This window comes from Lygodium microphyllum, chromosome 2 (genome assembly GCF_053477565.2).
Source record: "Lygodium microphyllum isolate KBCC chromosome 2, Lygodium_microphyllum_v1.1.10, whole genome shotgun sequence".
In the NCBI taxonomy this organism is placed as follows: Eukaryota; Viridiplantae; Streptophyta; class Polypodiopsida; order Schizaeales; family Lygodiaceae; genus Lygodium; species Lygodium microphyllum.
Window position 1 is genome coordinate 27614625 of NC_141136.1, and position 144179 is coordinate 27758803.

At 41.3% G+C, this 144179-nt stretch overlaps 1 protein-coding gene across 2 annotated transcripts; it reads left to right on the top strand.

Moving 5' to 3' along the window:
• The first annotated feature begins 11728 nt into the window (after window positions 1-11728).
• On the top strand, window positions 11729-102936 carry GCR1 (G-protein-coupled receptor 1). 2 transcript variants are annotated; one of them, XM_087691975.1, is made up of 9 exons: window positions 11732-12420; window positions 17464-17495; window positions 32015-32184; window positions 32590-32687; window positions 67649-67750; window positions 93189-93245; window positions 98759-98902; window positions 99332-99402; window positions 102553-102934. In XM_087691975.1, the coding sequence occupies exons 1-9, from the start codon at window positions 12256-12258 to the stop codon at window positions 102653-102655; spliced, it is 942 nt and encodes a 313-aa protein (XP_087548101.1). In that variant the 5' UTR covers window positions 11732-12255; the 3' UTR covers window positions 102656-102934. The 2 variants fall into 2 exon arrangements, with proteins under 2 accessions (XP_087548102.1, XP_087548101.1); XM_087691976.1 differs by lacking the exon at window positions 93189-93245 and having other exon boundaries at window positions 11729-12420; window positions 102553-102936.
• The last annotated feature ends 41243 nt before the right edge of the window (window positions 102937-144179 follow it).

Sequence of the window (144179 nt, forward strand, 5' to 3'; positions counted from 1 at the left end):
CTTTATCTTGAGAGCAGCTCACTTAGCTTTCTTCTTGGTATTCTTCTTTCCACTAATAGAGCTAGTTGCTAGAGATGGACCAAGGATACTAACTCCACATTACTTTTCTTATGCTCTGATAATGGCATTGATTGGAGTGGGAATCATCTTCATCTTTTAGCATCTGAACTACAAATAGACTCAAGGGAACAATGGGTATTATGATGAACTTTCCTCTTTGGGCAATCAGGATACATGTTGATGATTCCACATTCAAGACACCTTTGGTGAACTCTATTCTCCTTTGATTATACTTGTTTATAAGGGGACTCAATGGAGATATGACTAGATTGTGGTCATGGGTCCAATAGGCAATATTCTCTCCAGGCTACATCATACCTTTGCCCTATACCTCTTTCTAGCATCATGATTAGTACTAGTGGATAATCCATGAGCACTACATTTCTCTCCTATATAAAAGAGGCATATGGGTTGGTATAATCCTCTTCTTCAATGGGCCCTTCAACATAGTGAATTGGGGCATCATTAGGTGAGTAAGTCATGATCAAGGGCCTAGAGGCCGTGGATAGCTCTAGGTGCTATAGGTCTCTGATTTGGGGGAGCAAGCAAGCCATCTATTGTGGACTTGGATATGGGAGCCCTTGATTTGCATATCCTACAACATAGAAAGCCACATAAGGGCTCTACATGTGAATGCCTCATGATCAAACTGCCCACAATTTGTGCAAGTTCTACTCTATTTGAGAAGATTCATATGACAGGTAATCACCATCATAATGTATGCACTACATGTTTTGTCAATATGGTTGGGTCTTCCTAAATTATTTGATCATTTTCAAGGGCTCTTATTATTGTTTCATCACATCTATCAAGAGATTCTAAGTTTGGGTGTTCCCTATCTCAAGTTTGCATTTAATAGATTGGGATTCAGACTCTAGGCCTTTTCCTTTCTTGTCTCAAGTTCTCTCATTATGTAGTTCTTCTATCCTTTCTTCTCTCTCAAGTTCTCTCCTTGTGTAGGTCTTCTATTTGGAATGCTTCATCTAAGAATCCATTGAGATTCATGTGACCAAGCTCAAAGTTTCTAGCCAATGCCTCATAGATCTTTTCATCATGAATGCCCTTAATTAAAGCCTTTGGAACTACTTTTGTAATTGGGTTGTTAACTAGCAAGATTCTCTTGTATAGCTCTCTCAATCCAAACACATAATCTCTCATGCTCTTCATCATGTTGCTTGATGTTCATGAGTCATACGATTAGATTGTCCCCATAACTTGTTTCCGATATCTTAATGAAGAGAGTCTTAAGGGCTATGTAAGGAAGCCTCTTATGCTATATTGGGGCCGATAAACCAAATACAGGCCTTTTCGCCCATGAAGAGCTTAGGCTTGGTGAGCTTGGTTAGCATCTTTCTGTAGGTCGTTAGCCTCACAAACTTGTTTGTATCACTCTATGAAGCTATATGGACCATCTCCTATATGATAATTGTCAAGTTGTTTGACCACTAAGGGCATTTTGGCTTCATCCTGTTGGGTAGGTGTATTTCTCACTTGAGCCAATAACTTTTGGGCCATGTGAGTTGCTATAGTGAGTAGGTAAGTGTGATCAAATAGCCTACATTGAATGAGGTATGTTAGGGTGTCACTGAATGATTACATTGTTGTATACAACAACATGTTCTTGATCCCATCCAATTTGGATTTCATGGCTAAAAGTTCTTGCTTCATGCCTATGATGTGTTCAAGGATCTTACTTAAATTACTAGTCCCTCGTCCTTAAGAGGTATGAGTGTTATTTTCAACTCTTCCATTTGAGAGTCTGGCCTGCTCAAAGCACATAGATTATTGGTAGCTTTCCAAGGAGTCTCAAACATCTCTCGGAAGAGAGACTAGAAATGCTGCCTCATCCATTATACTAGGTGTGTGGCCTAAAGTTTCATGGTTTATTAGGTCAATGACTTTATCATTGATATATTGGAGAGGTGTGGTCTAAAGGATGGAGCCAATGACTAGAGTGGGTTCAAAATTTGATGTTGTAGCAAGGGTCTAGGGCTTCACTCTTTAGAAGGAGAGGGGATCCTATTGCCATTCTACAAGCACATACAACAAGAGAAACACTCAAGTTTTACTAGGCCTTGAAGTTCTATGTGTGTTTAGGGTGTGTTTAGTTGTCTTGTTGAAACCCAAAGTACTAAATGGGTCTGTCAACTACTCACAAACTAAACAACATTCTTCCAACTACTTTCAAAATCAAGAAAAATAAGAGTGATGTGTTTGAAAATTGGGCTTTCTTCCTTTTCAACTCAATGTGCATTCATGAAAACAAACCCACACGTAGCCACAATCATGAAAAAGTGAATATGTGAAGTTAAACCTAATGCGATGCAAGGATGGAGCTCCTAGATGCAATTAGAATCCAAGCATGGTTCAAGCATGATTGGTGGATATATACTAAATTTGTGACCAATGGCATGGCGTATAGCATGGTTTAGAGGTGGATGATGGTGTACGATGGTATGTGTAGGTGTAAGTGGGTGTGAGAATGTGAGTGTACAAGTGAATGTGATGTCTGCACATTGGTTGTGATGAGAGGCTAGTGGGATGACAACCTAGTGGGATGAGAGGTTGGTTGGGACAAGAGATTAGTGGGATGAGAGGCTAATAGAACAAGAGGTTCTTAGGACAAGAGGCTAGTCGGACAAGAGCTGGGTTGGGACAAGAGGCCAGTGGGATGAGAGATTGATTGGAACAAGAGGGTATTGGGATGAGCAGTTGAGACAAGAGGTGGACTAGACAAGAGTAAAGTGCTATGTGCAAGAGTGTGATAAAAGTGGTATCAAGCAAGATCAAAGCAACTAATGAGAGGCAAAAGTAATCAACTAACTCAATATATGGCAACACACAATAACCAACCAAAGAATGAAAACAATGGCTATGTGTTTGATTCTTGCATGTTGAGTTTTGTGTGTTTTGAGTTTTGATCACTTTCCTTTCTTCAATGCGCATACCATTAATCACCCATAACAAGGAAGATGCATCTACAATATTGACATACATTGTGTTCAAGTAACCAGAGTCGAGTTTTGAATTTGTATTTTGTGTTTTGGATTTTGCATTTTTGTGTTATTTTTGCTTCAATGCATGCGTAACTAAAAAAACATTACAAAGCATGATGTATCTTTAATCCACAATAATCATGTGGTTTGTTTAAGCAAGAAGAGTTTGAGTTTTGAGTTTTGCATTTTGTATTTTTGCATTTTTGTGTTTTTGTTTTGAGTTTTATTGTGTTCTTGAGTTTGATTTTGTGTTTTCTTCTAATCTAACAAATGCAATCTTTCCAATCTCAATGTAACAATATGATTCCTTGTGATTTGGCCTTCCTAAACTAGCCATCTATGTTACAGAGTATATAAGGTTTAAATGCAAATGATTGATACCTCATCAATCCCATCCACACTCAAACGGACAAGCCTCCAATTCTACCATGCAATAGGAGTGTGAGAACCTCAATAATTGCACACAATGGAACCAAGATGTTGGGCTAAATACATAATAGTTAGAACATTGGAGGCACTTCTATTCTTTCAGAAGCTACAACTTGCTTTGGTGACAATCTCTCACCTTGTCTTCTCAACACTCCACTCTAACTAACCATGTATTCTTCTCTCCAACCCAAGAAAGCAAGAACACAAGACTATTTTTGAGATGTAGTGAACTCATATATCTAACCTTTCCACACTATGCTTTGAAATATTGAAGGCTAGAAAATGGTGTCACAACCTAAGAAACACAATCCAATGTCATCCCTTCTTCGCATGCATCACCAAGCACACCAACAAATAGAGAAGCTAATAGAGAAGAAGAAGAAGAAGAAGAAGGTCCTTCCTTGATGTATACTTGTACCTTAGCCTAATTAGACCTAGTCTATGCTATTTTAATTGCAAATCCATGTGCATATCCCACACAGGAGTTGTAATTGTGACAAATAAAACTATGGGTAATAAATACAATGTGCACAAGTTTGGTGAGCCCAGCTCTCACAAAATAATACAACCATGAATATGATGTGTCCATGAAGTACCACAAGTAACATAAATTCCCAAAATTAATACATTGTAGCTCGAAAAATAATATCCTTTCAAAATAATTCCAACACGTGCTTTGATTGTGCTTTGATCGTCTTTGACTTTCCTTGTCTCTTGCCTTTGATTGTAGCCTTCCACATTTACAATTAACATGCAATGTATAGAGAGGAGATGATAGAGAAGAAATAGGGAAGAAGAGTAATGAGAAAACTTCACATGCTAGTCCCTCGCTCTCTCTCACTCAACCTCACACACTCCCTCAACTCTACTACTAACCACAAGGGGTTGGAGAAAGAGAAACCAAAAGAGAGGAGAGCTTCACCTCTCTAGTCCCTCACTTTCATATGTACTCTTGTTCTCTCCCTCTCATTCACTAGCAAGGAGAACGGATAACAAGAAGTGTGGAGCCTCAAGTTTGAATACTTTTTGTCTTTTTTTTTTTTGCAATAAGTTAGAGTTTCCACCCCTATTGGGCATCTTGCCCATGTTATGGCCTCATGACTAGTCTTCCTCACTAAGCATACATATTCTAAGGTTGTTTGACTAGTCTAAGGTGAAAAAATTCAATGGATCATGTCATTAAAGCTCTTAGACCTTTAATACAATTTGCAAGAAAAATCTTGTATTTAATATAAAGATGTCATAAAAATTATAAGTTCCTCAAGATAATTAATGAATCTCAAACGTTAATGTATATTTAAAACTAATTTAGGGCACGTGCACTTGGGCTTGCTTCAAATTTCCTTTAACTTTTGCTTTTTACTTTTTGCCACTTTTTTCCATTATCATTAGTCATGTGCCTCAAAGTGGAATATCCAACTTCCAAGTTAGGGCCATGAGTGTCACTAACCTTGACGTAGAGGAAGGGATCATCATATCACCTACTTACCTAAGAGTAAAATTATTTGCAAAAGGAGAGGTTGTTGCAAGTGTCTTTCATCAATGAAGGATCCAACATTTGACACCTTACTATATAATTTTTGAATTCAAGTTGGACAATTAAAAAATGGTGCCTGCATCCTTAGAGTGGTACACTATACTCCTTCTTAGGTAAGTGCAAAGTCATGGTGAGCGTTGAGACTAAAGACCTACCAATACTAAGGTTAATCCTTACAATGGCACTCCACACTCCTTGCTAATAGTGAGCATCACAACTAAAAGCATTCTTTATAATGGCACATGATCCTTCTTGTTAGGTAAGTGCAAAGTCATGGTGAGTGTAGAGATTGAAAAATTTCCCATGTTGTTCTACCAAATAGAGAAGATGTGGATGGAAAATAGGTCCTATTGACACAATCTTTCAAATATCAAGTGAAATGCAATGTTCATAACATTAACAAATGCATCCACTTGAGATCTCCAAGAAGTTGGATTATTTTAACCTTTAGTTCAACGGACCTTGCAAAACGGAAATATAGTAAGAAATTATTCACCCACAAGTTCGAATGGCCCGGGGGGGGGGGGGGGGGGGGCAAGAATTAGCTTGGAAAACTCATCAAAGAATAAGATAAGAAGGAGAAACCAATAAGAAAGTCCATGCTAACCAAATAATCCAAAAGGAACCATTAAAACAAGTGAATTCCCTAGACCAACATAAAGGTTGCAATCAAAGCTAACACCCAACCTTTCAAGGTTATGTATACCCCCTATGTAGAAAAAGTAGATCAAGAGACTATGAAACCACAAATGGTGACATATCTCACCTTGCTGGGTACCCAAAGCACTACTGAAGGTGTAGGGATACTACCAAGATAATCATAGACTATGGCTCCCTAAATCAATCCAAAAGATGTAACTAACAATTAACTAGAGAAAAAGACCAAATATGATAATTAGGAATAATTCAAGAAATTGATAATAGAGCCCAATAAACAGTAGAAAGTTGCACCATTGAAAAAGGTTAAACCTTATAAACTTGTAGTACTCTGCAAGCATAAATACTTGCCAATTGAGAATCTAGAGTAGTAGTAGTCCTTGTCTATTGCCAATAATGTGCAACCCCAAGCCACAATGAAAACTAGTGAAACTATGAATCCTACAACCTAAGATCCACAATAGTAGCATCCCTCATCCACCACAAGAGTTTCTCTAACAAGTGTGCTTGAAGCTTCTAAAGCTAAAGAAATCACAACATCATCAACAATGAATTGGGAGCAACAACATCCCTTGACTAGTATGAGACCTTCCATCGACAAAGTTTAGTAAACAAAGAAGGGTAGAGTAACCCAACTATGGCAACAACTTAATAAGTACTCAAAGGTAAAGGACCAGAAACATCCCCAATTGAGTTCCTCCAAGTCCAAATCCCTTGTTGACTAGAAGGACCATTTATAAATGGCCGAAGACTTAGCAACAAAGTTAGGTGTAACCATAACAAATTGTTTCACTTAGCTTGATATGATCTTGAGTGCTTCCTTGAGAGGTTTTGAGAAGATAGACATGGGCATTATAGGAGACAATGTTGTTGAGGCTATATCCCCATGGTTTATGACTTAAGAGAACCAAGAACACATCTATCTCAAAAATGTGACAAGTTAGGATGGGTTCCTAAAAACTATGACTCAAAAGGAAGCTAGATCACTTTTCATCATTTCCCCTTACATTACTATTGCAAAGATCTCAAATGAGGGGGAAATCAAGGAACTCTAACAAAAAACACAATCTAGCAATCCCTTCCTAAGAAAAAGGTATAGGCACACTGTAGAAATTGCCTACATATGCAACCATCTTATGACTAATGTCAAGAAGTGTAGAGTGGTAAAAATACATCAATATGACCCAACATATTATGCCCTCGCATCTCTGGAAACCATCATTCTCACACGATTTAGATTGTTTGTTGGAATTGCAACACTATTCTCTATTGGATAAAGTTTTGATGCCATCACATATGTGCCTGTAGTACCAAGAGTATACCCTTGCAACATTAGGAAGCACTATGTATTTGTTGTGTGAGGAGAGGTGTAAAGCAAGTAAAGGTCATAGAGGTAACTTCTAGGTCAAAATTTTTGCAAGATTTGACCAAAATTTGTTGAATTCATATACGCTTTAATACAATTTTAAAAATATGTAGATGGTAGGAGGACCCACTTTGCACCCTAGGGAGGTCAAAGGTAAGGAAAAGATTTCCTTCACTTTGAACCATTAAACTTGGTTCAATATAAAACATTAGATTTGGTGCTTCCAAGAGTTAATTTTGACACAATAGAGGAAGTTGGATGTGGTAATCGCCGGGGCAATTAGAGGGTGGAAAAAACTAGTGAAACATTGCCGCATTGCACTTGATGCAAAAGTGGTGGAAGGCCTAGTCAATCATAAAGATTGCTATGTATTCATCAAAAGCTACAAACCGCATAATGCAATTGGTACACATTGATCCACATTGAATGGGGAGTAATTAGGTTTGTTGGTATCATCCTAACTCTTGGCCTTGTAGAGGAAGCATTGGGAATCAAGCAAGGAACTTACAACTATGAAATGATCAAAAGAGCAAAGAATGTCATTGGCACATGGAAGAAACCTGACCTAAGTCATAGGATGATCTCCTCTTTGCACCATATCCAAAAGAGTTTTGCACCTAAAGGCATGGGTCTTTCATGTGATATTTACTAGCATAAGGTCGAAATCCTACATGACAAGTATCCTTAATACCCTCATGGAAGACCTCATAGTGAGAAGCATGGTGAACCAAAACTTGAATGACCTATGGATTAATGTAGTTACAAAGCAATAGCTAAGCGATTTGAGGTTTCTCAAGTCTTACAAGGTGGTATAGAACCTTCAACAAGGTCCTACAAGATGGTAAAATAGGAGTGGGTCTCGCAAGATGGTATTGAACATTCATTGAGGACCATGCAAAGTTTCCTTCTCCCCTGGCTAACTTCCTCAAGAGGTAAAATCAAATTGCTTGGCTACTAGCTCATCACCACTACTTTGATCTAATTAAGAAATTCCTTATAATAAACCCAATGCTTAAGGCTTCTGACCACCCCAATACCTTGAAGTTGTCACTTTGATACTTATGGTTGGTAGTATATCTTACTATAAGAAAGTTATCTTGTGGCTTATGCTTTTAGAACAATCAAACAATTTGAGGCCAATTGCGCCATCCATTGCTTATAGCTTCTTATGTTGATGCATGCTTTGAAACTATGGAGACACTACTTTCCACATTATAGATTTCTATTTGTAATCACAAGTTTGAGGCTAAAAATATCAACCTTAAGGTGATAAGATGGTGTTTGATTGAAATTCTTGTAATCTGGAGATATCCCTTAAAGCATTCATAAAAATTTCTAGTGTTCAAGATTAGACACCCTTAATAGGCCTCATAGAACCATTTAATAGCCATAAAGCATTGCAACCTAGTAGGCTTTTTTACATCTCAAATGGAATCCATTTAGTAGCTATGGGCACCTCTATTAGGCTCCATCCATGGGCCAAATTGGCGAACCCACATTTAGTTGCATTATCCCCTTACCCATGCAACATGTGCCCCCGTAGCCCAATTACTAAGCACCCTTTGTTGGATGATAAATCCTCCAACTAACCCTCTACCTTGTCTCCAAGTGTCAACCTCCAAGCAACATGCCCCTTGATAGGCATCCTCTTGAAATGTCACCACCATAATGGGCCCCTTTCTCTCCAAGGTGTCCCTCCCTTCTATAAAGACCCCTTGTGAAAGCATACAGGATGCCTCTCTCCACCTTCAGAACAAATAATCAAAGATCAAGCCTATATAAATGTGAATCATGCTCTTGAACTTCCATCTTTTTTGTCTACCCTATGTTAAGAGGAAGCTGTTATATACCTTGTCCTCCTGTCTACTTGTACTGGTTTTCCCATTCAATGGAGCCTCTCCATCATCATTGCTTTGTTTCCATGTCTTGTTTCTTAGGTAGCCAAACTCTCTATTGATTGTATCCTAGAGCTTCACTACAAAGCATGAGAGCTCAAAAATACATACAAGAGTTTCCACACATTTCAAATTAGCACATACATTGTGCTCTTGACCTTCCATCTTGTTTGCCTAGCCTAAGTTAATAAAAAGCCCTTATATACATTGTTCTTTCTTTTGCCTTAGCATTATATTGATCTTTCCATTCAATGGATTGTCTCCATCGTGATTAGTTTTGTTTCCATGTCTCATTTCTTCTTGGGGTTTTGTCTTGTTATTGTTCTTGTGTTTGTAGTTTGAGTTATTCGGGATCATCAATGAAAGTTTGATTCCAATATAATTGGCTTATTCATAAGTGCAATTTGCTAGCTTATTGTTTTTGATATTTCGAAGTTTTGAGTCATGGCTATGGCCTAGGAGATGTTAAAACAATAAATGGAGATCTTTATATTTGATTGAATATCATGTTATTATGATCATTAACTCTATAAGATACATAACTATGACCATACCTTTATAGATAATGATTCTAATTTGCAGTACCTTTTCCAAATCTAAGGGAGTGTTAATTTCCATGTTATCATATTTGTAGTCATTGTTCTGACCCTTGAAATATGTTGGTATAATTTAAATGCAAGTGATCGCATGGCTAAAGTACAACACTATGATCACAAAGATAAGGAATAAGTCTTTGAATAGTGATATGTTTGGAAGGCTCTGTGCACATTTTCAAGTTTGTGAAGGGTTAGCCTAGTAAAAGAAAGAGCGAGTGAGGTGAAAAGGTAAGGCTTTGGAAAAAGAAATTCTACAATGCATGTTAGGAAAATATGATAGTTTGCAAATGGTTGATCCTTAAGAAGATAGAGAAAGGGGAAATGACAAGAGAGAGGGTGTAATGGGGTCACGTTAAAGTGGAGAGAAAATTGAAAAATGATAGGAAGAGGAAGGGGGAAGAAGAGGAAGAATAGAGGTTGAGATTTATAATGTTCAAAATATAAAGACTAGCCAATGGGGTAAACCCTTCCCTCACCCCTAAACACTTTGCTGAACATGGTGGAACGTTCTTTCAACCTTTGGAGATGTAGTGCATGGTGTTGTCCCTAATGCCTTGTTGTAGTAACATGGGAGTACTCCCTGCTATTGTCTCCTTCCTCATTGTTGCTGTTGCGAGATGCCACCTAAGGGAGATTCTAACCTGGTTCCACTCTGTCCACACAAGTCCTTTTGAAGGCAAGCTCACTTGCACCTCCCGACTCCTCAGCCTTGTTACAAGCCTTTTGGAAGTCAGTCTTTGTCATTTTGCGGGTTGCCAATGGGCAGGAAAATCTCCCTCCTTTACCTTGCATGCTGGCCTCAACGCATCATGCATTTTATACTATTGACAAGATGTGTTGAAGCAAGGAGGAGTTGTCTCCTGCTCAGGTGGGGTTGAGAGCTAGGGCCTTAGTCTAGAGCTTTTGGCTAGTCTAAATGGCGACTGTCCACACTCAAAATTCGAGCTCAAATTCTGTACTCTAGAATTCAGACTCTCGAATACTTGGCACTCTCAACCAATCAACACTCTTGACCACTTGACACTCTTGGCCACCCGGCACTCCTGATCGACCAACACTCTCAACCACCCGGCACTCCTACTCGGTCCTCGCTCTTGATTGGCCATCACAGTGTCCTAAAGGGGTGAATGGCAAATAGCTTGGGAGTCTAGGCCCGATCGTAATGGCATCAACAATCCAGAATATTTGCTCTACCCTCCTCCTCCCTTTAATTAGTAAACCTTGCTAGATCCATTTAAAAACACCAGTTCACATGTAGCTTCCTCAGGGCTCTTTTGTTACACAACTATTTTTGGGTTTTCCCTCCTCCACTCCTTGCCCACTACCATGGCATAACTCCAGTCTCTTCAGTGATGAAAGTTCTCAGATTCACGAAATTATTAGGATGAAAACCTGTGGCAGTTGTAGTGCGACTGATAATTGAAGATCACATAGGACTAACGGGTGTATGGGGAGGCGCAAGGGCAATAGATGCCAGAGGGGAGTAACCTTAGTCGACAATGTGCCCATGGATCAAGGGTTATACCAGTGCTAAGCTGTTGTTCACATGCTTCACATTTATCTATCTGGGATATTGTACTTGAACATTGTATTTGGCTTACTGATGCGATGTAACTCGAGATTGGCACTGTAAAATAGATAAGGCATTTGACCTCTATCAAGGAACACTGTTGTGGGATTTAGGTCCTTGTGCCATGTGTATGAGGTAAGGGGAAATGGATTAGGGTTTCATGACTCTAAAATGTAAGGTATGGAAAAGCCTAAGAATACACATGAATTATCTTTTGTTTTGAATCTCTTCGTGCTCTCTCTCTCTTGCTTGAGTCCCTCTTTGTGTATTTCCTTGTTTAGGGGTGTGAATAGGGGTTGTGGTGTAGTAGTTAGTTGTGGGTTGAGTTATAGGGGTATGTGAGTTCAAACCTGTACAACGCATCCCCAAAGGTATAAAATATCTATTCACTTCTATATAATATAAAGATTAAAAAAACCAAACAAGCCAAAAAAAAAGGGAAAACAATTACAAATAAGTTAATGATATTGTTTTAACTTTTCACCTAAAAAATTAATAATAACGCGTTTTACTTGAAAGTTCAATCGATGTGCATTGTGCAATTTAAGACGAGTTCAAGCACTTTAAAGTTTATAGGCAGTCCCACTTTAAAGTTTATAGGCAGTCCTGATTAATGCAGAAATAAACGTGTAGGTGAACGTTCAGACACAGAGATAATTAGATTATTATTGTAACTTGCCTGTCAGACTGAAAATGAAAATGGATCGAGACAAGTAGCCTAGTAGGTAAGCTGGTATCAAGCTGAAATAAGAGAGAGAGAGAGAGAGAGAGAGAGAGAGAGAGAGAGATATGCAATCAGTACTCAACTGTTGTAAGGGAGCCAGGAAATCTTTCTGGGAGCATGTCCCATGGATCTGATCTCGATCCATTTTTCGAAGTTCAGGTCTTCCAATTACTGTATATCTGCAGCTTGGGTAGCATAATTCAGGATTGTGCTCGTGCCTATTTGGGAGTACAACTTCCCCTTATCTGGAAGTACAACAGAAAGGCAGTTCTTATCCGGACATGAGGTCGTCTGTTGTGAAGGTGGGCTTCATCTAGGTCGCACCTTGAAAGAATAGAGGCTGGTTTGCCTTGGCCTGGTGGGCATTTTTGAGTCCCACAACACAGGGGCTGAATTGAACGTCCAGTTTCTAAATCTTGGACAACATGATAGCTGGATTGACTGCAGAGCAGACGGAAACTTTAACCCGCATCAACGTCTTTGCATCGGCTCTCTCTTTTGGTGGATCCGGATTCATTGTCATTTGCTACCTCCTTTTTAAGGAGCTTCGGAAATTCTCCTTTCAGTTGGTCTTCTATCTATCCCTTTCTGTAAGCGCCTGTATCGCTTTATGCTCACATCGTTTACTTTGATTGCATTAGGTTGTTGAGTTCTTATCACTAGGAATGATGATATTAATAGGCGTTCTTTACTTTCCATATCAAACTTTACGTGTTTCACTTTGTTTAAATGTCATAGAGTGGGTCGCCTCTAACACTTCCAGGTTCTGCCTCTTTGCCTCTTTGCCACACCACTCTAATAGCTTGCTGGTGTTGGCATACTCAACTTTAATGCTGTAGGAAACTTACCACCAAGATCTGCTCTAACTGTCCCGGACGCTGTGTGTAAACAGTCTCTCCACCATACTCCCAATTGCAGAAGCTCTGAAATGCCTCTGTTACTTAAGCTTCAAGAAGTAATCCCAACATATTCAGAGAAGTCAATATCAAGCAACATGAGGTAAATAGCCTTGCTCAAAGACAAAGTGCACATGGGGCTGCAAAATTATGTTTACTAAGCCCAAGAGTAGTACCTCTATGAGTGGCCTTTTCTAGAAAAGATTTTCAATGCTTGCCTCGTATGCAGGCATGCCCCAAAAATCTAGTATCCCATGAACCAGATGCGACTTGTGAGCGGCATGCTTGTTGCAAGGCTTCATAGTTTAAGCGACCGAATTGGGCATTGCAATTTGCCATATAAGGCCCTTTTTGGAGGATGTTCTTAATGTGAGGGCCATGAGCTTATATAACTCATACTTCTGTAGGCTTATGCATAGAGATTCTCTAGTCATCTCATCCTTAAGTGTTACATGGTTGCTGGTGATGATGATTTTTGTGCCTAGTTAAGCAATAGCATAGGTGGAATGGATTGCCCCTGTGTGAACACCTTCTGAGGGTGTGGTATTGTAGTAACTTAGGGATTGTACTTTCATTCATCCTTCTCACATAGTGGACGTGATGTTTCCAACTTCCTAGATCCCAACCCATGTGTCGATGGTACGGGTGACTGGCCACTAAATAGGAACCAACTAAAGCATGCCTTTACCTTGAATTTGGGCTTGTTGTCAAACGAGGTCTCGGTTTGCAGACATCTTTAGCTAATTTTAGCATATCTTGTGATGATTCATAAAGAGTATCAAATGAGACGTGTTTGAGATGATATGCCATCAATGCTCTAAATCAAAGGGGCTGGGACTCACGAGCTCAAGAGTTCTCAGAAGTCAGTGTGGACAAGAACCTAGTCGTGTAATTGAGGCCTTTTGGATGAGGCTTGAGTAGTGCCATGAGCCACAATAAAACCCCTAGACTCATCAATGAGCCCAACAATGCCTTTATTAAAAAAGATAGCTCATCCTAGTTGGCAAAGTTGGCTAGCTGAAAGTAGACTGACCCCCAGCCATAGACAAAGTAAACTTTGTCAACCATGGCTTGATTTGTGTATTGGTCAATATAAAAAAGAAGTTAGAACTGAACCAATGCTATGAATTTGGCCTTAGGATTCTACTCATAGGTCTTTATGAGATGAAAATGTCGTGGATGGGGGTCATACAATGAGAAGCACTACTATTAGCCCCTCATGTGTACCTAACATATTGGGAGCAACAAATGCATTAGGAAACATTCTTGCTTGTATACTTTGGACCATTGCAATGTGATTGTGCATAGGAAGTTGCACACAACCAACCATACCAAGATACATTTCCCATACATTGCATGTATTACTAGCTGCATTTTTCCTTATTTAGACATTACTAGCTGTATTTTTCCTCATGACCAGCACTATATGGAGCATTTGCATGATCAACATTAACACCATGAGTCCAAAATACAATGGGTTGCATATATACATTGCCAAACTTGCCACTTTATGTCCCAACATCATACCAACATTGCTATACATGGGGTTATGTATATTATCAACCATACTCGGATACATTGGGCCTTGCACACCATGCATTGGTTTTTGCATACCATTAGGAGTTGTGCTATACATTCCCATATGCAGTCCTTGACCCATCATAGCATGGAAACTAGTGCCACTACCAAAGCACCTTGACTGGCCCATCATTGCTTGCATGCCTTGTTGTCCAAAAAGCATTACATGGACACTTTCAAGTTTGCCTTGCATATCCATCAATTGCTCCATTGGCATCATTTGCTTATGCTCACTACCCACATTTGGAACATGATGTTGCTGTATTGGCTTTTCCTTTGGTGCATCTTGCTGTCCCAAAGCTCTTGAAGACGATTTCTTCTTCTTGCCTTTGTTGCCCTCCTTTAAGGGGTTCAAAAAGTGCATAAACCGAGGATCTTTTACCAATTGAACAAGCTCCTCAGCTAGCCTTTAAATTGGTCATGAAATTCCTCTTCCTCTTGCAAGCTATCAACTTCTAAAGGCCTAGAAGGATCCACATTTTGGTCTAAACCAACATTATCAACTTGCTGTCCATGTTGTGTACCTTGTCTAAGATCGCATTGCATTTCCCCCAACAATTTGTGAATTTTCAGATAGAGAGGCATCATCCTTGCTTGATCGTAACTCACTATTTAAAGACATTCTTGCTATAATGCTCAGTTGAATACAATTTCAACACCAAAGCAAAGCTTCTAACCTTTAATTAGTGCCTTGGGCCCACTGATTCAAGGGAGTTGGTGGTATCCTGGCAATGGAACCTTGAAACTAGCCTTCTTCCTTAGATTGGGTGGTAACAACTTGATTTAACAGTATTACAACAAGTAAATAAATCACATAAAATGAAATATACACTTTACCACTTTAATCTTGGATAATGGACAACTTGTTGGCCCCAAAACTAGCGCCCCTTTGCGTCATTTCTCTAATATTTATTGCAAATGGATGGAGTACAACTGAGATTCTTGATCTTCTTCGCTAATCCAAGTGCCTTTTGTAGTCAAAATTGACCAGCATGCTTTCAAACCAATTTGTCCCTTGGTTTGCTTGGGGATTGGCCTTCACTCAGCCCTTGTAATCTCATACAATCTATGGACTCCATGGTAGTTCTATGTCTCTGCACTTGTATTGGATCTTTGGATAGCAAACTTTGAAGCCCACTCCTACTTGGGTCACTATATGGAGGGTTTGGGAGATTGAAGCAATGTGGATGTTCAAAGTCATCTTCCCTTTGTGAACCTGTTTTTGATGGACAAGCTCTCCGATGCAAAGCCTAGGTTTCTTCTTTGAGTACCTAGCTCTAATACTGTGTAAAGAAAGACCTGCCTATGGATAACAAACACAATCGTACAACAAATCACAAATTGATAAAGGACATAGAGACAATGAGCATTGAAGAAGATAGTGAATGAAGGAATGATAAATATATACGATATTCAATGCAACAAACACACTTTGCAAAGGTGAAATACTGACCCTTGAACTCCCGTGTCTCTAGGACTGGGGTAGAGAGTATGAGCTGGAGAGTGTCTCATACTTTGATGGATCCCGAACTATAGCAAATAGCCTCTGGATATGTCAGGCAGCAGTAAATACGGAAGTGTGGAGCTGGATCAGTGATGACAGATGGGGCAGGCAGCAGTGAAAATCAGCTAACACCGGCTGAAATGATGATGTGGCAGCCTCGCAATGTGTGCAGTCAGCAAAATGCAGGTTGAGAGGCCACATGGTAGTGCAGTCAGCAGGAGGAACAACAAAATGCAGGTGGTTAGGCCACATGGCAGGTTGGCAACAAGTGTTAGGACCAAATGGCACCAGCAGCAGTAGATATGGCAGTGTATGCAGGTTGAAAACAGGTCACCAGCTGATGTAGATGGCTGGACAGCAGGCACCTGGTATTGGACAGTAGTAGATAGTAGCTCGAATTGAGATATCCTCCGCGAATGGGTTGTGGACAACATAGATAGTTACCGACAATTTGCAAAATAGGATTAAGGTTGAGTGTTGGGCAGCCTGTCTATTTATAGATGGATGGGTCCTCCCAAATTAGGTTCTGGCTTATGGGACACACACACACTCTAGGATCACGTTTGTTTTTAATGAAAGTTTGGTAATTTTGAGTTTTAGGGCTGTAATTAAGAGCGAATCAGTTTATAATTCATTTTTTAGCTCAACACTAGGCACTGTCTTTGCTTCTTGGATAGTAGTCCTTTCTGTGGTCTTTGCATCGTCATGATTTGTTGCCTCAATTGAGGGAAAATCAGGCTGAAAATTTGCATGGGCAAGTTGCTGAATTTGTTGCAATGGTGCATGACATTGAGTGGGTACATGCTCAACAATCTTTGGCAATGATTTGAATAATGGCATAAGCAAATCAAACACATCTTTGGGGACAATAGTTGGCTGATTTTTGCAATCATGCAAAGGCATTTTTGAATTTTCAGCAAAGATGAGATCTCTACTGACAAGCACTTTGCCTCTAACTGGTTGATACAACCAATAGCCTTTGGTCTCAATATTGTACCCAACCAAAATGCATTTAATCACCTTGTCTTGGAACTTGTCCCTCTTTTGAGACGGAACATGAGTACAACCAAGACATCCAAAAATATGCATGTGTGCAACCACTGGCTTTTTGCAATTCTATGCCTCATAAGGCGTGATAGTCTTTAATACCCAAGTAGGTGAATGATTCAACACATATCAAGCTGTAATAAGCGCATCTGACCAAAACTTATTTGGCAAAGACTTTCCCTTAAGCATACATTTGGCCATCTCTAGACGAGATCTATTCTTGCTCTTAGAAAAACCCTTTTGTTGTAGTGTATAAATAATGCCTCTAGAAGAAAGAAATACTGCCAATTCCTTTGACATGTACTCCCCTGCTTTGTTAGTGCAGAGAGTAACCGATTTGCAGCTACTGGAGTTTTCAGCCATGGGAATAAAATGCCGAAAGCATGAGAATACGTCGACTTCCAAAGCAAGTAGAGCCTTGCATTGAGAAGCTCGCATCTCAAATGAAGCTTGTGTGTATAGGTTGGCTAGTTGAAGGTAGAAAAGGATAGGAGCTTTGTTTTTGGTCAAGAACGAAATACTTGTATTTTGTGATTTGAAATTTTGTACTTACGATTTCATACAGTCATCTTTTGCAATTTGCTAATCTCTACTTTGAACTGTGCCAGGACTTGCTGTGCAGCTTCTTCAATTTGCTTGGGTGAGTTTCCAGTATGGCCTTTCAAATGTAACATAATTTTTCTTACTGGTTAGCCCAGTATGTTTGTTGATGTCTCTTTTGAATCATTGGTATAAAACAAATCTGTTCTTCAAATTTTGAATTGTGGGTGTAAAAGAAAACTGTTCTTCACTAATGCACTAAATGTGTAAACTCGAGTCATGGAACTCCTTTGTGATCCGCTGATGTCTTACGAGTCTTGACTAAAACTTTTGTTTTTCAATTACTATGGACGTTAGTTGTTGAAGTATGAGGCACACTCTTTGAAGCTCTTGTAGCACTTAGTTGATAGCTTGATTCACATCAAGTTAGCTGTCATACTTTTAGTTTCTAATGCTGGAACATCTTTTAAAGCTTCTGCTGTCTTGCCACCAATCTCATGGCTTGCATAGCTTGAGATTTCAGATGCAAAATAATGTTTCAGTAACTTGCTTCATGTTCTGTCATTGACGTGTCATCTTTGTTGTTACTTAAGCTGAAACATTGTTTCAAGGAAATATATGGACACCTTCCAAGCAAAATTTGACCTCATTTTCCTAGAATGGTGGAGGTCGATGGATGGCTAAATCAATATGGCTTTAAACTCATTTCACATAGCTAGGTGTTTAGGTATCTAGAGTATCAGCTTCAAACTTTTACATTCTAACTACTAGGCAGCATCTTTTATACTATGTGCCTATTGTGCACCTTATATGACTTATGGATTTGCACTTTTTGAGGGGTGTTCATCTTCCAAGTATCATGACAAATCAATTAGTAAGACAAGAGGTTAGGACATTAAATAGAACTCAAAACACACACACACACAAGTTATTGGGTCAAGAAGTTGCTGGATGAATGCAGGAAAGAAGCAAGAGTGCACGGGTAGCTTTACATATAAGGCCAAAACAGAAGTTTGTTGAGACTCTGTTGAGAACTTAGAATAGTAAAAAATGATATCTATTATGTATCACGTTTAGTATGGGCCCCATGTATATAACTTGCACACTTGATAGGCACATTCTAATTTTTGATCTATGGGGCTCTCACAAGTTAGTACACACAACTAGCCCCTTTGAGCTCCATGACATGTGATGCTGTGCAAGAAGAAGTTCCTCCTATTGCTATGCTTCAAAAGCACAACTATGTAAAAGGTTTTGTTAGGCTTGTTGTTTGCTTGATTATAGATACACCCCAATTTTCCATCTATTACACAACCACCCTTCCTTTGAGATCCATAACATGTGATGGTGTTGCCCTTGCTGTCTCTATCCCTGAATGTGTTGAGGTAAAGCAAACAACTATTTTGATGGGGCTGGCAATCAGTGAGGAAAATCCACACAAGACATTTGTCCAAGTATGTTGTTGAGCTAAAATATGCATTACTTGCTGATTAGTTTCTTAAACAGCCCCAAAACACACTAAAAATGCTATTTTAGAGTAAAACCCTAAAACGGGGAGCAGTTCGAGAGAGTTCAATGGAAACCCTAAAACAGGGAGCGGTTCGAGAAAGTTTAGTGGAAACCCTAATTTTTGGGGCGCCCTTCCACATCTATAAATAGACAGGCTGCTCCCATTCAGCAATCATCCTTGTTTGCAGGTTACACCAGCCCATACACCCTCTGCTGCTGTTGGCACCCAGTTTCCAGCCTACAGCTTGCCTCCATCTGCTGTCCAGCCATTATCGATTGCAGCCACATCATCTTCAGCCTGTCCATTGCTATAGGCGACAGCTCTCAGCTGTTGGCGATTGCTCCAAATTGTCCCAGACTGCTGTCCATCATCTCCAGGGTCAGCCAGCCTGCGTTTTCAGCATTGTAGGCCCTGACACTCTTAGACATTGTTTCAGCTTGCTGTTTACAGCAGATTGTGTACAGTTTCTAGCCCCCGATTGGTGGTACACTGCTGCGTTTACTAGTTTCCAGCCTCCAGACTGCTGCGTTTTGGTGACCAGTCTGCTACCATTCACTATTCAGCACTCCTACACTCCGACTGGTGGTCACAGACGTGGGATCTGTTGTCTGTGAACGTCACACTTCGATATTGCTCTGCCCTTGAGCACACTGTACACTCTTACATTCATTTACAGCATTCATTCACTTCAGAGTTGTGTTCTCTCTCTCCCTTCTTCTGTTTGTGTTTGAGTTTTTGTGTTTGAGTTGTTGCATTTAGGGTTTGAGTTTTGCCCTCTGTGTCTGTGTCTGTGTCTTTGTGTTTCTGTTGTGGTCGTACACTCTGTGTGTCCTCTGTGCAAACCCTAGCAGTTTTCTTAACATGGTATCAGAGCCGGTGCTCTTGTAAAGAGTATCCTGCGGATATTGTTGAGAGCTAGTCTTTGTGCAAGGCACATAATACGACTCGTAACCGAATCACAATGTCCCAGACACCTTCTTCTCTAGTTCCTATGATGTCTTATCAGACTTCTCCATCATTGGAGGCCCTGAGACGGCATTATGGACTCGGTGAGGAAGACGACACCCCACCTTCACCAGATTTCACTAACATGATAGAGGAGGACTTTGGGGAGTACTATCGCAACAAGTACGGTGATATTTACATCTCTCCTATGAGTTTTGCTACCACATTCGGACCGATTGGTGAGGCTGGCCACCTCTCCGATCATGGAGGACATACGGCATTTGGAACGTCTGGCGATCCATCTTCATCATCTCCGCTAGGTCCAATGTCAGGTTTGTACAATTCTTTTGTATTGCATGAGTCAAAATCCTCGCCTGTTTCTTCTTTTGAGGTACAGGATCTGGATGGCTTTGCGTATGTGAACTTCAATAGAGGGGGCTCACGAAGCAGACAAAATTCAAGTACATCTACAGCTTTTGTTTCATTTGAGCATATTACACATACTTCTCACTTTCCTCCCATCCCACCCTCTTCTATATCACACCTTGATAATCTCTCATCATCTTTTCAAAATCTTGGATTATACTCCACATCTGCATCACACACCCTAGGGGTTGGATCTACCATCTCTGCTCCTAGCATCTTTTCCTTCTCCACTCCATTCTCTACCTCTTTGCACCATGGTACTTCGTTAGGGGGAATGCCACCCTTTAACATAGTGTCTCTCATCTTTCAGCAAATGAGCACACCCATCACTCCTGGGTCGACTGTGATGGGCATCCCCCTCACTATCCCCAGCTTCACATCTCCCATGACTACTCATACGTAGGGGTTTCCATCCTCAGCTTATGGTGCGTCTTCACACTCTCCTTGGGTTACACATACGCAGGGATTCCCATCTTTTGCTCCCCATGTTGCCATCCCACCTTCTTGGGTTTCTCATGTGGCTACCATGCCCATGCCTAGTCAGCCCATCCCTACCTATGGATCCACCTTGCAAACTACCCGCATGCCTGGTGGGCACTCTGGGGCCCATTCCCAAGTGTATTCCGCTCCCCCATCCTACCCCCACTACACTTTTTCACACTATCCATCTTCAAGCACTACTACTCCTGTTGCAATGGCCAAGAATGCCTTCACGGATAAGACACGTTTTAACGGGTCAGATTTCACTACTTGGTTGAATTGCATGCAACAAGTGCTTGAGTCTCAGGGTCTTTGGGACCTTGTCATTGGTCTAGAGTCTATACCGAACCCTTGACTAGCTCACCCTGACTAAATTCGTCAATGGAGAGTCCGCAATGCTACGATCAATGTTGAGCTGATGCAGGGATTGCTTCCTGAGTTTCACTCTCAGTTGTAGCACTTCCCGCTCATGTCAGAGCGTTGGAGTCACCTTCTCAACTGCTATGCGGCTCGTGATCGTACTCGGCACATCAATCTCGACTTTGAGCTTCAAGAGTTCTCTCTTAAGGAAGGGGATGATCTGAAAGTCAAGCTGGCTGACTATAGACGGTTACTTGCCGAGTTCGCCACTACTGGCTCTCCAAAGTTAGATGATGATCAGGTTACATTCTTCTTAAATAATTTTCCCGCAAAATACTTCGATTTCATTCAACACATCATCTCCTAACCTCGATTGCCAACCTTCTACAAGGTTGAGTGCCAGTTCTTGCATTATGCAAGGCTGCATAATCAAGTCCGCAAGAAATCCTCATCACAGCCTTATTCAAAGCAGAGGGGGTTGGTTGCCTTTTCTTCGGGAGGGAAAACCACCAGTGGCAAGAACTCGCTAGATGCGAAGGCAAGCCAATCAAAGGGTGACTCCTCTTCCTTAGATGGAACCAAAGAATCAAGACCTATCTGGCAGCAACTCCCTAAGAAAAACCGGTTTTGCACACACTGCCAGAGAGCAGGCCATGTGGACGAGGAGTGTTGCTGCAAGGCCCAAGGTCTTCCACCTAAAAAGCCTCAGCAGACTGCTGCAACTTCACAGTCTAGTGGGGCTACGTCTTCCGTTGCTGCCCCATTTGCTCCTCCAGCCCCCACAGCGACTGCTGGACATGTGGCACACGGACAACCTCAACGGCCATCCTCTCTACTCCTGAAGGATTGGCTGATTGGTCTGCAGGTACCGATCCCGTTGCACTTCATGCATCTATCTCACCTTCCTCCCCACCTCGTCAGGCGTTCCCTTGGCAGAGCCTTGCTACTGGACGTACACGATGGTGGCCCCTAGGTCAGTCTTGCGTTCATTTTTCGCACTCTTAGAGTTGGGCTCATAGGATTTTTGTCTCTACATTTTAAGTCTTCCGCTGCATTTACTCACACACACATACACATTTGCATCTTTGCACTTGTTTCTTCAGTTAGCTTTTCATTTTAGTTTTGTTTTGTTTTTGGAGCATCTCACTACTGACCTCTGTGATTACAGACTTTGATCTCCTTTGCAGGTTTTGTTTTCAGTGTAGGGCTAACATGCAAGTTTGCCTAGTCCTACCTGGGCTTGAGACTTGGGATGTGCGCCGTTCCTTCATGGTTTCATAATCCTTGGAGTTTTGCTCTTCTACCAGCATGGAGGCTTCCCCTTCCAAGGCGGATTGTGTCTTGATGCTATCACGGCGGTGACTTCTATCTAGCTTTTCCAGCTGGGATGCTTCCTCCTTCTCTTCATTTCTTATGGTTCTTGGCGCCACACGAAGACCGACATCAGGCTTCTCTTCCTTCTTCGGCATCTACATCTAGGTTGAGAGGGGGTTCCTACCCTTCTTGGTATTCTACAGGCTTCAGCACTTTGTCTTCGACATCAGTTTCTCCCCCCTGTTGTATCTTATCCTTTGCATTGCATGATTTCATCATCTTTGTACTAGGGCGCTTGGGCAAGTGAACAATTTTCCCATGAGAGACACTGTCCAAGTGGCACATGCTGCACGAGGATTCTTCAACATGTAGCATACTTTGCATCTCATTGTGCAGAGGACCACTTGAGCGGATCCTAAGCTGTTTCCACTAGCGGCTGTTATTACCGCACCACCATTCTTCTTCATCACATGGATACCTCATCACCTACTTTTCCTCGTCATCGACACCCTGAGTGGATGGGTTAGCTTGTACTGTTTTGTGATGTGTTGGGTGTATCCTCCCTACTTCCGTCTTCTGGGTCACTATTCCTCAATTAGCCGCATTTCATAAAATTTACCACACATTCAAAAAAAAAAAAACACACAAAAGTTCCATGTAGTTCCATCCGCCTTTGTAGGCCTTGGTAGGCCACTGGGCAGCCGACGTGCACCCTTTGTCCGATGCCCTGTTCTCTCTGGGGTGACTACTTGGATTCCCTTGGTAAGATAACCATTGCCTCTGTCTTCATCACATGGATACCTCATCACCTACTTTTCCTCGTCATCGACACCCTGAGTGGATGGGTTAGCTTGTACTGTTTTGTGATGTGTTGGGTGTATCCTCCCTACTTCCGTCTTCTGGGTCACTATTCCTCAATTAGCCGCATCCCATAAAATTTACCACACATTCAAAAAAAAAAAAAACACACAAAAGTTCCATGTAGTTCCATCCGCCTTTGTAGGCCTTGGTAGGCCACTGGGCAGCCGACGTGCACCCTTTGTCCGATGCCCTGTTCTCTCTGGGGTGACTACCTGGATTCCCTTGGTAAGATAACCATTGCCTCTGTAGTCTTGGTAGGCCATTGGGCAGCCGATGTGCACCCTATGTCTGATGCCTTGGTTGCTTCGGGGTGGGACGCCTTGGGGTATATCAACATCACAATGGCTGGCCTAACCTTTCGGCTCAATTTTGGACTTGAGAGGGGGTGTTGAGCTAAAATTGTCATTACTTGCTGATTAGCCTCTTAAACAGCCCCAGGACATACTAAAAATGCTCTTTTAGAGTAAAACCCTAAAACGGGGAGCGGTTCGAGAGAGTTCAGTGGAAACCCTAAAACGGGGAGCGGTTCGAGAAAGTTTAGTGAAAACCCTAATTTTTGGGGAGCCCTTTCACATCTATAAATAGACAAGCTGCCCCCATTCAGCAATCATCCTTGTTTGCTGGTTACACCAGCCCACACACCCTTTGTTGCTATTGGCGCCCGGTTTCCAGCCTGCAGCCCGCCTCCATCTGCTGAGCAATCATCCTTGTTTGCAGGTTACACCAGCCCACACACCCTTTGTTGCTGTTGGCGCCCGGTTTCCAGCCTGCAGCCCGCCTCCATCTGCTGTCCAGCCATCATCGACTGCAGCCACATCATCTTCAGCCTATCCATTGCTGTAGGCGACAGCTCTCAGCTGCTGGTGACTACTTCAAATATCCTAGACTGCTGTTCAGCCTGCTGTCCATCATCTCCAGGGTCAGCCAGCCTATGTTTTCAACATTGCAAGCCCTGACACTCTCAGACACTGTTTCAGCTTGCTGTTTACAGCAGACTGTGCACAGTTTCCAGCCCCCGATCATCAGTGGTACATTGCTGCGTTTACTAGTTTCCAGTCTCCAGACTGCTGCGTTTTGGTGACCAGCCTGCTGCCATTCACTATTCAGGACTCCTACACTCCGACTGGTGGTCACAGACTTGGGATCCGTCTTCGGTGGACGTCACACTCCGACATTGCTCCCCTTGAGCACACTGTACACTCTTACATTCATTCACTTCAGAGTTGTGTTCTCTCTCTCCCTTCTTCTGTTTGTGTTTGAGTTTTGAGTTTTGCGTTTAGGGTTTGAGTTTTGCCCTTTGTGTTTATGTCGTGGTTGTACACTCTGTGTGTCCTCTGTGCAAACACTAGCAGTCTTCTTAACATATGTGATCAGTCTAAGGTGTTTGATGTGATTGCTGAAGAGAGGAGGTTTTCTCATCTTCTCTTCAATAGAAACATGAACTCTTTGGTATACGCAAGTGAATGCCAGCTGAAAGCTAATCCCAAATCTCTAGCTTTTGATTTGAAAGAAACAATGTATAATATTCGGCAACTGAGGACCTCTCTGCTTTAATCTCTGAAGTGACGTCTACTAGGGCTCTTCACATGGAAGTGATGCATGTCGTTGACTTATTCCTAGCACAAAAATTCCGGAGTAATGTACCACCCTACTCAGGCTAGGCTTCAAGTACTGCTGTGAACAATGTTGACAAAGCCCAACTTGCTGCATTGGTGCCAACAGTTGTCAACTGAGACCTACTGTGGATCACCAGCTACAGAAAGAACACCACCTTCCTCGGCCTCCAGTGGTCCATAGGTGCTTCATGAAAGCACATTTGAGAGCCTTAGGGATGCTCTGCTCCACCCAAATGCTGGCTGCTGATGGGGACCCCTACTCATGACCATCCTGCATTAGGATATGCTTGCCTGCATGTGCTCTATAAGAGAAGAGGCTTGCTGAGGCCTTTGAGATTCATGATGTTTGCAACCGCCACCCACTAGCTTAGAATTGAGTCTAGCTTATCCAAGCTGCATGAATATATGTGCTTCTCACCCATCTCTGTTCCTAACTTGTTCATTCCAAATGACTGACTGACTGGCAATCTCCTCTTGACATCCTAATGGATGCTGCGCCAGCACCTTGCAGAGCTGTTGCCATACTTTCAAGAGGTTGTGGAGGAAGGTGGAATGAGAACGGCCAGTAGGCACCATAGGGAAAATCTAACATAAGGAAGGTCTGGAGTCTCCACCAAGGTGGGTCTGAGACTCTTGGAAACCCTCCTACTAGAGGAGCTTCCCATGTTTATATGCCTGGGGTTCGACATAGTAGGAGAGGAGTTAGATGCTTCCCTAGCTGTAGTTCCTCTGCAGCATGCTGCTGTCCTGGGATCAAAATTTCAAGGATGATGAGCAACATTCAGAGGGAGAGTCAGCTGATGGTTCACCCACCAAGGAGGTGGCATCATCTAGGGAGTGCAGGTGGAACTTGCCGTGGGACATGAGGTTGATAGGGATTGATGGCCACAAGAAAAGAAGACCTCCAGGCTACTCAAGAGGAGCTATCAGGGCATGCTGCTGTTGTAAATTTGACATTGGTGTTGATGGAGCGGATAGGGAGGGAAGGATGAAGGTGGGAATGAGGCGAGAAATAAGACCCATGAGGAAGGAGGTGGGGAGACATGGTACAATGAGGCGAGTGTAAAAGAAGCATGGGAGGAGAATGGGAGATGTTGAGAAGGAGCTTGGGGAGAGGTTGACAGTGAGGAGATGGGAGAAGTGAGCTGGGATGCAAGGAGGAAGAGTAGGTTGGCTGGGTGGTTGGTGTGGGGTGCAGGGACCTGACAGGAGATTATAGAGTGTTAGGTGTAAAGGCCCTTTCGCTACTCCTGTGTATATATTTACTTGTACATGTGAACACACCCTTGCGGATGTAAGTGTAACGTACCCTAAGTATAAATACATTCTTTTATTCTTTGTGTGTACCACACTAGGTACGTACCCATCTTTGGAGTCTCCACTCTCTCTGCACACTCTCTACTGCTGAATACACCTCCTTTGACGTGCACACTACGTTAGTACTTCCGCTCACGCCCTTCAAAGTGGTATCAGAGTCGTGACAAGAGTGCGTGCAAAGAATTCTGCGGGTCGTTTTTCAGCAGGCAGTTGCACCTGCAACGAGGTGACACATTTCAGCAAGTTGTCACTTCATTTGCAAACTGATTCAGGTCAACTGTGGCAGGTCAGGTTGCGAGCAGGCATAGGTTAGGTCGTGTCAAAGCTTGCAACTAGGCGAGCGATGTAACTAGGCAAGCAGTGCATTCCAGTAGTCAATGGGGATAGGGGATATTTGCGATGACCAGGCACAGGCCACGTGCAGGCGGTGACCAGCAAATCAAGCGTGATCAGGTGGTGACCATCACGCTGATCATGACGGCACATAGCTGGCATTTTTTACAAATTTTTAAAATTATTTCCTGCAAGCAAGCCCCTTGTTCACTGATTGGGGTTCACGTGTGTAAGCACAGTGCTTAGATCTGTGCAGATTTATGCCTGAAAATTTGGGGCTTTTCCCAAATTTGATACTAGTCATGCGGAATAGTGACATTTGACCCCAAAATTGCGGACATTGTGCGCATTTGCTTCAAAAATTTGGGACTTTTCTTATACAAGTGAAATTTTGCTCAACTGAGCCAATTTCACTGTAATTTATGCACATTTGGACGCCAAAATTTGGGGGTTTTGCAGGATTTGTGAAAATTTTGCAACATTTACCTATATTTGACACTCGGTATGATGTATTAATGCAATTGGGGCAGATTTACTGCAAAAATTTTGGGCTATTGCTTGTAAGTATTCAGCATTTTATTACTGAAGAAGGCTGGCAGTGCATATGCATTAGATTTGATTCATGTACATGCTGCAGCCAGTTCCTGGGACTGAAATTGCAGCAAACTATCTGTTTCTGGGACACCTTTGGAAGTGCAAGTGTGCATACTTACTGTTATATTCAGCAACCTTGCTATTTGCTGAAAGTATTCAGCATTTTATTGCTGAAGAAGGCTGGCAGTGCATCTACAGCTAACACGGAATCTTTTTGAGATTTGTAAATTTGATGGTGATGGCTTTGATCTTTGGAAGGATCGTATGCAGGGTATACTTTTTCTGAAGGATTGTGATGATGCTTTGGCAGAACATAAGCTTGTTACTTTGTTAGATGAGGATTGGGCTAAAATGAATAAGAAAGCCATTACTTACATCAAAATGGCAGTCTCACGGAGGCTTGTTGGCTTTCGATCCTAAACTGAGGGCTATCTTCTTGCTCATGACTTTGCTAGATTCATGGGAAGCATTGGTTGTGTTATTGAGCAACCACTCTAACTTGACATTTGACGGTGTGCGTGGTTTCATTTTGAATGGGGAGATTAGACACAAGGCAAGCGGGGAAAACAATGAATTAGGCTAAAATGAGCCTACAATGTCAATGCTGCAAATAAGAACAAAAATTGCAGCAAAAGCAAGGAAAAACAGTAAGATGTTGCTTGCTATTAGTGTGGACGCAAAGGGCAGAAAAAGCCCGATTGTGCAGGCACTATAAAAAGGAGCAAGAATGCAAGAAAAGGAAAAGAGAATGAGAAAGATGGTAGCTCTACTCCTAAAGAAATAGAAATGGCAAATGTGGTATCATATGTTGTTATTGAGGAGATAGAAGAAGATGAAGATGTTGATTTGCTAGTTGCATCTTCAGATCCACATGCTATGACAGTGGAAGACATATATATTACTAAAAGGGATGTGATAGATGCTTTGTTGTCTGCTTATGACGGTTTGCCATAATTGTGGATTGTTGATAGTGGTGCTTCATTTCATGTAACTCCATCTTTGAAGTGTGCAGTAGGTACACTTGAGAAAGTTTACCTAGGGAATAACCATACATGTGATATTGAACGAATGGGCAACATACAGTTGGCTCTTTTAAATGGTCAAGAATTGATTCTTCATGATGTTAGGTATGTACCTGGCATTAAGAAGAGTGTGCTTTCTATTGGGCAATTAAACAATAGGGGTTACTTCACTACCTTTGGTAGTGGAATGTAGAAGATACAGAAATGATCCATGGTAGTCACTAGATGCGGTAAAAAGAAACTACAAGGCACTTCCTGAAAAGTTTGTTGTAGTTGCAGAAGTGCAATCACACATGGAGTTATGTCACAAGCGTCTTGGACATATGAACCAAAAGGGTTTATAGGCACTTTCTTCACTTGGAAGAATTGATGTGAAAAACACAAAGCTTGACTTTTGTGATGACTGTGTTTTGGAAAAACATATAAAGAGTTCATACTCTCATGGAGCCTCTAGGAAGGCATGTACTTTGAATTTAGTCCATTTTGATGTATGTACCATGCCAATAAAAACTCATAATGGTTTCCGTTATTTTGTGTCTTTTATTGGTGATCATTCTAGAAAGCTATGGGGTTATTTGCTTAAGTAGAAAAGCGAGGCATTGGACGCCTTTAAAAAGTTTTATGCATTTGTTAGTACTCAAAAGGGTTTAAAATCAAAATGCATAAGAATAGGCAATGGGGGCGAGTATGTATCTAAAGAATTCAATAAGTTTTGTGATGCCAATGGGATTAAATGAGAGCTTACAACTCCTTATAATCCGTCGTCTAATGGTGTGGTTGGGTAAATGAATCACACTTTATGTGAGAAGATTCGGTGCATGCTGTCCATAGCTAATCCCCCGCAATCACTTTGGGAAGAGGCACTTAAAACTGCGGTACATATTTGCAACCGATCTCCACATCATGCACTTGAAAGTGGCATCCCTGAAGAGGTTTGGTTTGGCAAACTTGCATCATATGACCACTTAAGGCCTTAGTCTTTGGTTGTGAATGCTATGTACATGTATTTGTTGATAGTAGAACCAAACTTGACATAAAATCCCACAGAGGCATCTTCATGGGTTATGGAGATGAAGGTGAAATGGGCTATAGAGTTTGGGTTTCAAACATGAAAAAGGTGCTATGTAGTCAAGATGTGATATTTAATGAATCAAAGCAGTTGAAAAATGCCACATCTAGTGATTTGGACAAAAAGAAAGTGAAAATTCAGCATGATCAGCCACTTGAACAGCCATCAGCCAGCCACTGATAATGCTGGTTATGATAATTAGCGTATCATCATTGAGCCAAATGGCAATGGGTAGCAAAGGGATACTAAAAATCAACTTGGGCAACAAAATCAGCATGTTGAAAATGAATCACAGTAGCCTGAAAATGTATTACATCAACTTCAAAATGCGATTTAGCAGCAAAATAATGAGATCATTGATATTCCTTTGGATGTGGATCCATTACCTGATAACACACAAATCATTGGGTGAGGAGGTCTACACATGTCAGAAGACCTATACAGAGGTTTGATTCCTTTTTGGACTGCATTTTACTCATAGATTAGGGTGAGTCTCTCACATATAAAGAGGCATTATCACGTGAGTTAAAGAAAAAGTGGGAGCTAGCTATGCCGGAGGAAATGAAATCATTGTATCAGAATGATACTTGGGATTTGGTTTCATTGCCCAAAGATAAGAAAGCTATTCCTAACAAATGGGTCTATAAAATCAAGTGTGTGGATGACAAACCCAAATACAAAGCCAGGCTTGTGGCTAAGGGTTACACACAGAAAGAGGGGATTGACTTTTAGGAAGTTTTTTCACCTGTTGTCAAAATGACCACTCTTCAAGTATTGTTTGCTATTGTAGCATCTATGGATCTTGAACTTGATTAGATGGATGTTAGAACTGCATTCCTGCATGGTGATTTGGAAGAGGAGCTCTACATGAAACAACCAGAGGGCTTTGTTATGCTAGGAAAAAAAGAAGCAACGCAGATCACTACTTATATATAAAGAAGGCTGATGATGGAAGCCTTGTAATCCTTGTGCTTTATGTGGATGATATACTTATTGATGGTAAGCATAAAAGCTAGGTTAATGCACTAAAAAGATAGCTATTCAGCCTTTTCCATGAAGGATTTGGGTGCAACTGAACACAATTTGGGCATGCGTGTGATGAGAGATAGAGAGATGCTTCAACTTGTGGGTCACTCATGTATGCTATGGTTGCCACTAGACTTGATATTGCTCATGCAGTGGGAGTTGTGAGCAGATTTATGCCAAATCTTGGTGAAGCACATTGGGAAGCAGTGAAATGCATCTTCCGGTACCTTAAGGGCACACAAAGAAAATGTATTTGCTATGGAAAGGGTACATTAGATTTGAGGGATATTGTGATGTAGACATAGCAGGTGACTTGGATATTCGCAAGTCTACTAGCGGGTACATATTTGCCTTGATTGGTGGAAAAGTTTCTTGGTGCTCTAGATTCCAAAAAATAGTAGTACTTTCTACCACTAAGGCTGACTATATTTCAGCCACTGAAGTATAACTCTGTAGATGTTCTCACTAAGAGTCTTGCAAAGGCTCAACATGAGCATTGCATTCGACTAGTGGGAGTTGGGTAGAGGTTTGCTTAGGACCTTTAAGTGGGAGGTTGTTTGGTATAGGCCCTTTTGCTACTTTCGTGCATATATTTACTTGTACATGTGAACACACCCTTGCGGGTGTAAGTGCACTATATCCTAAGTATAAATACATTCTTTTATTCTTTCTGCGTACCACACTAGTATACACCCATCTCTCGAGTCTCCACTCTCTCTGCACACTCTCTACTGCTGAATACACCTCCTTTGACGTGCACACAACCTGAGTACTTCCGCTCGCGCCCTTCACAGAGACCAGGGTGTTGTGCTGGCAGGAGGCTGGCTATGATGGATTCAGAAGACTGGTGAAGGGCTGGCAGGGAGAGCTGGAGGAGGCAGAGGGCTGGAGGAGAAAAAATAGAGGCTAGTCCAAGGGACAAAGCATGGGATAGGAAAGGGAGGTGAGGGGCTGGAGAGACAACTGGGAAGCTGAGGCTAGGGGCAGGTAGGGGTGATGGCAACAGTGAGCCAGCTAGCAGGCACAACAGTTTACCTCGACAGTCCATATTGGATTGTTTTCATATTTTAATGTTAAAACATGCTGCATACTGCATCAAATATTTCAAAGACATTTGAATTTTGTAATCTTATACAAGATCTTATAGCTTTGGCAGCTGGAACTTGTGTTGCAATGCATCCACTCATGCAAATCATTTTGCCACCATGGCATTAAAAATAAGAAACCTAGCTTGTCCTCGTATTGCTGAAGTATTCCTTGTGAACTTTCAATTGTTGCATCAGGTCTGTGGTATTGGGCCCTCTTTTTGCATTAGATACAGCTGCTGGCACTTGATCATTGAAAGAATCCAACCAGGTCCCCTCATCCTATGCAACTGAAGCTAGTGATGGCATCCTTCACAAAGCTGATGCCTTTATTGTAAATGAATGACATTGGCAGGAGAAGGATAACAGGGCCAGTGCTTGCCAAAGCTCTAGTTTCTAACTCAGGGGGCCAGGGCCAAGGTTTTGCAATTTCACATCATTTAATACCATCTAGAAAGATTCTCCAGTAGCAATGTGCTTTCATCCCATAACATTTTAATGTCAAATTACAAATGATGAAATTGCCCTTTTGATGCCTTTTGTAGACCAGAATTAAATCTAGCCATTATTTCCAGAATCGGCTGATGTATATGTTTCAAGTTAAGTGGTAGTTTCTTTGACGTAAGTATATTGACATTGTTAACCTTGCGAATCATGTCAGGGATCCAAACAAGGGCTTTTTATGCTACGTTCAAGGTTACACAACCCAATTTTTCTCTGTGGCATCTTTTCTTTGGACCACTACTATTGCCTTCACTCTTCATCGAACAGTTGTGAAACATAAGACTGATGTGGAGGAACTTGGACCATTATTTCATCTATATGTTTGGGGTATGTGTTTGGTTTTATTGTGTTTCAATGAAATAACTTTCACATAATTATCTAATGTGTTAGTTATGATGATATAAAGATAACTTAAGCACTCGCATTCAGAACACTTCAGCCTTTAATTCCACATTTTTGAAATACACGTGTTTGCAAAACATGTGTATTCTCACTTTATTGCTTGTGAAATTCTATTTGATTGCTTTAGAAGTTAATCATTGTTAGGCTCACTTCATGTTTCTGTATAAGCAGAGATGCAATCTATTCAACTGGTACATGGGGTATTTGTATAGCACTTTATAAATTTTGTGCTTAGGGGAGAGCGATAGTCTGAAATATATCATAGGACTTGGAACACTGTATGAATGTTGAAATTTCTAACTGGTCGTGTTGTGCTCTTGGAACTTTCAGGCACCTCGTTAATCTTGGCAATTATTCCTTCAATCGGAAACGACTATGGTCAGGCAGGTGCTTGGTGCTGGGTCCAAAATGAAACAACAGCTGGGAAGGTAATAGATTGCTTTTGGTTCACCCAGTTGCTGGGAATGAGAACGGTTATTCTTGTAATCTCAAGCGTTTTCTGTTGTGAAAATGGTTGTCCATTCTAGCATGTGGTCTACTTTTCAGCATGCCGAAATCTACAAGTTATGCAAGGCCCTTTGATCTTTCGGCATAGTTTGTGTTTAAAACAGACCCTGCTAAATTTTTTTTCTGTGTTTACACAATCAAGTGACCCTTGTTCATATTTTTTCCGAGATTCACCAAACCAGCCTCAGAGCTAGTCTTTTATGCCAACAAACCATCTTCATAAGTTATGTAGTAATGGACCACTCTCACCTGTGCTAATCAGCTTTTAATAGGGCCTATTATGAAACTACCGTCTATGAAAATTTTGACTTTAACCATGGCTATGAGTTTCAACTCCAGAGATGACCAAGGTCCACTAATTTTCACGAGACAATCCCTTGCAAAACGCTGTCTGCTTTTTTCCATTACTTATATAATAATTTGTTTGTTAGTCCCAGATATCACAGAGACCATGCATAAAAATCTCAATTGACTATGGTGTGCTTCACATTTGAAGATTGAAGGTATCATTTGCTATGCCCAACGAAAAATAGAGATGCTGCGAGAGCTAATACTGCAATCAGTAATATGTCCCAATGCTGATTAGGAAATCTGCAGGTTATTGTCTGCACAAGGAAGGCTGAAGCCTGGAAAATGACTGATTGCAAGCAATGGCTGAGGCAAAAAAAAAGAAAAAAGTTAATAGTAGGCAAAGGCCAATATAAGGAAGTCATTGGCTGATTGTAAATCACAATGACTGATGTATTTGTGTAGTACCATGAGTACGGACCCAGTTGACTGTGTCTATGGACTAGCCTGTATAGATTGGACATTTTGAAGAATTGAAATCAGTATACCGAGTCTGCCTCTTAGTGAGGCTTGAGGATTGATGAGCATTATCTGAACTATCTCAGGAATATTCAAGATGGGGAATGCCTTATGTCTGTATGATTATCTGTTTTTGGGAATGCTCATGATATGACGTACCTTCTTGGTACCTTTACTAGCTCATCCAAAACAGTCACCTCTTTGCCTCTTCTGCTGAAATGGGTATTCTTTCCTTGAAGGTAAGATGTAGAAAAGGATGTCTGATTCCACAGTTGATAACTCACTGAGGCTAAGATGAGTTACTGGACTACAAAAAGAGGACTAGCAATAATTTATGCTGTTAAAAAGTTTAGGCATTATCTCCTTGCCACTCCCTCCACATGTTTTGTAGACTCTCTAGGGCTCTTATACCTTGTAAATAAGACTTGTGCCATAGGATGCATCGCTTAATGGCTTCTATTGTTGCTAGAATTTGATTTTTTGGTTGTAGTACATAAGGACAAAAACACTTCATTGCCAATCACCTGTCTGCTCCCCCCCCCCCCCGCCCCCCCGCTTGCACATAATGCACCTGCACTCAAACATTCACTCAACACTCAACATAGCACAGAAAGGTGACATGATATGTGAGAGCAAGATATACTCTCGTATTATTCAATGAGAGAAATAGTAGATCATGGGCACATCCTAGGACGACGCTTGTAATACCGCACATATGAGGGTTCACCACTGGGTATAAGGAATCACACAGAGTGGAAACTAAGCAGAGCTCAGAGTCACTGCTGCTCTTTATATAGGTATTTCTAGTAGCAATGCCATGGTATAGCTACAAAGCCCTTACACTCACCCTGCACAATGGATTGTTGTCCTTAGCAATCTCAACGTGGTGTTTATTAACTCATTTCGGGGTCTTAATATAGCTTCTACTAGCAAGCTGGTCAATGTTTATTGTGACTGGACTCATTGGCGGGGTCTTAACACAACCTTTTCTATCAACCTGGTCAATGTCTACTGCACTACGACTTGGGGGTCTTAGCATTGCTGTTTCCGTTTGCCCACTAGACTTTTTTGTTTTTATTGGTTTTTAGTTTTGTCCACCCTTGACTCAATTACATTTGAGGAGTGGAGGCTTCGAAGTCCTATGAGAATCTAAGAAATGAATCAAGGTACATTGGAACTTTTATTGGTGTTCTCCTTGAACTAGGTAGTGAAGACCTCTTTGCCATGTTCATAAGTCTCCGTTTCTGAAATCCAAGTGGCTTCGTTAAGAGGGCTCCTTTTGCACTTGGTAAGATACTCGGGGTAATCCTTGTGCACGTTGAAGGATTGCTTCTACTTCAAAGGGGCAGTTGGAATGAAGCAGTGAAATGTGCCACCCCCATTGGGTATATGGGTAGAACCTGCATAGAAGGCGTGCATGGAATGCATTGTGTACTCAATGCACTTTGGCAAGTCCAACTTGTAGGTGACCTCATTTAGAACTTCTGTGATGCAATATGGTCCGTAGTACCGATAGTTGAACTTGGGGCTCACATTCTTTGGCAAGGACATATGCTTGGAACTGACAAGGATCATATCTCTCTTAGTGAATAGGACTGCTTGTTGGCTTGTTCAGTCATGGCAATTTTGCTATTTTCCAAACTTTGCTTGTATGATGCATTTCTCTCTCTCCATTTCCTCAAGAAGTCTTTTATATCCTAATCTTTTGCTTTGGCAGCTTCTGAGGCTAAGGCCAATGGCGTGATGATTTCTTTCCCTGTTGCTAACTCAAAGGGGTTGTAACCTGTTGTTGAATGAATGGAGTAGTTGTAGTGGAACTCGATTACATCAAGGTACAAGGCCCAATCTTTTTGGTCCACCCGGGCATAGCTTTTAAGATAGTCTTCAATACCTTGGTTTACTCGTTCTGATTGCTCATCTATCTCTGGGAGGAAGGATGAAGAAAATTTGAGCTGTGTTTCTAGAGTCTTGAAGAGCTCCTTTCGCATGTCACTCATGAAGTGATCATCTTGATCATATACAATGGCTATTGGTATCCCATGTAACTTGAAGACATGAGTAAAGAAGAGGCGGGCTACCTCCAATGGTGGCTTGGCGGGTATGAAGTGTGTTTGCTTGGAAAAATAGTTCACCACTACACAGATGGTGGTATAGCCATGGGACTCCAGAAGTTCGACAATGAAATCCATGTTGATGATGTCCCATGGGCGGCTTTGCACTAGCATTGATTGAAGTAAGCTAGCTGGTTTGGCGCGTGGGGCTTTTACTAGCTAGCAAGTGGGACATGTCTTGATATAGTCTATGACTTCCTCCTTTATGTTTGACCAGAAGAATTGTTTCCTTAAGGCCTTTGGTGTCTTGGTTTGACCTTCCTGTCCCTCTAGTTTCCCATCATGCACCTCATGGAGAATGATCTTCTTTAACTCCATACTATTAGGGATATACTATCTCTTTTTTGCAAAAAGGATCCCTTCTTCCCGTGTACACATGCCATGTGGCATTCTCTTAGCTTTCACTTATTAGGTTGTGCATTTCTTGATCATGTTCTAGGGCCTCCGTCATTGACTCTAGGAAGTTACTATTGGCTACACTCATTGCTTTCAAATCTACTTTTCGACTTAGTGTATTAGCTATCTTGTTTGTGGATCTTGGCTTATGTTTGATTTCCATGTTGAATTCTATCAGGGAAATCAAGCGATGGCTTGTTTGGCAAATAATTTGGGCTGAGGTTGGAAGTATTTGAGTGAGATTTTCTTTGTAAAGATGACTGTGTGCTTGTCTTGTACATAGTGCCTCTACTTTCTAAGGCAATAGATTATTGCTAGCATCTCCTTCTCATGGAGCTTATGTGTCTGTGAATTTCTTGGATTCATAGACTATGGGGTCCATCTTGCATCAACACTTCCTCAATGACATAATCAAATGCATCTGTTGAGATACCGAAGGGTTTGGTGAAGTTTGACACTTTGAGTATGGGGATATGGCTCATACACTCTTTCATCAGGTCAAAGCCTACTTCTTGATCATTCCCCCATGTGAATTTTCCTTCTCCTTTGGTTTGTTGGGATAGTGGGGCTATGACCATACTATAATTATTTACAAACCTTCACAGCTTCTACTTTCTTGAGGCTCACTCGATTCCTTCCTTTTCTACGATGAACCCTAGGAATTCTAGTTCTTTCACTATGAACTCATATTTTTTTGGCTTTGCATATTGTTTGTGCTGTCTCAACTTCTCAAATACTAGCCTTAAATGTTTCTTGTGCTTCTCTAAGTTTTACTATAGGCTAATAGACCATCTATGTGTATAATAATAAACACATCTATCTCTCACCCGAATACCCCATCCATTAATCCACAAAAGTTCTTGGCTTGTCACTAAATTCAAATCCTAGGACTAGCTACTCGAAGCTTCCATATCTAGTATGAAAAGCCATCTTTGGGGTATCTTCTTATGTTATACAAATTTGGTGGTAGCTTGACCTAAAATCTACATGGCTAAAGTGTTTTGCTCCATGGAGTCTATCTAATAAGTCCTCAACTAAGGGTATTCGGTATTTGTTCTTGATGATGATTTTGTTAAGTATCTTATAGTCTATGCACAATTTGAGTTTGCCATCCTTTTTCTTGACAAACAACATTGGGGCTCCAAATGGGGACTTGCTTGGACGGATAAAGCCTTGTTCTTCCAATTCATGCAATTGCTTCTTTAAGTGTATCAATTTAGTGTGATTCATTCAATATAGGGCCATAGCTTGTGGAATTGCCCCTAGGATTAACTCAATCTTGTGACCTACAACTCTTTTGGGGAGTAAGCCTTTGGTTAGCTTTGCGAGCATCACATCTACGTACTCCTTAAGTATTTCCTCCACTTCTTTGTTGCCAACTTGTAGTTTGGGGCCATTGGCTGCCTCTTTTTCCATGGGTCTAATCATGCATGAGTACACTATATCTCCTTTCTTCACTAATTTCTCCATCTGTTTTGCATTGTAGGTCATGATGCGAGGCCTAATGTTTGTGACTAGTTGTGGCTTTGATTGAACTACTGGAGCTCTTGGTTTGCTAGGTCCTAACTTTGTAGCTTGGTAAGAGACTCTTGGCTTGTTCTCCTTCATCTGCACTTTGATTGGTATTCTACTTGGGAGGCGTATCCTTTCACATGGCACTTGTATACCTTTTCCTTGCATATATAGCAGCATCTCATTGACTTGCTTTTCAAACGTTGCGATTAGATACTTGTTATAGAACTCTAGACCCAAAATGACTTCAAAGTCATCCATAGGTATTACTAGAAAATTGAGTTTGGCCTTCCATTTTTCAGCTTTCACTTGAAGTGTGAACACTTGCTTCACTTCCTTTGCTTTTTCTTGTGCGAAAGTTATTGTTAATCCTTCTAGGGCCTTACACAATTTTAGCCCATGCTTCGTTGCACATTCTGGTGTGATAAAATTGAGTTGCTCCTGCTACCTGTATTCACCGTGATTGCTTGATTTCTTTCACTAACTCTTTCCTTTAGGTACATGTGGTGCACTGCTACTACTTGTGTCACCATACATTGGGGATGTGCATTAACTGTCCCCACTCTTAGGTGATATAGGCTCTTCTCACTTCCATTGGGGATCTCTTGAATATGTGGGGGCTGTGGCTCCTCTCCTCCATAAGTGCTTGTGGTTGTTACTTTGGATCCACTTGTTGAAGCTCTATCTTCCATAGGACATCTATTCTTGTAGTGTAGTCCCCTGTATTTGAAACATCTAACTCCTATGGTTGAGGCTTGGGGTCTTCACCATGAAGTAGTTGACCATGCTGACTTGTAAGATGTGCTTGGAGTTGGTGTGTAGTGATTGTTTCCCCACCTTCCAAATGCTCCTCTTGGTACCAAGGCAAGCTGTGAAGTGGTTGGGGTTACTCTTGAGATTTGATTTCTAATCTCGGAGATGGGGCCTCTTGAGGGGTTTAGTCTTGCGGTCCAAGAGTTGGTGGTGAGATTGATATTGAATCTAGCTTGACTCCCTTGGGTGGTCCTTCTTCCTTTTAAATCTACTAATCTTTTAGCCATCCTCATGGCCTTTGCTCGATTTGCTGGTTCTTCTCTCTCTACATCTCTTCTGGCGCACTCTTGCATGCTACATAGGAATCCGTGCAATTTTGTATCTATGTCTATGTTTGGGAGTCGTAGCATGAATTATCTATACTTGATTTGCCTGTACTTGTTAACATATTCCTTCGTCTTCCCTTTTTCTTGCTTGAGGTTTCTCCACTTATCCTTGGTTTTGAGTTTTTCCATCTCAGGGATGAAGTAATCCTTGAGCTCCTCTTGTAGTTCCTTCTATGAGAAGATAGTGCAACCTCGCTCTTGCTCATACCAACTAGCGACATCCTCTTTAAGATTAATGGCTACTACTTCTCCCTTTCTCTCCTTAGTGATCCTAGCATACTTTAAGTATCTATCTACCTTTGCAATCCACTTCTTCAAAATCAGCACATCTTTCTTCTCCTTGTACTTCGAGGGTTGGGGCATCTTGAACTTGACATAGTCATCTTTTAAACTTAAAGTATCTATCTGCCTTTGCAATCCACTTCTTCAAAATCAGCCCGTCTCTCTTCCCCTTGTACTTGGAGGGTTGGGGCATCTTGAACTTGACATAGTCATCTTTTAAACTCTTACTCTCCTCTCTATCCTTATTGCCTTGTCTCATGCCTTTCTTATTGTCTTCTACTTCTAATTCCTTAGCTTTATCCTTGGTCTCTTGAGACCTTCTAGATGCTTCGTCCATAGCTAGCCTATCTGCCAATCTATCTATCTCCTCTGATAGTTTGCGTTTCCTCTCCTCCTCTTGTTGTTTCATCCACTCCTTGTATCCTTGCTCCTTTCAAATTTTCTTTTCTTTTCCTTCTCTTCTTCCTTCATTTGCATGCTCTTCCTAATTGAATCTAACAAGCCTAACATGCCCTCTGAGTGCCTCTCTAATCCAGCTACTTTCTCTTCTTGGGCATCTCTCCATTCTTGATCTTGGCTTTTCTTCCTCTCTTCAACCACCGAATGGGTACATTCTCTATGTTGTTCTCCATGTTGTTGTGGGAAGCTGCGCCTTGGCTCTAGGTGGTGTGTCATAGGGGAGCCGTGCCTCGTTAGCTCAGGGGTTATTGCTGTAGGAAAGCTGCGTTTTGCCTTTGGGTGGTAGTTGTGCCGCAGGAAAGCCGTATCACGTCTTTAGATTGTAACTGGTGTTGGGGTCGTCATGTTGTGGGGCATCACACTAGGGCATCTAGATGGAGGTTGGGCATGACGTGGAGTGACGCGACGTGGGACGTCACATTGTGGATTGTCACGACACGATTTTGGGGCATTGGATCTTCTATCTTGCTTCTATGAGCACTTTTCAACTCCGAGCAAGAGTTGCTTTGATACCAAGTGTAATGCACCTGCACTAAATCACTTAGTTAGCATAGCACAGAAAGGCAACACGATACATGAGAGCAAGTACATAGGCATATCCTAGGACTACACCCTCGTGACGCTGCACATACGAGGGTTCACCATTGGGTATAGGGAATCACACATAGAGTGGAAACCAAGCAGGGTTGAGAGTCACTACTACTCCCTATATAGGTGTTTTTAGGTGTTTTTGGCAGCAACGCCATGGTATATGTGGCAAGTATAACTTGGTTAAATGAGATCATGTGTTGAGGCTCTAACTTTGGCCTTTGAGCTTTCTTTTTATGACTATATATGTGGCAGGTATAACCTGATTAAATGACATCACGTGTTGAGGCTCTAACTTTGGCCTTAATCTCACTATAACTAATCCAATGCAGCAATGGATTTAATGGTACCATGACTGACTCGTTATGACTTGCCAGTCCCCATCTTGATTGCTAGCACCTGCCTGACTATTTACTAGTATTCTTTCCCACGGTTTTCTACTATGCTTTCCCAAGATTAAAAAACTGACCTGGATTGATCTGTACCAGCTGGCATTGTGTGCTAATAGCAGTAGCCGTGCAACATGAGATGTGGCACCCTTTTCTTACCTATGGGTAGCTATAGGAACACACACTGGCTTTACTCATGAGCTCCTGTGCTTTCAGTCACCTCTGCTTCCCTTCTTCTTCCCCCTAAGTTTCCATACTTCTGATGAGGCCGCCACACAGTGCCACTACCGTGTTATTGTTTGCTGTTGCCACTCTCTGCCTGCCTCCCGTGGCTCTATGTCCACTGTTGCATAATGTGTACACGCTCAATAACTGCAGGTTTTATTATCGAAACTGCTTCTGTGGAGGTTGCTGTATACCTTTTGCTACCACCTGCTTATGTGCAGCAGCACTGTCATGCATGCCTGTCCATTATGGTCACCAGCGTGTTTGGAGCTGCAGCTGATCGTGAGTTAACAGTTGGCAAAAAGTGTATAGAAGCATCCAAGGAGGCTTTGGGAGTGCAAGATGTGGATGACACTGAGCTAGTGTACCCAGCATGCAAGACCCAGACAATAGTGTGTGTGTATATTGAACATGTGTACTGAGCAACAGGTGGTTGAAAGGTGTGCAGCTGTACCCAAGGAGGCAATGTCAAGTATGAGACTCAGTGTATATATTGACTACCATCATAAGGGGGGCAGGCAGAGAATTGCAGCCACACAAACCAGGCCATCAACCGCAGCTCATAATGAACAGGCACACACGATAGTCTTGCTGTACAGCCATGCCCAAGGAGGCAATATAATTGCCAGAATCAAATGATACAAAGTATGCATACTGCCTTCCCCACTACTTCCTTCGTCATACAGGCTAGCTCCAGCTACCATGCCCACAATGCCCAGCTGGCATGCTCACTCAGCAACACCATGCTTATGATTGGCACCTAGCCAAGTTAAGGATAAGGGGCGATGTCTAGTGCCTGGACGAGTGCCTTCCATAGACAGCAGGTAAGACTGATTCTGGGCACCTAATTTCCAGCCCTCACACATGGGAATGTCATGATAATGATACATAGACTACATCCCATGCGAGTTAGTGCTCTTTACAACTGTTCAGGGTTTATTTGCAGGTTGATAATAATGCTCTTAACTCATGTCATACAGAAATGTTTTATACTAAAGGATTTGTTGCATTTCTGCCTTTTGCTCTGCTATTAGGCCTTGACCTGCTCTCCTATTTCTTTTTCCAACTCGTCTCATAATTTGTAGCTCAGATTTAATCATGAGATGAATTTCTTTGTACTTCCTTTCATTCATGGTGCGTGAAGTCTTTCCTTGCCTGTCAGATCCTGGGGAGACGGGGACCCTCCTGCCATGCGTCTTGTTCCATGTGTTCTTATCGTTAGCGTATCACTTTTAGTGTTGTGAGTCAGACATCTCCCGATTGTGAGCACCTATCAGAGTTTGATGGAGACATGGGAGCTCTGGCATTTTAGCATGCATTTCTCTTGTTTTAGGCCCTGTTCTTATGTCTGTCAGTTGGTTTACACCTCTTGCTGGTCACAGACTGTCAAGCATGCCATGGTATTATTAATGGCATTTTTTAATGCAGTCGGACTGCATTTATTGGAGTCCTATGGCCTATTTTGGTTGGTTGGTCATATTTATGGCCCTTACCGCAGGTCAGCCAGATTTAGAGGACTTCAGCTATTTATAGCTGGTCCCTCCATACTTTGGCCATCATCTTTTGCAGGCCGCTCCTCCGACTCTGGGCATACTCCTCCGTCTCCAGTGCTGCTGCTGCCATGATCATTTCCAGCCAGATCTGGTGCCCTCATTGATGCCTCAGGTTGCGTGCAGGGGCTGAACAGTCCTGTTTGTATTCAGCATTTATTTCAGTCAGTGCAGATTTCTTTCTTCTTTCATCTTCTTGCTGTCCTTTTCACTCTGTGTTCGTGTTCCTTCTTCCGTTGCACACACTCACACTTAGAAGGGGTGCGGAACATTACTTCCATGGATGGTTGTGTTAGTTCTTGATCAGATTTGTCTCCCAAATATTCATTTTCCACAGTTTGATGCTGATACACGTTTGTATTATCCATCCACATAATTAATTATAGCCACACACTGTGCAAAGCCACTTAGCTTGTACTGTGTACACGTCAAATTGGAGCAAAGTCTGCAATTTCTGCAATTTTTAGTGTATTCAGGACTGCGCCAATACCAAGGTCACCCACCATAGGCCACAATTTGGCTCACAGCATCAAGCCATAGATATACATGACTGCATTACTCTTATGGCAGTGTTCAGTGCCTTTCTGTTGCAGAATTTCAGATATGATTACTTCGTCACTATTGCATTGCAGAGTTTCAGATATGATTAATTGGTCACTGTTGCATTCAGACACAATTGTTGCAGGTCATGATTGTTCCAATCTTCCCATTTCACCCAGAGGCATCAATATCACTGCATTATTCACAAGTTCACTCCATGTCATTTTGACAACATTCATGGCATAGCCTTTATGTTATGTCAATGTACACACCAACGCCTCAAGAATCTGCCATTCGTCTCACAATAAAACTACTATGAGAGAGAGAGAGAGAGAGAGAGAGAGAGAGAGAGAGAGAGAGAGAGAGAGAGAGAGAGAGAGAGAGAGAGAAATGAAATGATATATTAATGTTTGCAAAGAGGTCAAAATGATGTATGAGGCCGTGGGTTACAATCATTTGTATGATGGTACAATTGTCTAGAAAGAATAGTAAAGGAAAATGTAACAAACAATACAAGGAGATGAAAAGCTAAAAGTAAGGAGAACTTTAACTCGCAAATAAAAGAGCTCTAGTTGATACAATCTCATGGGGATGTAGAGGATTTGTGGCTCTAGCTTGAGCAATAATTTCTTGTATCTGCCTATGGAAGTGTCGTCGACACGTATGTCAAGGTTTGGGATGTTTGGATTGGCTAAGTTGGACGGTTTGATCAATCAATACCCCCTATGTACATGTAGATGACCGACTGTGCTGAAACCTCTTGGGTCTCTCTCATGAAGAAATATGTAAGGTACCTCTGGGTGGGATCCCAATGTCTTGGAGTTGCTGTACTCTTGAGGAGTGAATCTCGAAGCTGTCGTATGTCTAGGAGGAAGAGACCAAGATACTGTTGGTCAATGAAATCCATGACTCTAGACAGTGGCCCAAACCCATCCCTAAACAGATAGTGGAAATAGCCTCGGATCTCATAGTATGTTGGGCATGTGTGAAAACTAGTGCTCCTTTGTCTCTATCTCTAGCTGACATATTTGACATATGTGCTTTTCTCATGGTATGGATTTGTATCTGCTAGTCTCAATCTCTAACTAGTGTGAAGAGGTAGTATGAGGTACACAATTGACCAACAACACATCTAATCCCACGTGAGAGGTGGGTGTGTCCATGTGTCTCGGGTAGACAATAAATCCATTATCTATAGTATAGAGAAGATGCTCTCTATAGAAAGACATCTTCGCCCCTATCTCCTACATATTGGTGCCAACCATGTCCTTCTAATGTCTAGTTGGGTGAGATCCATCCTGATAACCTTACCAATCTCTAAGCGGCTCAAGGGAAGTGATTGTGTGTGGAGGGAGTATTGGAAGTGGGGTAGCTTGTCTAGGCTAAAGCCATGTAACTCAAACCAAGTTGGCATTTGTGCATACCAACACGAAGTGCCACCCTCCCTAGCAAGCTATCGAGAGGACTCAAGAGCCAGTTGTGCATATCCATGTTTGGGTAGATCACATAGGATATGTATGCATGCGATTGATTAGATGAGGATCTCTAATACAATTTGTGTGGTTGCTAGCTCACCTTTGGTGATCTCATTGTGGTACCAAAGCCTTATGTTTGATCATCCTAAAAATCATGGATACAACTGGGCTCTCTATCAATCTCCATCCATCATATGTGCGACTTGATTGGCTAAGGTGATCAAGACTGGGGCCCCATCCCTGTGCTCTGTAGAGTAATGTGGATGTAACCAGTGTATCAAAGACCCACATCTCAGTGCCAAGTTCTTGAAATTGCACGTGTGAGCATATCCTCTCAAAGCCACCTAGTTCTACACAGCCTCATGTCATTCTAGTATCTACTACCTCTCTCATAGAGAAAGTGAGACCTATAACTAGTACCCCCCAAATATGTATATAAATCCATGTACTCTAGCTCCTCTTGCCCATATGTGAGTTTAGGTGCTGATCTCTTGACCCACTATAGTGTAGTGTTAAACGTCACCTTAGTTTTACCAAGGTTCATTGAGAGTCCACCATATATATATATATATATATATATATATATAGAGAGAGAGAGAGAGAGAGAGAGAGAGAGAGAGAGAGAGTCATCTCCATAACCAACAGTCCATTTTTATAGATTGCTACAACTTGCACGCAAGCAAACAGATGATTGCATACAACACCACACTTTGAAGATTGATGAGGAACCTACCTATGTCAGAGTTGAATATCGCCTTCATTGACTAGGTTGTGTAGGCTTTGTGAAGAAATACTCTAAACACCAAAAAGCATGAAACCAATCGTATGACCAAGCACAGACTGATAAACTTAGAACATAGTTAGGGTAACTTAGAGATAGTGAATACAATGAATAATAAAGTGGATGAATATTGTGTGTGTGTCAATCATAAGGAGGATATGTGGAGAGAAAGGTAAGATGGGTAAATAAGCAAGACAAGTAAAGCTAGCATACAAGCATAGAAAAAGTAGTGTTGTCATAGACTGCCACATGCAATCCCATGATTATGGTGGATTTCCAAGGGTAACCAAAAGGGGATAAATGCGCACAAATGCATGTTTATATGAACATAATGCCGATGTATGGGGTAATGCAAAGAAAGATGCAAATATTCATGCTCATGTAGAATGCAATGCAATGGTGCCACTTGGACAGTGCCCTCGTAGGGAAATTGTTCATTTGCCCAAGTGCTCTTTTACAATCATGTCATCTTGATAGTTGAAACCAGCCTTCCTTCTTGGAATGGGTGGTGATAACCTGATTTAAGAGTTAATTACAGCAATAAATAAATGCACATAAAATGAAATACACACTTTACCATAACATTCTTGGACAGTAGACTCCCTGTTGGCCCCAAAACTGGCGCTCCTTGCGGTATTTCTTTAGCTTCATTCAATTGGAAGGAGTACAACTTGAGATTCTTCAATCTCCTCCTGCTAACCAATTGCTCTTGCTGTCATAAATGACCAGCAAGTCTTTTGGGTCATTTGCCCCTTGATTCACCCAAGACTTCTTCTCCAATTTGACCCTTTGCTGGCCAAATGCTGCCCCAAATTAATTCGGGATGGGCTGCTCCTGAAATCCCTTGATAATCTTCAATTATCAGCTGCTGATTTCAGTCCCTTGAGCCTTCAATCTCTGGCACGGATCCCGAGGTGTCTGCTAAACCCTAATTTCTGCTGTAAATTAGGGTTTACTGCAGAAATTACAGATCAGCCCACTAAAAATGGCTGAGATCTCCTCCGAATGGCTAAGAATTGCTGAGAATAGGCTGAAGGAGATGAGAGAATGCTGTAGAGAGAGAAAATTCTGAGATTTGTTGCGAAGAACTGATCAAAATCATTTGCTGCCTTGCTATACCAGCCCCAAACGGATGCACCAACAGCAATAGGAGCATCAGAGACTGTGATCTTCAAGAGAAAGTGCATCAGCAGCAATTGCTAGCTTCCCAAGGTCAAGAATATGCAATCTCCATCACCAAAATGGTCTCCAATGGCTGGGAAATGGCCCCAAAAGCTGGCAGCAACAGTCCAACACCTCTTTCCAACGGCTCCTCTCCCTTCAGCCCTATTTAGCCTTTCCCCCACTTGCATGGGAAAGTTTTGCCAAGTGGCAGTTTTCTTAATTCATTTTCAGCAATTTCCAACCATTTAGTTAATATTCAGAATTGATTAATTCTGAAAATTAATTCAACCCTTAATCCATGCCCAGAAATTGACCTTGCCCATCCAAAAATTAATTGGCTAGGCCATTTGCAATCCAAAGTGGTCCTATGCATTAATTGACCCTTGGACATGCATTAATCCATTAATTAATGCCTAGGCCCTAGTGTCATTACTGACACTTAATGGCGAATAATGGCCCTAGGAGCAAACTGACACCATAGTTCACCTAAGAACCTAACAAGTATAACTTGTTACAACTTTTGCCTTTGACACCCATCTTTTTCACAGGGTCCTTCGGCTTTCAACTGTGAAAAAGTAGCTTGCACCTCACATGTGGAACACATGTGTATCTTTTAATTGCACATTTGATTAATCCTTTAATCAAATGTCAATTAAACATAAGCAAAGCATCAATTTTTTACGTCCTCGTAACGATAGTACAAATGAAGTTACCAATGTCCATAATATATGATATATAATAAACAAATGTTTAAGAATAAAAAACTGTAAACATCATCATTGTTACTATCAAGAGAAGGAAACTGCCTCCTCTCAAATTGGATGGAAGAGTAAGAGGGAAGCATCCTCTCCTTGTTGGAGTAGGGGAGGGTGTATCCAAGCCGATCCATGGTAGAATATATTGTAGAATCGGCCGGTTGATCGCGTTGGTCAAAATATCAACAAAATTGTGGCTTGACAGTATAAACTCTAGGCGAATGGTGCCTAAGTCAACTTGTTCTTTGGTGAAATGGTAGTGAATCACTACGCGCTGTGTTCAAGGGGAAATGAGAGGATTGCCCGCAAGGGCAATGACACTCTTGTTGTCGTAATAGACAATTGTAGGTGACTTGCAAGGAAATTGTAATGCGGCCAACAAGTTCCTTAGATAGATGGCCTCCATAGTGCCATCAAAAAGAGCCCGATACTCTATATTAGTTGTGGAAGCCACCATTGTCTCCTACTTATGGCTGGCCCAAGAGATGGGTGCCATGCCCAAGGTGTAGAGATAGCCTCTATGAGAATGCTAGGTATTAGGATCTCCTGCCTTGCCAGAATTAGTGTACCCCTGCAAACATAAACTATAAGCCTAAATTAGTTCGAAATTATAGATATATCTTAAATATCTTAACACATGAAGAAAAGCAACCCAATGAGATATTCTAGATGCATTAAAATACTGACTAAGCAAAGTAACTGAGAATGCAAGATCTGGCCTAGTATGAGTGAAGTAGAGCAATTTCTCTACAATAGAATGATAGGTATGAGCATCCTTGTATAGATGGATAGTGAAATCTAGAGGTGTGGCCATTGGTTGTGTCTGATTAGTGCAATACTGTCCCATCAATTATAGGGTGCATTTCTGTTATGATAGAAAGATACTTTCCTTGGATCTAAGAATCTCCATTCCCAAGAAATAAGACAACAATTCTAAGTCTGTCATCTTGAAGGTAACATAAAGTTGTGCCTTAATTTCTGCGAGTTGCAGAATGTGAGCTAGAGTAGGATATCATCAATATATAGCAGGATATAGGTGACCCCTGCACTAGTGGTATGCACATATAGATTTGGATCGTAAGGGTTAGAATGATATCTATGAGTTCATAAGAACTTGTCTATCTTGTGGTACCAAGGCCTTGGCGCTTGCTTTAGCCCATGAAGAGCTTTCTGCAAGCGAAGTACCTTGTCAGGCTGGTCAGCCAAAGAAAATCTGGGAGGCTGCTCCACACATACTTCCTCCTCCAAATAACCATTTAGAAAGGCACTTTTGATGTCCATATGATAGATCGGCCAACTGTGTTGAGCAATGAGTATAACCAACAGACGAAAAGATGTCAATCAAGTAGTAGATGCGAAGGTTTCTTCATAGTCAATACTGTGCTTTTGCTTGAAACCTTGCACTATAAGGCGAGCCTTGTATTTGTCTAAAGTACCTTTAGCTTGGTCCTAAATATCCACTTCGTCCTGATGACCTTCTTGTGACTAGGATGATCCACTAGGGTCCAAGTCTCATTTTGGTTAATACTTTCCAATTCCTTTTCCATGGCCTCATGCCATAGAGGGTCCTGGAGGGTCTCCTGCGCTCAGAATGTGCAATGTAACTAGCTGTAAATATTGATGCATGGCAGGAGGGGCGAGCTAAGCAAACCTTGTGGGACCCTTTGGAGCGAGACCCATGGAAGGATCCCTGAGTCTTTTATGGTTTGTTGGTACTAGCAAGGTGAAAGGTCTCGCATAGGAGGCCTAAGAGCTAAAGTATCTGTAGGAAGGTCAATAGCAGACAGTAGACCCAGCTCAGTAGGTGTGGGATATGGAGGATTGAAGCTCAGCTGAGAGTACATAGTTGATAGTGAAGAGTGAGAGAGTGAAGACACAGCATGATACCAAATGTAATTACCAAGAGTGTAATGAAAGTACAAAGTACGACCCTTAAACCTTAGGGTTGTTAATGTGCGTTTACACCCGAAAGGTATCTCCTACATGTAGTCTGTGTCTAACAAAGTGATAGTGGATCTCTATGTGTTTCGTCTGTGTATGAAACAGTGGGTTCCGTGCCACTGCAATGGCACTTTGATTGTCAGTAAACAAAGGAGTAGGCTTGGTGACAGATACATCAAGATTAGCCAATAAATGTCTTAGCCGTACACATTTAATTGTGATAGTGAAAGCTGCCTTGTATTTTGCTTCACGAGACGATGTGACAACAGTGGATTGTTTCTTGCCAAGCCAACAGATGCAAGATGAGCCAAGAAAGAAACAGTTTCCACTCGTAGAGTGACGTGAATCAAAATCACTAGCCCAATTTGAATCACTTTAAGCATTTAGTTGCAATGGTCCCCCCTTGGCATAAAGCAGTCCAAGAGTCCTATTACCTTGCAAGTATCGAAAAACATGCTTTATAGCTTGCCAATGTGACATGTGTGGGCTATGTATATATCTGCTCAGGGCTGAAATTGCAAACAGAATATTTGGCCTTGTGTTGCATAAATAAATGAGACTTCCAACTGTTGGAGCATATGTATGGATGTCAAACAAATCAGTGTCATCATGCAAGGACAGCTTGAGTCTAGTCTCCATCGGTGTACTAACTGGCTTGCAATCTTGTAAGCCAAACCTCTCAAGGAGTCTACCAATATATCTGGATTGTGACAATCCAATGCCTCTAGCATCATGAATGAATAGAATGCCCAAATAGTAATGCAAAGGTCCCAAATGTAACATTTTAAAAGTTTGCTGTAAAATTTTCTTGAATGTTGAAATTTGATCGGCATGTGTCCTTGTGAGCAAAAGATCATCTAAATAAAGACATATGACCAGCAAGGATCCCCCTCTTTGCCTACATAAAGAGTAGACTCTGATGGCTATTAATGAATCCTTGGTTGAGTAAAACATATCAATTTTTTGCGTACCAAGCTTGTGGAGCTTGCTTTAAACCATACAAAGCCTTTTTCAAATTGCATAGCAAGTGTTCGGATCCCTCAATTGCAAAACCAATGGGCTGTTGTACATACACTTCTTCTTGAAGTTCCCCATGTAAAAATGTAGTTTTAATATTAAGCTGATGCATAATCCAACCATGATGGGCAGCCAAAGCAAAATAGACTGAATGGTAGCTGTACGGGATGTAGGAGCAAATGTCTCCTCATAGTCAATGACCTTCTTTTGCGCGTAGCCTTTGGCCATAAGCCTGGCTTTATACTTATCAATGGATCATTGATCCATCCGCTTTTCTTTTCAGCTTATAGATCCACTTTGTGCCAATGGCTTTCTTTCTAACAGGCAATGTCACTAAATCCCAAGTTTGATTCTTTATGATAGAATCAAAATCAGCTTGCATTGCTGCCATCCAATGCACACTTTGTTGTGCATTCTCAAAACAATTAGGCTCCCCATCATCAAGTGTGTGTGTTGCCATACAAACTCCATAGTGTTAGCATGATCATGTAGATGGGCCTGTCTTCTAGTACGACCAGCAATAGGAGCATCTAAATGACTATCTTACATAATCAATGCCCTTCTTTTACGTGTAGCCTTTGACCACAAGCCTAGCTTTATACTTATCAATGGATCCATCCGTTTTTCTTTTTAGCTTAAAGATCCACTTTGTGCCGATGGCTTTCTTTCCAACAGGCAATATGAGTAGATCCAAGTTTGATTCTTTATGATAGAATCAAAATCAGCTTGCATTGCTGCCATCCAATGCACACTTTGTTGTGCATTCTCAAAACAATTAGGCACCTCATCATCAAGTGTGTGTGTTGCCATAACAAACTCCATAGTGTTAGCATGATCATGCAGACGGGCCTCTCTTTTAGTACGACTAACAATAGGAGCATCTAAATGACTATCTTTCATAGTCTAGAAGTACCATCTAGGCATCTGCCTAGCTTCCTGACTATGTATAAGCTCCTGCTGAACCTCAAATTCAGCATCTTGCTGAATATTCAAATCAGCCATAGGCTGAATTTCCATCGCTCAAAAGAGCAGCTGGTTGAACATTGTGTTCATTTACTGAAACTCCAGGTGTATCACCAAAAGAAATGGGTAGCAACCCTTCAAACACATCATTTGCAGCCTGATATTTATCAAAATCAGCAAGGGATAATTCTGATTTTTCATCAAAAATCACACGCCTACTAACAAAGACTTTCTTGGAAATAGGATCATATAGTCTATATCCTTTGCTCTCACTATTGTACCCTATAAAAATGCATTCGACAGCCTTGTTATCCAACTTCTTTCTTAGTACTTTGGGAACATAGTATACGCAAGATACCCAAAAGTACAGAAATGGCCAATTGAAGGTTTTCGGCTGATCCAAGTTTGAAAAGGCGTAACTTTTTTTAATGCCTTGGTAGGGCACCTATTTAAAACATGATAAGCACACATAACTGCTTCCACCCAAAAGCCATGTGCAAACTGTTAGCTTTTAGCATACATTTGGCCATCTTCATGAGTTACTGATTCTTCCTTTTTGCAAACCCATTCTGTTGTGGAGCATATGCAGTAGTATACTAATGGACAATGCCTTTTTGCTTCAAAAAATTATTCAACAAGGAAGACATGTATTCCCCCTCTTGGTCCGAATGGAGAGTCTTAATCGTGCAGGCATATTGATTTTCAGCAAGTGCAACAAAAGCCAAAAATGTATCATACACCTTTGACTTTTTCACCAATGAGTAGACCCAACAAAAATGAGTAAAGTCATCAATGAAAGTGATGAAATAATAACATTCACCCAATCACTTGTTTGCATAGGTCCCCATGTATCCGAATGCACAATCCGTAATTTGGCTGTTACCTTAAAGGCAACATCACGAGGAAACGAGAATTGATGCCAATGAAAATGCTTTTCAAGGAAGAAGGTGGCAATTTATTCAATGATTCCGTGGTTGCCAAAGAAGCCAATGCATACCTCACAAATATGCTTAGGAGGTCTTTTCAAGAGAGGTAAGCCATCTAGCATCTGAGTACATTGCATAAGCATCAAACTGCCATAGTTGACATGCCCCATGCGAGCATGCCATAACTTTGCCTGTGACATAGCAGGAGTAAGAATAGATGCTAAATAGACTGACTGATCAATTGAATAGGCATCCAACTCATAGAGTCCATGACATAGTGTGCCAGTCAAAACCAAAGTCAAGAATTCTTTATCCTTGACCATACATTTGTCATCATCAAATGTGATATGCATACCACACTTTGCTAAAGAAGAAATGGACAATAAATTCTGTCCTGGCGCATATAATGTATCTTGTAAATGGAGAGTAGAGCCATCAATGGCCCTCAAGACAATCTCCCCAACACCTCTAATAGGATAAGATGCATTGTTGGCACATTGCACAGACTTGTCAATAGGAGCTGCAATAACAAAGGAAAACAAATCCTTGCGGGATGTAATGTGCTTAGAAGCACTATTGTCAAAGAACCAAGTGCTAGCATCCTTAGTAGAGCTAAATGCTCTATTAGCCCAAGAAGAGTCATAATTACAAGTGTAAAAATAGTAGTCATGGTCTACAACAGAAGACGTGGACTCTGTAGCAGTAGAAGGTGCATCAGAAAGAGACATCCTTGACTCCTTTTTCTTCTCCTTGGCTATGCGCTTCTTACATTTCATGATGTAATGACCTGGCTTTTTACAATAGTGGCACTTGCTCTTCTTGGCTTGTGTGCCTTCCTGTTCCTTATTGCTCTGTGAAGTACTTGAACTTCCAGAACTCTACAGAGCATTTTTAGACAAGCTGGTCTTGCCCTTCTACCTTGCCATAAAAGCCTATTGAGAGGTTATTACATCCACCCTTTTGTTCTTTCTTGTTTGCTCTTCTTCTAGCAGCAAACTAACCAATTGAAGAAAGGTAAGTGGAGAAATTCTCATGGTGAGATTTAGGGCCGTATGAAAGGCCAAATAAGAGTGCGGCAAAGAATTCAAAGTAGTAGAGATAAACTGTGCATCTAAATAACACCCATCTACATTCATTAACTTCTCACACAAGTCTTGAATTTTGTTAAGATGATCGTGCATGGCATCACCTCATCCATCTTCACATTCTCAAGCCCTTTCTTTAAGAAAGAGATGCGTATCTCAAATTTTTCAGCAAACATTTGCTCAAGTGTGAGCCATGCTTCTTGTGAAGAAGTTGTAGGTTGTATATGTGGGATTATAGACTGCTGAACTACCAATGCTGCTGATCTTTGGGGAAGTGGCTGAGTTGGAGCAGGCCTTTGACCACGTCCTCTTGAAGGAGGTGTTGCAGGAGCCACAACTCCAGGGCGGACTTCTTCACCACTAACATAATCCCAAAGATTTTTTGCAATTAGCACATTCTTCATCATGAAAGACCATAGAGAATAATTATTGCTGTCCAATCTATCCTCTTTGGATACATATGTGAATACATCACTCTATCCTTGATTGGCCATGATAAATATCACCGCTTCAAAGAACACAAAAGCAAGAACTAAAGCTGGAACAACTTGGAGATCTGAAAATCTCTAGAAATGACAGCATATACCATGTTGTAATTGACAAATCTGTGTCACACTTTGTCAAAACTGTCCAGTGTACAAATAGTACCCAACAACACAACCAATGCAAAAGCGGCATAATTTTGTTGTCCAAAATGCACAATTTTAGTCTATTTCAGACTGAACCTGTAGTACATGTGCCAATGCACGTAAACCCAAAAGCCCCAAAATTTCCGGCTCACTTCCCAAGAAATTTCTGCAATGAGTGTGTCCAAGACACGTTGAGGAGCAGAAATAGATTGCCCGGGCAAAAGCCCTTTGTTGTGATTCCAATTTTTGAATAAAAAATAGATAAATGTCTCCTTTTATCTTTTGTGTTGGCAACTTGTTGGTATTGACGGCTTGGAGGAGCAACAAAATGTTGGTGGGCTTGGTGGATGGGGACATCGACACTGGCCATAGGGTAGGTGGGCGAGGAGGAGTAGGCAACGTTACACCAACAGATGGCGCCCTGGGATAGGAGGAGGTGGGGCAAGTGGTGCCCAAGCTGTGCAAGGTATAGGACAAAAAGCACTAGTGCTGGCGTTTGGCATTAGAGGTGACTAGGATGGACGTTAATGTGCGTTCACACTCGAAAGGTGTAAAACACGATAAGTGACCGAATTGTGTAACATAAGCATGTACAATACAAGATAATGTAACTGGGGAAAAAAACCTCTCATAAGAAGAGTAATGATCACCTTGTTCGTTTGAGGATCAAATAAACAATAGGCTTTTGCTTCAGAAGAATAGCCCACAAAAATCAAGAGATTAGCTCAAGGGGTGAGCTTTTCTATAAAGTGTGCATATAAGCACGATTATCAAAAACTTTGAAGTGTGAAAGAATAGGCTGAGAGCCAAAAAATGCATCATACAATCTTTTTAGGGACCATTGTAATTGGGCATCGGTTGAGGATATACACTGAAGTGTTAACAGCCTCAATCCAAGGCGCTTAGGGGAGCTCTGCTGCGAACATCATAGGGTGTGCCATATTTAGGACAATCGCGTTCCTACATTTTACGATTCCATTCTATGTACATGAATTGGTAAAATGAGCTGGCATGCAATGCCATGCTCCTATAGAAACTTAGAAAACTCGTGGGAGGTAAACTCGCCACCACAATCGCTCCTTATAGTACTTACATGACGACCAGTCCAGTTACGGACCAATAGCATCCAAGCATTGAAATAAGTGAAAGCATAAGACTTGTGCTTGAGGAAGTACACCCACATGTATCTAGAGAAATCATCCACTATCAAAAAGAAGTATAGTGTGCCATTTAAGGCGGCAGTGGATGTGGGACCACAAAGATCTACATGAATGAGTCTAAGCGGTTCCACAGCTCTAGTGATAGATTGTTAAGGAAATGGTGTACGATGTTGCTAACCTAGTTGATATGCTTTACATATCTCTCGAGATAGTTTTAGGCGTGGAAGGCCCTCAACCATCCCTTGACATGATATCTCATAAAGAGAGTCATAGCCAAGATGTCCTAAGGAAAAATGCCAAAGATGCTTAGAGTCCGTGGGCTCCCGTGTAGTAGCCAAAGCCTAGAAGCGACGAAACTCCGAATCATCGGCAATCGGCTCAGTAAGAAAGTGGGTCATGTGGTAAAGGCCATTAGGCTGTGCTGTGCCGTGAGTAATTACTAAACCAATGTGAGAGTCTAATTGTGGTCACAGTGAAGAAAACTACTTGCCCCAATTGGCAAAGCTGTTGAACAGACAACAAGTTTACCCCAAGCTGGGAGATCATCCAGCGAAGTGAGATTGGGACCTAGGTTAGTGGAAAAACTAATGCAATTGTCGGCCTAAATCTTGATTTGCTTGGTGGAAAAATGAGCATATTTGCTTTTAAGGATGGTGCAGTGCATGCTGTTCGAAATTTGCTTTTAAGGATGGTGTAGTGCATGCTGTCCTAAAATTGCCAGCTCATACATTTTGATGTGTGTGGTCCTTGGACTAGAGCACTTGGTGGTCATTTGTATTTTATTACATTTATCAATGACAACTCTAGGTATACTTGGGTGTATGGTTTGAAGGCAAAATCAGATGTATTTATGCATTTGATGGAAAAATTGGAAGCAGAAATAGTCTAAAGGTGCAAACTCTATGCATGTATAGAAGGGGAGGAGTATACATTTGAGGCATTTTTGCTTGAGCATGGCATTATGCATCAAGCCTCATGAGGATGACACCTCAAAAGAATGGAGTGGCTGAAAGAAAGAATCGCACACTCATGGAGATGGCTAGATGCATGCTTAAGAGAAAAGGGCTGCTACACAAGTTTTGGTTAGAGGGACTTCAGTATGCAAATCATGTTTTGAATCATGCACCTACAAAGGCACTAAAGACTATCACACCATTTGAGGCTTGGCATGGCAAGAAACTGAAGGCTTGATTACTTTCGAGTGTTTGGATGCGTAGCTTATGTGCATCTACCGAAGGAATTTTGTCACAAGCTTGATTTTAGGCCATTAAATGCAGTTTTATTGGCTATAGTTTGGAAAGCAAAGGCTATCATTTTTATGATCCATGCACGAAGAAAGTGTTTGTCAGGAGGGATGTGATCTTTGTTGAAAATGCAGGCTTTTCTCATGATCAGTTTGAAATGCTAGCTGCTTATGACTTGGATGATGTATTTGAAGGGCTCCTACCACATTGTTTGGGGTCTAAGCATGCTGCAAATGGCTAGACAGATTTATTACAATGAGCTGTTGCTGCACCACATGCTCCCAAACAACAGGGATTTGATGATGCTTTGTGTCCCACATTGGAATATGTAGTACAGCAAGAGAGCTGCTGTAAATGCAACAAAAACAGTTCCAAGATGGCTGTTATAGACTCTTGAGAGAGTAAAAATGGATGCTCCCTTACTTGATGCACTGGAAGGGTTACTAGACATGCAACACATCATGCGGGGGGACTCATTTGGCTGATTTTTCATAAGTTGTCGATTTCTATGAAGAATATGCATTTATGAACTCATTGTTAGATTTATTTATCCTCGTGTCAGCATTATTGTGTATAAAAGTGCGTGTTTAGGTGTGAACACCTTTTACACTATTTAGCATTGAATTAGGGTCAAAGGTATAGGTTGATATCTTAGCCTATATATTTAGACCTTATCACTTGTACTTTCATCCCACTTATCTCACCTATCACTATCAATCCATCTTTTAGTTTGTGTGTACTTTTAAGAGCTCTCTCTCTCTCTCTCTCTCTCTCTCTTTCCCCCCCCTCCCCCCAAACAAATGGAGTTTTATGTGTCATAGCTTGCTGGTAACATGCGAGCTTCATACTCAAGAATGGTATCGAAGTGGAAGATTATCCCTGTGCAACTAATGTAAAGGAGCAACTCAATGATTCATTGATTGAAGAAGAGGATTAGAAGAAGGATATTTGCCCACAACACAAAATTGTTACTATAGAAAAAGTAGTAGTTATGAAAGGAGCTTGCAACCCATGCAATGATAAATGACTTGTGATAAGTGAAGCCTTTGCTTGAATCACAGTACGTAAAGTCAAAGTTGCAATGCAAGAAGTTTGTGCCTAGCTAAAGAAGAAGAAGATGAAATCGAAGGGGGGAAAAAAAAAACCAGAAATTGCACTGCTTCCTCCTTGTCTACTTGTCGCATCTTGTTCCATTGCTGTCATCAGAGCCGGACACCACGGTTGCCTCCGCCCAAAGAAGGAGGACAAGGAGGAGGAGAAGATAATTGGTTGCCTCGTGTCTATAGCTGCATCTTGAACATAACACTAGATTGCCACGTCTCGTCCATCTTCTCTCACTGACCACATCGTCTCCAGTAGTTCGTCACACTTGATGCCTATAGCTTGTGACATGCGGCTAGTCACCACGTCATCATGGGTTCATCGTGTGCCAAGTTAAGGTTTGAAATTATTTTTAATAAGTCTTTATTAAAACCTTAGTTGTTAGGAGCAATTCACATGTAATTTTGGATTTTTCAATTCTAGTTGAAATTCTCAAAATTTCATCATCAAAAGTTGGGCTTTTCATGTTTGAGCACTAAGCCATCAAATTGGAACTTCCATCGACATGTCGAAGACCACTTGAATGCTTGCCTTTGACATTGGTTGAAAAATGACCCGATTGCCAAGTGTCCAATGCTTGGCACTGCAATGCCTTCACAAGTGATTGACATTGGTCACGATATCCTCGACATCACCTAAGGGGGGATTTTTATTCAGATAAATTAAAAACAGGTTAGAAATTTAAAAACACATAAAAATTAAAAGTTAAGTTGTAAAATTGTGATTGGAATTATTTGGTAGCTATAGCCCACTACATAATAGCAGAAATAATAATTACAAATCATAGAGGAAATCATTACATGTTTACTACAAAAATATTTGTAGATAAGTTTATGGGTAGACATACACAACTTATTTCAGGAAATGAATTTATAAATAAAGTAATGCCTATTAGTATAGACCATGACAAAGTAAATATAACAATAGCTGGAAGAATAGTAGAAATTTATAGAATAGAAAGTGAGATAAAAATAAATAAGGTTATCATGGCTATGTCTACTACAACTACATTAGAAGTAGTATTACCAAATTATGAAAGAGAATGTTTGCAAGGGCTAATAGATAGAGGTGCAGGTATGTGCCTTGCACATAAATATTCTCTATCTATAGAACAATGGATAGAAGAACCTCGTAGAACACTCTTAGTAGTTTTAGTAGATACGTCTAGAGCAATATATACTAAACATGCTAAAAATATACCTATTTTATTAAGTCAAAAAGTATTTATTATAGATAAAATCTGGTAATCTGACTTTGATTAGGATATTTTAATAGAAAATGATTTTTTGTAAAATATTCACATTTTATTCAAACAAAATGTATGATTGTATTATATAAAGATAACCAAAGAGTTGAAATACCTAGGTAGATAGTCTACGTACAAAATACTAGTAAACATGTAGAATTTAAGAAAAAAGAAATTAAGTTGGTAAAAATTCAACCTATAATAAATAAAGAGTCATGGATAAATTAGAAAAGACTTATGGAGAAGTTCCGATAGAAAAATGCAAAAATAATAGAGTTTATGCACATATAGAACTATTAGACAAAACAAGGGTTATAAGAGTAAAATCTATAATTTATACATTGAATGATAAAAAAAATTTGATATGTATCTCAAAGAATTAGTGAAATATAAATTGATTAGAGAAGGTATGTCCCCATATAGTTCACCAACATTTATAGTAATTAACCATAGTGAATAGAAAAGAGGTAAGGCAAGTGTGAAAATACATGGATCTAGGACATAGCTATGGAGGTTGAAAGAGGAAGAATGAGCTCATGATGACATAGACATTAAGACTGACTATCACACAAGTGAATTAGGTTCCAAGGTTGAAACTTGGACTTATAAACACATTCTTGTGTGTTGACAATGACACAGGCACTTTACTGGAAGGACAAAAGTACTATGACATTGCATTTAAAAAAGAGAGCAAGTACAATGCCTTATAGGGATAGATTAGGTTGCACTTTCCACCAGTGTGCATATGGGATTCTGTATCCTGAGCTCACACTACTCTATACAAAGAGGCTAAGCTGGATGTGATAGCCAATATCTTAACACCCCTTCTCAATCACAATAAAAAAAGTACAAAGTGTGTAGAGGCTTTAGTGAGCAACCACCTACAAAGTGTGGGCACACCACAAACATGGTAAACATCAGAGGCTATCGCAGAAAAGGCTAAGTGTGGTACCAAAGACATGGTGGACATCCAAAGGCTGTAACAAGGGCTTCATAAACTGTATAGGGACTGTAGTACAAGGTTACATGAGGAGTTTACAAGATTATGCGAGAAGCATTAGGGCTAGGTAATACAAGGCTAAAAAAGTCTATCAGAATAGGAGTAGAAGGACTGATGAGGCTTGTCCTTCTCCTAGTGGTCTTTTTCTTCTTCTTCTTCTTTCTTTGCTCCATGGTCTTCTTCCTCTTTAACAATAGCTAGATAGGCCTTTTGAGACCTCTTTTTTTTATGACAGAATTTCTCTGTGTGCCCAATCCTTTTGTAGAAGTCACATACCAACTGATCTTTCTTGGCCTTGTACTTGTTATCGACATATAACATTTGTTCATCTTTAGAGGTGCTTGGTTCTTCTTTGGATTTCATCTTCTTTACTTCTTCTAGCAGGGAGGCCTTAATGTCAACCAGTTTAGGACTAGGCATTCTGATTAATGTAGTTGACACATTATTATAGTAAGGAGGCATGCTTTTTAACAACACACCAGCACAGATATCTTCGTCCATCTTGAGATTTATCCCTACAAGCTAGGCTAGGAGACTTTCCATGTAGTTCAGATGAGATGCCAAGGATGTATTAGGTTTCATATTAAGTCGAAAGAATTCAATTAGTAAACCATACTTTGAGGATTTGGACTGTGCACCAAACAAGGTGTCTAATCTATCCCAAGTGTCATGGGACGTGTCACAGGCATCTACATGATGGATGTAGCTATCATCTAACTCCAATTTGATAATGGCCTGTGCTTTGTCATCATTCTTTTGCCAAGTAGTTGCAAGAGTTGCATCTTGGGGCTTCTTTTCTTGTCCATTGGTAATGGTCCATAGGCCTTTCTTCATTAGGATGAGTTTGATGTGGGTTTGCCAGGTGTTAAACCCGACTCCGTTGAATCAACATGTCGGTGAATCTTTGCCCATGCTAGATGTGTGGAGCAGCAGCAAATCAGCACAACTTCTCAGATTTTCAGCAGAAAAGTTGATTGTGTCAAAAGACACAAGTGCTAAGAGCACTAGATTAGTGTCAATAGACATCGAGTTTGTATCTTCTTCCTTGAGTCTTCCAAATCTTTAAACTCCTTCAAGATCTTCCAAAACCAAATCTTCCCCTCCTTGATTTGATACTAGGAACTTCAGATTAGAGTGGCAAGAACTTCAGAGTGCTGGAGCCAATGGGAAGGTGTAGTGAAAAAAGCTTTGAGAAAAGTTGGCTATGGCAGATTAGGGTTTTCAGGACAGGGTCTGATTTTTTGCTTACTGCAGCTTACAGAGATGGCCATTTAGGAAACCCTTCTTGCTATCCTGTCCCAAAAATTGCTGGTAAAACTCATGCTCCAATTTGGATAGAAATGCTCTCTTCTCGCATGCACTAGGTGGCAAAAGATCGAGTGCGTTTGGTTGTGTGTGTAGTCTCTCATGCTTTGCCTTGCTGTAGACGAAGTCCAGTTTCCTTGCACTCCTCGTCATACTAGGTATTTTGTGGGACATTCTTGCTTTTGGGGGTGGTATGGGTGCATGTGTGGGGAAAATACATGGCAGTTGAGGTGTGAAGTGCTCCAACAAGCTATGCCATAAAATCCTCCAAGGGTATGTGGAGGTCCATCTCTTGCAAGCTCCAATATAGATGGTCCAAGTAGGCACTTGCTGTCAATTTGGTGAAGTGGTATTTGGGGAATCTTGGGTGTTTGCTCATTGGAGGGATCATATCACATCTGCAGGTGATGGTAAATTGTAGGTAGGCATGGTTGGCTGCCACTACTAGTGAATGAGGGGACACTGTGAAGGATTGTATGTCAGGGATGAAGGATAAGGGCCCTAGGAGGTAGTCCACCATGCTTGTTCTTGGTCTTTGTATAGATCCTTTGGAAGGGGCCCCTCCTCTACATCTGGATGCATGCTTGTGTGGAAAGCATGTGAGAGCATCCGATCCAGGCCATCTATCTAAGTTGATGGCTAATCCGTGTGTGCCTTCCAAGGGTAGGAGGTGGTCACCATAATCTGTGCATGCAGCTATGTCTTGTGATGTCCGGCTGAGCCCCATCTCCTCTAATGATATCTCTCTATACATGCGGTCCTCAGTCTCGAAGAAGGAAACCTGTCTTTGTGTTGTGCATGCATCAAAGTCCCTTGCTAGAAGGACATCTCCAATACTAGAATAATGCATAATATCCTCATACAATGGTAACTATGGTTACTCTTCCATCTATAGTGCATATGGAGAATGTGCTTGAACAAAGTAGCACACTTCTGTAATGTGTATGTATTTAGACCCACATGAAGCGAGCTTCCTCATCTCTGTCGTGTCCCCTTTGGCAAGTGCATGCCTAGACTTTGGTGTGCTCTATATATATGATGATGTCCTTGTTAGTGAAGGTTTCTTGGAATAGCCGTGCATCCGTCCTCATGGCTCCATATAGTTCCACACTGTGAACTTCAAATGTGTCTCATAGGCCGCGCCTCGTCATTGGCCCCGATTTGTGATAGTGATGTGCCCGTCTATGCATATTGCCCATTTGCCCACTTTGCTGGCCTCCATAATCTGCAACATGCACTCCTTGTGGTGAGCTACTTGGGCGGGTGTGAGATCATCCTCAAGATATACTTTTTCTCCTTTGAGAGCGTTCCTTTTGGAGAGGAAGGCTCGTCGTGACTCTAAATCAACAAATTTGGCGATAAGGGGCTGGCCCTTTCCTAGATCCTTCCCTAAACGCCATGGCTTTCCAATGGTTTTCCACCATCAAGGGGTCCTCCACTCCCATTTTGCCACATATGCTCTTGGCATCTTCCAGAGGGCTGTCTCTCTCTTTCCGTCCGACCACCTAGACATGCAAGGCTCTAATTTTCCTTCTCTTCTCCTTTAAGTGCTGCATTCATGATCTCTTCCTTCTTTGTTGGCATCTTCTTTGCCACCTCGATCCATTTGGAGTTTTCGGCCACCTCCACTTGTGCTTGTTTCATGATGGTCGCCCATGTATTAATCTCCTTTGTCATGTGTGTCTTCAGCTCATCTATTTCAGTTTGCACATTGTTGGGCATTGCTTTAGTGATTTCCCCTTCCTCCTCCTTGAGGAGGTCAAGCTGGTTCCGATATTTTGTGATCTCATTTCGGAGTTCTTCAATCACCCTATTTCTCTCTTGGAGAGACACTTCAATGTCGGTCTTCCAAGAGGTGAAATGTGCTGCAATTTCCTTGTATATTTTGCTCTTCCACTCTTGCACCTTCTTAGCCATCTCTTCCTTGATTTGTTGTATGGCTTCATGACACATAGATGCCATCATCTCTTTGATATTTCCCATATCTTGATCTTGCATTTTGCATATGTCGTGAAGTGCCTCTAGGCCCTTCTTCATGTGGGAGTTCATCACCCTGTCGATGCTGCTCCAAATGTCGAGTATTTCTCCCCCTCTTTTTCTCTCGTGCGGTTGTTGGATGTTGGGGATACTTGGCCTTCGCTTGGGGGACCCCATCGTATCTTGGAGATTTGCTGTTTGTTTAGGTCTAGGGCAGCCACAAGAATGCCATTTTGTTCAAACTAGAACTGGAGATGTTGAGCAAGTGCAGGGAGGTAGCAGGCATGTGTAGCATTGGGCTGTGTGTAGGGCGGGTCTAGTTGGGTATAGAAGGTGAGGCAGGCCAAGCGGGTCTAGAGGCAAGAGGATAGGTAGACACGTGGTGATAGAAGATTAGGTAGGTTGGTTGTCAAGGGAAGGGTGAAAAGGTGTCGGGTTGGATGTGGGAGCTTGTCGGGTGAAATGTATGGGAGGTGGGCAGGTAGACGGGGTTGAGTGAAGCAAGGTTGGGAGAGCAAGGTGGGACCGGAGGTAGGGTGAGGGCAGAAGAGATAGGGCGGGGTCGGGAGAGATAGGGTGGGGGGCAGGGTCGGGTAAGCAAGGAGAGGGCTGGAGCAGGGGATTGCTGTAGGGCGAGAGGTAGGGAGAGGGTAGGGTGGGGCAGAGAGAGAGAGAGAGAGAAAGAAAGAAAGATATATTAACATCTCTAGAAGGCCAGAATAGCCTATGAGACCATAACTAATACAACTGGCATTATTATCTCTTATCAGAGAAGAAAACAAAATTCTATCCAAGTCTACATGATAAATTGAAATGGAAAATGAAGAATATGAAAAACTGAGAAATTGAAAAGAGTTTAGAATATCTCATTCTTAGTGTATGGAATCCACCAAGACTTTGCAAGCTACCCCTGCTTGACTCAACATGGTAATCTTCGTCAGTAAGGAACAATCATGACGCGAATGTGTCACATATGAGCATGCCTGCGTTGGCGAGCAAGAACGCTAGGGCATTGTGCTCTGCATAATGTTGTAGCTCTGTCTACTATGATGCCACTTGATGATGCCCCTTGATGGCGCCTATGAGTAGGAGATGTAGTGTCTAGGTGGTAGTGGCCGTCGGGTTAGCTATACTGAAAAAGCCTGTTACTGCTCTTTGGAGGGGTGGATGTGACTAGGGTTGCCTTTGATCTTGTAACAATATTGCTTTGCGCCGTTGGAGCTCCAATAAGAAAAGGCCTAGACATCTTTGGTCCTCATAGTCCATCACCCGTCTCAATGGTCCAAAGCCCTCCTTAAAGAGGCAATGGTAATGTCCTCAGATATCATAGTATATAGTGTATTTGCAAATGTAGTGCTCCTCCGTCTCTACCTCCCATCCACAAAGCTAGCACATCCTCTCATTTGTTGCAACACGGCTCCATCGACCTGTCTCAATCATCAGCTAATGTGATGAGGTGTGGATTTGTCCAATAGCAACTTTAAGCCCTTGAGATAGCTGAGCATCCATATAGCTCGGCCTCACTATGAAACCATCATGGGAAACTTGCAAGAAGTAACATTGGTACTGTGCCATCTTCGTGCCTAATGGGAAAGGGGGACTTGGACCAAGTCCTCTCTGTCTTCACTTTAGTGATTTCTGCTCTGATCGCTCTATTCAACTCTAAACGGCTGAGACTCAAAGTGGGACAATCAAGACTGTAATCGAATGGTGGCAATATGTCTATATTTATGCCATGCAAGTTCAGCCATGTGTTCATGTGTGCATACCAACATAGTCTATCTCCCTTTGCTGCAAGCTGTCTTGAAGACTCCAGAGCTAGCCTAGGGTGTTAAACTTTAGGGAGCTGCCATATCCTGTGGAGGAAGGTGATTGACTCGAATAGTGCCTCAACTACAATGGATGGTGCACCCAATTCTGGTCAAATGATCTCTTGTGGTACTGAGGCTTTTGCCCTTATCATATGTGCCATCATCATGACCAGCGGTCTCTCCATATGTTCCCAGCCATCATAATGTTGTGCTTCAGGTACATCACAATCCATGAGAGGTGCCCGTCTAGTATGATAAAGGCTTGGGCCCCAAATAGCTGCTCCATAGAGTAGTGTGGGCATAACTAAAGTGTCAAAGAGCCACAATTTGGTACGGGGCTCTTGGAACTGTATGTGTGCACACTGTCACTCTAGAGTGCCCAAAGCTACATATGCCCGTGCAAGCCTTGCCTCTGAAGTCTCCTTCCCTGAAAACTATGGCCCTTTGAAAGTGACCCCAAGGTATACATATTGTCTAACCATTTCCATAGACTGACCGCCGTCATACATAAAGTAGTGTTTTGAGCGTGTCACCCAAGCTGCCGAGGTGTTAAAGTCCATAGATGCAGTGCATCCAGATGTTGCTGTAGCCCCTTGAGTGAATTGGAAATGAGCACAATATTGTTTGCATATAACAAAATTGGTATCAATACCCTAGCCAAGCTGGCTCCCATACCAGCCCTCTTTGTATGTAATCTGAAATCTCGTTAATGTACAATCCAAACAACAAAGGAGAGAGCGGACAGCCTTGCTTTACACCAATTGTGCTAGACATTGAGTTTGTTATGCCTCCAAGAACTCGTACTCTCTTTGCGGAAATCCACAAAACAACAATATATTTTTTGCCTTCTTGATTGTCCCTCATCAATCAAGGCCCTTAGAGGGAGGGAGGGTCCCTATGTGTCGCCTTGAAGCTTGTCTTCGATCTGCAGGCCTGCAAGGTGTTGCACCCTTCTGCTTAGAAGCTTGTTGCCATCTCGCCTTGCATCCTCACGCTGCCTTGAACCAGCTTGCACGCCACCAGCTATCACATTGAACCAATTTGCAATCGTTACTTTCATGCTTGTACTATCTATCTATTGTCCCTGTCTTGTAACAATTGCCTTGCTACTCAAGACGGCTTGCCCTGCAGGCCTATTCACTTGCTTGCCTGTGGGGCTTGTGCTGCGTAGGGCAACACAACAACTTCCTTTGAAGAGCACACCATTTTGAGAGTGTTCACTTCCTGATGGCAAGCTAGGATATGTGGAATATGCCGAATATGGAACAGCTTGTGACTCCGGCTATGGAAGTGGAAGATGCTGAAGATGCGGATATGGTCCCATGTATTGCTGAGCTGGCTTCACCCCCCCGCTGTCTAGCCATTGGTCGAATGCAATAAGCACCACTATAATGGATCACTGCCCTTGAGGGCTCTACTATGGGTGAATCTCTGCTTCGCTCATTTGCTCAAGTGGCCTCTCCTTGACAAATTTGCAAGAACCCAACTGGAATCAGTTGCTTGAGTTTGCAAAGTCTCTTCTGGAGGAATATGTCGAGCACAACCATCAAGCTATTATAGCCTGTGCGGAGGAAGAGATCTTGGACACACATGCATGCTCAGGAGGTTCTTCACTCTTTTTTGGCTTTCCATGAGTGCGGGGTTATTGTCTTCTTAGCCTGTCAGATTCCTGTGCTTGCTAGGACCCATCAATGGCTAAGATCTATCCTTTAGATTGACTGTGTGGAAGATATCTTTGCTGGTCAGCATGGATTCTATGAGGTGGTGCTTCTTTCTCCTTCAGCATGGGATGATCTTCTCAGTTAGCAGCCCCTTTTTTGTAATAAACAGTTAGTGTACATTGTCTCCTGGCATCCAATAGCCAATTTCCAATCCTTGCTTAAGCAGGCATGTCTGGTATGGGTGGAAGTGGAGAGTTGCTTGGCAGTTTATTGGACCTTTCTAAAGGAAGCAATGGCTGTAGTAGGCCATGTGTTGGTGCCCCTGAGTCTCAAGGCAGCCAACCTTAATCGTTTGTGTATGTTGTGGAACACCACTAGAAAGAGGCCTAATTGGTTATGCCTCAACTGTAATGGTATGCGGCCTCTTTGGTTTAGGTTCAAGTGGGGTACTTTTGCAGGTCATTGTTTTTTGTGTGCCCAATTGGGTTGCTTCATGGCAGAATGCCCTGATCACAAGAGCCTCCAGGTGGATCAGCCCATCGATATGGACCCAAGCAAAGATCAAAATAAGCCTTCATCTTCTGCCCAACAACAGATTTCTCAGCCGAGTCTAAAGGCAAGTAGCCACCTGCTTCATCAGCAATGGAACTGTAGGAATGGATAGAAGCCTGCTGCAACAAGGGAAAAGCAAAGGAAATAGTGGTGTCTACAATGCCTACTGAGCTGCCTTCTTCTTCAAGGTAACCTCTCCACACTTCGTCTTGTTGCCAAGATAAATCCTGGGATGCGCCCTCTACTCAACATCTTGATATTGGTAAGGATCCACAACCATCAAAACAGCAGCTGGAGCGGCAAGTGAGCCAGTCATCACCGTGCTCATGACCCTCCAGCTCAGCTAGCCTTTGATGCTGTTGGTCAAGTCATTACTCTTTGGGACTGCAAATATCCAGGTTCTACCTCCCACCGTGAAGATTTGTCCTTCTCTTTGTGGGCCGACCATCAGTGTCCCAACCCCTTTGCAGTTTTCGTGATGGTGTATTGGAGACATTGGCCATGAAGGCCCAACAGTGATCCCATCATAGTTCTTGATCTTTTGTGTCTATTCTAGTCCCAAGGGGCCTCTTGTACACTCATCCTTCTGTGCTTGCTGAATTCCTTGTATCCAGTTCATATATGATGGCCTAGAGCCACTCTGTATTTTGTAACTTTGTTATCTTGTGCTTTTTTTGTAATTAATATAATTACCCATTGCGAAAAAAAGAGAGAGGGGGGAGAGGCAGGGAGGAAGGTATATTAATGTTTGCAAAAGGCCAGAATGGCTGATGAGACCTTCACATATAGTACAGCTGGGATGATGTCTTATCATAGAGTACAATCAAAGTATGACTATTATCATCATATGACCATTTGTGAAGACTACAAATGTCCAAAGTCCAATTGTGAAATTCAATGAATATAGGAGGAACACCTAAGGCTGGTGGCTCTATGTTTGAGTGTGTTTGCAAATAACTTTTTCAACAGAGGTAAACTTTAGATTGTGCATTGCATTAGGTGCATGATGTGTAATATACTATTTTCTGATGATGCACTACTTTTTCATTGGTACAGGACAGTAAACTTTTATGGATTGACCCATTTTGTAGGTGGTTCGTTTCTTGACTTTCTACATCCCTTTATGGGGAGCAATTTTGTTCAATGGAATAATTTACTTTCAAGTCATTCGAATGCTGAATTATGCTACTCGAGTAAGATGCTATAACTCTTGAGCCTTTAAATTATTCTATAAATTTCAGGCTAGGTGGATGCTTTGGATTCTCAAGTGAGTCTTGGATCAGTTTTGAAAAAAGAAATTATTCTTCTGCAGTTAGTTCTGTGCATGTATAACCTACATGAATGTTTCCATGTAGTTGTAACAGGAATAGATGAATATAAGTTTTGGAGGACTATAGTTGACCTTCTTGAACATAACGACCTTGTAGTGGTGAGAATTGAGGCATTGCATCACATCACCTTTAATTTAGATTGGAGGCATTTTTCAGTCCTAGATTGATGAGCATCTTGATTTATGTAGCTGTCCTTAAATGCTTTTACAAAATGTCATTGCCTTGTTCTGATGCTGGCATGTTGAAGCCTCTTACATTTTTCTGATAAATTTTATCAACACCTTTGTACCCTCCCATGAAGCCTCATCTGCAACTTTTCACAATGAAGCTGATAAAGCGGAGCCGAAGTTCTGAGGATGACTGCACTGTCCTGTTTGATTAGGTGGTAGCACTTGAAGAGAATCTGCACAATGAAGGGAGTGAAACATAGTCCTCTAGGTAGTGGGATGTCAAAGTAATTTGAAGATGAAGGATAGTTGTCGAGGTAGCACAACATAGTCTTGAGATGCCATTAGAGTTGAGGAGGAAGATCACCAGCTACGAATGCGTACTCCGGAAGATGAGGATCAACAAGACTGTGTGAGAAAATCCAGCCCCTGGTGGAATAGGAACTGCAAAAATGCATGTGTTTGAGGTAGTAGGTGCTTGTGTGAGCTGTTGCCAATGCTAGGGAGGTGTCAGACAATGAAACACATCTTGAGAGGTTGATGCCAGGTGGAGAGCACTGTCGCTAGGTAGAGAGAGGTGATTTGGCAACAAAAACATAGACGCTTGCTGATGCCAAATGGAGATGGTGCTTGCTAGGTGGGGGAGAGAATTTGCAGCCAAAAACGTAGGTACAATCCAATGCCAAATGGTGGAGATGGTCACTAGGTGGAGGAAGAGAATCTACAGCCCGAAATGCAGCTTGGAAACTGTAGAAGATAGGGTGCTTGGTGTAGGGAAAGATGTAGACCACGAATTACAATATCCTTTGGGTAGGGTGTGAGTAGCAGTGGAGAGGAAGAGTGTGAGAGAACGTTGGAAGGAATGAATGTGGGATAAATGAATGGGTGGGGTCAATGCTGTATATATAGGCATAAACTATCTAGAGTGTCACCCACTGAAGTCTCTCAGGTGGTGCCCCGACTATTTTAGAAGGTGCCTAGAAAGCCTTTTTGGGACTGTAAATGGAAACCAAAAATAGAAATGGAGGGAAACTGTAGTGAATGATATGGTTTCTCAACACCTCCTCTCAAGCCCAAAAGGGAGCACAAAAGAGGAGTGAGAGAGAGAAGATCAACCTGGAATCCCAATATTCAACTTGTAAGGTAATCTATAGTGAAGAGTAGTAGATAGGATGAATTGATTTGGAAGGTAACTTGAAAGGTTACTCTATGCTGGAAGGTATATACATGCTTAGCCACCAAGTTATGGCTGAGACATCCAAAGCCCCGAATAAGGAAGAACCTGTAGGTCGTGGGTATCATTGGGAAGTAAGGGAAAGGGAACCAATGGGTGAGATGGCATAGAGATGCCACCACTACAAGAGGGTAAAGGGTGTGTGAAGAACTGTAGGATGAGTAGGGATTCCCTTTGAAGCTGAAGGAATGGGGTTCCCCTCAGAAGAAGCAAGATTTGGCTCCTTGGAATCCCCGTTGAATTCCCCTCAAAGAGAGATAGAGAATCAAGAAACTCATGGATCATGGCCTCCAAAACATTGAAAGATGAAGGAAAGGCCGCTGGTGGTGTCGGAGAAGGTATATGGGGCTCCAATGGAATAGAAGCTAGGTAGCTCCCAAAGTTGGCCCCCAAAACATGAGTAGAGGGAGTGGAATCTCAAAGAATCTCCTCGATGCCCGCATCAAAGTTGTCCGTAGAACCATCCAACAGAGAGAAGGTAATAGATAGCTCCTATGGAGCTAGGGGTGGACAATAGTTAGTGTCTCTCAATGGAGTGAACTGTGGTGTCGAAGAAGAGGAAGGAGTCCAACAGCCTCTATCTCTAGAGGGAGCGGAGTGATGAGAAGAAGGTATCCAACTATCATTATCTCTCGGTTCAGCAGATTGTGGACCTGCAGGTTGTGGCTGTGGTAGCTATTGGACTTGGAAATAGGTGGGGGAAACCTCCATAGCACATTGCAGCAATCTCTAGGAGGTTGTGGGACCTAATGATCCTCCTGTTTCTCGTAAGAAGTTAGTGTGGATCGGATGTGTCTTCTTGCCTCGAGTGTAGTACTCAACTAGTCGATACAGAACCGCCTTTGTGGCCCAAAAGGAAGATGCGGCTCAAGGAGTGCTTGGTGGTGGACGTATATACTCCGGTGGTGTGGGGAGCAAAGGTTGAAGTCAATAGTCTTCGGTGGTATGACCGTTCTTGCTGCAGCAGTAGCACTTGGTGGAGTGTCCATTAGGAGAAGCCATAGTATTGATGTGTCAACTTGGAAAAGGGAGGGTGGGAGGGAGAAGAAGAGAAGGATATCTCTTGATAATATAGTAGAAATAAGAGGGGAAATCAGAAGATGATGTGGAACTGGCAATGTGTCTTTGCCTTCTCTAACCCAGAGGATCTTTGTGGCTCTCCAAGCACATTTGGCTCTAATACCATGTAAAGAAATGATTGTTGTGAAAGCAAGCCAAAGAGACATATTCGCACGATGGAGGCACGAAACGTAGTCCTTCGAACAATGGGATGTTGAAGTAATCTGAAGATGAAGGACGATTGTCAAGGGAGCGAAACACAATCCTCAGATGTCATCGAGTTGAGGGAGAAGATCACTAGTTATGAACACATACTCTGGAAGATGAGGATTATCAAGACGGCGTGCCAGATGAGCAAATCTAGCCCTTGATGTAGCAAGAATTGCAAAAATGCAAGTGTTTGAGGTGGCAGGTGCTTGTCGGAGCTGTTGTTGATGCCAAGGAGATGCTAGGCTGTGAAACATAGCTTGAGAGGCTGATGCGAGGTGGACACCACTATTGCTAGGTAGAGAGAGGTGATCTTGTAGTGAAAACGTAGGTGCATGTTGACGCCAAATGGAGATGATGGTCGCTAGGTGGACAAAGAGAATTTGCAACCAAAAACATAGGTACAATCCAATGCCAGATGGTGGAGATGGTCGCCAGGTGGAGGAAGAGAATTTGCACCCCAAGAGGCAGCTTGGAAGGTGTGGAAGATTGGGCACCTAGTGGAAGGAGAGATGTAGACCATGAAGTCGAGTGGCGCCCCAAATCTCTTGGATGGCACCGAGAAAGCCTTTTTGGGATCTACACTCTTCTTATAAAAGGGTAAATAGCGGCTTGAATGTGCATGTAGATGTACTCACTTTTGATGATAGTCCCTACATTCGGTGGTTCATTAGGACATATGACTTCCAGGACATTTTTGTTCTCTTGTATTCAGCCCCTTCTAATAAGAAGGTATCTTCTGTCAACAACACTTCTCATGCAGTTTGTGGAATTGGTGAGGTGTTGATTACGGCAGTAGATGACATAGATTTTCAACTTTTGGATGTTTTGTATGCGCTTGGAGTTATTGAGAACTTGCTTTCACTGTGTACTTTTAACAAAAATGGATTTCAAGTCATCTTTAAGGATGAAAAATGCACTGTTTGTGACAGAGAGCATGATTATGCATTGAGGCTTTTTGGCACTTTGTACAAAGGTCTCTTTGTTTTGGATGATTAAGTGAAGAGATCTGGCAGTGCAATTTCAATTGACACACTCATTCTTGCAATGAAAAATGTAGAGTTATGGCATGCTAGATATGTGCACATGCATTTTGGTAGTCTCATGACCCTTCAAAGGTGCTAGGTGGTTAATGCTTTGCCTACTTTGAATACTCCACCTCCCCATGCTTGTGAGGGTTGCATTGTTGGTTAAATGCATAGGTTTGCCTTTAAGAAGCATAGTTGCTTGGAGTTTCAGAAACGGCAAAACAAAAACGCGTTTCGAAGTCGCAAAACGCAGTTTTGGCTCGAGGTTGAAATGGTGAGACGTGAAAATGGATTTTATGTCTACTTCTAGGAATATTTTAACACGAGACATATATAAATGGGTAATACCATTTATATGTTGAACATCTACACCAAACCACTTAAATTCCTCAACAATATAGAGCATACATGTGACTTTAGAAGAGATTTGACAAGTGTACATGATTCTACCAAAGAATTAAGAGAGTAAGACTGTAAAATCATAATCCATGAGTTTAAAAAACTTTCAAAATCAAGATTTAAGAGTTAGAACTTACAACCTAATATACAAAACTTCAGTATGCCATGGCCCATGAATGATGATGACACATGTTAAGATTGATGACTCAATAGTGAATAGTCATAGACTCGTATTATGTCATATAGACTCAAAAACTAGAGTACTAGATAAACAGACCGGAGTACGTAAAAAATAAATACAACTATGATGTATCATGTATGAATGATCATGTATCGGTCACTAGTGATAAGTATCAAGACTCAAGTAATCACAATCTCTCATGAAAATGCCAATGAACCATAAACACGATCAACTAAGAACAAGTCCAGGAATCATGATTCATCATCTAATGAGAGTCATTGAGCATCATCCAAAGGTATGTATTGTGCCTTGTTCTCCTTAGGGCTACTAGTACTACTGCTAGAGGAAGAGTAGGTATCATCATCATCATCATCATCATCCGCGCCACTGGAGCTATGGAGATAGAAGCAGTTGCATGTTGAAGTTGAGCTTCTCTCACTCTAGATGAGGCATGGCTAGACCGTGTCGGATGATAGGTATAGACATCTGCTTGTAAAGCATGTTGTAGGATGACTATCTTCTCCTCTAGGTAGTTGGGAATGTCCTTTACTTTTTCTATACCAATGCGATGGGTAGTCTTCAACTTGTTGGGTTTGACTCATGCCTATGCTCACAGAGGAGTGTCAGTGATCTTCAGTAGGACACTGGGGCACTTTTTACTCTCCGTACAAGAGGTTTTTTCCCCTAGATGTTTTCCTTTTATCTAATGTGCCTATGTTACATAGTTTTAGGCACTTATCATGTTTCATACACTTCGGGTGTGAACACCCTATTACAACCCTAAGATTTAAGGGCTGTACTTTGTACTTGCACCTTACATTTGAGATTATTGCATTGGGTGTCATGCTCTCACACTCTACACTGTCTACTCCACTCTTACTTGAGCTTTGATCTCTTCGTGTTCTCACATTTGGTATTAGAGTTGGCCCTTAGCTCAGCTTAGGACTGTGGCCAGCTGATCCCCTTGGCATTCAGCCCCACGTCTGCATGGAGCTTCGGTTGCCTGCACAAGAAGCCTGCCAGAGGCTAGCAGCTCCACCAGTAGCTGCACTCATAAGCCTTGAGCGTAGCCAGCAGGCAAGCCTGTTGCTACCAAAGGAGTCGTCCCAGTGTCGCCCGCCATCGGCACAGCCGCCCTAGCCTCGATGTGCTGCTCTTGTGCCTGGAAGCCCGCCCCCTGCGCCAGGACGCCGCCTGCGACTTGCTCGCCAGCTCCGACGACCTACTGCCCACCAGCTGTGACCTGTCGCCCGCCTCCTCCAGACCTGCCACGTCCTCACGTTGCATGCCTGGCCCTGCCTCAGCAGCGCTGCTCCTTGTGCTTGGATCACCAGCTGTTGGAGCCTTGCAAATGCCAGCTCCGCCTACTGCAACTCTTGTAGTTGTAGTAGGGCTCCACCAGGCTTGAGACAGCCAGCATTTGAGGTAAAGGAATTTGAATTAAAACAACGGGATTTTGCGTGAGGAGTGTATCTGTAGAGATTACTTGGGAAGCGGGTCAGAAAATTTGGGGCTTTTTGGTATTGAGCAGACATTGGCACATGTAGTAAAGCTTCAGTCTGAAATAGACTGATTTTGAGCATTTTGGGGCTTTTACATCTCCAGTGCTGCTGCTGAGCATTTATTGTACCTTGTACAGTGTGCATTTTAGACAATTTTGACAGAGTGTGCTTCAATTTGCTAATTACAGCAAAGTGCTTGCTGTAATTTCTGGAAATTCTGAGATTTCTAGGTTGGTCCAGCTTGAGACATTGCTCTTTTGCTCTCTGATCAGCATCATTTATTATGGAAAATCATGGAGGTGATGTATTTTCTTACGTATCTGTTGGGAATAAAGGCCCTTGTGCCTTTAAATGTGCTCGGGTGTGAACACACCCTTAGCAATTGTACTTACACATATATATCTATCTAAAAACCTAAAGGTACACACTCGTCATGGTACCTAAAAACGTGCTCACTCTCTACTCTGCTCTATCTCACTCCCTCTGTCTCTCTGCGCCTGACGAACACCTACTGTCTCAATCTTCGTGCCTGACCCTTCACTACAAACTGGTATCAGAGCGTTGGTAACGGTGTTCGTGTTTCTCAAGGAGTGTCAGGTCGCAGTAGTTGACAAGTGAGCCAGGAGGAGTGCACGCTTCTGGAGGAGAAGCGCAAGCAGGCGTAAGTCAGTGAGCAGTTGACTGACTGGGCGAGTAGGTGACGAGCTGGACTAGCGGGGCATGACCAGCGACGAACTGCAAGCGACCAGGCAAACCAAGTCGACAGGCAGGTGAGCTGACGGGACTGTAGGCGAGCTGAACGGTGACCACGCAACGGGCAACAACTGACGACCAGTGTGGCGGGACCAGCGGACGCCGACGATGCGCGACGGGAGGCACGCGACGGACTGGAACCGGCGGAGGGGCTATGGTGCACGACTGACGGGTCAATGGACCCGTCATCAAATTTTTTTTTCTTCAAAATCTTTTGAAATTCCCCCCTCTAACCAAGGTTTGCGTGCGCAAACACAAAATCTCAGATCTGTGCAAAATTGAGCCAGAAATTTGGGGTTTTTCCCGAATTTGGGGATCTCAACGCAGAATTGGACAATCCGACTCAGAAATTGCAAAGTCAGTGCACATTTGCTTGGGAATTTTGGGGCATTTCACATTTTAGTGAAATTCTTTCAATTTCACTAAAATTAGTGCATGCAGGACTTGGAAAATTTGGGGATTTGTTCAGATTTGGTGCGAGCAAGATGCAATAGTGATATCTGACTCAGAAATTGCAGGAATTTTGTGACATTTTGTCCTTGACATTTGGGGCTTTTCATGTACATGCACAAATTGGGCTGAAAGTTACCCAATTTCTCGACATTGATGCACGTTGGACCCCGTGCAATTTGGGGATTTTGCAGTTTGGGCAAAATCTGTGCAGCAATGCAATTTGGACATCAACACTTGGTAAAATTTGGGGGTTTTGCTGAAATTGCTCTATTTTGGCAAAATTTACTTGTCCTATGCATGACAGAGAAAATGCAGATGTGTGATTGATGCTTTGAGCACAAAATTTTGGGCTTTTTGTCCGTTCGTGTCAAATTTTATGCCCGTGGTACATGTACAACAGAAATTGCAACTAAAATTTGGGATTTCTCATGTAGTGTGATGCATATGCCCTTGGACCAGCTGTGATCAGTTGGATAATGCTGTAGCACATGGCTTGGTGCTTTTGAAAATTTAATTACAGATCTGAAATCCGTGCTTCTACGTGGTTATTTATTGCTGGTTGGTACTTGTTTGTACCTTGGTCACTTGGGTGACAGTTTTGAGCCTACATTTGCTGATTTTTTTGGTCACATTTGGGCTAAAAATCATAGCTGGCAGCAGTGACATCAGTAATCTCATGCACATAAAGAAGCTTGAAGGAGCACATAACTTTGCAGTTTGGCAAAAATAGTGCTACAATATCCTGTTGCAAAAAAAGCAGGCAAAGTCGATCAAAACACAAGGGGCAAAGCTCGTAGTTATGGAACAGGACGATTGGGATGAGTTAAATGAGCTTGCACGCTCAACCATAGAGCTATTGATTTTTGATGCCTTGCTGTTTAACATTGAAGATTTGGATTTTGCATATGCTATACGGACTAGAGTGGAAGAACTGTATGCACAGAAGAGTGCTGCAAGCAAAGTGTATTGGCTGAAAAAGCTTATGGATTGGCGTATGAAAGAGGGTACAACAATGTCTACTCACTTGAGTGAGTTTATCTCCATCTTCAGCCAGCTAATTGCCTTGAAGTTCATGATTGATGAGGAATTATTGCTATGAGCAATTCTAATGTGATCCTTTTGTATGCTGATGTAGAGAGTACTCTACTCATGGAAGAATGAATCGGTAGAACAATGCATCCAGTAAGTCTTCCAGTGCTTTGCATACTAGGGGCAGATCACACTAGAAAGGCAAATATGATAGCAAGGGACATAGTAAATCACGTGGCAAAGATGTTGAATGCCATCATTGTGGCAAGAAGGGTTACTTTAAACATGACTGCTACAAATGGAAGAAAGAAAAAGGAAAGGGCAAGAAACTAGATGATAGTAAGGATGAGAAGAAAAACAATCAGCCTAAGAAGAGCAGTGTCAAAATTGAAGAGGTGAATGTAGTCACTCATGACAGTGATAGTGGGAGTGACGTACTCTTTGTCTCTTCACACTTTGGTGCACATGCTCTACTTGCAGATACAGATGATGACATGCATACTTGGATTCTCGATTCAGGAGCTTCCTTTCATCTCACCCCTCATCGTGAGTGGTTCTCTGACTATACAAGGGGTCGACATGGTGTTGTCTATCTTGGGGACAACTATGCATGTGACATTGCAGGTATTGCAGTGTGTAGTTACAATTTCAGCATGGCTCTGTCTTTACACTTAAGCATGTATGGCATGTACCTCAGCTCAAGAAGAGCTTGATTAGCACAGGGCAGCTAGATGATGATGGTTTTCATACCACCTTTGGTGATGGCAAAATGGAAGATCTGTAAGGGATCTAGAGTGATTGCCAGAGGTTGCAAGAGTGATACTTTGTATCCACTTCATGTATCTAGTGTGCGTGACTATGTTGTTGTCGTAACCGAGCAGCCAAGTGTTTCTTTGTGGCATGGCCAATTGGGACACACGAGTCAAATATGAATGAAAGTGCTTTCTCGTTTGGGTTACTTGCCTTGCTTTCCTTGTGCTGATTTTGAGCACTGTGATCATTGTATTTATGGCAAACATGCACAAACGTCTCACAAAAAGTCTATTTCTTTGAAATCTTCTCCTCTAGAGTTAGTATATTCGGATGTATGTCAAATGCTAGGATTATCTTTAGGGGAAAATAAATATTTTGTCACCTTTGTCGATGATGCTACACGGAAGGTATGGGTTTATCCTATTCATAGCAAGGATGAAGTGCTAGACAAGTTTAAAAAATTCTTGGCATTGGCTGAAAATGAGACAGATAAGACACTTAAGTGTCTTCGCTCTGACAATGGTGGGGAATATGTGTCCAAGGCCTTTCATGCATTTTGTGACAACAAAGGGATAAAGAGGGAGCTCAATGCCCCTCATAATCCACCCCAAAATGGAATTGTAGAGCATATGAATCGGACCATACATGCTAAGGTCCGTACTATGCTGTCTCATACTGTATTACCCCATGGTTTTTGGGTAGAGGTTGTTATGACAGCCGTTCACTTGATTAATCGGTCACCAAATAGGTCTTTGGGGGGGTGAGTTCTCCAAGAAGCGTGGTCGGGCAAGACACTTTCATATGCTCATTTGAAAGTGTTTGGCTGTGAGGCTTTTATGCACATTCGTAAAGAAAAACACAACAAACTTGAGCCAAAGTCCTATAAATGCATTTTCCTAGGATATGGTGACGAGGTGAAATGGGGTATAGATTATGGGATCCCGAGAAAAGGAAAGTAATACGCAGAAATGACGTTATCTTCCAGGAAGATCGCATGCATAAACAACCAAAAAAGACAGAGGAGGTCTGTAGGGTTGTATTCCGGGAAGAAATACCTTTTGGACAACAAAATTTGCCCGCTGTACAACAGCAAATACCTGTTGTAAATGAACCTGTAAATGTAGAAAATGATGCTGGAAATGATAAGTAAACTTGAGCCAAAGTCCTGTAAGTGCATTTTCCTAGGATATGGTGATGAGGGTGAAATGGGCTATAGATTATGGGATCCCGAGAAATGGAAAGTAATACGTAGCAATGATGTTATCTTCCGGGAAGATCGCATGCATAAACAGCCCGAAAAGACAGAGGAGGTTCGTAGGGTTGTATTTCCGGAAGAAATACCTTTTGGACAACAAAATGTGCCCGCTGTACAGCAGCAAATACTTGCTGGAAATGAACCTATAAATGCAAAAAATGATGCTGGAAATGATCAGCCAGCTATTGCCCATGATAATGAGCTACTACATGTGCAGGAACAGCCAGGACAACAAGTTGTTAATGTTGATTTGTAGGCTGAAATGCCAGGACAGTATGCTGAAAATGGAAATTTGCAAGAACAGCCAGCAAACAATGACCATTGGGTTAGGAGATTATCTAGGGTTGTTAAACAACCTGATAGATTTATTCCTGGTGCAAACAATGTGACTGATTATGTTATGTTGATAGACTGTGGTGAACCGTCTTGCTTCAAGGAAGCAATGGACAGACAGGACAACAAGAAATAAATGTGCTCAGGTGTGAACACACCCTTAGCACTTGTACTTACATTCATATATCTATCTACAAAACCTAAAGGTACACACTCGTCATGGTACCTATAAATGTGCTCACTCTCTACTCTGCTCTATCTCACTCTCTATCTCTCCGCGCCTGACGAACATCTACTGTCTCAATCTTCGTGCGTGACCCTTTACTACAGTATCCAAGGAAGATAGGTTGGATAGTAACAACTATTCATTCTGGTCCTTCATGATGAAGAATGTGCTGATTGCAAAGAATCTTTGGGATTATATGAGCGGTGAAGAAGTTAGGCCTAGAGTTGTGGTCCTGCTACTCTTTTAGGAGGACATGGACAATGGGCAACTTGCCTAGAGATCAATAGCATAGAAGGCATGGGATACACGGAATGCACAAGCTTTGTCGTTGAGTGCATTGGTAGTTCACCGGTCTATTATCCCTCACATTCCTGCAATCTCTTCACGAGAAGCCTGGCTGACCTTAGAGCAGATGTTTGCTGAAAAAGAATGAGACGCGCATCTCTTTCTTGAAGAAAGAGCTTGAGACTGAAGATGCACAGATGATATCTACTACCTTGAATTCATTGCCGCCCTCATACTTGGCCTTTCATACGGCCTTGAACCTCACCATGAGGATTGCCCCATAGCCATTTACTTTCCTTTAGCTGGTCAATTTTCTCTTAGAGGAAAAGAAAACATGAAAGAACAGTGGTGTGGATGTTATAGTCCCTTAGCAGGTTTTATGGCACTGTAGAAGGGCAAGGGCAGCCAAGCAAAGAATGCTCCGCAGAGCTCTGGGACTTTAGGCACTTCATAGGGCAATAAGAAACAGGGAGGCACACAAGCCAAGAAGGGCAAGTGTCACTATTGCAAGAAGCCAGGCCACTATATTATCGAGTGTCGAAAGCGCATAGCCAAGGAGAAGGAGTCAGGGATGCATGTTTTTGATGCACCTTCCACTGCTATTGAGCCAGCATCCTTTGTTGCAGACAAGCACTATTGTTTTTACACATGTAGTTATGACTCTTCTTGGGCTGATAGAGCATGTAGCTCTACTAAGGCTGTAGACACATGGTTTTTTGACAGTGATGCTTCCAGGCACATCACATCTCGCAGAGATTTGTTTGCTTGTGTTATTGCAGCCTCGGTTGGCAAGTCTGTACAATGCATCATACCCTGTTAGAGGTATTGGGGAGATTGTCTTGACAACCATTGATGGCTCTATTCTCCGCTTGCAGGATGCCTTGTTTATGGCAAGTATAAAGAAGAATTTGTTATCTATTTATTCTTTGGCAAGGTGTGGTTTGCAGGTCACCTTTGATGATGATAGATTCATTGTGAGAGATAAGGAACACATGACTTTGGTTTTGACTAGCACTCTATGTCATGGGTTATATGAGTTGGATGTTTTTTTAGTTGATCAGTTAGTCTATTTAGCATCCACTCTTACTCCTGCTATGTCACAAGTGGAGTTATGGCATGCTCGCACAGGGGACATGTAAACTATGGTAGCTTGATGCTTTTGCAGCGTACACAGATACTTGATGGTTTACCTCTCTTGGAGAGACCTCTTGAGCACTTATGTGAGGGATGTATTTTGGGGAAATTGTATCGTTTTTCGTTTCCCCATGATGTTTCTTTAAGAGCCACTTCCAGGTTACAGATTGTGCACTCAGATGTATGTGGCCCTATGCAGACAAAGTCATTGGGTGGTGGTTACTATTTTGTCACTTTTATTGATGACTTTACTTGCTTCTGTTGGGTCTACTCTTTGATGAAAAAGTTAAAAATGTATGATGCATTTTGGCTTTTGTAGCACTTGTTGAAAATCAATTTGGTTGTAGGGGGTGAAGACTCTTCGTTCAAATTGAGGGGGGGAATACGTTCTCTATGCTGAATTCCTTTTTGAAGCAGAAGGGCATTGTTCATCAGCACACTACTACTTGTACTCCACAATAGAATGGGTTTGCAGAGAAGAAGAATCAGTCACTCGTGGAGATGGCTAGATGTATGTTGAAAGCAAAGAGCTTGCCACACAATTTTTGGATGGAAGCAGTTATGTGTGCTTGGTATGTCTTGAATAGGTGCCCCGCCAAGGCATTAAAGAATATCACACCTTTTGAGGCTTGGAATAGCCGGAAACCTTCTATTGGGCATTTTTGTACTTTTGGGTGTCTTGCATATGCACACATTCCCAAGATACTTAGGAAAAAGTTGGATAACAAGGATGTCAAATGCATTTTTGTGGGATACAATAGTGAGAGCAAAGGATATAGATTATATGATCCTGTCTCCAAAAAGGTATTTGTTAGTAGGGATGTGGTTTTCAATGAAAAATCAGAATTATCCCTTGCTGGTTTTGACACATATCAGGCTGCCAGTGATGTATTTGAAGGGCTGCTGCCCATTTCTTTTGGTGATAGAGCTAGAGCTTCAGCAAGTGAACTTAATGCTCAGCCAACTGCTCCATTGGGTAATGCAAAAAATCGGCCCATAGCTGATATGAATATTCAGCAAGGTGCTGAATCTAAAATTCAGCAAGAGCTTCTACACAGTCAGGAGGCTAGACAAATGCCTAGATGGTATTTGCAGAATATGAAAGATAGTCGGGTGGATGCTCCTATTGTTGGTTGTACTAGAAGGCAAGCTCGTATATATGATGGTGCACATACCATGGAGTTTGTTATGGTAGCAGATACATTTGATGATGAGGAGCTTGAACGTTTCGAGGATGTACAACATAGTGTGCATTGGATGGCAGCAATGCAAGTTGAGTTTGATTCCATCATAAGGAATCAAACATGGGATTTAGTGTCTTTGCCTATTGGGAAGAAAGCCATTAGAACAGAATGGGTCTGTAAGCTGAAAAGGAATGCAAATGGATCCATTGACAAATATAAAGCCAGGCTTGTGGCCAAGGGCTATGCACAGAAGAAAGGCATTGACTATGAGGAGACATTTGCTCCTACCTCCCGCACGACTACCATTAGGTATATGGTTGCTTTGGCTGCCCATTATGGATGGACTGTGCATCAACTAGATATAAAGAATGCATTTTTACATGGAGAACTTCATCAAGAAGAAGTGTATGTACAGTAACCCATTGGTTTTGTAGTTGAGGGATTCTAACACTTGGTCTGTAAGTTGAAAACGGCTTTATATGGCTTGAAACAAGCTCCTCAAGCTTGGTATGCAAAGATTGATGCCTTTTTACTCAGCCAAGGGTTCATAAACAGCTCATCAGAGTCTACCCTTTATGTATGTAAAGAGGGGGGATCCTTGCTGGTCATATGTCTATATGTTGATAATCTTTTACTTATAGGGACACACGCTGATCAGATTTCATCATTCAAACAAAATTTACAACAAACTTTTGAGATGTCAGATTTGGGGCCTTTGCACTATTATTTGGGTATTCGATTCATTCTTGATGCTAGAGGCATTGGATTGCCACAGTCTAGATACATTGGTAGACATTTTGAGATATTTGACTTACAGGATTGTAAGCTAGTCTGTACACCCATGGAACCTAGACTCAAGCTGTCCTTGCCTGATGATAATAATTTATTTGATATCCATACGTATGCTCCAATAGTTGGATGTCTCATTTACTTATGTAACACAAGGCCAGACATTCAGTTTGCAGTTCAGTCTTGAGTAGATATATGCATCAGCTACGCATGTCACATTGGTAAGCTGTCAAGCATGTTTTCGTTACATGCAGGGTACTAGGACTCTTGACTTGCTTTATGCTAAGGAGGGACCATTGCACTTGCATGCTTACAATGATTCTGATTGGGCTGGTGATTATGATTCTCGTCACGCCACTAGTGGCAATTGTTTCTTTCTTGGCTCATCTTGCATCTCTTGGCTAAGCAAGAAACAATCCACTATTGCCACATTATCATGTGAAGTTGAATACAAGGTAGCTTTCACTACCACAGTTGAATGCGTATGGCTTAGATGCTTGTTCGTTAATCTGGATGTATCTGTCATGGAGCCTACTCCTTTGTTCACTGACAATCAGAGTGCCATTGCAGTGGCACGGAACCTAGTGTTTCATGCACACACGAAACACATTGAGATCCATTATCACTTTGTTAGAGAGAGGCTACATGTAGGTGATATTAGTCTTATCTACTATCCTACCACTAGTAATGTGGTAGACATCTTCACCAAAGCTTTTTTTTGTGACAAATTTGAAGCATTTCACAATGCTTTAAATTTAATCTCCTTTGGTGGATGACCCTTGTATCTTCATCACTTTTCACTCTAGGGAGGGTTTGTTGGGTTTGACTTATGCCTACGCTCACAGAGGAGTGTCAGTGATCTTCGGTAGGACATTGGGGCACTTTTTACTCTCCATACGAGAGGTTTTTTTCCCTAGATTTATTCCTTTTATTTTATATGCCTATGTTACACAGTTTAAGGCACTTATTATGTTTCACACACTTCGGGTGTGAACACCCTCTTACAACCCTAAGGTTTAAGGGTTGTACTTTGTACTTGCACCTTACACTTGAGCAGTGGGTGTCGTGCTTTCACACTCTACACTGTCTATTGCACTCTCAGCTAAGCTTTGATTTCTTCGTGTTCTCACACAACTTGTCTCTTTTTTTTGTGTGAAACAAAGCCCATGTGCTCTTATTTCTCTCGGTAGGACGGCTATCACAATCTTGTGAGAGAATATGGATAGCCATCCTTTTTTGCTAAATTTCAATAAGATTAGAAATTGGAATCAAAATTTAGGATTCAGGAAGTATTGACTAAATTCAATTCTGAAGCAAAAAACCAGCTGAAATTCAGTATACTTATTTGTGCTCGTTGAGTTTGTTTACTTACCAAAGTCAGAGCACAATTTCCGTGCTTCTCCCACCAAGACACAGGCTATTGTGACTCACATAACTCTACTGTGGGGTGTGCAAATGAAAGAGTTTGATTACGAAACTTGAGGAGATCATTCTCAAGTTGCGTAATGATGGAAACATCTCCATCAACCCACTTATTAAAGTAAACTTGCAGCCTTGCTTTAAGCTCCTCACTCGCATACCGATTCTTGATATGCCAAAGGGGATGCAAGCAATGTGCAATAACATAGATTGGTTTGTGAAACCAATTCTATCTCTCGTTTCACATTGCACGAATGTCTTGTACCCTATGGCATTTATGAAAGCAAACCCAGAATATAAATTATGAATCACAATAGGCTATAGATATGATTAAAAAAGAGAAATTAGAATGAATGGTCATTAATATACTTACTTATCTTGACAAAAGATGTTTCTATCCAATGGCTCTTCAATCTTATCCATATACGCGTATAAGAAGCCTAGAGTGCTGCCCTCAATGTAAGTGATCCTCAACAGTGTGTAAATGGGAGTAAAAAATTTCACCAATGTAACTATATCATGCCAATAAGTCTCATCCATGAGATTTCTGATAAATATCAAAGCCTTTGGTTGATGCCTCTCATCCCATTCAATCCACTCTCTAGAGACAAGTGTCCTCATAAGGCCCTAACAAACTCTAACAAGCCTCTCCACAACAATAAACATATAAGCAAAACGAGTGGCTGATGGCTTCAAAAGATCCAAATCACAGTTTGCCCTAAATATAGTGTGCACTCTAGGCCGTGCACTCTAGGTCTCTTTCTGGCAAATTTTACCATGTTTCTACCTCTCTTGAAGAGGTCATCTATCCATCCAACGTTTTTCAAATCCTCCACTAGTAGGTTTAAACAATGTGAGGCACATCGAGTGCGAATGATCTTGGAGAACTCTCTCTCTAACAAAGCATCCATAGCCACACAGTTATTGCCATTGTTATTGATAACCCGCACTACATTTTTTGCACCTATCTCCAAAATGATAGCCCTGATGTGCCTATAGATGTAATCTCTTGTAATCATTGTCCCTGTTGTTGCCGATGCATCTATGGCAGGCAAGAACATGTTGGGTACTTTACTCACGCCTTACTTACGCCTACGCTCATATGGGAGTGTCGGTGATCAGTAGGACACTGGGGGACTTTTTACTCTCGGTAGGAGAGGTTTTTTCCCCCAGACTTATGGTCTTATTATCATATGTACTTATGTGCTTATGTTACACACATTTAGGCACTTAGTGTGTGTCGGGTGTGAACACCCCCCTACAACCCTAAGGTTTAAGGGTTGTACTTTGTACTTTCAGATTACACTCATTCAGTCTATTCTCTTGGGTGTCGTGCTTCAACTCTGTCTCTCACACTCTCACACTGTCTACTGAATCTCTGCTGTATCTTGATCCTCAGCTCTCACATTTGGTATCAGAGCTCAGTTCTAAGCTTAGCTTCTGCCTGCAACGTGCAGTCCTGGCCGCACTCGAGCTACCTCTGTTCTGCATCTGCCCTGCGCGCAGCTCCAACAGTCGGCGCGCAACACTGCCCTGCCCAGACGCCACCTGTACTTGCACTCGCCCTGCCCAGGCGCTGTTCCTCTGTGCGTCGCCTTTACTCGAGTGTCCGCCTGCAGTTCGCCCGCCACACGATTCGACTGTCCTGAGTCATTTGTAGTCCACGTCAGCAGCACTAAGTCAAACGATGCCCGCCAGAGGACCTACCACGCGCAGCCCGTCAGCCCGCCGTTTTGAAAAGTCCACGTCAGCAGCTCGCGATTGTCAAACAGTCCGCTCGTCAACGGACCCGTCACACGCGACTGTCCTGCGCCGCCAAACTGCCCGCTGATCTGCGCCGCCAAACTGCCCGCCAAACTCCACGTCATCTCTGCTCGCCACCTTAGCCGCCTGTCTAACCAGCACACGCCAGTCTGCTTCACGCCCAGGTAACATTTTCAAAATTATTGTTATTCCAGCCCAGAATAAAATTCTGGAAGCGGCGGTTCACACGCGGTTGGCACAGATCTACTGGAAAAGTAAATTTCATGCAAATTTCTGGACTGAATGGTCAGAAATTTTGGGGCTTTTGTGTATTTGGAGGACAGATGCATTTAAACTGCTGATACAGTCACAGAACGACTGTTTTTGACAGAGATTTTGGCAAAAATTTTGGGGATTTATTCATAACAGTGTTGCACTGCACTGTTTGCACCTTGGGAAGCGTGTAGTAAAGGACAGTTTTCTGACAGAGTACGCCCTTGCACATCAATTGCAGAAAAGTATTTGCTGCAATTTCTGGAAATTTGCAGATTTCCAGTTCAAACTGCTTTGACATTGCTCATATTGTCTTTGGAAATTTGTCATCATGGCAAATCAGGGAGGTGATGTTTTTACGTATGTATCCAAAGAGGACAGACTGGACGGAAACAACTATTCCCTTTGGTCATTTATGATGAAAAATGTATTAGTGGCCAAAACTTTTTTGGGATTATGTCAGTGGAGAGGAAACTCGGCCGGGAGTTGTAGCTCCCGCTACTCCTCCTCCCCATGGCGCACGTGGACAACGGGGACCTCAGCCCGCTCCACCTCAGCCACTTCCTCCAAGAACTGCAGCTCAAAAAGCTTGGGATACCCGTGATGCACAGGCCTTGTCGCTGATTGCTTTGGCAATTCAGCGGTCCATCATACCTCATATCCGTTCGGCATCTTCTTCACGAGATGCATGGTTGACTTTGGAGCATATGTTTGCAGGAAAAAATGAGACACGGATCTCTTTCTTGAAGAAAGAGTTGGAAACTTTGAAGATGCATGAAGGTGATTCTATGCAGGATCACTTAAACAAGATTTAGGACTTGAGGGAGCAGCTCATGAATGTAGATGAGTATTTTTCGGATGCACAATTGATATCCACCACCTTGAATTCCCTACCTCCTTCGTACTTGTCTTTTCATACTGCATTGAACCTCACAATGAGGATTGCTGAGCACCCACTCACTTTTATTCAGCTGGTTAGCTTGCTTCTAGAGGAGGAGCAAACACGGAAAAATAGTGGTGTGGATGCTATAGTCTCTGAGCAGGCTTTTGTGGCAAGACAGAAAGGCAAGAACAGCAAGGTGAAAAATGCTCCACAGAGTTCTGGCACTTTGGGCACATTGGAGACTTAGTCACAAGGGGGGATGCAAGCAAAGAAAGGAAAATGTCATTATTGTAAGAAGCCCGGCCACTATATCACTGAGTGCAGAAAGCGCATTGCCAAAGAGAAGAAAAAGGAGTCAGGAATGTCTGTTTCTTCTACTCCTTCCATTGCTAATGAGTCCGCGTCCTTTGTTGTGGACCGGGACTATTGTTTTTACACTTGCAGTTATGATATCTCTTGGGCCGATAGAGCACTTAGCTCTACAGAGGATGCTGACACTTGGTTCTTTGACAGTGGTGCTTCTAGACATATCACATCTCGCAGAGATTTGTTTGCTTCAGTTAGTGCACCTCCCGTTGGGAAATCGGTACAGTGTGCCAATAATGCATCATACCCTGTTCGTGGTATTGGGGAGATTCAGCTCACAGCCATTGATGGCTCTATTCTCCGCCTGTAGGATGCTTTGTTTGTGCCTGGAATAAAGAAGAATTTGCTTTCTATTTCTTCTTTGGCACGTTGTGGTATGCAGGTCACTTTTGATGATGACCGTTGCATGGTTCGAGAAAAAGAATGCATGACATTGGTCTTGACAGGATCTTTGTGTCATGGTTTATATGAGTTGGATGCTCTTTCAGTAGATCAGTCAGCATACTTGACATCCACTCTTACTCCTGCTATGATACAGGCGGAGTTATGGCATGCTCGTTTAGGGCATGTAAACTTTGGCAGCTTGATGCTTTTACAGCGTACTCAGATGTTGGATGGCTTACCTCTCTTGGAGAGACCTCCTGAGCACTTATGCGAGGGATGCATTTTGGGGAAAATGCATCGTTTCTCATTTCCTCGTGATGTTGCTTTCAGGGCAACAACCAGATTGGAGTTGGTGCATTCAGATGTTTGTGGGCCTATGCAGACCATGTCATTGGGTGGTTGTTATTATTTTGTGACATTCATTGATGACTTCACACGTTTTTGCTGGGTCTATTGTTTGAAAAAGAAGTCAGAAGTGTATGATGCATTTTTGGCTTTCAGTGCACTTGTTGAAAACCAATCTGGATGCCACATTAAGACTCTCCGTTTGGACCGAGGGGGGGAATACATGTCCTCTATGCTGAATTCTTTTTTGCAGCAAAAGGGCATAGTACATCAGTATACTACAGCTTATACTCCACAGCAGAATGGGGTAGCAGAGAGGAAAAATCGGTCACTCATGGAGATGGCTAGATGTATGCTGAAGGCAAAGAGCTTGCCTCATAGTTTTTGGATGGAAGCAGTCATGTGTGCTTGCCATATTTTGAACAGATGCCCTACCAAAGCCTTGAAGACCATCACACCATTTGAGGCTTGGAACAGCCGTAAACCTTCTGTTGGTCACTTTTGTACCTTTGGGTGTCTTGCCTATGCCCATATTCCACAGGTACTTAGAAGAAAATTGGACAACAAGGCTGTTAAGTGCATTTTTATGGGATATAGCAATGAGAGCAAAGGCTACAGACTCTATGATCCCGTTACTAAGAAGGTTTTTGTCAGCAGGGATGTTGTTTTTGATGAAAAATCAGAATTATCCTTGGCTGGTTTGGACACATATCAGGCTGCCCGTGATGTTTTTGAAGGGCTGCTGCCCATTACTTTTGGTGACTCAGCTGGAGGTTCACAAAATGAACCTAATGTTCAGCCAGCTGCTCCTATGGAAAGTGCAGAAATTCAACCATTGGCTGATCGGAATACTCAGCATAATGCTGAAACAGAAATTCAGCAAGAGCTTGCACACAGCCAGGATGCTAGACAGCTACCTAGATGGTATTTGCAGACTATGCAAGATAGTCCTTTGGATGCACCCATGGCTGGTCATACTAGAAGGCAAACTCGTTTGCATGATTCAGCACATACTATGGAGTTTTTTATGGCAGCAAGTACTTTTGATAATGAAGAGCCTGAATGTTATGAGGATGCACAACACAGTGTGCATTGGAAGGCAGCCATGCAAGCTGAATTAGATTCTTTTACTAAGAATCACACTTGGGATTTGGTGTCCTTGCCATTTGGGAAGAAAGCCATTGGAACAAAATGGGTCTACAAATTGAAAAGAAAAGCAGATGGATCCATAGATAAATACAAGGCACAGCTGGTAGCTAAAGGCTACGCACAGAAAAAGGGCATTGATTATGAGGAGACATTTGCTCCTCCTTCCCGTATGACGACCATCAGGTCTATGATTGCTTTGGCTGCACATTATGGTTGGACAGTTCATCAGCTAGATATCAAGACTGCATTTTTGCATGGGGAACTTCAGGAGGAAGTTTATGTACAGCAGCCCATTGGTTTTGCAGTTGAAGGCTCAGAACATTTGGTATGCAAGCTAAAAAAGGCACTATATGGTTTAAAACAAGCTCCTAGAGCTTCGTATGAAAAGATAGATGCTTTCTTGCTTGGTCAGGGGTTTCTAAACAGTTCATCTGAGTCTACTCTTTACGTATGTAAAGAAGGGGGATCTATGCCGATTTTATGTCTTTATGTTGATGATCTTTTGCTCACTGGAACACATGCTGAATCGATTTCAGCATTCAAACAAAATTTGCAGCAAACTTTTGACATGTCTGACTTGGGAGTTTTGCATTACTACTTGGGCATCCAGTTCATACATACTGCTCGAGGTATTGGGTTATCACAGTCAAGGTATATTGGGCAGCTTCTTGAGAAATTTGGCTTACAGGATTGCAAGCCAGTTTGTACTCCCATGGAACCTGGATTGAAACTGTCATTACATGATGACAGTGATTTGTTTGATATACATACATATGCTCCTGCAGTTGGATGCCTTATCTATCTATGCAATACTAGGCCGGACATACAGTTTGCAGTTTCAGCCTTGAGCAGGTATATGCATCAGCCACGTATGTCACATTGGCAAGCTGTCAAGCGTGTTTTCCGCTACTTGCAGGGTACTCGTTCTCTTGGGTTGCTTTATGCCAAGGGGGGACCACTGCATTTACATGCTTACAGTGATTCTGATTGGGCTGGTGATTTTGATACACGTCACTCTACTAGTGGCAATTGTTTCTTTCTTGGCACTTCTTGCATTTCTTGGCTTAGCAAGAAACAATCCACTGTTGCCACATCGTCATGTGAAGCTGAATACAAGGCAGCTTTCACCACCACAGTTGAATGCGTATGGCTTAGACGCTTGCTAGCTGATTTGGATGTATCTGTTACTGAGCCTACTACTTTGTTCACTGACAGTCAGAGTGCCATTGCAGTGGCACGGAACCCAGTGTTTCATGCTCGCACGAAACACATTGAGATTCACTATCACTTTGTCAGAGAGAGGCTACATGCAGGTGATATCAGCCTTGTCTATTGTCCTACCACCAGTAATGTGGCAGACATCTTCACCAAAGCTCTTCCTCGTGACAAATTTGAAGCATTTCGCGATGCTTTAAATTTGATATCCTTTGGTGGCGGATGATCCTTGTACTCTTGATTACTCTTCACTCCAGGGGGGTTTGTTGGGTACTTTACTCACGCCTTACTTACGCCTATGCTCATATGGGAGTGTCGGTGATCAGTAGGACACTGGGGCACTTTTACTCTCGGTAGGAGAGGTTTTTTCCCCCAGACTTATGGTCTTATTATCGTATGTACTTATGTGCTTATGTTACACACATTTAGGCACTTAGTGTGTGTCGGGTGTGAACACCCCCCTACAACCCTAAGGTTTAAGGGTTGTACTTTGTACTTTTAGATTACACTCATTCAGTCTATTCTCTTGGGTGTCGTGCTTCAACTCTGTCTCTCACACTCTCACACTGTCTACTGAATCTCTGTTGTATCTTGATCCTCAGCTCTCACAGAACATGGTCCCTTTGCAAGAGGACACCAAGATGTTATACACATTGCTGCTCCTCACATCTGTCCATCCATCACACAAAATAGTGCAGCCATATTTTTGCCAAGTAGTCTTCAAATGCTCCATCTCTAGCTCTAGAGCTTGTTTCTCTCTAACAAGCTCACGTGTGTGCAAAGCCTTGTAGGTAGGTCCTCCCACTCACATCCAATCCGACAAATGGCCCTGATGGTTCTTTTCCACCTCTTTGTGCGTGCAACATGGGAAGAGATGGCACATTGTATACATAATCTCATGATCTTATGAGTAACCTTTGCCTTTGCTTGCTTTTGAAGGGCTGCTGTAATATTTTCCCTTTCCAATGATCCCCTTGCTGCCCTGGTAGTATGTGCACTTGCTAGTGAGCTACTACCACCATGTGCACCCGTAGGATGTGACAAAGAGGTCCATGAAGCAAGTGGACCCTCAATAGATGCACTTGCACTTGCTTGTGTTGCCTCTATATCTGCATCCATAGAGATGTTGGTACTAACAAAAGCACCAATGTTTATGCATACTCTACCCTCTTTAGGGCACTACCACCTATGGTAGGTGGAACCATAGAATGCCACTTTGTTGTGGAGTATCATCCTCATTTGTCACACTAACCACAAGGCATTGCCACCTCCAATGCTCTAACTAGCAAACACATAATTAGTACATCAGGGAAATTATCAATATACTTACCACTAACATGAGCGAGATGATCTTTCACTTGTGTAACGCTCCTCGTATGCATGACATGGCAATAGTTACATTCCCACTAGTTCAAGCCATTGCTAGCTCCATAGTTGCCGATGATACATGTGTGGCTCCAAAATGTATCATTCACCATGGTTGTTCCTTGTTGGAAATAGAGGAAACCAGCTGCAAAGTTGGGGAAAACCAACTTGAATGAGTGTGGACGGCGAAGAACGAAGAGAGGAGAGGGATTGCTCACTGAAAAATAGCTCCAAAACTGAGGGAGAAGTGTTGCAAATTGTGTGGACTTCTCCTCAACTTCTCCCTCAGTTTTGGAGCTATTTTTCAGTTTCCAAAGAGGGCGGAGAGCTATTTTTCAGTGTTACTGAAAATTAATATAATAATTATTTGGGTGCCCAATAAAATAGTTTGACGAGCTAGTGATTAAATTGGTTAGGCCATTTCATCTCTTGAGTCTCTATGTGCCTTTTTTGACCATTAAATTGGTGTTAAATACCATTAAATGCCACATCTCTAGTGTTGCCAACTGACATTTATGGCCAAATAAACGACTCTGGCTAATAACTGCCTCCAAATACCACCTAGTATTTGTGTGACATAACTAATTGTAACTTTTTCCTTTGACATCTGTTGATTCCCTTAGGTATTGGGCTCATTAATTTGCACTAACCTTAGTTGCACCCCACACGTGCAACATTTACTTAAACATGTGATTAAAAATTAATCCACATGTTAAGTGAGGCTTGCAAAAATACATGTCCTCAAGATGGGGACGCACCCAAGTTGGATGTTAATCATACTCAAGCTTTGATAATAGAGAATGGAAATAGCTTATTCTTGTTGTTCATCATGAACAACCTTGTAGAATCACATCATGACCATGGATTTCCCTCCTTCAGTGAGCTTGCTTAAGGGGTTTTCCCATGTGGCTACTGTAAGCTTTTCAAAGCTCCCTCTTGGTCTGCTCTTGTTTAAAGTCTTTCCCTTTGCCTTTAAGCTGATTGGTCAATCTTCGATCTTGGGCATAGGAAATATATTCTTTATTGTTGTCTTATCTAATGCTCTATACACAACATAGAGTTGCATAGAGCTGTATTTTTTCAACAATAGACTTAGCAAAGCCCATGGTGAATTACTGGGTTTAATCAACCCTTCATGTAAACCTTCCTTAAATTTCCTTTTCAACTTGATATTGGATGTCTTTAAGCGTACAAGGTTGTTTTGAGATTGGGTGGCCATCCCTAATTAACTCTGTAGGATGGTCAATGTCACCCCTCTTTTGATAGATTTTTAAGTGGAGAAAGTGAGGTGACAACAAGAGTGATGGTCACAATGGTGATGGAGAAGAGAAATAAGATGGTGATGGCAAAGATGGAAAGGAAGGAGTAAGGGGAGGTGGAGTCCTCTTGCTTTGGTTATGATCTTCATTATACGTACTTCCCTTAAGGAGGGGAGATAACATATGGGAGGTACCTCTATCAAAGCACTAAAGTACGTCCTTTCACCACAACAAACCTCCATAAAGTTGCTTACAAATTTTTTGGTCAATTAGAAACTACTCGACTCCGAAGTAATAACTTTTCAACTATGTTTGAATAATTTCTGATAATCTGATAATGTTTACATCTATTTTGTTATTGGATAATGCCTCTCTGAGGTAAGACCTACCCACTAGGTTTCTCCTTGTTTCATGTTGTGGATTTAATAACACCTGACCTGAAATCGACGGCTGTTTGGGAATTTTCTAGTACTTGTGTGGGCAAATTGCTTCTGTGATTACACCGTTTAGTGTGTGAGATTGTGCTTTCTTCACTGTCAAGATCCCTCTTGATCTTTTCTTCCTCTTTGTCAATCACACTTTTTTGAGTGTTTACCATCTCTAATTTTACCACATTGAAGTGTGGTTTTAGTACTTGCCACCTTTATGATTCTCCACTAAACTGAAAGGAGAAGCTACTGATATACAGAACCGTCACGTGTGAGAACAAGTATTTTAAAGATATTGTAGAAGCCTATATAGCTTTTTGGAGCAGGAATCCCTAGGTGTAAGCTGAGAAACGTAGGTGCCGAGTACTTCATAAGTTTTGTTCTCTGTGTGTGTGTGCGCGCAAGAGACCTGTCTAAAATTCAATTGCATTGCACTGAAAAATATAGAAATGCTAAAAGACATAAATTGTTTTCTTGTGTTTGAATGGTGATTACTTTAGATGGCTGTGGAGATGTCAGACCGACAACGCCAAGTAGAAGTAAAAGCAGATCTGAAAGTAAGTTGGTGATGCAAAATTTTTGTTTTTGATTTGAACTGAGATTCTCTCTCACAAATATTTGCCTATAGCTGCTTGCAAGAACTATTATGTATGGAAAATTTGATGGAGGAGGCACTGCAGTACCACATGGAGAAGGTTTTATTTTGTTAGCATTGGTCCTTAGGGCATATGCTGTTACAATGGTGTGATGACAAGGTGGTGCATCTCTCAAAAAAATGCCCCTAGTTGAGTTTAATAGCTCACTTTTAGACTTGTTGAGTTAGTAGTTGATTCAGCTCAGATTATGTTCACTTTTTTGCCTACCTTTCCCCTTTCTTTTTTCTAAAAATTAGTTTTCTAAAAGCTAGTTTTGTAAAGGGCTAAGCAAAGGAAGGCCAGGTGCGAGCCTTAAATAATCCCCAAGAATTTGACTTTGTGACGGCCATAGCCACCCATTCTCTCTTCCATTGTTCCTGCCACTGTCTACCTTCATTGTGCTTGCCTTTCATTTCCCCCCTAGCTACATCTGTTTCCTGTTCCAGATGCTGTTTCCAGGAGCAAAAATTGGATATCTTTTCTTCAATAGTTTAATGCTAAATTTCATGGTACCCGCTTCTTCATCAATTGCGCTTGCAGCTTGCTATTGTTCAGCTTCACTAGAATAGCACTATGTGGCAAGCAAGGTGATTGTAAATGCTATGTGCATTGGATTTGACCATGTATTAAGCTTCTGAAACTATTTTAAGTGTGTGACGATTCGAGGTAAATCATATTGTATGCAGTATATCATGGCCTAGCATCTCTCACATCCACCTTTACTTGCATTCTGGAAAATTTTAATAAGATGCATTAATGAACGACTTGTGTTACTTTGAGTAGTACAGGCTTCACTTGTACTTTTTACTCTGGTCATAAAAGCAATATTATGTGGTGGCAAGTTTTTAATTGAGTTTTTAGACTGTAATTATGCCTATGTATGTATTTTGGACATACGACTGATCTGGGTCGAGAATTTAGCATTGGTCTGGGTGAAAGTATCCGGGCTTTTTATCAGTGGTAAGATGGTTCTTTTTGGAATGGAAATGTAAGTCATTCAGAGCCCAAGTTAAGCATGTTCATATTTTGGATACGAACCTTTGACCTGCATTTTGAATAACTTCTGTTCAGTAAAGTGTAGTCATACAGTACCATGGAAGTATACTTTTCAAGGATCAGGGCAGCCTGCAAGAGTGGCCACTTAATCTCAAGGCTCAATGTCTTCATATAGCCGACCTGTGAGGGTGAAGCCTAGGAGGCATGCCACCACTGCCTGCTGAAGCATGCTGCAACATCTCATTCAGGTTGCAACAATGTCAGTCACATTTGTTCAGTAAAGTGTAGTCATACAGTAACATGGAAGTATACTTTCCAAGGTTCAGGCAGTCTGCAAGAATGGCCACTTAATCTCAAGGTTCAATGCCTTCATGTAGCTGACCTGTGAGGATGAAGCCTACGAGGCATGCAACCACTCCTTGCTGAAGCACGCTGCAACATCTATAGATATATCATCCATCCCCCCATCCCGCCCCAGTGAAAAAGAAAAAGCCCAAAAACTCTGCAAGGGCATTGCTCTTGCATGTGCACATGCACCTTGTTCTTGTTTGCTTAGAGTGTGTTCCTTTTTGGATCCACAAAACTGAACTGCAGGGAATAAGCTCTGGAGGTTGAATTATCTTTTGCTATGTGCGGTTAGACAAATAATTTCAGATATGAACTCTGCTTTCTCACGGATACAGTGAAGTTGTTGGAGAAGGATATTTTACAACTATTTATTGGATAATGGGTAGATGGATGTGTGTTTTTGATTGCCACAGAACTGGGAATTAAAATTAGGTGCATGTGTTCTTGAACTATAAAAACTAGCAGACAGGTGCATATGTTTGATTCAATGGATCTGCTTCACCTCACAGAGATACAATCCATGGAGATAATTTGAGCTAGAAATTCTATAAATTGGCAAATTCAATGGTGGATGATAATGAAACAGATACTCAAGTCACACTTTAATTCTTCATAAATGGGTGGTCAACATTTTATCAGTCTTTTTCTGCACAAGAAATTTTGTATTTCATGATCTGCTTCTCATGTCTGAGGTCCTGATTTTCTGTGTACGGAGCCCTGCCACTAGTCTTTAGGTGATCTGTCTTGGATCTTCTCCCTTTATGGTCAACCCTCAAACTCAGCAGACATAAAAAAATGCAGGTATTCTCCTGTTACAAGAGGTTTTCTACACCAGCAGGCAGTACTCTCAAAACACAGCTAAATCAGCCTCTATCCTGGAAAATGCAGGCCTGCAGCCCCTCATTTTAGCTGTTGACAAGCCCTCAAAGATGGTCGTCTACCATCAACTGCCATTGCTGGCCTGAAAATGCAGCATCTGGAGCCCAACAGCCTTTGCAGGTCTTTTGTGCTTTTTTTAGAGACTGCTGAAGTCAAAATGCAGCAGGGAGCAGAGAGCCATCCCCCTTCCCCAACTCCTGGAGAAAGACGAGTTTGTTGTGATTTGGGCTGCATGGTCATGCAAGATCGAATGTAATTTAGACACTTTTGATCTCTAGGACTTCCTTTCCTCCTCCCTTAGTGGATCTGATGATTGGATCTACACCGGATTTAGTAGCCTTATGGGATTGGCCCAATTCTTGGGCCTGGTCATTCCTCTTCATGAGCTTGGATGATTCTGTATTCATCCTCATGCAACATATCTGGTATGCTCAATTGTTTGGTCCTGATTATGTTCCCTCTACTAGGTTAAGCCATTCGCCCATAAGATCACCCTCGAGATGAAGGTACGGTAGCTTTTTCTCATAGATTCCCGCATCATGAAGGATCACATCACAAAGATGGAAGAGATTTGAGATGAGCTTGCATCCCTAGGTAAACATGTTGCCCTGGAAGACCTAGGTGGCTGTGGCTCTGTTGTCACATCTTCCATCATTGAAATATGATGTGTCTCATATAAGTCTTTTGACCTATATAGTTTGTGACACCATCCAGGAGGGAGTTAGTCCCTGTGGTTCTTGAGCAGGATGTATGACATAGAAGACAGGATCAAGAGGATTAGGATCTGCTAGCCGAGCCTTTGCAGCCAGTACATCCTTCGGGGACGGACAAAAGAAGAAGAAGAGAGGGAAGAAGGCTAACTCACTGTCATCCTCACATTCTGATTCTGACAAACAAGACAAGTGCAAAGGGTTTCCCAAGTGTCCACACTGTGGAAAGATCTCACATCTAGAGGAGAAGTGCAAAGGGTATCGTAAGTGTCCAAATTGTGGGAAAACCTCGTATCTAGAGGAGAAGTGTTGTAGGAAGTATCCTCACCTTCATCTAGGTGCAAAGGATGGAGAGAAGGAGCCTTCTTTTACATTCACATCTACTTCTGCTGTTACGTACATGTCAGATTTCCTTCACATCCACCAGGTGGATGACTCTCCTTTGGCTATCTCATCTTCAGAGAGGCCTTGGCTGGTGGATAGTGGTTCTGAGTCACATGAGTCCAAGGTGTGATTGGCTCCAGGTTGGAGTATCTGGCTCCAAGATGTGTGTTTCCTGGAGGGTGTAAGCACCAGAGGTGGCATATCATTCGTGCCTATTTGAGGTGTTGGCACCATGGTGCTTTTACCCAACTATCCATCATCTTTGAGTTTCGTGGCAGAGATCCTTCATGTTCCGGATTTGGGCCTCCATCTCCTTTTAGTCCATGGACATGGGTTGATTTTACAAAGCAAGCCATCTTTCTGAAAGTAGCATGATGCCCTCTCCAAATGAAAACCCATTGCTAGGGGTGCTTAAAACAAGGCGATGAGATTGGAGAGGCCTCAAATGAGTCACACCAAGGGTATCCATTTGAGAATGGATGAGCCAAGTCCTTGATCCAACTAGAAGTCGATATTGAGGAGCTCTCAAAAGCATCATAAAGCACTCCACCCAATCAGAAATATCAGGAATCAGGATCAAGGAGCTTGGGATGGGCATGCTAGTGGTAAGGAAGGGTTGTGTAGAGAATACGGAGAGAAGCCATCACATGATGTAAAGGCCTTGATATAATGTGTATCCCTAAAAGAGCTCCTCACAATCCAGAGAATCCCCCTCTGAAACTGCTAGGGAATTCGCAACCCCATCACCGATATCGGTATCCTCCTTTGAAAGGGATATATGGTCCAAGAGATACACTAGTGAAGATGGTGGGGGATGTGTAGGAACCTGTGGGATGGATGGATGCCTAATGGGTAAGGCAATGGGGAGAAGCCAAGGAGGGTCTTGCAAAGAAGGGGAATGGAGTCAATAAAGCTCATGCTTCTAAAGACCTCTTCAAAGTACAGCCCTTGAGGTAGCATCCTGGTTAAATATCTACTTTCATGGATTCCAGCAGTTCATTCCTTCGTGTGTCAGTCTCGACTCTTCTCCATTTCAGGCACATTAGGTGGAGGTTAGAGTCAGTTCTCCATTTTCTCATAAGTGTCATTTGAACTTGTTCACATTGCATACAGATCTCAATTTTTACATTTATCACTTATGGCACATGGCAGCTGGGCACCCTATTTGCAGTCAGTAGTAGATGATGTTGCTGGTTGGGCATCCTTCAGGGCAGGTCGGCTTGTTTGCTGGTTATCCCTTGTTTGTGGCTGTTCCAGTGTATTGCTTACTTTCCGGCCATCATCATTACCCCACATCTTCCTGGGTCACATCTTCTGTCATCAATCTGGTGCCCTCACTGACATTTGGAACCTCGTGTCAGTGTTCTCACATCTTTTGTGTTTCATCTCTATTCTTTCTCTTCTCTGTGTGATTCTCTTCCATTGCACAATCTCAGAAAGGCTGCCATATGGGGATTGCTAGATATGTACTGCACCTGGTTGTTGCTGCAACCTCGAGAGTGGATGAACATGAAGATGGGAAAGTAGGAAGTCTAACAGCAAACATGCAGGAGGGCCAGCAGCGCTCAAGTAATGAGGAGGGAGATAAGTGGTGGGAACAGCTGCTGGCAGGAGAGGCTGAGGAAGCCATTTATTGGCATGGGTAGGGAGTGAGACCTGCCAAGGCTGGATGGAAGAGAGTTGATGGAACAGAGGCGGGCTGAGTCTTGGGGACAAAGGAAGCGGTGGGCAGGGGGTGGGGAGCCATGTGTTAAGCTGGAGAGGAGGACAGGTAGGGTAGGAGCATTGCTCAGGGTGATGTTTGAGGCAGAGATTGGCCATGGAAGATGAGAGGACCATGAGGAGGGATGGGGAGGAAGGAATGGCAGAAGGAGCAAATACAAGAGGAGGGGCATCAGCAAGCAAGCGGCACTTGTCTGTCTGGCAGACGACAATCCATTTTCTGATAGGTTATGCCTGGTGGAAGAATCCAACTTAAGATGATCAACTATGAACTGCTGAAATAAGAAAATAGTTTCCTAAGAAGATACGGTATGAATATGTCATTTTGGGTAGTATTGTTGTTTAAATTTGTTTGGAGAGCATAAAATTCCTCTTCTTTCTTTACTTGTGATTCAGGCTATGAACAGATGGGGATACTACCCTTTGATTCTAATAGGTTCTTGGACATTTGGCACAATTAATCGAATTCATGACTTTGTGGTACCCAGCGAGCATCTGTTTTGGCTGTATTGTCTGGATGTTGGAACAGCAGCATTGATGGTATGGTCTTGCCTATTTTCGAATTTGCGTATCTTCTGATTCTTTTCTGATACTTGTTTATGCATCATTCTTAGAAAGGTTAGGTGATCAGCAATGAGTTCTATTATTTGCAAGTGCCTCTTCTGTAGAGGGGGAATACAGATGGTAGCAGTTAGGCAAGCCTAAACAGGATTTGCTACTAAGAAAGTACAGTTCAAGTCTAAATATGGGTTCACCCAAACAGCCTGTAATGTGTTTTATGCTTTCATGGAATTGTGTGTATTGTGAAAGTTTCATCATGCATCTTGCGTGTTCTTTGGTACATCTTTTGATAAACCTCAGCAAAAGGAAGTCAATCATACTCATTTACCTCCTCAGGCATTGTTTTTTTGTTTCTTGAAGTATGAAAGCTTCGTCATGGTGTCTGAGTGTTTTTGGTTTCCATTTCAGGGTCTTTTTAATTCAATCGCTTATGGGCTAAATGCGTCTGTCCGTCGGACACTTCAAGAGAGAGTCGAACAGTAAGTAAACCTCATAAATCAAAAGAACCATGAAGTAGATGGTATTCTTTATATTTGGTAAAAACATGTAGACATAGCGTCAGGGTTGTGCTACTTACGTTCACATCGTGGAAAGGGACTTGGGGTTGATGGACAATGTGTTCCATCATATTGGATGTCCATAACTGTGATGGTTGATTGTAAATACCAGGCTAGCAATCACAAGATCACTGCAATGAGTATCCATGTATACAAATGTACATATATACTCTATTCACATGTAAGTACATGTATATAAACGACTAAACACTCAGAATAGTTATATCCTTAGAGAACTAAAAAACACTTACCAAAGAGGTACTCTCCCAATCCTTTACTCTCTTGTCATTGACAAGGGGAGGCAGTTATACTTTAAATTAATGCCATGAGGGTCTACGAGCATAGATTCCTGGAGTGTGAAGGAAAGTCATCACTATACTGTGAGGATTGAGAACATTGTTCACTTGAGAAATACCTTTTAAGTGTGAAAAAGTAAGCTTCTCTCAACTCTACCAGAGCCAAAGGAGGACCAAATGCTGTACTCCAATGCAAACTCTCCATCCTCACAATCTTCCCCCTAGATATCTAATCCTTTCGGATCTCATCAATTGTGGTGCACAATTGCTTTCTGACATGTCTCATGTGGAGGCATATATGTCTAGATTGTCTAGCCCCTAGTGTAACCATGATCACACTGCTGCATCAAATCTCTAAACTAGAAGAATCCTATCCACTTTTTTATGGTCTAGGAACATCCTTAACAACCCTCCCTCTTCCTTTCCTCTGAATTTTTATTGATTCATTTCTCCCTGTCCATTTAATGTTAGTGCTTTTTTCCAGCTCATCACCAACTTGGGCATGCAAATATAGATCCTTTGAAATGTCCCAAGAGGTGATCCTTGCTTGCATTATCCAGTACCTAAAAGCAAGGACGTGTGCATAGAGCAACCAACATTGTGGTCTAGCACATTCAATCCCCATGTGATTGGGGAAGACAAACTTTGTGCATTGTTAACAATCTCTCCTTTGTTTTGCATAGGATTTCTATAACCATAGATATACAAGACATTTGAATTACATGTATGGCCAACCAGCCCAAAAGTTTCGAAGGCTCTGGAATTGCCATCAACATATCCACAAAAGTGGGATATGTAGACCATGTAAGCTTGAGCCACAGAACTAGAGCTGTAAGGCAGTCATGTGATTTGGGAAGACAAACTTTGTGCATTGTTAACAATCTCTCCTTTGTTTTGCATAGGATTTCTATAACCATAGATATACAAGACATTTGAATTACATGTATGGCCAACCAGCCCAAAAGTTTCGAAGGCTCTGGAATTGCCATCAACATATCCACAAAAGTGGGTTATGTAGACCATGTAAGCTTGAGCCACAGAACTAGAGCTGTAAGGCAGTCAAGGTAAGATACCAGGGGATGATTTGCTATTGCAAATAGATCTAGCCTCAGTTACTTGCCTCTAGCCTCTAGGACTCAGTTAAGTCGGAACCAAGTATATGGGATGCTTTGCTGTCCTTATTCAATGGCAACATGGAACAGGGCCTTGGGACAGTGGAAAACTGTTCCCTGATTGGCTGGAACAAGAAACACAATCCAACTTGGTGGAATAATCTTGTTCCATTCCTCACAACGATCCAACTGCCTGGAACATTGTAGGCAATGCCACATTCCATTTGCTTGCGGACACCAAGTCACTGTTTTACCCCAGTTATACTTGATATTTATATCTTCTATTGGCTTTGCCACTTGGGCCTTGGCTTTTTCGTGATATGTACTTCAGACTTCAGACATCCACAGCTATCAAGTCTTTACTCTTTAGACTTTTTTTACTATTATGTACTTATTTTACAGCATTGACTGATAATGCTGTGTTCATCTTGTTTTTGATAGTGCAATATGATGTTTAGAGTGTTCTTTTTGAGTGTCTTTGAATATTTGTGAAGTTTTTTATTTCAAAATTATAAAAAATTATGACAATTTACCTATTTTTAAATGTCCCATTCCCTCCCTGTTCCTGGAATGGGGCTTCCCCTTTCCTATCATGTTCCTGGTTCCCTGTTCCCATTCTCGGTAGCTATGCCCTATATAGCTAGTGAATTTATTCCCTCCAAATTTCATCCAAACACCAATACTGCCATTGTCTGAGAAATGAGATCCCAATGCACTGCCTTGTCTACCCCGATTCACAATATACTAGATTGTTTGGTATCCTTAATAACTAGTGGTGCAAACTCCAATTTTGTCATTGTTTGAGAACTTGGATCCCAATGCACTCTCTCCTCACCAATTCACAATTAGAGAACATCTTGATTTGTTTGCTTTGCATATTTAACGAAATAAACATTGGCAAAGTTGTCAGTGATTTATCTTTTGGGTACGAAACCATGTTGGGCTTCATGGATACTTTCCCTTCTATTTTTTGGCAATTATTTTAGTAACATGTTACATGCTTTTGGCATGAGTATGACAGTCATACAAGCAGAAGTTTCGCATCACTCCTTTTGAGAAACAATTCTTTAAGATGTTTCCATGAAAGAGATAATCTTCTTGTATGCTACACATCATTTATCAGGAAGACAAAAATGCCATTATTGAAAATGTTTAGAAACATTGTGATACCATCCCAACCATACAATTTCCATCTACCAAGCTTTTTTATAAATGATCTAAATCATAGCATACTGACTAGTAACCTTGCACGTGCACACACAGACTTATAGGATTCTGAGGAGTGACCCTGCTCACATCCATGCGCATGTGCATGCATGGACATAGGTGCATGCACACCTGTCATACATGTGCACATATGCGCACACCAACCTTTTGGGAAACCATTCTTTGCAGCTATAATGTGTGCCCAACATTATACTTGTGTGTGTTTATATGCTTAATGTATGTAATGAATATGTATCTCTGTGTGTGTTTATCAATTGGCTGGTATAGATAAATGATCGTGTGCATGTGCGTGCAAGCATGCCCCCCTGGCCCTTCCCCCCTATGCGGACGTGCACGCACCCACACGGAGTCTACAAAAGGCCAATGTGGGTTATGAGACAAAACCAAAGTACATCTATGTCTAATGTCATCTCATCATGAAAATGTGTGTTTTGCAGGTACTGGCCAGAGAAACTAAGGTGGTCGCATGGTGGCTTTGCAAATTTGGGACAGGATTTGGAAAGTGAGCTGGTTCAGCTCAACAATGAGGATAAAGCTTGAGCGTGCATGATGTGGGCATAGTTGAAGTGCCACTTGCGTAGACTTCCTCGTAACCCTTCTGTTATAAAAGCCTTCTTCAACCATGTATGAATCAATTTTTTTCCTTAGTGCCTCATTTTCAACAAGTCTTCACAAGTTCATGTTAGTAGTTGCAGCTTACCTTGGAGGACATGGGGTGTCTATATTAAATACATTGTAAATAATTGCACCCTTTACAGGGAGTGAAAAAGTAAAACATTTGTCCATAAATTTGTGGTTAATGGCAATCTTGTGTTCTCACATGTTACTAGTTTGTTCACAATACCATCAAGTATTTATGCATGCAAAAGACAAAGACAAGACCCATATATTTCACATAACAAGCACACTTTCTCATTCATGGAATTTCCTCAACCCCTAAGAATTGAATATACCATCTATCCTTGGTTACGTGCATGCTACAATTTTTGTTTACTAGTGGAACTTCAAAATACATACCGACGTCGTCCATTGCCATCTCCATGATGAGTTAACTAGGGTGTATTTATTCTTCAAACATGACCTTTGTGCACATAACCCTCAAAGCTCTTCAATGTTGAACCTTAAGCTTGTACAAAGACTCATTGATTTGGGTGGGGTAAATTTAAGTTTAAGCCATATCCTAGGACGTTAATCTTGCGCTCTTAATTCAACTTCGTCAAATGAAGATTGAGCTCTACAAGAGCCCTATGGATCATTAGTCCAAAAAGTTATGAGCCCAAGGCAAATGTTGCTTTTTGTTTTTTGAGTTTGAGCCAAATCTTGAGCATGTTGAGGGAGTGGGTCTTGCTTGCCCTTCAATTTCACTTCACAAGATGAAGACTTAGTTGTGCATGTTCAAGTAGAAGACTCAATATTAAGTGTTTTCATGTGCCAATATGGTGGTTGATAATCATTGGACTATAGTTAAGTTTAGGCTTATAGTAGTCTTTTAAATCACATGGTTACATAAGGAATAACCTTGGCTCAAGGGAAGGTTTATGTTAGTCTTTTTGATTAAAAGCTACTTCCCCATATTATTATTTTGGATGTATGGTGCTCACTATCATCTAAGTACATATGCATATACAAATATATACTTGCATACATACAAGCACACACGTGCATCCATGTGTGTGTTTGTGTATAGTCACTAGGGCTTTCATTGTTGAGTTGATCTCAACTTGTCTTTGCAATAGCACATTGTTGTCACACAATAAGGTTGGTTTTACCAACCTAAGCTTCCATTGTAGAGGACATAATATTATGGTCTATAAACTATACCTTCTAATTTCTCACTATCCTCTCAATCATCAAAGCAAAGAAAGGTCGTTAGACGTACCATATGGTCTTCGGATTATTGACTTTTACTTATCGATAACAATAATTATTATTCCAAGTAGTAAGGTTTTCCATACCAATGCTAATGTATGGCCCTTTTTCCCATTACTAGCTTGCATCCTTGTATGGCTCACAAACCTACATGTATTACTTATTACCTAGATGTTTTATGCTTTTGATGATCTCGTGAATACTCTCTCTCCTCTCTGCTATGTACCCTACTGGTTTCTTCAAGAAAAGCTCCTCTTATTTAAACAAACTGTTTTTAAAGGTGAGAGTATCTAGCTTTGCAATGTTCATTCATTGCACACTTATACTCTTATTTGGTCTTTTTGTTAACAATTGGAGTCTATTTTCTAGATCTGCTTATAGTTAAGTATAAGCATTATTCTTTTATACCCTATTCTCCATACTCCATACATAAGAGCTAACAAGGGTACACATATCGATATTAGGTGGTGTTAATTTTCATCTCTTTCATTAGTAAGTCTCACAAGTATGATTAACTCGTCTACTTCATCAAAACAAACTTGTTTTTAACTAAATGTTTTTTTTGGTAAATGGTGGTGGGTGAGTTCTCTGGGTTGAAGATACTTCTTTATATTTGAAAGACAAGATGAAGAAATTATCATTTTATGTTCAAAATATCTCCCAAGTCTATTGGGATTTATTCATCGTTATCTTTATTTGGTCTTAAGTTGAAAACAATAGTCTATTCAAGGTGTATCATTATTGTCAAGTAAATCCAAGTCTCTTGCTTGGTCTTTTTTGACCTTGAACAAACACACATGCACACCCGCGCACGCACGCACATGCACACACACACGCACACACACGCACGCGCACATGCACACACACACACACACACACACACACACACACACACACACACACAATGAATGCATACATGTTTTCTCTCTTGCTCACAAAGACTTAGACTATGAATTTGCTAGGTAATCCCTATTGTCATTGATAGATTGTGGTCTCATAATAGCCGTTTATATTTGCATCTACCTCTCTATTGCTAGGCCTCACAAATTGATATTATGATGTCAATTTCCTTATGAAGAGGCAATATTATGCTCCTTTCTTTAAAATTAGTGGTTAGAGTATGCTCTTACCATTTGAGACAAAAGGCAATTGCTATTTGTGACAAGTGAAATGGCTTCTTTATATTCTAATAACGTATAGTTAACATGGTGTAAAGGGGATGATAACCGAGGTGGTTCCTTGATATAACCTGTCAATGGTTTTTTGGTTCTTACTAACTAGCGTTTTCAGTTGGTTTGCAAGTACTAATATCACCTCTTCACCACCATGTAAATTGTAATTTATTGTGAAAGTTGTAATCTTAGATCAATAATACCTTTCATGCTACATATTTCCAATGTACTCTTCTATTGCAGATATAATGGTTCATAACTACGTAATTTGTTATTTTGGTTCTCACTTTGTTCTTGACACTATTACAACAAAATGAGGCTTTGAATGATTTGCAACAATCATAGCGTAAACTATGTTATCTACATACAACTTTGATGATTGACAAGCAACAATTATATTAACTTTTCTTAGTGATAAGCTTAGTCATAACACACACACACTTGTGGTCATAGTGTCCAAGTATAGCTATGATATTTATTTATTTGTTTTAGTATGTTTAATATTGGTTGATATACTTTCATAGTACATGGCATTTTGATTTGCTTGCGCTTGGCTATGGAGACTCTCTTCCAGCACCTCCCATATTTGTTCAACGACTATTTACATGTATCAATGATGTGGAATTTCATCATTTGCCCACCAAGCTCAACTCCGCTATTCTTACTAATGATCATGACTCTAAGTCACTCCTTTTGCAATTGGATATTTCTAGATAACCCACTTGATGGACCCTAAAGGAGCTATTACTAAGCTGGAAATTCTCACTAAAGATCTCTTGACATGCACAAAAGAGGATGATCAAATGCATTCAAACTAGCTTGATTCTTGAAGAAAAATACTTAAGCATGTATTTACGATCAGTAAAGCTCCTTTCACCTATTGGAATTCCAATCCAAGAACATTTTTTGCATTTCTTTCTTTGTCCCCTAGCCTTGAAAATGTTGAATATTCCTCTCTTATTTTGCCATCTTACTTGGAAGAAGAGGCCAACACCCTTGCCAATACTTGGCATGCTCCATCATGGGTAAATAATAAAGAACCCCTCTATGTTGATGCCTCATCCCCCCCTCAGCATTTGGAACTTCTTCTTCAAGATCAGAATAACAAAACTTGAAATTTTAAGGCCTACACCCCTATTGCCCGAATCCCAATTGAAATGTGGCTTATATTATCGGGTGAAAAAGACTTAACTTTAGTAGCCAAAGAGTTTGCAAGACTTGCTCGAGATGAGGTATCTTCATTGTTGGGCACCACACACTTGATGGGAACTTTTTCTATGCAAACATTCGAGGCAAATCAGTACACTTCGCCATATGGTCTTTGTGTGTCAACCAAATCTTGCAAGGAACCTAATGGTAGAAAGGATGCTAAATTCCATTATGGTTTTATGAATTATTTCAGCCCTTTCATAAAGCGTGCATGTGACACTAAATTTGACATCATCTTGGGGTAGTAGAAGAGGACACCTTCTTCCCAACCAATGAATTTTGGTAATAGAAATATAGTCCTCCATGAACCATTTGCAAGGGGCTCTGCATCAATGAACTTAAAATGAAAAGACATTACATTGGATGATTGTAGCAGTACAATTAAGAAACTATTGCATGATTGATGCAAGTTTCTCTCATTAGGAAATCTCATGGAAGAAAGTCTTCTCTCTCAAAAAGATGTCGAAAGATAGTACTCCATGCTTGTTTTGCAAATGTACTTATGGAAAGAATGCATTTCAAATCCCTTCTATGAGAGTTCTTTTTTGTGCAAGAGATTACTCTTCCACACTCAATTTGGTCATCTATCACCTTTGGATGGACTTTTCTCCCCTCTCTTAAGAAAATTTTGTATCGTACAAACAAATGCTTCTTGAATGGGAAGGATTCTACATGTTTTTGTCACCTCTATGATTCTAAAATTTACTTCCAAGAATATCAACATGTAGTAAGTGCTAACCTCAATATAATTAAGAATCCTTCTCTTCGAAAGTTGCTCAAACTAGGGCTTAATAACATTCCCCCATCACCACTAAATATTCAAAATGCAATGCATGCCCTACTTGATGCATTTTTATCATTTTGTGAAAGAATTGGCTTATAGGTTTCCAACCTCCACCAATCCTTCTCTCAATTCACCTATAAAAAACTTGAATCTTTGATGAATGCTTGAAATAATGGAGTAGATGAAGAATCCTATAGTTTCGATACGCTTACTGGTGTGCAAATTGGATGTTGTATGCATGCGTAGTGAACGCCGAAAGGTCCCCAAGAACAAATAACTCTACAAAAGCTTCATTAAATCAAGAAGAGATTTTGCATGACAAGAGACAAGAAGACCAATTGGGTGCAATCTCCCCCCATGCCTTGTGTGAGCGCTTCACCAGGCACGTATTTATAGATTTATTAATCTCCAAGCTCAAAAATAGCCACTTTACAATTAGCATGCTTTTGGCTTCTGTGTTTGCTTTTGCCCAAATAAAGAATAAAGCGTTTGGGCATCCCAAAAGTTAGGATGTGCCCAAATACAATGTCAAATAATGAAATATTAAATCGAGCGTCTATGCGCATACAAAATAATAAATGTTTGTCAAGTGCTTTAATAAATAAGAGTGCCTAAATAAATATTGGCCCCACACCTTTAGTGATAAGACACACGCCCATAAAAAATAATAATTCTTCTAGGTATTTTGAATTCATGCCATCGCCCGGTGCTTTCCAACGCCACCATTACCTGCTCTACACATCAACTGAAGCATTCACAATTGTTAGAAAATAATAAGATAAAACCCACAAAAGTGAATACCTAGCAGTCTTCAGCTACAAAATAATTAAATAGGTTGGAACTCTGTCCTAACCTTAATTTAATTTGAGTGAACACTCTAAACTCATAAACGTCCATTAATTTAATATGTATTTTGTAGAATCACCCACTTTGGAATCACCCACATACACATTAAATTAACATGACATCGGAAAAGGACTCGCACAAGGAATCCACCTTGTGTATGAGCCCCCGCAAATAAATATAGTTTTACGAAATCCACCGTGGAATAAAAAACTCATGGAATCCACCATGGAATATGCCTTCTGGTATCTCTTACATAGGACTTTTTCATAATGGGTTTGGATAATGCCCCAAATAATCATTTATTCATATGTAAAAAGCATTTACTTCAACTAGATGAACAAAGGATTAGTGGTCCTGATTTTTCCCTATGGGATCAAGAACATGTTGTTGTATGCAAGAATGTAAGGATCATTTAGTGACACCCTAATAGACCTCATTCAATGTAGGCTATTTGATCACACTTACCTACTCACCATAGGAGCTCACATGACCCAAAAGTTATTGACTCAAATGAGAAATATACCTAGCCAACAAGATGAAGCCAAAACGCCCTTAGTGGCCAAACAACTTGATAATTATCGTATAGGAGATGATCCACATAGCTTCATAGAGTGATACAAACAAGTATGTGAGGCCAATAACCTACAGAAAGATGCTAAGCAAGCTCAAGCCTAGGCTCTTCATGGGCGAGAAGGGTTGCATTTGATTTACTGGGCCCAATGTTCTAAGGTGTGCCCCCTGGGTGTGTTGGACTGACTGGCTTGGGAAGATTGCTAGTATGAGGTTCTCTGTCACATTTGTGGTCATAAAGGGAGTTTATTGTAACCTATTACTCGATTGACCCTAGATGTGCAAATGCATGACTCATGAAGATTTGGGAAATGGTCTAGTATTTTTAGAAAACTAAAGTGAGACTATGCACATTAAAGTGAATAGCTAGGACACTACCTCAGTTGACTTGGATGCTATTTCTAGCTTGTTGCATGGTGACATAATTTGTCCCTCTATATAGAAGCCATTGAAAAAATATGTTCCATGCCGCCCAGAGGATGAGTAGGATTGGATTCCTATCATTGCCACCTTAGAGATGCCATTTAGAGAGGAAGGAGAGTACTGAAGGAAGAAGCCCAAGTGGAAACATGAGCAAGTAGAAGCAAGAGAGGTGTGAGCTATGGCGGATGGAGCAAGAAAGCAAGAGAGGTGTGACCAGCCTTCCCTTTATTCAAATGTCATTGAACAAATAAATAATAAAGTGATAATGATGGGTGCCCATGGCCTGCAGTATGCAGGTGTGGGTACTATCAGTGTAGTAATACATGGGTGGCTAGGCACATGTACCTTTACCCCCAACAACCTCCCACTTAAAGGTGAATGCGCCTCAAGTGAAGAGGAATTTTTTTAAAAAAAGTGACAAAGTACAATGTGTACATAGAGTACAACAAGATGAGGAATAGAGATCATCTCATCCAACACCCATCAACTTTCTAAGGAAGGCAAAACAAAACACTCTATTGAGAGACTTTGCATGAGTAGATCTACAAGATTTTGGTCTGTTGAGATCTTGACAAGGTCAACAAACTTGTCCTCAATGACCTTTCTGATAGAGTGGTACCGCACCTCAATGTGCTTTGTCTTCGCATGGAAGACTAGATTATTGGCTAATTGAATAGCACTCATAGGATCCAAATGTAGGGTAGGAACCACGTCAGTCATACCAAGGTTTTGCCATCAGATGGCCTAACTAGAGAGCCTCGTTACAAGTACGGGAGATTCACTAGTAGTAATAAGGAGACATCACTTGCGTGCAAGAAATATATAAAAATACCCCTTATCTATCCCCTATTTATGACCTTACCTTATAAAATGTACATTCCTTCCCTTAAATAACCCCCTCCCTTACACTCATATGGTACCATATAGTAAACCCTAGTGGGTTTCTACACCTTGGACACCTAAGAAATAGCATCCCCAATAAAGATAAACACATAGCTAGAGGTGGATTTCCTACTTTCTGCATATCCTGTATAATTAGAGTCAGTGTACCCCATGACTCCTATATTCTGGCCACCATAACATATACACATATCTGATGTGCCCTTCAAGTACCTCATGATATCCTTGACAGCATGATGCCAGGAGGCATATTTCACGGTGGATTCCGTGAGGTTTTACGGTGGATTCCGTAAACTTTGTTGACCAAGGCTCATACACAAAGTGGATTCTTTGTGTGAGAAGTTGATGGGGACGCTATCCTTTTCGAGCGTTTCATTAATTTAGTGTGTACATGGGTGATTCCATAGCGGGTGATTTCGTAAAATACATATTAAATTAATAAACGTTTATGAGTTTAGAGTGCGCACTTGTAATAAATTAAGGTTAGGATTGATTTCTAACCAGTTGATTTATTTATGTAGCTGAAGACTGCTAGCTATTCACTTTTGTCGGTTTAATTGTATTATTTTACTAACGACTGTGAATGCTTTAGTTGATGTGTAAAGATAGTAGCAGTGGCGGAGGAAAGCATTGGAGGATAGCGAGTATTCGAGTTATCACTTATATTTTAGGCATGGCGCCTATATTTTATCGCGCCCATTTATTGAGGCGTTGTATATTTATTTATTATTTTGTATGTGCATGGGCGCACGATTATGATATTTGTATTTGGACATTGTATTGGATATGCCTGACTCTTTGGGTGCCCGCCCATTAGCTTTATTTCTATTTTGTGCTAAAGAAAAATCAAAAGCCAAAAGCATGCTATTTTGTAATTTGGGCTATTATTTGAGCTTGATTAAAACATAAAATACATGCTTTGTGGAGTGCTCACACAAGGCATGGGGGGAGATTGCACCCAATTAGTCTCTAGTTCATGTCGTGCATGCTTTTTACTTTGAGTTTTGTGCAAAAAGTAGAGTTCTTTTGTTCTTGGGGACCTTCCGGCATTCACTACGCAAGCATATGGCATCCGATCTGCACACCAGTTGTATCAGAGCGAAGCTGAGATCGAGAGCTTCCAATCGCTACCCATCTTTTGCGAAGGTGGAGCTCTTGGAACGATCGAGCTCTTTGGTCAATCTCATCGTGAACGGTCGATACAGGTGGATTCCTGGCAGTCAAGAACCTCTGTTTTCAGCCTCTGATCTCGCGAAGGACCGGCCTGCAACGACGGAGGACCACTCCTACATCTCCCTCTCCAAGACGTTTTTCCATAGACAACAGTAAGCTCCATATCTTCAACAAGTTCAAAAGCTTTACTCTAAAGTTTACTAAGCTTTAGTAAAAAGCTTAATAAGAAGCTTTAAAAAAAGCTTCATAAAAAAAATTCGTCAAAAAACGACAAGAGTATGTACTCAACGGCGTCAAAACGGCAGAAGACGTCCTCTTATCCACGATGATCACGCAGGTTCTATTAAGCCACTAAGATTCCTAATCTCCCAAGTCCTCCAAGCCTAAATTCTGCAAGTCAAAAATGACTTACTCTGCAAGTCTGGCAAGTAACTTGAAGTCAAAACTAACTTCTGTCCAAAACTCCTAGAAGGACTATTCCTGCGCAGAAATACCGAACTGCAAAGTTGTTCTCTATAAGGTACTGTTCGCATACGCAGACTTGCTGAACTAGTTTCAGCACATGTAAAAGGTCAAAACGAAGATTTTTCAAAGATTGCAAATCCCGCAATAGCCAAAGACGAAGATTGTGAAAGCCACATACAAAAATATATAAGCCTTGTACACCCGATCTTGAGCTATGCTCATCCGGCTAATTGGATTTTGAGAGTGTGAGGTTTTTTGAAGTTTTGCAGGATGACGGAACCACATATGGATGATTTAATGGCTGAAGGCGATCTAGCTGAACCTACAATGGAGCAAAAGCTGGATTTAATTATGATGCAGTCGGATGAAGAACGACGAGCTCGGCAAGCATTGCAAGTTCAATTGGCTAATTTACAAAGATCGACTACTGACAAAGAGGAACCACAATTTGAAGATCTTATCCGACGTACCATCGACGCGACTCTCGAAGCTCAATCCATCCGCAAAGAAACAAAGATAAGTAAAAGAAATTTCAAATTCCGTACTTTCAATGGAACTCGAGATGGAAAAACTGTTCTTGCATTCATCAGTCAGTTTGATGATTACTTTCATGAGAAAACATACGTAGAAAAAGATAAAATCAAGTGTGTCACTAATCATTTAGTGGATAGAGCATCTCTTTGGTGGATCGTGGTTCGTAAGAGCATAGATTGTCCCACTACCCGGGAGAATTTCAAGAATAAATTTATGCAGAATTTCCTTCCTCCACAATTCCATGAAAAAGCCATAAAGCAATGGGACCTTCTTCAGCAAAGAGATCGTGAGTCTATTCCTCAGTACACCGAACTTTTCTGGAATGCATTACTCCAGTTACGCATGCTTGGAGATGTACTTGAAGCGACTCACAAGTGCAAGTATATGTCTGGATTACTTGGGCATTACTACGCTGAAGTCAATATGTTCAAGCCTGCAACTCTTGAAGACGCAATTTCTTTAGCTCATGACACAGAAGACAAGCTTCGAGGAAGAGACAAGCGTCCACAGCAATTTCAAGCCAATGGTAACTATGGATCTAAGCAATTCAATTCAAATTTTAGAAGATTTAATCAAGGTCGTTTTCCTTCATCATCTTTTCGTAAGACTTGGGCAAAACCACCTGCTTTACCATCCAATACCAATCAAAACCCTAAGCCAACTTCACAGCCAAATCCTAATATTCCTAGACTTTCTGCCATTGCAAACAATGTATCTAAAGCCAAACCTATAGCATGTTACAAATGCCACCAACCTGGACATCTAGCAGCCAATTGCCAATCGAAGAAGCCACCTGTCCATATCAACTACCTTGGAGCAATGGAAGATGACGAACATGAAGAAATGCTTGATTTCACGGAAGATGAAGATAACATTACCACTCCTTCGAATACTTTGTCAGGTACGCCAACTCCACATTCTTTATTGACAATGAAATGTTTAGTGTATGGAAAAGAAAAGATTATTTTGCATGATGATGGTAGAGTACTCATGATTTTATTTTTGTAAAGTTAGTGAAAGAATTGAAATTACAAACTGTTCCTACGCATTATCGCATTAAAGCAGCATTCTTAGGCACAAGGTATAATGGAACACAAGAGGTGCATGACTTAGAAATTCAAATTGGTGAATACACTGAAAGAAGGAATTTTCTAGTTGTACCATTACAGTCCAGTGATATTATTTTGGGTATGCCTTGGCGTCATCAGCATAACCCTGATATAGATTATTTCACACATTCAATTAATATTCATTTTTAAGGAAAACATATTACATTGTATGGTATGCATGCATCTAATGCTTTTCCACTACTTTCTCATACTCAAGCTAAATGTGCATTATGCAAAAGTAGTAAATCTTATCTAATTTGGGCGAATGAACTGCAAGTTAAAGAAAAACATATGCACCCTAGGCATAAAGAATTTCTTGCACAATTTAAAGACTGTTTTGCAGAAGATCTACCACCTGGTTTACCTCCTTCACGTCCAGAAGACCACAAAATAGATTTAATTCTTGGTACACAACCACATTGTAAAGCACTATATAGGCATAACCAGATAGAGCAGAAAGAAATTCAAAATCAAGTTGAGGAATTACTAAATAGAGGATTAATTAGACCTAGTAGTTCTCCATTTGGTGCACCTATTTTGTTGGTAAAGAAGAAGACTAATACTTATCGTATGTGCATTGACTATCGAGCTTTAAATAACATTACTGTAAAGAATAGATATCCAATTCCTAGAGTCGATGACCTTATGGATAAACTGCAAGGTTCTGCCATATTTAGTAAAATAGATCTTAAATCTGGTTATCATCAGGTGAGATTAGATAAGTCTGACATATTCAAGACTGCATTTAGAACACAATTTGGTCATTATTAATTTTTAGTGATGCCTTTTGGATTGGCTAATGCACCTGCTACATTTAGTAGAATGATGAATCGTATATTTTTGAAATATCAGCATTGTGTTATTGTATTCTTTGATGATATCTTGGTGTTTAGTCAAAATGAGAAAGAACATTATGAACATCTGTCCTTGGTTTTCAAGTTATTGAAAGATAATCAACTGTATGCTAATCCGAAAAAGAGTGAGTTCTTTAAAACAGAAATTGAATATTTAGGTCATATTGTATCATCAGATGGTATTAAAGTTGACCCTAAGAAGATAGAAGCAATATTGAACTGGCCTATACCTAAAAATATGCATGAGTTACGATCTTTCCTAGGTCTTGCTAGTTTCTATAGGAAGTTTGTGCGAAATTTTTCATTACTTGCTTTGCCTTTGACTAAACTTTTAAAGAAAGGTATTGTTTATCATTGGTCTGATAATCAACAGAAATCCTTTGACTTATTGAAACATGCATTAACCCATGCTCCTGTATTACAACTACCTGATTTTAATAGACCATTCTTTTTAGTAGTTACTGATGCTAGTGGATCTGGAATAGGAGCCGTACTTATGCAAGATAATCATCCCATAGCTTATTCTAGTTGTAAACTGAAACCCTCTGAACTTAAATATTTTACACATGATAAAGAATTATTAGCTGTGGTACAAGCTTTAAGACAATGGAAACACTACTTAATGGGTTCTGAGTTTATGATTAAGACTGATCAACAAAGTATTAGACATTTACTTAGCCAACCCTAAATATTTGACCGATATATCAAATGGGCAGCCTTTATTCAGAGTTTTCATCCCATCATTCAATATCAACTAGGTAAAGAAAATGTAGTGGCCGATGCATTAAGTAGAAGACCCACCATTCATAATATTTCTGTTATATCATTTGATTCTCTAACTCCTATGAAAGATACTTATCATTAGGACATTACTTTTCATACTGATTGGAATAAATTAGTTGGAAATAACTGGATTCCTATTGATTCACTATCCTATAATGATGGATTCATGTTTTATGAAAAGAGATTATGTGTTAGAGTTCCATTTAGATCTTTTGTTTTGAATGAGATTCATTGTCCTCCATACCAAGGTCATATAGGTATCATATCTACTTTACGTACATTAACTGGAGATTTTTATTGGCCATATATGGACATTGATATATCTAACTTTGTTTCTGAATGTTTGATATGTCAAAGAGTTAAGAGACATCATGGTAAACAGTATGGATTACTTATGCCTTTATCTATTCCATCAAGACCATGAGAACACATTTCTATGGATTTTATTACTGGTTTACCTAATACTAAAGCTAACCATGACATGATTTGGACTGTAGTAGATAGGTTTAGTAAACAAGCATATTTCATTCCATATAAGAAAACTTTAACAGCATCTCAAGCAGCACAATTGTTTTTGAAAATTGTTTTCACTAATCATGGATTACCAAAAGTTATTATTTCTGATCGTGATTCTAGATTTTGTAACAACTTTTGGATTACTTTGTTTGCTAACCTAGGAACAAAAATTGATTTCTTATCTGCATTTCATCCTGAAACTAATGGACAAACAGAAGCCACTAACAGTACCATTCTAGATCTTTTACGTGCTTACACTATTTCTAAACCACAGACATGGGACACACATTTGCATTTACTATAGTTTGCATATAACAATACACCACACACATCTACAAAGAAAGCATTGTTTGAAGTGATTTATGGTTATAGATTGTCTACACCTGTTGCATCTTTATCAAATAGAATTCAGAGTGCTGATGATATTGCTACTATGCACGCTACTATTTTTGATGAGGTTAAAGACATGATTGCCAAAGCTCAGCAATCATATACCAAACAAGCCAATAAGAAAAGACAATCAATGAATTTCAAAGTTGATGATTATGTTTGGTTGAGAATAGAAAAACGCAGATTACAAAGTATAGATAAACATCTAGTTGTGAAATTAGCACCTAAATTTTATGGACCATTTAAGATTACAAAATTAATGACAATGCATTCAAGTTAGAATTACCACCTCACTAGAAAATTCACAACACATTTCATATTAGTTTATTACGACCCCTTAGAGGCCAATTACCTGTACACCCTGTTTATGAAAACCCACCTTTGTTAGATGAAGAGACTGAAATACTTGAACCTGAAGCTATCATAGATACTGACTTTATGACCACTAGAACGGGTCGAAGATATTCTAGATATTTAGTCAAGTTTAAGAACCATCTTGTAGAGGAAGCCCAATGGATGCACGCTAGAGACTTAAATGCTTTCCCCACTCTGCTAGCTCCACATTGAGCTAATAGCAATTGAGGTCAATTGCTATCCCACCCCGGGGGTATGATGCCAGGAGGCATATTTCACGGTGGATTCCATGCCATGGTGGATTCCGTGAGGTTTTACGGTGGATTCCATAAACTTTGTTGACCAAGGCTCATACACAAAGTGGATTCTTTATGCGAGAAGTTGATGGGGACGCCTATCCTTTTTGGGCGTTTCATTAATTTAGTGTGTACATGGGTGATTCCATAGCAGGTGATTCCGTAAAATACATATTAAATTAATAAACGTTTATGAGTTTAGAGTGCGCACTCGTAATAAATTAAGGTTAGGATTGATTTCTAACCAGTTGATTTATTTATGTTGCTGAAGACTGCTAGCTATTCACTTTTATTGGTTTAATTGTATTATTTTACTAACAATTGTGAATGCTTCAGTTGATGTGTAGAGATAGCAGCAGTGACGGAGGAAAGCATTGGAGGATAGCGAGTATTTGAGTTATCACTTATATTTTGATGGGCGCATATCTTAGGCATGGCGCCTATATTTTGTCGCACCTATTTATTGAGGCGTTGGATATTTATTTATTATTTTGTATGCGCATGGACGCATGATTATGATATTTGTATTTGGACATTGTATTGGGTATGCCTGACTCTTTGGGCGTCTGCCCATTAGCTTTATTTCTATTTTGTGCTAAAGCAAACTCAAAAGCCAAAAGCGCGCTATTTTGTAATTTGGGCTATTATTTGAGCTTGAAGATGATTAATACATAAAATACATGCTTTGTGGAGCGCTCACACAAGACATGGGGGGAGATTGCACCCAATTGGTCTCTTGTTCATGTCGTGCATGCTTTTTACCTTGAGTTTTGTGCAAAAAGTAGAGTTATTTTGTTCTTGGGGACCTTCCGGCATTCACTACGCAAGCATACGGCATCCGATCTATGCACCACAACATCCCAATACCACTTGCTAGGTGTAGCCATATAGCATGCCACAATTCCCAGTGCAAAAGCTATGTCAAGATGAGTGGCTATCGTGGCATACATCAAACTGGCCACTATAGATGCATAAGGAATCGTGGCCATCTTGGCCTTCTACTCATCAAACTGTAGACAATCGGCCTAGCTCATCTTCACACGAGAAGGCAAAGGACATCTAATAGGATTAACATCTTGCATATGAAACTACTCAAGGACTTTTTGGCTTTTGTGACAAGTAAAGAAGCCCCTGAGAGCAGTCACGCATAATGCACATCCCAAGCATATGTGAGGCCTCTCCCATGTCTTTTATCTCAAAGCTCTTCTTGAGCTAGCTTTTTAGAGCATCCAACTCATTAGGAACTCTCCTAGCAAATCAACATGTCATCCACATAGAGTGCCAAAATCAAAAGGCTACCATTACGAGCCTTCTTTGTGTATAAACATAGATCCATATCACTGTGTGTATAGCCTTGTAAATGCATAAAAGGATTAAACTTGTGGTACCATTCCCTAGGTGCTTATTTAAGGCCATAAAGGCTCTTTCTCAATCTTCAAACTAGGTGTTCCTTGCCTTTTTCCTCAAAGCCCTTAGGTTGATACATATAAATCTTCTCATGCAAGTCCCCATGTAAAAAAGCTATCTTAATATCCATCTGATAAAGCTCTAGATCTAACTAAGCAACCAATGCTAGTATCAGATGTAGGGTAGCCATCTTGAATTTAGGAGAAAAGACTTCCTCGAAGTCAACACCGTGCTCATGTTTAAAACCCTTAGCAACCAATCTAGCCTTATAGGTAGGCATGGGGCATCCAGGAGTGCTCTTCAACTTGTACACCCACTTGTATGGCAATGCATGCTTTCCACTAGGCAAAGGAACCAACTCCAACACCATATTGGGGAATATGGGAATTTTCCATAAGTTTGGGACACGTGGTCAAATCTTTGGATTTGTCATAACTTGAACACTATAACTCCAAATTGAGTGATCTATAGCTCAATAGATTCCATTTTTCAAGTGGTTTCCAATGATAGGTCACATCATATGGTTTTGAGAAACTTATGGGCATGTTATCCGGGTGCCACCTTTTTAGTTTACAAAAAATGGGAATTGGGAGATTCCCAAACTCACTAATATTGTGTTCTCCCATGTATGATTTTTCTATAAACAGTCAAACTTTGATGACATGGCCCTCTCCCAAAACTGACTATCACTACGGTGCATAGCCTCATCATAAGTGAGAGGCTCACCTACATCTATCACCATCACATAATCAATGGAGGGCTCAAACTGCTCAGGAGGACGTTTGGCTCTACCAGAGCGTCTCAAGAAATGTCGAGGAGCCTACACATTCTATCTAACATCATGGTCATGGGCCATTGGAGCATTATGTGCTACTACTACAGACTATCTAGCTGGTTGTACGAGAGTAGGAGGCTCCTCCTAAAATATAACCCTACGTATCTCGACTATCCACTCAGGCTACTTATGCATCTTTTTCTCACGGAAGACTACATCATGGCTGTAGATCATTTTTTGAACCTGCGGATCCCATAGGTGATAGCCCATCTCACCTGTATCACCACAACCAAGAATTATGCATTATGGACTTGGGATCCAGCTTTATGCACTTGTCCTTGGGTGTACATGGTAGAAAGCCTCACAACCAAAGACATACAAATGATCATACGAGGGAGGTTTTCCAGAACACACTTCCTCTGCAACCTGAAAGTTAATAGAATTGCAAGGAGATTGATTGATCAAGTGTACGGCAGTAGTCATTGCCTCAGCCCAAAACTACTGTGGTAAGCCTACCTGGCTAAGAATACTTATGAACCCTTTCCTGTATTGTCCTATTCATGAAGTTAGTCGCCATACCATTCTGGGGTGGGGTGTATGGGGTGGTCAACTGACTCTTAATACCCCTTTCATTGCAAAATTGCTCAAAGGATTTAGAGACATACTCACCCCCATTATCTGACCAATGTAGGCATTTCAACCTATACCCATACAAGTTCTCAACCAATGCAAAAGCCAATGTTGAAAGGTAGCCAAAACATCAGATTTCAGATTTATAGGATATGCCCAAACCTAACCTTATGTGAGTAATCATCAATGAATGTGACAAATTACTTCATGCCTTCTAACGATTGACAGGGCATAGGTCCACATACATCAGAATGAACAAGAGATAAAGGCTCATCCATGCATAGAGTGCCAAACTTCTTATGCATACTACATGTTTGCTTGCCATACAAACAATGATCACATGACTTAAATTACTTATAGTCAAGGGGTGGAAGATACTACAAATGAGTAAGCATTTTCATTCCCTTTAAGGACATGTGCCCAAGGTGACGATGCCAAAGAGATACATGTGGAACTGCATCCACAAACAAAACATGATCTACATATCCAGATATAACCAAGGGATATAAAGTGCCAAACTTGGCACCATGTGCTAGAACAAGGTTCCCACAGGTGATCCTCCAAGAAGAATTCCCAAACGAAATAAAGTCACTCTCATCATCTAGTGTGCCAACAGATATAAGACTCTTCGTGAGAGCTGAACATTATGCAAAGTAAGCATACTACCTGAACCAAACTGCAATTGAATATCACCAATACTAACTATTTGCAATGCCAAGTCATTCCCCAAATGGATAGATCTAGTTATATTGTGATAGGAGTGGAACCACTCTCTACGAGGGGTCACATGAAAGGAAGCCCCTGAATCCATCAATCAACATTGATGAGTAAAACCAGGGAAGGCATCGGATAGTTGTCACTCATCCAAAGAAGAAGTTGCAAGTATGTAATCATCATTAGAGTCAGGTTGCTACAAAACATTGATCTCTTTGATATTAACATTGGACAAGGATAATGATGCGATCTTTAGACTTGTCTTGTGCTTTCCCTTTGCCCTTTTCCTTGTGCCTACCATTGTGCATTTTATGGCACCGTAGCGTGATATATTCTACTTTCCCACAATAATGGCATGTCAAATTAGACTTATGTCCATGGGACTTACTACAAGACTATCCACAAGACTTAGAATGAGACTTCTATGAGTCTCTACCATGACGATCATTCCTACTCTTACCATCATGGTGACCCCAAACAGTCAAAGCATGAGAAGTACGAGAAGCATCCACATTCTTCCTATTGATCTCCTCTATCAAGAGTGCACCCTCTACATCAGAAAATTTCAGCCCATTCTTGGGTATATTTGCAAACATAGCAATATGGAATGTGTCCCAAGCCTTGCGCAATGTGACCAACAAGAACAAAGGTGGAAGATTGTCCTTAGTCAATACCCTGAGATGATAGCTAGCCAACGATGGCATGAAAATAGCTCAAATGTTGAGAAACACTAGAATCTTCCTTCATACGAAGGTCCATAAGCTGCTTTAGCCAATACATCTGAGAAACATGGCTCTACTTATCATAGAGATTATGGATTTTCTCCCAAAGATCCCATGTAGAGTACCCATCTGTGACAACGTTATAATAAACTTGCTTGTCGAGGGACATGATAATTGTGGACCTGCAAAGCTCATCTAAGTCATCCCATACATACTGATTGTGACCTTTAGGCTTAATGCTTTTACATTTGATTGGACCAATCAGATATTTTTGCACCAAATCTTGCTAAATTTGGGTCTTCCAATAGCCGTAATTGCTACCATTCAACTTTTCAATGTTGAAGATGGCACTGTCATTTGAATGACCAGCTATACTATAGAAAAAAGAGGCATAGTATAGACCAAATAGGCTGTTGGAATAACTGCAAACAACCCCAAAACCAGTGCCAAAACAAGCTAAAAATAAGAGGTATGGACCAAACAATGAGTTGTCCACAAATAATGACCAAAATAATATCAAATGGAGGAGACTGCTCTCATAAATAGTACAACATTCTGCAATTATAGCATGCTGAAAATGAGGTACATCATACTCAAGCTCACTGCAAATAAAATCCAAAGCTCAATGTAATAACCAAGTGTCAAGTAAGTGGCTCTTAGTCGAAAAAAAGTCAAATGCCAGACGAGCAAATAAAGCTCAAATCCTCATGTGAGTAGCATCCATACATCCAAAATACATCAAGTACATAGCCAAGAGCATAAGACCCAATAAAAGCTTCAAGTCCGTAAGGTCATACACCCCTGAAGCATCCAATCAAGTAAATAACAATAGATGTCAAATGTCACAAGCTCAAATCAAAGCTCAAATGCATTCAATAGCATAACCAAGCATAGAGCTTCAATGTCATGCACCAATACATCCGATAGAATGCCCGAATAGCATGAAAAAGCATTAGGCATAGTCTATCCCTATTAAAAGCTTGCTATCCACTGTATGTATAGTAGTAAAATGACAGTCAAGTTTGAGCAAAAGTGAGTTCAATCGAAGCCCAAAAGCATTCTAGGAGCATGGCCAAGCATGTGGCTGGAGCCCCAAGAGGAACACCAAGGAAAAGGGTAAATTTGCCGTGACGGGATCGGAATAGCGCCGGGATAGCAGGACGGGGCATGTGGACGCGATCGGGGCGCATAGAGGTGCGTGAAATCGAAAACAGGCGCGTTCATGCGGGACGAGTCGCATGAAAACACGTAAAAATAAAGAAAAATTAATATCTCCCAATCCGATCATCAAAACAAAATGTCGTAAAAACAAAAAGTAGGCAAGACAGTAGGGGGAAGACAAGGAAAATGTGCAGCGGGGGTTCCGGGGGAAAGACAGGGTGTTCACATGCAAAAAACACAAAAAATGGGTCAAAAATGCAATTAAAAATTAATATCGGAAGATCCGTGCATCGGAACGAGGTGCAGGAAAAAGGAAAAATGTGAAGAAGGACGTGCCCGACAATCCTATCACGTCAAAACATGGTTCCAACTGAGATAAGACGCGTTCACGTGGGAAAAGCCCAAAAAACAAACCCGAAAATGGGATTGGAAATTAATATTAGACGAACCGCTCGCCGGAATGACAGGCAGTAAAAAGGAAAAATGTCCGCAAGAAGGGGTAGGGTTGTCATATCAAAATGCAGTTCCGGTTGAAGTAGAAGGGGTTCACATGCGAAAAACACAAAAAATACATCCGAAAACTCATTGAAAAATTAATAATAAAAAATCAAGAAGTCAAAATAGGATGGAGGAAAAAGGAAAAAGGTAGGGGAAGGCATGGGGGATGCGCCTGTCAAATCAAAGTGGAATTCTGTTGCAAACAGGGCACGTTCACATGGAAAAATGGCAAAAAGACGCAGGAAAAAGTCTTAAAAAACCGTAAAATTAATATTGGACAAATCGGGCATCGGAACAACACGGAGTAAAAAGAAAAAATATCAGGAAGAAAGTTGTTGTCAGGGCTATGATGTTAGATCACGGTTCCGAAGCAAGAAAAACACGTTCACATGGAAAACCGGCTAATGTGCACAAAATGCTTCAAAAATTAATAACGCGAAAACTGTGCACCGAAACAGGGGTAGGTAAAAAGGAAAAATGGTCAGTTCAAAGGGATGAACAGGGGTATAAGGCTAGATTGGAAGTCCGCTAAACGTAGGGTGCGTTCACATGGCAGGATAACAAAATCAGGGAATGAAGGAAAACTATAAGGGAACAGCCCCGAGGGTGGGTGGAAAAAAAACGGGTGGGTGGGAAGGGACCCCATTAGGATAAAAGCAAGTCATGGCATAGATGCATTAGCAGGTGGAGGCATATGCAGAGGGGTATGCAATGTAGACGCGCAGGGATGCGTCTCCACACTTAAAACCTTAATGGATAGGGTTAACCGAGCAACAGGGACCTAGAACCACACAACAGACCATCCACTAACATCCCCACACCTAAAACATGACCGTCTCACTGAGAAACAGAAGGTGTAGGGTTAGAAAAACTTGGCCCATGTTGTCGAGAATCAAGGTTGATTGTCGATGGTACGTCCGGTGTTGTTGTCGGCTTGCAGGAGGTACCGAGGTTCACTCCAGCATACGCCCGTTATGGCAGGGACCACACGACAGCACCCATGGAGGTAGATGGTTGAAGGAATCGTAGGAAATTCGTCGATGATGAGGGATATTGCACTCAACTCACAATCACTCAAATGGAATGAAAGAACTGTCACTCGCCCCATGACTAATATCACTCGAGGAAGAATGATTGAAACCCATATCTCATACCCGGTTTAGAAATCGACAGGGGAATGGGGCAGAGGGAGTATGCCAGGGTGCACAGTTGATGGTGCATTAGTGCATCTAACCCATTTAGCATAAGTGCAAGGAGAAAGGCAAGGGAGCCTTACAGTGCAGTGTACAGAACAGGGTGACGTGTCTTATGATGACGGTAGAGACCCATCCCGTGCGTGCATAGGGAAACGGGAACATACTTGACTCCAAGTGTCGTAACGTCCCTCAATCTCACCTCTCGGTAATTGATTGAAGAAACTCCAGTCACACTCAGCCCACCCTCTGTCTCACGCTTTGCTGATAGATATAAGAGGGCAGCCCTTTCCTGAAACCCATTGATGTAATCCTCACAGTCACTTGTGCAAAGGTTGTATGCCTTATGCGCATTTGATGGTGCAACTGTGCATCCTGCCCTGTGCCGGCATACGGTGCGAGAAGGAAGGCCAGGGAGCCTTATAGTGCCGTGCACAATAACAGATCTTGCTTTATGCATTGAGAGGCCCATGCTGTGCGTGCAACACTTCATTCACATTTCTCACCTCTCATTTGATTTGAAGAGAAAAGACTAGTCACTCGGCCCACCCTCTCTCTCACACTCTATTGATAGTTACAGAGGGCAACCATACTCACAACCCCATCCGGTTAGGATGAAAGCTCACATCACTCGATTGTTTGTCGATGAAGATCACGTTATCTATTGTTGAAGAGGCGTACCCAGGGAGGCAGCCATCAAATCGAACGTTGTGTTAGATAGGTCATGTCGTCTGCTAGAGGACAGTTAGACACTCTGCAGAGAGACCCAGGACACAGCGTACCAAGGGAGGCAGCTTCGGAATTGGATCTTGGGGATATCAATTGATGAATCCACTTTCTGGACTGCTGGGTGTTGCCACCTTTTCCACAGTCAGCTTCTCGCCCAAGGGTGTTGGCCACCTTTTCTTGGAACAAGGCCTGCTATGACAGGGAATTGCTTCCTTTTCTCCCATAATAGATTTTTTTTCATGTTGTCTTTTTTTTCTTATTTTCTTTTCTTTTTTTTTCTTGTTTTCCCCTATTCCCGAGGGTGTTTCCACCTTTTCTCAAAGAATAGGTCGGTAGGACAGGGACCTAAGTCCTTTTCTCCCATGACCGATATGTATATTTTTTTTTTCTCATTGAATTAAGCAAGGGAATGGTAGAAATACCACTTGTCAAAATCCACCTCGCCACTGCCGCAAGTGGAAAATAGAGGATAAGAGATCAGGGCTGGAAGGTAGGGTTGAGGGGACAGAGGGTTGCGTCCACCTCATTAGAAGTGGCTGAAGAACGGCTATCAGAAGTAGCATCATGAGAGTGACAATGCCACGCCAACGGGGGAAAGGATCAGGTGACCGTGATTGTCAAGATCCCCAAGGAGGGAAGTACTTCTTCAGGCGATATCCATTGATCAGGAAGGGATCATCAGAGGCATCAACGGTCTGCACTTGGACAGAGCCATTAGGGTTGACAGCAAGTACCTTATATGGGCCCATCCACCGCTGTTGAAGCTTGCCAGGAAACTTGCCAAATCGTGAATCATAGGCTAGGACCAAATCACCTTCTGTGAACTCCTTGTGCTTGATGAAGCTGTCATGGTAAGCCTTACGTCGAGCTTGCGTGGCTTCCATGCACCGTAGAGCCATCCTACGAGTTTCGTCCAAATATTCCAGGTGTAGGAGACGGCGTTGTAGTGAATCATCGTCCCCCAAACGTTCTTTGATAGCCACTCTCAAAGAGGGTAATTCCAGTTCAACAGGGAAAACAACTTCTGTACCATACACTAGCTGGAAGGGTGTCTGTCCTGTTGCTGCTTTATGGGAGGTTCTGTACGCCCAGAGGGCCTCTGTAAGTTGATCATCCCAATCACGACGATGTGCGGAAATCGTCCTTGTCAGAATTGAGCAGAGGATGCGATTCGTGACTTCGACTTGGCTGTTGGCTTTGGGGTAATAAGGAGTGGACTTGCGATGGCGGATCTTATACAGCTCTGTCAACTCTTCCATGACTGTATTAATGAAATGAGTGCCTCTGTCACTTACCAGCTCTAAGGGACTGCTAAAACGGGTGATGATATTCTTGTACATGATTAGGGCCACGCTGTTAGCATCGTCCCACTTTAGGGCTTTAGCTTCACACCACTTGTGTGACATAATCCGTACATACGAGGATGTATCGGTTCTGTTTCCTTCTGGTAGGAGGATCGATTGGGCCTACGAAGTCAATCCCCCACTTCTCAAACGGCTTTAAAGGAAGGATAGGTTGCAGTGGCATGGCACTTGTCTTCGTGGATTTGCCCATTCTTTGACAAGCATAACATCTTTTACAGTAATCATTGGCATCCTTGTGAATGGTAGGCCACCAGTATCCTGCTAGTAAAGCCTTCCTGGCTGTGGCTTCTCCTGCAAAGTGGCCCCCACATGGCTTGTCATGGCAAGCCTTCAGAACAATCCCAATCTCATCTCCTGCAACACATCTTCTAAGCACTTCATCTTTGCCTTTCTTGTATAGTGCGCCGCCTAACAGGGTGTAGGGGGCTGATTCTAACATAATCTTCTTCCTTTCCCGACTAGAAATACCAGGAGGGTACTGTTGGGTTGCCAGTAGATTGGCAATGCTTGCATACCAGGGAGTTACAATTTCTAGGAATAGGGAAGCATCAGGAAGGTCTGGATCATCCTGCTCCTCATGTGTAGTCTGCGGGATACGCGACAGATGATCAGCCAGAACATGGGAATGACCAGGTTTGGTAATTACCTCAAAGTCAAACTCCTAAAATAGAAGGAGCCATCTCATCATTCGTCCTTTCACATCCGCTTTGTTCATCAAGAAGGACAGGGCCTCATGATCCACATAAAATTTAAAGTGGGTGGACAGTAGGTAGTGGCGAAACTTCTCTAGGGCAAACACCATTGCCAAGCACTCGAGTTCTGTCACTGTATAGTTCCGTTCCCTATCAGTGACTTTTCGACTTGCGTAATAGATGGGTTGATCCAACTTCGAGGAGCCCTTCTGGCATAGAACTATGCCTAAGCCTTCAATTGATGCATCAGTGTGTACATGAAACTCCTTCGTCCAATCAAGAGGTTGCAGAATGGGTGCCTCAATCAGACACTGCTTCAGAGTGTTGAAGGCTATCACATTCTTCTGTCCAAACAAACTCTGCCTCTTTCCTCAGAAGCTTGTGCAAGGAGGTTGCCTTTGTTGCAAAATGGGCTATGAACCTTCTGTAGTAACCCACATGGCCTAGGAATCCCCTCAACTGTTTGAGGTTGGTGGGTGCTATTAGAGCTACTATCTTTTCGATCTTTGTAGGGTCTGTTGATATCCCTTGTGCAGAGAAAATGCGGCCCAATTGGTGCGCAGATCGGACGCAGGTAGCTCACGTAGTGAATTCCCAAAGGTCCCCAAGAACAAAGCACTCTACTTTTTAGCACAAAAACCAATGTAAAAACAAGCACGACATGAGACAAGAGACAAATTGGGTTGAATCTCCCCCATGCCTTGTGTGAGCGCTTCACAAAGCATGTATTTAATATATATTTCCAATCTTTTTGCTAAAAAATAGCCCAATTACAAAAATATGACAAGCTTTTAGCTTTTGAGTTTACTTTCTACCAAAAATAGGAAAATAAAGCTAATGGACGGTGCCCAAAGAGTCTGGCACGCCCAATCTCAATGTCCAAATAAAAATAACATATCCAGGCGCATAAGCGCATACAAAATAATAATAAATAATCAGTGTCTCTATAGACATAATCAAAATATAGGTGTGGTGTCTATCAAAATATAGTCCAAAGGTCGAAAACCCGCTAGACTCCAATGCTTTCCTCCGCCACTGCTACTATCTCTACACATCAACTGAAGCATTCACAATCGTTAGTAAAATAACACAATTAAACCGACAAAAGTGAATACCTAGCAGTCTTCAGCTAAATAAATCAACTGGTTAGAAATAAATCCTAACCTTAATTTATTACGAGTGCGCACTCTAAACTCATAAACGTTTATTAATTTAATATGCATTTTGCGGAATCACCCGCTATGGAATCACCCATGTACACACTAAATTAATGAAATGCCCGAAAAGGACAGGCGTCCCCATCAACTTCTCGCACAAAGAATCCTCTTTGCGTATGAGCCCCGGTCATCTAAGTTTACGGAATCCACCGTAAAACCTCACGGAATCCACCGTGGAATATGCCTCCTGGCATCATACCCCCGGGGTGGGATAGCAATTGACCTCAATTGCTATTAGCTCAATGTGGAGCTAACAGAGTGGGGAAAGCATTTAAGTCTCTAGCGTGCATCCATTGTGCTTCCTCTACAGGATGGTTCTTAAATTTCACTAGATATCTAGAATACCTTCGGCCAGTTCTAGTGGTCATGTAGTCAGTGTCTATGATGGCTTCTGGTTCAAGGATTTCAGTCTCTTCTTCTAGTAAAGGTGGGTTTTCATAGACAGGGTGGATAGGTAATTGTCCTCTAAATGGTCTCAATAAACTAATATGAAATGTATTATGAATTTTCCAATGAGATGGTAGTTCTAACTTGAATGCATTGTCATTAATCTTATGAATGATTCTAAATGGTCCGTAGAATCTAGGGGCTAATTTGACAACTGGATGTCTATCTACACTTTGCAGTCTACGCTTTTCTATTCTAAGCCAAACATAATCATCAACTTTGAAATTCATGGCTTGTCTTTTCTTGTTGGCTTGTTTGGTATATGATTGTTGGGCTTTAGCAATCATATCCTTAACCTCATCAAAAATAGTATTATGCATAACAGCAATATCATCGGCACTCTGTATTCTATTAGACAAGGATGCAACAGGTGTAGATAATCTATATCCATAAATAACTTCAAAAGGTGCTTTCTTTGTAGATGTGTGCGGTGTATTGTTATATGCAAACTGTAATAAATGTAAGTGAGTATCCCATGTCTGAGGTTTAGAGATAGTGTATGCACGTAAAAGATCTAAAATAGTGCTATTTGTGGCTTCTGTTTGTCCATTTGTTTCTGGATGAAATGCAGATGAGAAATCAATCTTTGTGCCTAGATTTGCAAACAGTGTAATCCAAAAATTATTACAAAATCTAGAATCTCTATCTGAAATAATCACTTTCGGCAATCCATGGTTAGTAAAAACAGTTTTCAAAAATAACTGTGCTGCTTGTGATGCTGTTAAAGTTTTCTTACATGCAATGAAATATGCTTGCTTACTAAATCTATCTACAATTGTCCAAATCATGTCATGGTTAGATTTAGTATTTGGTAAGCCAGTAATGAAATCCATAGATATATGTTCCCAAGGTTTAGATGGAATAGATAAAGGCATTAATAACCCATACTGTTTACCATGATGTCTCTTTATTCTTTGACAAATCAAACATTCAGAAACAAAATTAGACACATCTGCATCCATATGCGGCCAATAAAAATCTTCAGTTAACATGCGTAATGTAGAAATGATACCTCTATGACCTTGATATGGGGGACAATGAATTTCATTCAAAATAAAAGATCGGAATGGAATAGTAACACACAGTCTCTTTTCAAAGAACATAAATCCATCATTATATGACAATGAATCAACAGGAATGAAATTATTTTGAACTAATTTTTGCCAATCAGAATGAAAAGTAATATCCTGGTGATATGTGTCTTTCATAGCAATCAAAGAATCAAAAGATATGATAGAAATGTTATGAATTGCAGGTCTTCTACTTAATGCATCGGCAACTACATTTTCTTTTCCAGGTTGGTATTGAATGATAGGATGGAAACTTTGAATGAATGAGGCCCATTTGATATGACGGTCAGAAATTTGGGTTGGCTAAGTAGATGTCTAATGCTTTGCTGGTCAGTCTTTATCATGAATTCTGAACCCATTAAATAATGCTTCCATTGTTTTAATGCTTGTACAACTGCTAAGAGTTCCTTGTCATAAGTGGAATATTTAAGCTCAGAGGGTTTCAGTTTAGAACTAGAATATGCTATTGGATGGTTGTCTTGCATAAGCACAGCTCCTATTCCTGATCCGCTAGCATCAGTCACAACTAAAAAGAATGGTCTGTTAAAGTCAGGCAATTGTAGGACAGGGGCATTGGTCAATGCACGTTTAAGTAAATCAAAGGATTTCTGCTGGTTTTCAGTCCATTGATAAACAATACCTTTCTTAAGAAGTTTGGTCAGTGGTAAAGCAAGTAATGAGAAATTACGTACAAACTTCCTATAGAAACTAGCAAGACCAAGGAATGAGCGTAATTCATGTACATTTTTAGGAATAGGCCAATGCAATATTGCATCAATTTTCTTAGGATCAACTTTTATTCCTTCTTCTGATACAATATGACCTAGATATTCTATTTCTGTCTTAAAGAATTCACTCTTGTCAGGATTTGCAAACAATTGATTTTCTTTCAGTAATTGAAAAACTAATGATAAATGCTCATAATGCTCTTTTTCACTTTGACTGAACACTAAAATATCATCAAAGAAAACAATCACACAATATTGATATTTTAGAAAAATACGATTCATCATTCTACTGAAAGTGGCAGGTGCATTAGTTAATCCAAATGGCATGACTAAGAATTCATAATGGCCAAACTGTGTCCTGAATGCAGTCTTAAATATATCGGATCTATCTAACCTCACCTGATGATATCCAGATTTAAGGTCAATTTTACTAAATATAGAAGATCCTTGCAGTTTGTCCATAAGGTCATCAACTCTAGGTATAGGATACCTATTCTTTACAGTGATCTTGTTTAATGCTCGGTAGTCAATACACATCCGATAAGTATTATTCTTTTTCTTGACTAAGAGCACAGGTGCACCGAATGGGGAACTGCTAGGTCGAATTAAACCTCTATTTAGTAATTCTTCTACTTGACTCTGGATTTCTTTTTGCTCTATTTGATTGTGCCTATAAGGGGCTTTGCAAGGTGGTTGTGTGCCAGGTATTAGGTCAATCTTATGGTCTTCTGGACGTGATGGAGGTAAACCTGGTGGTAGGTCTTCTGCAAAACAATCCTTAAAATATGCAAGAAATTCCTTATGTCTAGGGTGCATATGAGTTTCTTTTGCGTGCAATTCATTCACCCAAATGAGATATGATTTAGTATTCTTGCGTAGTGCACGTTTTGCTTGAGTATGCGAAAGCAGTGGAAACATATGAGATGCATGCATACCAAATAATGTAATAGATTTTCCTTGAAAATTAATATTCATTGTGTGTGTGGAATAATCTATATTGGGATTATGTTGGTGTCTCCATGGCATTCCTAGAATAATGTCGCTAGACTGTAATGGGACAACTAAGAAATTTCTTCTTTCAATATATGGACCAATTTGAATTTCTAAATCTTGAACTTCTTGTGTGCCATTGTACCTAGTGCCTAAAAATGCAGCTTTTATGCGATAATGCGTAGGTACTGTATGCAATTTCAATTCCTTTACCAATTTTGCTGAAATAAAATCATGCGTACTACCGTCATCATGCAATACAGTTCTTTCTTTTCCATGCACCATACATTTCATAGTCAACAATGAATGTAAAGTAGGCATACCTGGTAAAGTGTCAGAAATAGTAGTAGGATCATCTTCTTCTTCAGTGAAATCCGGCATATCCTCATGCTCGTCTTCATCCATAGCTCCAAGGTAGTTGATATGTGCTGATGGCTTCTTTGAATGACAATTTGCTGCGAGATGGCCTGGCTGGTGATACTTGTAGCATACGATAGGCTTGGCTTTGGTCACATTATTTGCAATGGCTGGGAGTCTGGGTATATTTGGATTTGCTTGTTGGATAGGCTTAGGATTTGGATTGACAGTGGATGGTAATGCAGGTGGTTTAGGCCAATTCTTGCGGAAAGATGGTGATGAGAAACGACCTGGATTAAACCTTCTGAAATTTGAATTGAATTGTTTAGATCCATAATTACCGTTTGCTTGGAATGGCTGTGGTCGTCGATCTCTTCCACGTAACTTATCTTCAGTGTCGTGAGCTAAGGAGATGGCATCTTCAAGGGTAGCAGGCTTAAACATGTTCACTTCAGCGTAGTAATGTCCAAGAAGTCCAGACATATATTTCCGCTTATGTGTCGTCTCTGGTACATCTTCAAGCATGCGTAGGTGTAAGAGTGCATTCCAAAAACGCTCTGTATACTGTGGAATAGGCTCACGATTGCGTTGTTGAAGTAAATCCCATTGCTTGATTGCCTTCTCATGAAATTGCGGTGGAAGGAAATTTTGCATGAACTTCTTCTTAAAATCTTCCCATGTAGCAGGACATTCGATACTCTTGCGGACGACAGTCCACCAAAGTGATGCTCTATCTATCAGATGATTAGTAACACACTTGATTTTATCTTTCTCAGGATAAGTTTCCTCATGGAAATAGTCATCAAATTGGCTAATGAATGATAAAACAGTCTTTCCTTCTCTTATGCCATTGAAAGTGCGAAACTTGAAACTTCGTTTACTTATCTTGGATTCCTTGCGAATGGTTTGTGCTTCAAGAGTGGAGTCGATGGTACGGCGTATCAAATCTTCAGCTTGAGGTTCTTCTTTGTCAGTGGACGCTCCTTGTAGCTTTGTCAATTGCGCTTGCAAGGCTTGCCTAGCTCTTCGCTCTTCGTCCAATTGTAACATGATAAGATCCAGCTTTTGCTCCATGGTAGGCTCGGGTAGGTCGTCTTCAGCCATAGGATCATCCATATGTGGGGTAGTCATCCTGTAAAACTCAACAAACCTTTCTCACTCAAAATCAGTTAGCGGGATGAGCGTAGCTCAAATTTGGGGTTACAAGGCTATGTATTTTTGGGTATTTTCTTCTTCAATTTTCAGAAATTCTGAAATATTTCTGTCTCCGTTTGCTGAAAGTACTTCAACGAACTTGTAGATAGGTAAAACAGCTTGCTGCAAACAACTTTCCAGTTCTGAGTTTTTGCAAACGAACAAGTCTTCTAGGAGTTTCGAGCGTTAGTCAGTTCTGATTTAGTCTGACTTGCAGAGTTGCAGACTTAACAGACTTGCAGGGTTGTTGACTTGCTGGACTTAGCCGATTTGCAGAACTTGCAGGACTTGATTAGTGTCGACTTGCGAAACTTGTCTTCTGGAGTGCGTGACCGAGAGTTTGCAGACTTGTCTGCCCAGTAGAACTTGCAGAGTATAGTAGGACTTAAGCTTAATTAGTTAAGCTTAAAGCTTAATAATAAGAAGAAGGCCGCCGTTTTTTCTGATCGTGGGGGGGGGGGCCGTTTTTTCTTCGCGCGATTTTCGGGGCTTCTCTTGTTGGCAACGATTTGAAGATTATGAAGCTTATAAGCTTCTTAAGCTTAAAACTAAGCTTTTTAATGAAGAAGATTAGAGATTTCTCACTGTTCTATCACGACTTGTTCATGAAGATGAGGGAGTGGTCCTCCGCCGACAGAGAGTGGTCCTTCGCGATCTGACAGTGGAAATAGGGGTTCTTGATCGCCAGAAGTCTGCCTGTATCGACGGTTCGCGACGAGATTGACTGTAGAGGTCGTTTGTTCCTGGAGCTCCGCCTTCGCTCGAGATTGGTAGCGATTGGAAGCCCTTGATCTCTGCTCCGCTCTGATACCACTGGTGCGCAGATCGGACGCAGGTAGCTCACGTAGTGAATTCCCAAAGGTCCCCAAGAACAAAGCACTCTACTTTTTAGCACAAAAACCAATGTAAAAACAAGCACGACATGAGACAAGAGACAAATTGGGTTGAATCTCCCCCATGCCTTGTGTGCGCTTCACAAAGCATGTATTTAATATATATTTCCAATCTTTTTGCTCAAAAATAGCCCAATTACAAAAATATGACAAGCTTTTAGCGTTTGAGTTTACTTTCTACCAAAAATAGGAAAATAAAGCTAATGGACGGTGCCCAAAGAGTCTGGCACGCCCAATCTCAATGTCCAAATAAAAATAACATATCCAGGCGCATAAGCGCATACAAAATAATAATAAATAATCGGTGTCTCTATAGACATAATCAAAATATAGGCGTGGCGCCTATCAAAATATAGTCCAAAGGTCGAAAACCCGCTAGACTCCAATGCTTTCCTCCGCCACTGCTACTATCTCTACACATCAACTGAAGCATTCACAATCGTTAGTAAAATAACACAATTAAACCGACAAAAGTGAATACCTAGCAGTCTTCAGCTAAATAAATCAACTGGTTAGAAATAAATCCTAACCTTAATTTATTACGAGTGCGCACTCTAAACTCATAAACGTTTATTAATTTAATATGCATTTTGCGGAATCACCCGCTATGGAATCACCCATGTACACACTAAATTAATGAAACGCCCGAAAAGGACAGGCGTCCCCATCAACTTCTCGCACAAAGAATCCTCTTTGCGTATGAGCCCCGGTCATCTAAGTTTACGGAATCCACCGTAAAACCTCACGGAATCCACCGTGGAATATGCCTCCTGGCATCACCAATAGAACTCTAGAAGAGACCCCAAAGATGCATTTGTTGGGGTTGAGGGAAATCCCATACTCCCGGCATCGATCAAAGCATTGTTCCAGGTGTCCCCAGTGTTCCCGGATCAAACTATAGACACAGAAGTCATCCAAATATACCTCAATAAAGTCGTGCAGATGATTTTGGAATGTGGCCATCATGACTCGTTGGAAGGTAGCAGGGGCATTACAGAGCCCAAACGGCATCACTCGGTAAGTGTAGATCCCCCATTATTTGGTGAAGGTTGTTTTGGACTGGTCCTCTTCTGTGATTTGGACTTGGTTATATTCGCTGAATCCATCCAGAAGGGAATAAAGCTCATGTCCTGCCACACTGTGTCCAACAGTTGGTTTGTGAAAGGGATAGGAAAACGATCCTTCTTCGTCTTAGAATTCAACTTGTAGAAACCCACACATATACGAAGCTTGCCATTCTTCTTGGGTACCACCACAATGGGTGAAACCCATTCACTATTTTCTCCCCATTGGATAGATGAACTCGGCTTTCAGAAGCTTTAGCAGATCTACTTTCACCAATGTGGAATAATTCGAGTTCATTCGCCTCTGTCGTTGCCGTACCGGCTTGGCATCAGGCTCCAAGTCAATATGATGCTGACATATCGTGGGATCAATCTCCTTTAGGTCTTTGTAGGACCATGCAAACACGTCCAAATTTTCTTTCAACAAGTTGTACAAAGTTGACAACTCCTCTTCTGGGAGGCTGCTACCCACCTTCAAGTGGCATTCAATGCCATCTGCATCCACAAAAGTTAACTGCCTTTCACATTCTACTTCACGGATGAAGGTCCCACAGACTGCTTCTGGATACAGATCCGACTGCTTCAAGGGAGTGGTATCCTCTTCTGATGTCCCACTAGACCCAACTTCTTCTTTTGGTAGAGACTTAGGTTGCTCCTGGAGATGTTGGAATGGGATTAGAGCCGTTTCGGGTTTGGTTTTAAGATTAGTTACCTCTTGGTTTGACAACTCATCTTCTGATGACACATCCAGGAACGTCACATAACAGGGACCCTCTGATGCCTGTTGGAATCGTGAGACTGGTGCTTGTTGGCACGGTGCATCATCATCATCTTCTCTTGGCAAGGATGGGTGAGGACGGCAAGAGCCACTGCTGAAAGACGACTTATTCTTCTTAACCCATTTCTTATAAAGATTTTGCATATGAGAAGATCCATTTACCAGACCAAATGGTACCATCGCCATTCTGTCCCATAGCATGAGCTCGTCTGCTTTTGATACTTCTGGAACTTCTTCTTCATATATATCCTCTTCAGGTGGGATAGACTCTTCCATCTCGCTTTCATAACCTTCTTCTTCCATATCATCTCCATCCTCTTCAGTCTCAGTCTCAGTCTCAGTCTCTATCTTTGTCTCTGTCTCTGTAGGAGCTCTGTAAGAGAAGAACAGGTTCTCTGTTTTATCTTCTGCCTTTGTCTCTGGCTCTGCTATGGCTATGTAACAGGGAGAGCAGTACATCCATGCTTCTATCTCACTGTCAGAAGTGATTTCGAAAATCGTTCCTGGTTCAGGCATGAAGTATTCACCCATTGATAATGGCTTTGCATTTTTTGGGAGTTGGCTTATAGTATCCACTGATAAGGAAAGTGCCATTGTTTTCTTGGGAAGGATCTGTTTGACAGCATCTTCGTCTGCTGATGTTCCATCTGTGGCCTCATTAGGGGAGTCAAAAAATAATTCCAAGGAGATGGATCTATGTCCTTTTTGAGCACCATATAGCTTCAGCACCACTTTGTTAGGTCCTCTACCCAAGGTCAAGGTTCCTTTGAGCCAATCTATCCTTGCTCTGGCTTCAAAAAGCCATGGTCTGCCCAGTAACAGAGGGTAGGATGTACCATAAGAGTTTGGCTTCACTACCAGATAGGTTAGCCAATAATCTCTTCCAGCCACTGTAGTCTTCACATATGGGAGAATGCCCAAAGGCTTAATTCTGCTCTGATCCACTAGTTTGATGAGCGATTGGGTTGGTTGCACACCTTGTAGGCCTAGATCCTTCATTGTCACATCCGTCATAATGTTCATGATGAGCCACCATCAATCAATGCATTTGCAATAAAGCAGTCTTCTATCCACATGCCAGTCTCTGGGATACCCGGATCTAGGAAGGCGTTAGCCACATCCACTTCTTTTACAAGCTCTGGAGCTTTGTTGGACTTTGTTGCTGTTGAGGGAGCAATCCTTAATCCACGTCTTCTTGTTAGTATACTTTTGAACCTTTTCGGCAACTGGGAGACATCATTAATAATTGTCAGAATGTGAGGTTTGGTTTAAAGGTATCCAGATCTCTGACCAGATCGTATTCCTTAATAGGATCCACTGGCTTCTCTAACCAGTTAGGGAATGGGGAAACACCCATTTTCATTTTCCTTCTTTCTTCCAACAGGGGCATCATGGGAACTTCTTCTGCCACTTGTGGCACTTCATCCTCTTCTATCTCCTGGACCTCTGGTCCTGTCTCTGTGACTCTCTGTGGCATTGTAGTGCTCTGTATGGCACTATCAGACTCTGTTCTGTTATGTTCTTTTGGTGGAAGATTGAACTTCACTGTTCTGGCAGGAGGATTATTTTCTTTCTGGATAGGTGGTTTCTTCTTCTTTGCACGCGTAATGGCAGCAACTTTCAATTCCACTAAATTGGAGGTAGGCTCTTGGGCCTTGGCCGGACTATCAGTAGCACTATTTTTCACTAGGGCTAGGCTTAGACAGTCTTTTGCAGTGTGGCCTTCTCCTTTGCATCGACTACATAAGGGCTTGTAATCTACTAACCTTCTGGGATTTGGACAATTTGGTGAAATGTGTCCCTTTTCTCCGCATCTGTAACACTCCACTTCTCAGACTGTCTTCCTCTGTAACTTTGAGAGGGAAATTTTCTTGGACCGAAATTAGGACCAAAATCTCTAGGCTTGGGTCCAATATCCTGTGTTGTCATTTTGGATCCCAGCAAAGTTGAATCTTGTGTCCTCTTCCTTCCTTCGCCTATCATGCATCTCCTTCAGAGAGCAAATATCCTCTGTATGGTTCTTCCACAAACAGTAGGAACATAAGGCTCCAGGAATGGTTGGTTTTCGTGTACATTCAGTGGCTAAATGGCCTGCTTGATGACACTTACCACACCAAGTATTTGACCGCATCACATCTCTTCCTGCTCCTGCGACGCTGGATATGCTAGCATTATTCACTTTCAGTGTCTGTAGCTGCTCTGTAGTCACATCCATCAACTCCTTTTTGATATTTACAACTGAGTTGGATAAATAATCCTTCAAGCTTTCTCCTCCTGAGGTACTGGCAGTAGGGTTTTGAGGAGTCTCTGTAATCACTGCATAAACAGGTTGGGCTGGTGTAGAGGGATCTCTGTTTTGATTCTGATTCAGAGCTCCTATTTGAACTGTTGGCTGTTGACTCCAGTTGGTAGGGTTCCACTGTTGCTGCTGATTTGGCATTGGGGAAATTGGTTGGGACCATTGTTGTGGTGGTTGAACCATCATTTGAGGCATTGATTGTGGCCACTGTGGATTTGGTGCACTGTACTGTGATACTGGGGGCATCTGTTGGTAGGGGCAGGGAACTTTCCCTGGGACTACATTTGGTGGGTACATCATTCCTGGCATCAGAGGAGGTAGGACTCCTCTTCCTGGATTCATCGCCAATCTAGCTTCCACTTCATCGTACAGTCTTGCACCTTCTGTTGCAGCTTGCAGTGTGGCTGGTCTTTGCAGCTCCACAAACTTACGGACTTTTAGTTGTAATCCTCTGAGAAACACCCCCTTCTGAGTGCCATCATCTAGATTATGGTTAGTCCATCTCTTCAGGATGGATTCCACTCTTGAGACATAAGCTTCTACTCTTTCTCCAGAAGACTGACTTAGGTTCATAAATTCCTCTTGCATCCGCTCTTCAAAACCTTCATGCTTGAATTTAGTGAGGAAGGCCAACTTTAGGTCGTCCCATGTGCCAAAAGTTCCTGCTGCTTGTCTCTCATACCACTGAAACGCCGCGCCCTTGAAAGTGGCGGGGAATATTGCTAACCAATGCTCAGGGGTTCTGGCATTGTTAGCCACACATGCTACCATAAACTCTACTACATGAAGATCAGGATCTTCATTATACTCTCTCTTAAAAACTGGCAATGGAACTACGTTCGTTGACCTGTCATCAATATTTCCAGGACAGATCTGGCTTGGAAGTGGACCTCCAGCAGGAGGAGGAAGGGCTTGATGTGCCATTGGGACTTCTATAAAGAGTTCTGCAAGGGTGTCAAAGGCGGCTTCTGCGGCGAGCTCGTTCTTAGCTTTGATTTTTGCTTTCTCTCTTCTCACGTACCTCTGGACTCGTTCTAACACTTGCCTCTTTATTGCATCATTCATCAGGGGGTTGGCTCCACTATGTTGTTAGTGCTCCACAAAGGGATAACAGAAGGCTTCAATCTCTCGAGGACTCTCTTGCCAACATTTCTTCTGCTTCTTCATTTTCAACATCTCTGAATTCTGCTTTCATGCCATTGCACAGAGGAAGGTATTCGGTTCTGAAGGTGTCAAAATGCATACGTATGAGCATTGTGGTAGTGCCATCATCATAGTAATGCCAGCTTCTGATGGTTTCAATAGTGTATGTTATGAAAAACACTCTATCTACCAACTTCCAGTGGGTTTCCAATTGAACAAATAGAAGATTATCAATGCACCAAGCATCCCACGTATCTTGCTGTTGCGCATCTACGAACAAATTCCAACTCTTTTCCTTCTTGTCTTCATGAACCTCTACAGACCAAGACTCCTGAAGCTTCTTCACAATCTCCCACTTGATGATGTCTAGAAACTTCTCAATGAATGTCAAATCTTCCATGTATGGTCATTCTCTCTGTTTCTGCTCTTCAGTTTGTTCCCAAACAGTTTGCCACCAAGATGTAAGTTTCTGCTGCTTCATCGAGAAGAGGAAACTGTCCACTACATAGAGCATGCATCATGATGGTGATGTGTTTCCGCCATTGTGGGATGAACTTCTTGTGAAAAGTGGCTTTGATTATGAGAAATTCCAACTCTTCAGTGGAGGAAGGAACTTTGCAAACATCCATTGAATTCTTCTATTCTTGGCAATGCCATTTCCTTCATTTTCAGCCTCTTCTGGTGCTTGTTGATGGCAAGTTTCCCCGGCTGCGCACCAAAAACATGGAGCCCCAAGAGGAACACCAAGGAAAAGGGTATTCTCTTGCAAGAAAATCTATCTTGTAACATCAACAAGATTTTTTATTAGGCTTTGTATGATCACAATGAAGAAAAGAACACCAGGCATAACAAATCTTCATGCAGCATCATGTAGATCTCCCACGGATTTGATAGAATCAACCATATTCTTCAATATCTTCACAAAATACATCAATAGAACAAAGAAAGCAAAGGAATACACTATATTTGAATGGAAATACATCACATAGTATTCATCTTTAATATCTTCATAGTCTTCTCTCTCAATCTCTCATATACAATCACTCTGTTTTTGTAGAATTGGCTATCTCTAACTTTCTCTCTCTCTCTCTCTCCATCAATAATACATCATATCCTCACTACAATCTCTCACAATCACTCACAATAATCCTTCTTAGGTCGTGGATACCCCTCCTAAGAGGTATGTCTGATATGAAGAGTCACCAGAGGCACTACAGTGTCTTTTCATAGCTCACTACTATCACTTCACTCCAGCCTTTACTTGAGTCTTCAGCAACTACTTCTTTTACTTCTTTTAGCTCTTTTGCACTTGTATTCACCTCTTTTCAAGGCTAGAAAACTTTCCCAAGCTACACCCTCATCCAACAAAACACATACAGAAGTATACAGAACAGTCACAGTACAGTACCAGAACAGCTACAGTACAGTTACAGAACAGAAACAGAAGGTCTACAGAAGGTCATCAAAACCTCATAACTCATACTCAAACCATTCCAAACCATCAAAAACTATTCAATAAGCTTTCACAAGATCTCAATCTTCATCAATCATTAATCCATCCCTCATACAGAAGACAATCAGAACAAAACTAAGCTATACAGAAGGTATACAGAACCAATCAGAACCTATCAGAACATCACTGAACCTCACATATCTACTAATAAACATCATGAGCTTCCAAAACATAATCAATATCATCCAAAAAACTCTCAAAATACTTCAAAACCAATCAATCATCTCATAAAATCAACCATTCAGCTCTCAAAAACAACAAGAATCAGCTAAAAAACAAGTCATTTCAACACTCAACTGTGGCATCAACCATAGACATCAATGTATCATCCCAAGTAGTTGGGAAGCATCAACAAGCAATAGGTATATTCTTTCATTGGTAAAATAACCTTCAACATTACTTATTATAGTAGTAAGAAATGGCAGTAAAATCGAGCCAAATATGGGCCAAAATTAGTCCAAAACATATGCCTATACATTGGCCAAACATTCCCCAAGTGTCCCTTTTCTATGAATACAAAGGCATGGAAGATTTAGCTGAAGCAAGAGCTGAATACTTTAAAGAAAAAAATGTTTGTCAATGAGTATGTTTTGAAGGTGGGGAGCATTGTAGATGCTTTGGAAGTGATTGATGCAATGCCTAATGATGATGATTTGGTATCTATGTATATATGGAAGCCTTTTTCAAATTTTGATGATTTGGTCTCTCTCATGATCACACTGAAGAGGTCAACATATAGGGTGAATCTCTCCTATCACTTAAGGAGATTTCTTTATAAGCCCTATGATACCACTTTAATAGCCCCTCTTTTTGTAATTATAGGCTTAATGAGAAATGCTATTATTTAAAAAAAAAAAGCATGTCGGTACCACTAACTTGTATATTGTTGATGATGTATAAATGTGTGTACTTCTATCCAAAGGACTCAATGATATACCATCAAGATGTTTTGATATCAATGAGGCACAAGAGCACTCATGGATAGGCTTGATGAATTCTTGGGTTTACTAACTAAGACTCGCTAAAAGTCAATGTATTTATAAATTTGACTCATATATTTCAAATAATCTTGAAATTGCTATGGACTAGATTGGTAAAATTGAAATCTATGAACCAATGAAAAAATAGTCTTCAAATTAATTGGGGAACTATTTACTTTTGGAATTGATGAATCCCAATAATCCTTTCTTTTGACAATTAATCGTCTCCTTTATGAAACAAAGGTTCAATGGTTGGGACTTTGAAGATAGTCAAAATCCTCAATAAGGATTCCCATATCTTGAGAATCAATGACTTGGCTACATCTCACAATCTATATTTACCAAGCTATGATGATGGGAATTAGCTTCAATGTATGGCAATGTCCCTAATTTCACTACATATTTGAATAATCTAGGATAGGGATCCTACTTAAATGATGTTAGATGATGTGAAAAGAAGTGCTCCCCAGACTATCCTCATAGGCAGATGCTAGACATCTATTTGTGCCCCAAGTTAAAACCCCCTATCTCACACCAAGGACTTTGATGTCCCATGGAATACTATCCAGAGAGCTCTCCTCCATACCTCTCGGGCTTTGGGGTAATCCCATAGCCAATGTCTCTATGTTTCCTTCGGCTTAACACATCACACACATGCCATTGGGTCCATCCCATAGCCAAGCCAAGTGCGAACTACTAAACTCTTGTGTGCTACAAGCCATAAAAAGAGGGATATCTGCCAAGGCCTAAAGCTATCATGTAGCCTTCTCCAAAAGTCATGTAGGAACTCATCTAGAATTCCCTCTCTGCACACTAGTGGGGGGGACTAGTGGCTGTGCTCTACTCCTCTTGATCATCTGTATCTTTCTCCCCAACCTAGTAGTGTAGCAATTTTTTTTTGTCTCATGGTTTGTCAAGGAAAGGGTCCCTCCACACCCAGTCTCCTAGATCCCACTAAAAGTTTACATCACATGGCCTATCAAGGAAAGAGACCCTTCACATCCACTCTCTTGGATCCCCCTGTAGTCTCTATAGAGGCATCCTTTGGTATGCCTAATATCTCTATCCATCCACAATACACGTGGCTAGGTCTGGGTCTATGTGGCATTTCCCCTCAATGTGTGCTACTACTTTAATCATCTGCCTAGAGAAACTAGTAAGTGCGATATGGTCAGGATCTTCTCATTGGAGGCAACCATCCTCCTCAATCATGAAAGTGAATGCCATGTCTCTACTAGATACAATGGTTGGTAGAAGGATGTCCCTAAGAGACCAACCCAAGTCTGGGAGGTAGTTGTATCTACCTACCAATCTAGTGGAATCCCCTATTTCATGGCCTCAATCATAGCTTTGGCACCCATAAGACCCTATAGTCTCTCCTTTAAGTCTCTTATGCTAACTCTTGAAATGCAAACTAATCCCCCACTAACATAGCAACCTATATAGAGGATATCCCTCATGATAAGTGTCCACTATCAAATACGCTAGCTTGGCTCTGATCTCAAATAATGATTGAAAAGAAGAGGTTGCCTCATCTTCTCTTTAGTACCTGGGGGGGAGCTAATGAAGTCCCAAAGATATGGATCTCCATGCTCTAATAATGATAGCCACAAATTTGACCTCAAAACTCCTCCATAGATCTTTGGTGCTAATCTCTTGAAAGATCTAATGGGCTACCATGGTCCTCCATGTGTAGGTGTCATGTCATGTAGCATCCTCATTAGGATTTTCTTCTAAGGCTCCTTGCTAATAAGCAAACCCCTAACAATGAGGTTGACCAATAAGGCTTTGCTTTGCCTATTTGGGACTATGATCCCAAACCCTCCTCTAGATCTTGGTTATATGATGACATTCCAAGACACCTTCACTCTATCTAGAGTCCCATCTTCCCCCAACCAAATAAAATTCTTGATAAGGTGTTTCACCTAGCTAACGAATGACCTAGAGAATGCCAACAAGAAGCGATGTGCCACATGGTCCCCAAAAGAACCTAGTTGGCAACCATTATTCTCCTTGCTAATGATAGTCTTGAGAAGCTCCAATATAGGAGCTTTTGGTTAATGGTCAGGAGGAAAGTGATATGAGGTAAAGTCAATCCCCACATGGCATTCGAGGTATCTCATGGTAGTCCCACAAAGAAAACCATATGAAATCCTCATGTGGTTGCCACTCTGGTAGACTAGTGTCACATATCCAAAAGCCAAATATTTGTACCACAGGTAGACTCTTGTATCATCTGTAAAGTCCACATCAAGAAGATCCTAAAACTTAAGGACGGATAACATGATACCTCTATTACCCATAAATCAGTCTCTCAAAAAGGAATTCATGGCCTCAACTACAAAATAAGATATATTATATAGCACATACAATTGCACATACATTCCATGGACCCTACACATGGAACTATATCTCTATGAAACCCTAATACCTACATCAAGTCCTTGGAAAAACATAAAAAATTCATGTGTTCTTTCTCTCTCTCTCTCTCTCTCCATTTCTGTGGTGTATGACAAGCAATATAATATTATATATATATATATATATATATATATATATAAGACTATAAATGCAACAAAAATCGATCATGATTTGAAAAGTAACAAATAAAAAGAAGCTCATAATAATGGGATGATAAACAAAATTTCTTAATGATTTGAAACTTTAATGACATTAAGAGCTAACTCAAATGTGCTTGCCACATTGTATTCTCTCTTTGTACATCCAATTGATTATATTGTGATTCCCTTTCACAAAGCCACATACATAATCACTCTTGAAACTCGTAGTTCTATCGTTGATTCTCCTCTTCAAAAATATATGCTAATACCACCCTTGAAGTTGCACTATCTTCTTTCTATTTAGCTCTCATATTGATACATGCTAATACCTTGATTCTCATCTTCAACAAACACATGTTTATACCACTATTGAAGTTGCACTATGTTCTCTCTCTTTAGCCCTCATATTGATACAAGGTCTTTGACTTCTTTGTATGAGTTATTTTTACACACTAATAACCATGTATCAAATGCAATAGCCTTATTTAAACATAGTGTGGCCAAAATTGTAACAACTTTGTCTTAAGTTTCAAATTTTCATATCCATCCTTGAGAACATAAATCATATGCTAGATGTGGCATTCATTATTGTAGTAGGATTATTAGTATTTGTTTCTATTGGTATGAGTGAGCGTTTCTATTAAAATGTGAAAGAGTGAAATAGTTATAATTTTGATTATGTTATGAAAAGTAAGAAA

What these genes read in the sequence shown, in the direction of transcription:
- GCR1 (XM_087691975.1), top strand. Translation starts at nt 12,256, where the DNA reads ATGATAGCTGGATTGACTGCAGAGCAGACGGAAACTTTAACCCGCATC. An exon ending in TCTTCTATCTATCCCTTTCT is followed by an intron (nt 12,421 to 17,463) that starts GTAAGCGCCTGT and finishes GAACTGTGCCAG; the next exon opens with GACTTGCTGTGCAGCTTCTT. An exon ending in ATTTCATCTATATGTTTGGG is followed by an intron (nt 32,185 to 32,589) that starts GTATGTGTTTGG and finishes TGGAACTTTCAG; the next exon opens with GCACCTCGTTAATCTTGGCA.